General features: G+C 38.1%; 1 protein-coding gene across 2 annotated transcripts; it reads right to left on the bottom strand.

Moving 5' to 3' along the window:
• Nucleotides 1–5167: 5167 nt before the first annotated feature.
• Nucleotides 5168–95882, bottom strand: JAKMIP1 (janus kinase and microtubule interacting protein 1; the record flags this gene model as incomplete). 2 transcript variants are annotated; one of them, XM_081999545.1, is made up of 20 exons in its annotated part: nt 5168–5610; nt 8314–8379; nt 24272–24475; nt 26076–26153; nt 29478–29546; nt 33254–33319; nt 34321–34374; nt 37370–37471; nt 40477–40575; nt 41838–41900; nt 45632–45715; nt 50021–50149; nt 51402–51530; nt 61427–61486; nt 64703–64843; nt 65459–65605; nt 67873–67992; nt 68678–68887; nt 81607–82101; nt 95754–95882. In XM_081999545.1, the coding sequence occupies 20 exons, from the start codon at nt 95880–95882 to the stop codon at nt 5560–5562; spliced, it is 2496 nt and encodes an 831-aa protein (XP_081855671.1). In that variant the 3' UTR covers nt 5168–5559. The 2 variants fall into 2 exon arrangements, with proteins under 2 accessions (XP_081855671.1, XP_081855672.1); XM_081999546.1 differs by lacking the exons at nt 5168–5610; nt 8314–8379; nt 24272–24475; ... (4 more) ...; nt 37370–37471; nt 81607–82101 and having other exon boundaries at nt 40089–40575.
• Between the last annotated feature and the right edge of the window lie 48297 nt (nt 95883–144179).

Here is a 144179-nt window from a genome sequence, read left to right on the forward strand (position 1 = left end):
AGACCATCTCCCGTCTGTGCAGTGCGCTCACCGTTGCGGCCACATGCTGCGACCATCCTGTGTTTGTGCTTATAGTTTCATTTCCAAAGCAGTGATGAGTAAAACTACATCTATGAGAAGAAAGAGTGTTTCTTTGCCAAGTGAATCACACTTTTCTGTTCCTTCATCAGCAGTTGGTTTGGTTATCTCAAGCTCTGTTTATCTCCAGTTATGGTCCTTCTCTTCAGAGTAATGCCAAAACTCTTCCTTTTGCAGTGAAGACCTCATTTTTCCACATTCTGTCATCACACCACTAAAAGCTTTAACTAAGACATGAAAAATCTGTTTTGGAAATATACTCACTAAATGTTTCTTACTTTTGTAAAACACATTGTCAGAAACACATTCTTCTGGGGATCAAGTTTCCAAACTTCTGCATGACCCTGGTTTCCAATGTAAATTGTGCTTTGTACCAGGAAAAGGGGTTATTCAGACCCTCACACGAGCCACAGTTTGCTGCACCTGACTGAATTAATCTTGTGGAGTGCCTCAGTTCCTTCAGCAGGTAAATGATCTTGTCTGGTGATTCTTTGTGAAGAGTACATCTCTGGTCTTCAGAGCCCCAAAAATGTCTGAGAAAACTGGCTTCTTTGGAGGCTGATTCCTGCACCTCCAACAGTGAGATATTCAGTTGCTATGACACACCTTTTCCTCAGCTTTCTTTGTACTGCCTTGATTGTTCTTTGCCTTATTTTTTTTTTCCCGATCATAATTTCCACATTGTCTGATGTATTATCATAACCATCTTACTCCACTCTATGTTCATGTTGGAGTTCAGTGTGTCCATGGGAGCAGACTTGTTTCTCTATGTAGCCCTTCTAACACAAAGATGATTTTCAAAAAAATGTGAGGGAGGAGAAAGTTATGTTTTAAAATTGTGCTCGTAATATTTTCAGCTTGCCTCAACATTCCAGAAATAATTTTAATTATCTATTTCTTCATATTGCCTTTCCAGCTCTGAAACAATGATTTGCTTTTCCCTCTTTGAAAGAAAAGCTTAACCTTTTTGAATTTTCTAACCATTCTCCATCTTAAACAACTCTTCTCAACTTTCATTTTTTCAATCTGTGCTTTGCCCAGAATTTTTCTTGCAGTTCAGGTGGTCAATGTCCTTGACTGTTTATCTACCTCTGCTGGCATTTTTGCTCTCTGGTAGCTAACGTCAACATTTTTTTATTTCACCTGGGAGGATGCCATGATTTCCAAATATTTATTTCCAAATATTTCTCTCCTTATCACATTCATCTACACACCCATTTCTTCAAGCTCCTCTTTCTTCTTGAGGAGATAACAGAGCACAGCGCATCATGCATCCTCTTTTCTTGACCTCTCAGGCCACCTTAGGATCTTCCATTCTCCCAGTGCTGTCTTTACAGGTTATTGCCTTAATTTTCAAGAAACATTCAAAAAATCATTTCTCCCAAGCAGTTCTTACCCACTTCGAAGTTTTCTTAGCTCAATCTGCCATCTTGCCTTTCTCCAAAACCCATCTCTTCTCCATCTGTGGATTTCCAGCTTATGAATTTAATATGAATTTTACCACTGCAGGGTTGTAAATCTGTATTTGTTTCCAACTTTGAACAGTTTTTTCCTGTCAGCTATTTACTATAGAGAACTTATTGTCAAACACTTAGCTTTTCTATATAGCTATTAAAAAGGAGATTCTGTGTTTCCTGGGTGAAATGCAAACCACATTTGTTGAAAGCATGCAGTATGGAGACAAAGATCTCAGTATTGTAAGAAAACTATTTGGTAGATAACAGTTCACATAGCAGCCAGTAATTGCACTTGTATTTTTTCCAGTGTTTGATTGGTTTGAAAGTGTAAATTCTGGTTAGATTTTTTTCAGTGTTTATGATGTGCTGGTCCTTATTTGATTATCAAATCATTCCAGCTTGAAGCTATATCTTTAAAAAAACCTCTAATTTTAAATTCAAATATTTTGCAGCTTCAAGTATTACACAAACTGTTTTATGAGAAAAAATGCACCAATTGAAAGTTGTTCAATAAATTTTTTCTACATTTTTGCACGTGGACTCAGCTGTTCACTCCATAGGTTCTTTTAATAGCCTGTATACAAAACAAAAACAGAAAACAAAAACAACAACAAAGTGCGCTGAGCTTTAGGATAGATAACATAAATTTAGAAACAAGTGTTGGCATCCGGCCCTAAATTCACAGATACCACAATCTCTTTCAGAAAGTTTTATATTAGCTTTGAAATAACAAGAACCAAAATTACTATCAGGAAACCTTGAAAAAATGAACAATGTTCAATGTTCTTAACTATAGTTAAGACTCATAGAATCATAGAATAGTTTGAGTTGAAAGGGACCTTTAAAGGTCCCTGCAATGAGTAGGGACATTTTCAACTAGAGCAGGTTGCTCAGAGCCCCGTCCAACCTGACCTGGAATGTTTCCAGGGATGGGGCATCTACCAGCTCTCTGGGCAACCTGGGCCAGGGTTTCACCACCCTAATCGTAAAAAAATTTCTTCCTTGTGTCTTGTCTAAAACTGTTCTCTTTCAGTTTAAAACCATCACCCCTTGTCCTACCCCAACAGGCCCTGCTAAAAAGTCTGTCCGCATCTTTCTTACAAGCTCCCTTTAAGTACTGGAGGCTGCAATAAGGTCTCCCTGGAGTCTTTTCTCCTCCAGGATGAACAACCCCAACTCCCGCAGCCTGTTCTCAGAGGAGAGGTGTTCCAGCCCTCTGATTATTTTTGTGGCCTCCTCTGGACCTGCTAAAAATAGGTTTTGCTGGTTACATAAACCAGAGACAGATTCACTTCTGGAAAGATGAGTTAAAGGAAACTGCCCTCCACACTAGCACCACAATATGATGTGCACTCCTAGAAATGTGAGAGTTGAGTAGCTATATGGCTCCACAGCCTTTATCCGTGAGTTATCCTTGATAAGGTCTCCCCTCAGCTTCCTCTTCTCTGGAATAAACAACCCCAGTTCCCTCAGCGGCTCCTCATAAGACTTGTGCTCCAGACCCCTCACCACCTCACCCCTCATTGCCCTTCTCTGGACACACTCCAGCACCTCAATGTCCTTCTTGTAGTCAGGGGCCCAAAACTGAACACAGGATTCAAGGTGCGGCCTCACCAGTGCCGAGTACAGGGGCACGATCACTTCCCTACTCCTGCTGGCCACACTATTGCTGATACAGGCCAGGACGCTGTTGGCCTTCTTGGCCACTTGGGCTCGGTGCTGGCTCATATTCAGCCGGCTGTCAACCAGCACCCCCAGGTTCTTTTCCGCAAGGCAGCTCTCCAGAGGTGGGCGTTGGTCTCTTCTCCCAAGTAACCAGTGATAGGAGGAGAGGAAATGGCCTCAAGTTGTGCCAGGGGAGGTTTAGATTGGATATTAGGAAAAATTTCTTTACCGAGAGAGTGGTCAAGCATTGGAACAGGCTGCCCAGGGAGATGGTGGAGTCACCATCACTGGAAGTGTTCAAAAAACATGCAGATGTGGCACTTCAGGACATGGTTTAATGGGCGTAGTGGTGTTGGGTTAATGGTTGGACTTGATCTTAAAGGTCTCTTCCAACCTTAATGATTCTGTGATGCTGTGTGAAAATACTTATCACCAACCTTGAATTTAACTACTTAAATAGTTACTATTAACAGGAAGAATAGCAGGTTATATAAGCACGATGTATTTTCTGGAGACTAATGATAATTGGAAATTTTGGGGCTTTTTTAAATTTTTTTTTCAAAGGGGACCCATAATACTATCAGCTATATCAGCCCAGAAGCCTATAGATGAGACCTAAGCCTTGAACTCATAAAAATTTTTGAAGTAACAGTATTTCAAAATATTCTAAATGGAATTTTTAAAATGCTGGTGATCTCACTAAATTTATAGAATGTTTATGAAGTGTCTATAAACTTGGCCACTAGACTTTTCACAGTATTTAAAACCAAATATGTTCATCCAGATGTTAGCACCTCTAACTGGGACTGGAGTAATAAGGCTGGGTGAAACTCAAAGGCAATAGTTTTGAGACTTCCTTTGACATTACTCTTTCAAACTTACATTAACCAAAATAGCATCTGTCCTTTCCAATCTCCACAGAAGAGAAAATTTAACTCAAACTGTGGTAAGGTGAATAATGGACCACAAGGCTTCTCCTTTCTTCAAACATATCTATAGAAACATATGCTCAATTTTTGACAAAATAAAGGAAATTTCAAAAGGAATGCTCAAAATGCTGTAAAAATATTGCTCAATTTCAAATAATTTTCAACAGCCATCTAGCAAACAAAAGAAAGCTACTGCACTTGTAACAAATCAATAATACCCTTGGGATTACATTCCACCCATTTGCATCTACCATCATTATATCACAAAATATAAAACATATGCAGCAATTTTAGTAATGAAAGACCAGAGACAGTTCCCAAGAGCATTAACAGGAAGATGGTAACATGCTGGGAGCTGAATAAACCCCCAAAAGAGCCCATGATAATACAGGTATGATTTTTCAAAAGTACTTGTGATCTGGGCAGAAGAAAATACCATTTCAAGCTTAATGTAAGGTAAGTATAATAGCTTTTTTTTGTAACTGTTGTCTTCATGCTTCTTCATCATATGGTACTTGATAGCAGTTTCAAAGGGGTTGATTAACCGCATCTCCTACTATAAGGAGATTCCATGCACATAATTCACAACAGATTCCAAAGAATAATAAACTTGGAAAAATTGTAGAGGTAGAAGCATTGTGTATTTTCACTTTAAAAGAAAAAAAACAACCACCAAACCCAAACAAAAACAGCAAAAACAAAAAGACTGTGTAAATATTCAATAGTTTTAAACCATAGCTTAATCCTCTGTTAGGTTCTTGAGTTACCATCCTTACTGAAAGGCAACCTGCATTGCTCCAGGTAAGAGGTCTAGGACTGATTTTCTAAACTGCATTTCCCTCTTGTTCGGTGTGAAAGGTGAGCCACTGCCACTACAGCTCCTGCTGAAGAATTTCGCTGTCTTTTGCATTGAGCTGAAGGGATCAGGACACTGCAGAAAAGATAGTGGGAATGATGGTAGTGTCTCAAGGGAGAGACATGGAGGTTTCTTATCCTTGTCCTTTCCATGTTGTATGGGCACATGGAGGGTCAGTCACATTGCAACCTTCACTTTGCTTCATAAAAGGAAAATTTAGGTTACTATTTCCTAAGTTATTTTGTGGCTTCAAGGATCTTGAGGAAATAAAATGAAACCTTTTTCGCATGGGTGGTGATGCTTATGGGGCTTTTTAGAACACAAAACTGAAAACCAAACACTGTTCACCACCTCTCCATCCTGCATGACAGTTGGATTTTACAGGGGACTCCTCTCTATGCAAGCAAAACCAGTACAACCTTCCCCATGGTTTCAGCGTCTTACGAAGACTAAATATACCATTTGTGTATGAACAACATTTGTGTTCTCGAAACATGGCAAAATCTAAGAGTTAAAAATTGAGTACAGAGAAATGTAAAGAATACCAACCACATGTCTTGGCTCAGTTGTGTCATCAAGGCCACAGAATGAATGCTAGTGAAAAAAACAAAAAAAGGAACAAAAACTATAACATAAGATCAAAAGAAAATGAGGAAAAAAGAAAAGAAAAAAGATGTAAGATATGTAATATGAAATCCAATGACATTACAGCAGTTAGTCTTACATCAGTATTAATTGAGTTGATCTGAAAGAGAAATAAACTATACCAATCTTACTCTGAAAAGAGGTAATACACAAACAAAAAAGAGGATACAAAACAGTATTTGAGGGCAGCTTTACAAACAGTAACATTTGTGGATTATGAAATGGCTTGGATCTGTGACTCAGTTAAGCAAGTACTTATAATTACACACCTGAAAGCTTTCTTGAAGCAAGACTTACCAAGCCAAGGGCACAAACTAAATGCAATTTAAATGGTAGAGACTCAGTTATGAGAAAAGCATGACACGTTTAAACAGCACTTGTTCCTCAGGTATCAACTCATAGAATAAAACTAAGATTTTACATTATTCTTTTGTATAGCCTGTAGAAGCAGGATGGTTTGCTGAAGAATCTGCAGAGCAAAAATACTGTCATCCTTATGTTCTGATTTGACAGAATTTTACATGGAACTTAAAAATTGAATCCATTCCTAACAGAAAATAAAAAGCCATACTCATGACACAGTAACTGTAAGTGGTGCATTGCTCTTAGCTACAATCAGCAATGAGGCTCAGCTGTAAATATTGTCCTTCATATTATGCCCTTCCTTCAGAAGCATAAGACTTCTCTCCACAAGAAATTACCGTGCTCAGTTTCAGTGACATGGAGGTGTCAGCCTGCACCCACTGACATATTAAACCTTTGGAAGAACAATGAAGAAGTATGTAACTCATTGATTCTCTGACAACATAATCTTCCTTCAGGCAGTCAAACTCAGAATGGGATTTAATCCCAAGGAAAAAGAAAATTCAAACGTAATACAGATAGAAGGAAGCCCACCACCCATCCAGGAGTTGAAGGTTAATTGAAAATGATTAAGTTTTTTTGAGGTCTCCTGCTAATGTAACGTTAAGGCAAAGGGAACAAATTACCATCAAATTACCAGCTTTCTGCTGAGGTGATTGAGCTGTTTCTTTTCCAGTACTTTTCCCCACCCATTGCACTGATGAACCAGCACAGATAACGCTAACTTCCATTTTCAAAAGGAGCAGTCTGTCTAACCCATTACCTACTCTGTAAACTGTAACGGCAATGATTAAAGGCTTATCTTTTGGCAAGTGCAACATCTAGAGATTTTGATGTTTTAGAATAGGTGGATGAACGCTAATATTTGTAGTAATTAACATGTAGAGATATCACCTATCCCTCAAGGTTTCTCTGCCTTGAGGAGTTAACTGTAGCATCTTGGGCATCACCGGCTGTCAGGCAGGAGCAGCTTCAGGTCTAGGAGTGGTCCGGGGCAGACAAGGGCAAAGGCAGCAAAAGAGCCCTGTAAGGGGGGACGCTGCCTGCGCTTCCCTGCCCGTGGAAACGGGGACCACTGCCGCCCCGACGCTGCGGGCAGACTGCCCGGCCAGGGAGCAGCGGGGGTGACGTACGGCGACGACGAGCCACAGCAGCAGAGAGCCCAGCCCCGCACAGCTCTTCTCCTGGCGCTTCCGCAAACCCAGCTGGATCTCACGGCCCAAAAAGCGCAGGACGAGGTACGGCAGAGGGGAGACGGCTGCTGTGGGAGCGGAAGGGGCCAGGGAAGCTGCGGAGGGAACTGGAGTAGTGCGATACCCCCAGAGGGTGGTGCGGGGGGGGCTGCCGCATCCTGAGAGCGGATGAAAGGACAGCGAGATCAGTGAAGGGTGAGGAAGAAACTTTCCCATATCTAGCACGCTGCTCCCCAAAGCCTCTCTCAGTTCTGCAAACTGCACTGACCTCCTCCAGCTCCTATTCAGAGTCCTCCAAAAGTCTCCCTTTTGCTCTTTTATCCCATTCTGAACAAAAAAATAAAGAGACGACTGAAATCTCCCCTAACTTCTCCATTCAGCCCCATATGAACCAGAGAAAATGAACCTGAGGTGATGTGACTGGTCTTGGGATCTAGGCACCGGTTTAGCAAAAGAAGTGTAACTAAAACACTTTGCTGGGGCTTAGAGAAAGCATCGTTGTCAGCCTGTGCCCCGCAGAACAGCCTAAATGCTGCAGACCTGGGAAACGCTTAAGCCCGTGACCCAAGAACCTCGTGCTGTCTCTTGCTTGGGACCACAGTGACACAAACACATTCCCTGTCTTAAGCCTCAACCAGAGCTTCTTCAAAAGAGGAGAAAATTTGCATCCGGGATATTAATTTGGAACTTGTTTCTATCTTAAAGTAAGAAATATTTTTTGTTTGGAGTGTTGGCAACACATGCCTCATTAACTTTTTTTTTAATTTTCAGTATTTGGAATTTTTGCAAAGCAGCGTTATCCGAAGAACAGGGCTGAGCTAACCACTTCTGTCAGAGACAAATCTTTATGTTGTTTCTTGATCTAAACTCCCTTCTAGTCCAGTGTCTTTCCAGATGCCTTGATTCCATTCCGTACTTGATAGAAAACCCAGATAGCAAATAATTTTGAGCAGATTAGAGATGAGCTTCATTTAATGCAGCAATGGTTTGAACTCAACATTTATCTTTCTTGTTTTAAAATAGATTTCATGACATTAGGTTAAGTACTATTAACATCAATGTAACAGGGAAAAATAAATTAGTATGGAAAAAAAAAACCCATTGGCATTGCTCAGGCATTTATTTACCTTTTCCTCAATTTCTTTGAGTTGTCTCTTTTGAAGTTCTATTTTATCTTCTAGTTCTCGAATTCGCTGGAACAGAAAAAAGCAAAATAGAAATTATTATATCTAATTTGAAAAGTATATGAATCAAAAAGATAACAAGTAGATAGAAAATTAAGAGAACTAATGCCCATTATTAATGTATCACTTCCTTTACAGTTATATTAGGCATGTTCATGGCAGGATTGCTCCATGTTTCCATGAAACCATGGCATTTTAAGCAAGCTACACATTTAGAACATCATGTTTACTACCAGGAAGTATAATCATCACCACTCACTAATCATAATTTTAACACATGTACACAGACAATTCCAATTAGCACCCAAATACTTAAAACTTAAAACAACACTTCTTTCTCTGCAACGGCCAGAAGTTTTTATACTTACCTAGACTTATCTAGATTCTATTACATTTCATTTTAACTATTTTCCTTTCTTATAAAACATAACTATGCTTCTAGCATAGTCATGCTATACCAAAAAAACAGAGTACACAGATTTTCAGATCATCCCCAAGACACCAGAATCCAGAGATTCAGCTCCATCCTATTACCAGAGCCACCACCCACTGGAGTCAGAGGGAATGTCTCCTTCAGTGTAGCTCTCCGTATTTTTAAGGATTTTCTTTATTCACTTCCACAAGGGTTCTACAAAAATATGGCTGTTGTTGGGTCCACATAACCTATCTTATTTTTGACCCCTTATTTCATTTCTGTCCCCTTTTTTCCTTTCTGTAAGTTATGCTTTTTTTCTTACTTTTTTTTTTTTTAATTTTTCTGGGCTTCTACATTACGATGACGCATTTTATTACACTTTTAGTATATCGTATTTGTTACAGATGAAATAGGTTCATAATTTTTTTTTATAGTCAGAAACCTGGAATCTCCTACTAACAGCCACTGGGAATCAAGGAGCAACTTCATACTATCACCTTTTTTCTGGATTAACTATCTGACATTTGCCTGGCCTACAATACCTAAGGTTATTAACAGATCCTGAACTTCGAAAGAGAAATTATCATCTAGTTCAATTTCTATGCATAGGCCAATAAAATTAATATAGCAGCTGCTGCAACACTCCCAAGTTATTTTATTACTCCGAAATGGATTTGAACAATAGTAGCCTGTCAAAATAACAACCAATCATTATTTATAAATCTGTGTGATCAACTGACATTGATAGTTGATTACCTGCATTCAATTCAAAGACCTCAAATAGTGGCAAATGCCCCAGACTCCTGGTAGCCCAGGACAGTTGCAGCAAGGCAGTAGCTGATCCAATGACCACTTTATATTGGTTTTGAGAACTACAGAGTTCGGCTTGAAGTCATCAGTGACATAGGCAGTAGGACTGAGTGCACACTCAGCAAGTTTGCAGATGACACCAAGCTGAGTGGTGCGGTTGACACATATGAGGGACGGGATGCCATCCAGAGGGACCTGGACAAGTTTGAGGAATGGAACAATGTGAACGTCATGACGATCAACAAGGCCAAGTGCAGGGTCCTGCACCTGGGTCAGAGCAACCCCCAGCATCAATACAGGCTGGGGGATGAAGGGATGAAGAGAGCAGCCCTGCTGAGAAGGACTTAGGGGTACTGGTGTGTGAAAAGCTGGACAGGAGCTGGCAACGTGTGCTTGCAGCCCAGAAGACCAACCGTATCCTGGGCTGCATCGAAAGAAGCGTGGCCAGCAGGCCGAGGGATGGGATTCTGACCCTCTGCTCCACTCTGGTGAGACCCCACCTGGAGTCTTGCGTCCAGCTCTGGAGCCCTCAGCACAGGAAAGACAAGGACCTGTTGGAGCAGGTCCAGAGGAGGCCACAAAACTGATCAGAGGGATGGAACACCTCTCCTGTGAGGACAGGCTGAGAGAGTTGGGGTTGTTCAGCCTGGAGAAGAGAAGGCTCCAGGGGCAGCTCTTCAGTACTTAAAGGGCTTCTAAGAAAGATGGGGACAGACTTTTTAGCAGGGCCTGTTGGGATAGGACAAGGGATAACAGTTTTAAACTGAAAGAGGGTAGATTTACACTAGACATAAGGAAGAAATTTTTCACAAGGAGGGTGGTGAAACCCTGGCCCAGGTTGCCCAGGGAGGAGGTAGATGCCCCATCCCTGGAAACATTCCAGATCAGGTTGGACGGGGCTCTGAGCAACCTGCTCTAGCTGAATATGTCCCTGCTCATTGCGGGGGGTTGGACTAGATGACCTTGAAAGGTCCCTTCCAACCCACACTTTTCTATGATTCTATGAACATTTCAAATCTAACCTGGAGCTACCCCAAAAGGAGGTACATCCACTCTGCAATTCACCTTGCCTAGGGCATACTAGTCTCCACACAAATGAACTAGTCACAGGTCACAGACAGGTCAGTAGCAATAGCTTTGTTATTGTTACTGCTGTTTTAAAATAAAAGATTTTGCTTAAATGACTGTTTTGAATAGTATGCAGTCAGAATAAGTCAATCAAAACCTCTACTGTATCACGCTGCAATGCTCAGAGATTTCCCCGGATAATGTAAAAGCACAAACCAGATTACCCTCATGTGACACAAGTACATCCAGCTTTGCTGACAGTAACAAATGCCCCAAGCACAGGTGTATTAATTTCACTCCTCCTTTATGACATTTGAATTGATTTATACTTCACCTACTCCCTGCTCAAGGCGAGTCTATCACTCAAGCGGTCATCTTTAGGTACTGTATGTATCAGGACTATTGCAATCACTGTAAAAAGCCATGGGATGAGAAGCAGGCAGATGTGATAATCTCGGAGATCTCTGGTCCATCAGGTTACACTCTTGCTTCTCTCCCACTCATTTCAGTTCTGCTGACTCCCATTTACAGCCACATCCCAGAGCTGAGTGACAGACTTCAGTTCTCTGGGGGTCCCGCTATGCTCTGTCATAACATTTGACCGTGATGAGATAAGTGGAAAGAAGCAATATTTTTAAATACCATTTTCAGCTTCAAGATTTATCATGTGAGATAGTTTTTTCAGTATCTGCTGAGAACTCACCTCCAGAAAAAAAAAAAAGAAAATAAAAAGCTCCTAAATATCTGGTGGCTTTCTCACCTCAGGGTTTACAGCAAGTGTTCTTTTATAAAAGAACATGTTAATTAGGATAAGATAGCATATTTCAGACTTGGGAATTCTGTTAATTAAGTAAAAATTGAGATGTTATTATTCCCTTATGAAATTTTTATCTTTTTAAAAGATTACAGCTATTCTGTCCAGCTATTCAGAATAGTTCTAAAAAAAGGACTGAGGCTTCTGTTCTCCAATTCCCACCCAGAACACATCATAACTGCTAAACTTTGTGAGATAAAAGATAGAGTTTTAAGGTGAAGAAATATATACTTTGCTAACAATTAGTTTAAATACAAAGGCCAGCTAGCAATCAAAAGACAATATGCATAGAGTTGAATTTCTTAGCAGTGAAAATCTACAAAAAGTCCGCTAAGCAATTAGATTTATGTCAGTAAGGCAGATATACAGGCTGGATATTTACATGTATACCTGTGTATACGTAGACCTGTTCCAGACTTGCCACCTGAGGATAATATGTTGAAGACAGGTGACTGGTGTTTAAATAGCTAGTATTCCCTTTATATGAGTGGAAATCACGACGACAGAAAACTTATTCTGCAAACGAGTAAGACTTTATAACCAACTTCTTTACTACAGAAATTACTGTCAAACCTAGATAGGTCAGAATTTGTTTTAAAACACAACCACGGCTGGAATTTTCCATCAGGTATCAAAGCTTGGGTTTGTTTACTTCTGGTTGTTTATTTGCTTTCCCCTGGAGTATATTGTAGGGAGGATTATCCAGGAGGATGAAGTGGGCGTAGCTATTCCCATCAATATCCTCTGATTGCACAGGGTCAGCACTAGAAGATAACCAGCCTAGCTCAGCTATTTATATATCCTGAAAAATCTGATTTAACTCATTCTTTCCATTTCACTGCAGAGACGGCCTCATAAAAGATATACATATATATGCAATATATTGGCAGGAAGAGACATTTACATCTGCATGCGGTGTTTAACACATAATTATTTTCCTCCATCTGCCTTTACAGCATTATCTTGATCATACAAAGATAACCATTTCCAAAATATTATTTTAAACAATACAGGTAAGCCACATGCAATAATCCTAGCTTTAACAAAAAATATATCTTCCAGAAATAGCAAGAGATGTTCCTCAGTCAACGGTTATATTAAACTACTGAGAAGGAAATTACACAAAAATTACACATACTAATTAAGATCAAAGGCAGGACTGCTTGAGATTAAGTGTAAGCATTTACATCTTTATCTATTGTTCCTTTTATTTGCAAGAATTAGCAATCAAGGAACTGTGGACTCACTCTCAGGTTTTCAACACTCGATTGGATGCTTTCAGTGAATTCTGATTTGTTTACGCTTCCAAAAGCATAACTGTGACAACAAATCATGCAGAACTAATTTATTGTTATCAAGACATTCTACCTGCTTTCATGCTTCAGGCCATAAACGGATGATCAGGAAGTCAAGCTTTTCCTACGATGTCATACAGAGCTATAACAGTTGTGCTATAACGTTTGTGCTATAGAAGGTGCATTCAGCTCTAGCCTTGACAAGGGCTCCGGGATCCTGGCAGGGTAAATCCAGTGCATTTTCAACTGCACAAAAAACTATGCAAGGAAGCAACAAAATCTAGTATATCTTGCTCTCAAAACATTGAGAAGAAAGTCACAAGGCTGTTCGTTTGGTTTCTTTTTTAAAACGGGAGGGACAGAAGGTATGGGTAGACAACCTAAAACCAGCACACTGTTTAGGTTTAAACCCTCCAGCACTGGTCACAGCCAGAGCGAGGATTAGGGACAAAGCAGAGCGGTGTTCTGCGGGGTTCTAGCACTTCCCAAGTTCCTACGCTCAACAGCTGCCCCTCAGTCACACGAGGGCACCTTGTCGGGACTGGCAGGATTCACGGGAACAACACTGTGCTGTCAAATCACGGGGCCACACAAAGGAATTACTCTCGGCAAACAAAGAGCCGCAGGCAGACAAAAATAGTGCAATGAGAACGTAACCAGGAAAGAGAAGAGCGCAAACATTAGGGACATGGATTCTTAACGCTGTCCACCTCAACCGCGTTCAAAACCAACTTGCCAAAATAACGGATACTAATCTGCCATTGATTTTATTGCAATAGCAAATAAAACCTCACAAAATTTCTGGATGATGAACGGGTAGATTTGTGAATACTCCCTGTTACTACCTTCCCCTGCATGGAGCTCGCCTGAGTTTTGGAAAGAGGGTTGGACGAGCACGAGTTTCAGTATGGCTGGTACCTACGTGATAAATCATCCTTCCACTGGCAACGAAGTTTGTGCCACTTCTGAGTGGGTGCTTGCAAGCAGCCAGAAAGCAGCCGGGGCCGAGAGGGCCGTGCTGCTGGCCCGAGGTCGCAGCAGATGGCTCTGCTGGCCGAGCTACGGCTGCAACAGCAACTTCAGCTCTGTCAGGAATGAGGTTCAGCTGTGAAATCCATCTGCATTGCCAGTCAGCTACAGAACAAGGATGCTAAACATGTACAACGTATGCCTTACTTATCACTTAACTGCAATGTGAACACACTTTCAAGTCCCACTATAGAGTTTTTCTTAATAGTAGCCAGGTATACGCTATATATACAAAGGAAGGCGGCTCAGCTATAACCCTGATGGACAGCCAAATGCTAACAGTTAGGTAAGAGAGGGAACAGCCAGAAAGTTCAGGTAACTAAAGCATACATTTCCTTTGGAAGTCTGTAGTGCGAAGACGGGCATATGACTGAAAGTCTGCTAAAGCACCCCTGACACGGCACTATATTTGACATTACTTTACTGACCAGAGCCATAAAAGGGACATTTACCATCAGCCATTTCCAGCTGTGTAAATGACATGTTCATTGACCGCAGTGATCATATACTGCCCCTCCTCTTCAATCCAATGCTGGGAGAGCTCCCAAACACAAAGGGCTGTCAAACTGCCCAAAAGTGGGAAATTAAATATTTTTCTCAGCAGAAGATTCCTAATATGCAGAAGATTCCTCCTAAACGCTCCTAACCCTCATTTCCTTTCACCTCACACGGGGAAGGTCGTCTTCCTGGGAAACAGGATACAATTCTTGAAGCGCAATTATCCACTTAAGCAAACCACATCACTTTGGTAAACTTTGATGGCAAGTGCCTTCACTGTCTATCTTCCAGTACTGGTAGGGAAATTAAGACAGTCAGCTCCTCCTTTCTGAGGTGACAGACGGCTGAGACACCAGGATGGGACAACAAAACATTAACACTCCCAGCAGTTCCAGCCTTTCTCCAGAAGGTGAGGCTCCAAGTTTGCATTCAGCATTGGTGTGTAAGTAGTACGCTGCCTGAGCTGGTGTACACAGGACCACTTCAGGCATCCCTGAACCTACAGCTCAGTTGGATAATTTCCCTAGAGATAACGGTTGTTTTCCAAACGTATCCAAACTCAGTAAAGGGCTGGATAACCCTAGTTGCAAATTAATTATTGCCATGAATCCCTTGTACAAAGGCGCAAAAAAAGGGATGATACAGTTTTAAAAACTGAATTAAAGGCAATGGGTTCCTTGCAGACCATTCGAATCGGAGGCCAGGTCTAATGGAACGATACTAATGCATTGCCAGTGGAGAACCAGCTAGGTACTGCTTTCAAAAGGGAAATGTCTGTAATTTTTATAGCTTGGTCTGGCTCCTGTGGCTATACTGCAACCTCAAGGAGATAAACACCTCTGGGGCATCTGAGGAATCAAGGTTTAGGTGAAACGCAAGCAGCATGATGGTGCATGTGTGCCTGGAAATATTACTCTATTTTCACTAACAAACAGAGCAATTCCAATAACACAGGCTCAGAAAACTCAGCTTGCATTATGGAGCAAAGAAGTATAAATCGTGAAGCTAGTAGTGGAAAATATAATATTGCACTTCGATTATTTAACATCTTTGGTTTAGCCAAAATGAAAACACTGCTCTATTAAAAAAAAAAAAGTTAATTGCATTCCCACAGAGTACACATGAAGTACGTGTGCCCAACTTGTGTTACAATAGCAATCCATCTACATTAAGTACCGTTCCCATTAATATAGTGCCTGCTGTAAAGGAGCTCTGAAATAAATGGAAATCCTTCCACTGAGCTCAGTGAGCCCTGGATTGCAGTCTCAGAGCTATCATTTTCCTGCTAAAGGTAATAAATCAGTCCATAATGATTTGTCATCATTTTGAGAGTTTGGCACGGGAGGAACTTCAGCATTACAAAGAAAGAAAAATTATCTGAGAAGTAATGAAGTGCCCTACTAGCCTAAGATGCTAGGTCCAAATTTTCCCCACCAACCAATCAAAATGTGTGTATTTTCTCATTTGTTTTAGTTTTTCTTTCATGTTACCCCAAATTCTGATGAGAAATGGACCGTATCTCTTCCTCATACACATTCTTTTTTTTTTTTTTTTTTTTTTTTTTAACCTGGTTTCCCAGTTACCTTTTTAGCAGCAAACACAGATTCTGAGAATTTTGGTGTTTTCTGTTGATTGGCAGTGATGTGGGCTAGATGAAGTTGACTTTTTCATCCAAGCCTTTTGTCCCCTCCAATTCATTCATAGCATTAGCCAGTCATTCACGGTCCTCAACCAACTTCTTGGATGTCTTCAAATCCTCAAGGAGCTTTGCCAAATGGGGAAAATGCTACCAGGAAAGGAACTTCTGTGGCAAATTTCATCTGCCAACCAATGATTACCACATCATCCTTCACATAGGTGTTAAGCTGCAGAACTGATGCTCTTGTTTCCTGGATAAGTGTGTAAGTAAAGAGCCCATCCAAACAAACATACTGTAGTGACAGCAACATCAAGAAGATCAGTTTATTTGTCTGCAAAAGATGCACCTTGCCATGCTACTATAGTTGTGAAAACACAAGAATGTACTAATCAGGGGGTTTAGAAATCACCTTAACAGTTCCTGTGACACACTCTTATTGGATTTACATTCATCAGCAAATCCAAGAAAACAATTCGATAATTTTAGCACAAAGCAGACAAGAAGGATTTGCTAAGCTGCTTAGAGCCTCAGCTCTGAAATGTTAGAAAGGTTCAGGTTGATGTACATTTACAGGATAGGCACCATGGATGGACTATATCAGACAGGAACCGTGTTTTGAATCTTTGAAGCCAGCTTATGATCAAGAATGTCTCTCATTCTGCAGCAAAATTTAGAAAGGGAAATATTTTATCAATCTGACAAAAGGAAGAATTACTATTGTTCCATATTATTATTATTTTAAGCAGCTTCTCAACACTATTAAGACACAGGTATGTAAGATCTTTGATAACGTGAACAGTATAACTATGTTACATGTTTAAATTTAAACAAAGATGAATATAAACTAACTTGCCTTTAGCTGTTATTCAAATTACTAAGCTGATGGATAAATTCCTTAATTAAAATAAATATATTATTTTCTTGATTCTTTTTTTTAAATCTAATGCTTTTTAACATCTCTTTAAAAGCCTCTACTGAGTTTACATTACAATTTGCATAGGAAATTACCACATGCATTTACTCAAGCAGTTGCATCTGCTACTGTAAGGGGTCTGGACTCAGGAATCCAAATGTTCCCTTTAGTCCCATATTCTTAGAATGTGATTTTGTGTAATGATCATAAGGAAACAAGGAAGAACACTATAACAGCATTAGCTTAAGCTATTTTTGTTGCCATCTTGTTTTACTTTATGAATGAAAGCTTAATATACGTCTCAGCCAGTTGAATATGATAATAATAGATCATTTTTGGGTATACTATACCTCTCTGATTCTCACCAAGGTCTCTCTTTACGCAGCAGGTAAAAATTTCGTTCCTTTCTGTGTTCTGCAGTCTCAACCATGATAATCCAATTAATAGCTACTGAAGTAGGAGAATTGTTCTTGTTAATCTTTATTATGCATTTGTAGTTTCTTTATTTGCCTTCCTGAGGAAAATGAACCTTTTAGCAACTGCACTGATGCACTTCTTGGCATGAAAGTTAATATGTATTCAATCACACTGGTCTTAGTAGTAAATCAGTGAACTTTATAAATGCATTTAGCTTAAAATAATTATTTGTTATAGGCTGATATGAATGACTATATGTACATGAAGATATGGCTTAATATTTACTAGTAAACTTGATATTTTTTAACATTAAGAGACTTTTAATTTATGCTGTAGTAAAACTACATCATAGACGGCTATCTAACAGAAGAATATCAACAGTCCTATTGCTTTTCATTAGGGAAAAACAATAATTGAAGCCACGTTAGCCTTGTATCTACACAGAATAGCTATTCTAAGTCTATGTGAGCTCAGAAAACACATTCAACATCTTAAAATTGACTCCTTGACAGTCTAGAGTCATTATCTGGTAAAAAAAAGCAAAAAGAAAGCTTTGTGTAATATTTATTTAGCATTACATTTAGATTATTTTACCTTCTGATATTTAAATCACAAATTTCCATGTAAGCAGTTATCATGAAATATGTATGAATTGTGCATACGAAAACACATTTAATCTGCACTTCTATAACAAACTTCACAACACTTTCTTTTTTAGACTTGCCTTTCCTCAGCTCCCACTAGCCCTCCCTAACGAACACAGGGTATTCAGGATTTCATGAGAGGATTTCAGCACTCAAACTTCAGAGGAGAGTTTTCTTGATGCTAATATTACTTTAAGACAGACGGCTGCTCCTAACTTGAGTACAACCTCAAGCACACCTCGTTTAGGACAAAGGGAGCAGACCTTTCAGATGTATTTTGTTGGTATTACACCAGTCCTGCTATGACTACTTAATCAGACAAGTAGCATGACCAAGGCAGTTCGCAAAGTTCCTTACATAAGGAAACGTTGTAAGATAAACATAGAGAAACGACCAAAATTAACTCTCATCTGCCATGCATGTCATCTGTGGGAAATAACAAAAGTTTATTGTGATATTGTCATTATAGCAGCTGTGATGCCTTGAAAGACTCAACATTCACTCCTGCATGACAAATCAATACCACAGGTCTACTATGATTAACCTAGTCATGATGTGCTTGATGAATATAGATTACAGTTAGACAGCTATGACATCAGATGCCTTTAAGAGCAATTAATGAATTTCAAAAATGCATTATCAACAGTAATCTGTGTTGAACAGCAACACAGACTGAATGTTTCTCAACTGCAAGCATTAGTAATTGCAGAAAAAAAAATAAAAATCACTGGTTGCCCTATGGATTCCTCTTCATGTACAGTTGTATGCAAATAGCTGGGGATGAACTTTGCTAGCACCTTAACACTTCAGATTTAAAATAAAAACATTAAAATCAAATTGTATCTATATAGAGTTGGATGTAAAAATGATCTGAGACTTTCCCCAATTATTGTTGTGTAAGTAACCTTAGTAGTAATACGTCTACCTACTTTCTGAATTGTGTGGCAAAGCTGTGAGTTTTTGATCAAGCCAGCCTCCCTGGCACAAAGGAACATGCCAGAGGAGGTGATGCCTTTAATTTGTTCTCTCTGACAAAACGCAATGGGCCAATGAGGACAACCTTAAGACATCTCCTCCTCATGCCTATCAGTGAGGTACCCTAAGCATAGCATCCTCCTTCCCTCTCTCCAGAGTCTTCCCAGTCAAACATTAAACCTTAATAATTCTCCTTGGATGAAAAATAGATGGCCTATCCATCGTAACAGATTACACAGCAAAGGGCAGCAGAACAGCTGCTGGATTTATCCAAGCTTCACCTAAACATCAGTAGTATAGCAAGTGGCAAATCTCAGGTTCCTGCTTGTTAATGAATTAACAAAAAAATTTTTTTTAAATTAAGGTTTTCAGAAAAAAGCAACAAAAAACCAAATACGTATTCCAAATGGCTGAGCCAATAGGATCTTATAGATATGGTGACATCCCATCCTATGCATTTGTAAACAAACTACTCTCCCAGTGTGAAAAATGTGTCCTGCCTGCAAGAGAGCAGGGAGAACTCATGGAGGAATGGCATCAACTGTAGCTTTGTTTGACCCTTAAGCAGTAAGAACTTGGCTCTTTGGGTCATAAAAAAAGGAACAAAGAAACTTAGTGAAGGAAATTAGTTTGGCATTTCTCGATTTCAAGCTACATTTCTATTTTGACATTTCAGGATGAAAAAAAGACATCACTGCTTCTGACTTTTCCTCAGTGTCCATGACAAAAGTGCGTGAGGCACGACATTTGCCATGAACCCCTCTCTATAGCAGTGACACATAGAGGTCAGTTTTGAGTTATACCTGTTTTGTCCTGAAGGACTGTCCCATGACTTCTTCTAGTAAAACATGGAAATAAAGTGGCAATTTCTGCTTTTATTACAGATGGATAAACCAACCTGGTCGTAGGAGTAAATGCTGTAATTTGAAGAAAACATAGTTAAAATATTTCCAGCTATATTCCAACTATTTAGAGCTGGAATTTGGATGCCTTCAGCATTCCATAGATGTATTATATCAGGTCTAGAACTGGAGTAATGGTTTGTTTTACTCTGTAAAACTGAGCTCCACCCAAGAATATCCCAACCCAAGTTAGCATAAAACACCCCCAGCTTAGTACAGTACTACAGTGCAACTCAGAAAAAAAACTTTCACGCTTTCACACTAACACATCTTTTCTACTTCTTTTTTTTTACAATTTTATACAAAGATAAGACTGCTCTGGGAAATTATTGCATTACATTAATAAAATCTGTGTCTCATATCCTTTCTGATTGGCAGCAACCGTTTTTGGAACGGTATGCGTGTCAGTCTGCTGTCCTTTGTGGATTTTCGCGCTTCTCTTTGTATTTAAAATAACTAAAAATGAAATCAGAATAATTTCTATTTCTATTATAAATTTTTGTCATGTTTGAATACTGCCAATAGTGCAATTTGAATTAATCTATTCTAATTTAAAGCCTGGTTCTGATCAGTTTCCACAGTTTTGTACTCTGGAAGTAGCTACAGTCAAACCAACGGGAACATATTTCAAGTTAGATCTCATTTGGTTTATATAAGGCATAATTTGACTTTTAAATATTTATTCATTTCAGCAGATAACACAATCACAATGTATTTTTAAGGTCATCTAACCATGGTGCTGTGTGGATTTTTTGTGCTGGTGGGTATTTTTGGTTGGGTTGTTTGGGGTTTTTTTTGAGTTTGCTTAATTAAGTTGATTTCACTACTTCAGAAACGTATTGTATTGCTCCACTTGAAATATTTTTTCTTAGAGATGTTTTTTATAGCTACACCAACACGTTTTTCTCTCTCTAGAAATGGCTTGGCTTGTTTTATATACATATACATAAAATTACCCTTCTTAACAGGACCTGCTAGTAACAATCTTCGTATTTTCCAAAATGCTCAAAAATCATGCCACTGCACTGACTAGGGCATGAATGTGACTTTTAAATGAAGTCCTGCTAAAAATAAACCAGACTGATTTACAAAAGCTTATAATAACAGTGTAACACAATGAGACATTTTTGATGGCAATACATGCAGAAATAGCAGTTGAACTGCACATGCCCTATGGCTAGAAGCAAATATCACAAGCTGCTCATGACAGATTTTTAATTAACATATTTTGCCTCCTCCAAAGAGAGAGGCTGGTGTAAATCAAAGCACCTTCTCTGACTTAAAGGGAGTACTGTCAGTGTGCTTCAGCTGAGGATCTGTCCCCCAGACCTGCATGTTGCACCCCGGGTTTAATAAAAGCGTTGTATGCCTTAGCGAGCAGATCTAATCACACAGTCTGTCTAATTTGGCTTCACAGAGGCCTCGTTTCCTTAATACACAATGGGTATACATGAATGGTTCCATTTATATACTAATGAACAACAATAATGTGGGGCTATACATGCCCAAGATGAACAGACCTACCAATGGGAAACAGGGTCAAACATCCTAAAAGGTATTTATTTCACTGGAACAAAGTCAATACTCAGTGGCTAAAGCAGCACAGACTCATGTTTGGACAACAGTTTACCCACTTTCTTACGCACGTCCTTGTCCCTTTCAGACGGTACATTCCCCAGGAAGAACGTTCCCCAGCTCTGTAAAACCAGCATCTCATAAGCTAAATCCTCAAAGTCCCTGCATGAAGCAGTTCACCTGTAAGGAAACCCTGCAGACCTACCTGGAGCGTTCACCACATACCTTGCCACTTCTGCGTCCTGCAGTATGGTCAAGGATCATTTACATGCAGAAGGAGGGAACTTCTCCTTCTCCACCATCAGATCTTCTCAGACCCCCACTCTGTATGTCTGACACAGAAACTCTGACTCAGAGAAGGTTGTAGCCAACCTGCCAGGATAAGCAGAGTTGCTCTTTTGAAGCCCTTGTATCAGGCAGACCAGAAGGTAATGGAAGCAAAGAAATAGGCCTCCTAGAAGTGATCAAAATTCCAGAGTTTCAGAGAATTTGGAGTCTTTAATACATGGTTCCTGTTTCAGGGGAAGTTTGAAAGCATTTGCAACAAAATGCATCCACTTTGTATTAAGTCTTGCAGGTCCATCACGCTGTCTTACCATTCTCCCTAACCTCCACTTCAGCAGAGTAAGACAGTGCATACTCTAAAGGCACTTCAGACTGTACAAATACAATCAGACCCAGACATCAGTTTTGCCAGAATAAAGTGTAATGGGCGCTTGCGAATGCTGCCATGTCAGCAAAAGAAAAGAGGGGATTCATCTAATGTAGCATCTAGGGACGTACTATACTTAGAGCAGCTTCACCCTTACCTTAGGACTCTGCCAACACAGGTATGCTCTCATTTTTGAAGCATTTCAGCTGCTGTCAACTGCTGGTGCAGATGAATGTAATCTTATGGAAATGAGCTCTGTGACACTACCAATCCATGCTGGGAGGTTGGTTCGTCTGCTTTTAAGCCGTGGACTTTTGCATACAACTACTAGGATATCAGTGTTGACCACTGGTCCCATAAGGACCCACAAATACAACCTTCAAGAAGAAAATAACTGAGAAGAAGAAACTGAGCAAAGGATTTCAAATCTAATCTGTTAATCTCCCATACCCCAGGCAAATTAACTACCATTTTTGCCTTTGTTTTTAATGTCTACTACGGGGTTTTAAAAATAGATGACTAAAATACTTAGCTCCTTATTAAGCAGTGGAATTCAGTTTAATATGTCCTTCAGGGCTGTAATACTAGCATGTCTAATGAGATGGTCGCAACATGAAACTCTAATGACACAGTATAAAATGGATCTGGAGACAGGTACATAAATATCCATGGGTAACGAGGCTACGTTTAGGCTAGCGTTTTTGCTCAGAGCAGGAGCGACGTTTTCTTCCACATTCATCATATTTAACTTTATGCTGTGGAACAATCTGTGAATACACGAACTGGACTCAACTGAAGATGTGCTCCAGATGTGCACCTAAAGTGCTCTGACTGATAGTGAGCAGTCCATGGGACCGAACGGAACATAGTCCAAATTAAACCCCTGCTATCTGGCTAGGGAACTGGACTAAGAGACTGGCAAAACCACCCAAACATTCTCACTAGTTTTCAGCTACACTAACAACATTAAGCTAATAACTTCCGGCTCCATCCTTATTTACCAAATTTCATATATTTACTGTGCTCGCTCGCTCGCTCTGACACTTAGCTCCAGCTGGGGAAAACCTTCTCCAGCTTTCTGTACACCATCGCTGATCTGACACCTATTAAAAAAATTCATCTCCTGATCTCAGTGTTACATATTCCAAACCAGGGGAACACAGTGACAGAGTAAGAGACAGGAGACTGCTAAGAAGTGGGAGCTCAGTTCTAACACTGGCACCATAAGCATTTCGCATCACTGCAGGATGACAGGAGATGAAGACAGCAGTGCCAGGTCAGTACATTACATTAACTGTGGTCTATATTCATCTACAAAGCCAACCTGAACAGAAAGAGGCTTGAACTAAACCAAATGCAGTGCTTGCCCCAGTAACCAGCACCTGAGATAAAACCAACATCCTAAACACATCTGCATAAAGCAGAGTTTGGCACTTACAATCCATGATTCCAGCTTTGCACAGCAAGTAGCTAGAGCAACTGGAGGACAGTCCTCAAGGTCTAAGACATCTGGCTGCATCTTTCAGAGGTTACTATAAAGAGGAACCAAAATCCTTAGGAACAATTATTCCTGCTGGAATAATTAACACCCTGAGACATGCAGGTCTCTTCTTTCCCTGAATATTTGCACAGGAAAACTAGCAATCCTGCCAAATGATTCTTCAGAAAATAATTACCACACGTGCCAGGAACTTGCCTGAATTCAATTTGTCAGTATTTGTCCTTAAGGAAGTGGCTTAGACAGACAAGGCTTTTCTGAACTAATTTAAAGGCACTGAAAATCGCCTCGTAAAAGAATTCTTATGACTTACTCTTTTTTTTTTTTTTTTTAGTTTTAAAAGATTTCATGAATAGCTAAAATAAATAGAAGGGCGGAAAAAAAAATCGATTCCTGTAAGCTACTGCTTCTGCCTTTCCACTTTTCATAGTAATACACTATTACAACCTTCCATTCCAGCTTTTTCTAATTTAGGCTTGCAACAAGCTCCCCTTGGAGTCCTGTGGCAGACTGTGTGGTGGTACGCACGGAACAGATTGTGCAACAAGACCTTGTAGTGAGACAGTGACTCGTTTTGTGTGTGTGCCATGCCCAGCACAACCGGGTCCAACACCGCTCATCTCCTCGGCATGGGAGCAATACAAAGAATAGACTAAGCGTAACTCAACGAGGTGAGGGTGAAGCGATGCTGCTGTACGGGCAGTGGTGGCAACCACAGAGGTAACACCAACAAGGGCGGGGAGAGAAGGGGAGTTACCTGCTGTGCCTGCTGCAGCAGCTCCATTCGCTCGTGCAAGATCTGGCTGTCAAACTCACGGCTCTGCCTCAGGATCTGCCGCCGCACCTTCTCCACCGCAGCTCGCAAATCCTCCCTCTGGGCTTCGGTCAGCGACTCGCTTGCCCGCCTTCCCGGATCCTGCTGCAGGGCATTATACAGCGTGGCTTCCAGCTCCTGGATTTTCTAATGCAACCCAAATCACATACAGACAGGCTGCCATTTGAGTCCAGCAAGCAAACAACCCACCAACAGCTAGAGGAGAAGGCTAGCAAGCAAAGCCTTCGGCAAGAGGGAAGGATGGACACAGACAGGTAGACAGAAAGCGGCAGTCGTGAGCAGTGAGGAGCATTCCACACAGAGTACACATAGCCTCCTGGCACTGATTTACACCCAGACGATGCTTCCCATCCTAGTAAATGATGGATTTCTTCTATTTAAGAAAGACCGAGATGATAGGTCTGTGTTCAATACCTGATAAAACCCCAACTCCTGATGCTGAACGTTACAAAATTAATGCAATCTAACAGATTCCCTTCAACTGAATGGTTAAGCAATCCTGCAACAGAAAAAGTCTACAGGGAGAACTGTGAGCAACAGAAATCTTACTGTCTCCCTCCCTCTGGCCCTACTGTCCTTGCCACCCATTGCCCAAAGTCTACGTCACTGGCTTAGTTCCAAGCTGCCGTAAGCAATGAAGAGAGGAACGCTTGCATACACTAATCCCTCATCAGTCTCTTGCCGTTTGCCAGATTCCTAATCAGATTCTCATGCACTGACCAAAACTGCAGTACTTTGCAAAGCAGAGAGCACAGGAGAACTTCACATTTGCGTGGAGAACTGTACTCCCAACAGTACAGAACGAAAGGAGTCATGGCAATGTTTCCCTGATTACTGGGGTTAGTATGATCATATTAAAAACCAGCACCCAGACTGACAGTATTTGTATCAAGAGCATCTGACAACATCCCTTTAGCCCTCATAACACCTTTGTGAGGTAGGTAATTCTATCCATATTAGTGATGCACAAACAGCTGCATTAGTGATGCATAAACAGAGAGGTTAAATGGCTTGCCCAAGGTCACAGTGCTAGAAATAGAGCCTGCTTGCTTTTATCTCTGTTATCTGCTCTGAGCACTAGACCTTGCTTCTTTTCTGAACACATTTGCCCCACAAGACATACCTACAATGTATAAATAATTCTTCAGACCATTATATTTTGATTCCCTAAAGTCTCACTGTTAAAAAAGTTGGGTGTGCAGTTTTACCAGTTCCACGATAATTCCTAGTTGTTGCTTAGTCTGAGAGAAGGGCAAGGTTGCAGCTTCTCTTTTGAAAAGTAGGAAAGGTACGGTTGGATAGGACAGCGCAGGAAGGAATCGCATAGGAAGAACAGGCACTCCCAACTTGGGATAGGTTAACAGCAGTAATATTTACAAATGCTTAGAAAAAAATAAAATTGGAAAAGTTCTAGAGTAATTTCTTGCGTATTTTACCAGTGATGATTTTGTGCACACATAGACCAACTCTTCCCATTCCAGATGTATTAACAAGATGTTCACAAATTTTAGAATATAAATAAAAAATGCAATGCAAAACCATTACACTTCTAAATATTATAATCCATTTCCTAAGTCTCCATTTAAGTAGTATTTGATTTCCTAGTCTGGCAGAAAAATAAATGAATTTAAAAAGATCCCTATTTATAATTAAAAGAAAAAATAACCACCCTGTATTTTATCAAATTTATTCAAACATGAAAATTTAATGACTGATCTTTTCCTACCATGTATGCCTGGTCCAGAGCTTGCTTCCTGTAGTCGAGTTCTTCCTCTAAATAACCCTTCTGTTTACTGAACAGGTCCTGAGCAATAATAAAAACAAGGGAGTGTTTGTTCTTTATCCTAATTCATGAAGAATCATAAATGCCATCATTTTTATGTGAGCTTTCCACTTGAAAGCAAAGAAAATCTACAGCCAATGACCACATTCATCCTAAGGATATCTGGAATATCAAATTTACATTATTAGCACTTAAAACACTTGTATCATATTAACGAGTTATACCTACAGAGCATAGACCTCTACACCAGCGTACAAGCCTGCCCGGACCCGACAGAAGCGCGCAGAAAGGCTGAAAGGCGAATGGGAACACGCGTGCACGTGGTCCAACAGTCCTTCCTTGCACAGGGCAGGCCCAGGGAGGAGCGGGAGGAACGCCGGCGAGCGCCCTTCCCCGCTTCTCTGAGAAAATCCATGGGCACCCTTCAGGAAATCATGAGGAAACCATAACCTGTGCTGCGGAGCCCGTCCTTCCAGGCGGGAAGCGAGGATGCGCAGCGCCCTGCCTGGGTGCTGCAGCGACATTGCCCCATGCATTAGCGAAGCAGGAGTAAAAGCTCAGTTCTCAACTTGTAAAGGTAGGAAGCCAATTTGAAACGGGTGAAGTGATGCCCAGAGAGGTTAAGTGACTTTAGCTGAAAAGCTGAAGAAGTTTCCAACGTACCTAGGATTTACAGGGGTTTTTTTGCTTTTGTTTTTAAAACCAAACTCATCAACTTTCACATATGTCCGTATACACACACATATATTATATAACACAGGCTGGGCTTTCAGTGGCACTCAATATCCAAAAGCATGATGTTAGAAGGAAGCTGTGGACATTTGAATGGTTGTCTAATAGGCAAGTGAGACCTGACTGGTGACAGTGCTCTCGCAAAACGTGCTATCATCCAAAATACTCTAATGGCAAGTAGAACATAAAATAGTTACTTTATTTTAATTAATTTTTCTTTCAAGACAGGTTTTCATGCTCAAAAAAAATTAGTAGTAGCCCAGAACACAGAGAAGCCCTTTTTTAATTTAATATGTTGAATAGAATATGTTATGTTTAATTAATATGTTAATTCATATGTTAATTAGTACGTTGAATACCATATAATATGCTGAACTTAATACGTTGAACAGAAAAAAGAATGAAAAACTCTTGCATTTCCCAACATAGAGAATAAATGCCAAATTAAATACATAGGGTTCTTCAGATGATTGTAGCTTTTATTAACAGCATAAAAAAATCAAATGTTGCTGGTCTGGTTAGTTTTATTGGATATGGGATTGCCCCAAAGCCACTTATTTGGCCAAATTTTGCCTTCAGACATATATGTGGGCTTCCAACAGTTTTTATGTCAGCTGTCAGTGTAGCACTGGCATATAATTTGCCTAAGCATGAACCATGATGATGAATTCTCACTCCAAACATCTGGTTTAAAAGAAATCCATTCTGATTAGGAAATTAATGCTTGGGAGGGGCTCAGAGCATAAAATGACTACAGACAACCTCCCACTTGTTAAGAACAACTCATAACTGGTGACAGCAGAAACATACACGGCCAATACGAGAGGACTCAGAGGAAGAAGTTCCTATTGTTTTCTGTATAAGAACTACAATATCTATTATTCAGGTTTTTTGTAAACTTGGAGTTCCTTTAATTACCTATGAATTAATATTGAAAGTAGAACAAGAGTTTAAGTCGAGTCAGACTTTGGTCTTGGGGCTGGAATTCAGTTACCCACAGATGTAATGTCGCTATTATAGCCATTTTAGTGTATTCATCTGCTGGTCCAGAAGGGCAGAGGTCTCCAACAGGTCCTGTATTTCTCAGCCCCTTATGGACATCTCCAGAGCTCTGAAGAATGTACTATGGCATTAGACAACATGTTTAAGCAGCTGAATCCCACGTTGACTATGCAGGTGGCATTATTTTCTTACGTGGATTACAGCAACCGCTATGTGGCTGTTTGTAGAAGATGCAATGCCACCGTGCACCGCATAACGCATGGTAAAGGACGTGCTTACAAGTGTCTGAATACCAGATAATTACACTAACTTGCCCAAGACTATAGAGAGGGTCAGAGCTACCAACAGATCCGAGAATAGCAATGCAGCTGCCCTGATCACGCTGCTTCTCCAAAAGCTACACAAAAAGCAAGAGGGAAGGAGACAAGAATAGGATCTCAAACTCTTAACATGGATTCCAAGGACAATTAAATCAGTGTTCAGCCCTTCTGAAAATGTCACGCTAGAATATTATTTCTGAACTCATTTCACAATTGAGTCAGTCGCTGGCAATGCAGACTCTCAGATTGCTATGGTAAACAAACAGACACAGGGCTCTCTGGAGTAAGACTTGAAAACATCACAGATAGTAAGTGGAAAGGTAATAAACCAAGTTAGAGAGAAACTATTGTTTTCCAATTCCTTTTATAAAAGAATCTAGTATTTGTGGACACTTTCCCTCTCCAAAACCTTTGCATTTTTCCGTAACAACAGTTAAAGAAATACTAGATGTGGAAAGGATCATACCTATGTTAAAGTACAACCAGTATGATGGGCTACACTCAACAGAGAACACAGTCTGAGCACTTCTTTTTTCAATTGTGGCCCAAATATACACTTCTTCAGTGGCCCTGGGCAAATCACTTAACCTCCCTGTCTCAGTTTCCCATTCTTTAAGAGGAATGTAATGCTGATTACTTATCTACCTGTAAAAGGTGTGGCGAGGATTAATCAGTTTTTGTAATGCCATTTGAAGATGAGAAGCACAGCATGCATGGTAAAGCAATTAAACCAAATTTTCATTCCAAAATCCTTTGTTCAACATATAGAAAAAAAGGTCTGTATAGCACTGACTTTGTTATGCAAGACAGAAAAGCTTTTGAGAAAACATTCTGTCTTTAAGTACGAAGACCTTGGGGAAAGAAAGGTCATCTGGAGTAAGAGGTCTTTACAACTTGTCCAGAAGCTGAGTATCAGAGAGCACAGGAACATCCTTGACAATTCTACTAACGTGACCCCAAGATTAAAAAGATGATGCTGTTGCCAGACAAATTAATACACAAAGCACAAGGACAATTTCACAGTGTTTGATTAATATGCTCTGTAAAGTTATGCCTTCATGTCCTAATTTGTATATACTTTGCTATTTTTGTTCTCTATAGCTTTGACAGTTCCCTCCCACCCCAAGGCATACAAGTAATAAATTGTTCTAGAAACCTCTTGCCTATTTTACCATGAAGAAATCTCTGTTACATAGAGAAAGGCAGCAAATCAACCTGTGATGAAGTTTATACACATTCCCTTGAGATGAGTTTACCTAAATGAATTCTATTTTTAGTTATTGTTCCTTACCTTTTCATTCTCCAGATCTAACATCTTCTGTGTCAGTGCAGCTTCTGTCCCCTCTATCTGTTTTAACCACTACACAAACATAGCAGTGTGGGGAAAATAAAAAATTAAAAAAACAGAGCTTTCAAAAAATTTGCACCAAACATTTTGCAAGTTTGTTGGCAACACTCCCAGGCATATGCTCCCCCCTTACCATCTATTGACTTTGAACTTACACATGAATAAACAGGTTGTGAAAACAGGCAGAATGGAGGACTACGGAAACTCATACTAAAGATTAACAAGTGGAGGCTGTTTTCCTGCAATAAATTAAGGGGTTTTCCCCCCTGTAAACTTCAAGATACAAAATAGACTTGGGTGAAGAATGCAAAATTAACCTGATTGTTTCCGACTTGATGTACCCCATGCTTGCTGGCCTGATTGGCAAAACCACCATATGATTTCAGGGCACCAGTCCTGCTTTTTTCCGGATGTCAATTTAAACAAAGGACAAGGTGGCAAACTCGATTCTCTATTTCGCACAGTTTGCCGCACCTTTGCGGGAAGAGGCTCACTTCTAAAACATCGGTCATGTAGAGGGAACAATAACACAGACAGACAGATGGAAGTTCACGCGGTTGCTACCATGAATCCCTTACCAATTTTTTATCCTTTGTGATAAACGAAACAATCAGAATTAAGAAGAATGGCCATTGCACTTCAAAGGTAAAATTACATATTGTAATAGCTAAATGCATGGATAGAAGGTTCTTGCTTAATTACTGACTGTCACAAGGATTACATTAATATTCAGTATTTAAATGTATTGGAATTGATGGGAACGCTCAGTTCTGAATTGTTTTATTTCATCTCATTTCTTTACTGGTCTACAATAAGGATCAATAACTAGCTTACAGACAGTATAGTTTAGACTAATACTTCTTTTTGCAGCATCAGCTCCCATTAAGACCAGCTGTAGCTTTGACACCGATAATTATCACTTTCCTCAAATGCTTTGCTTGCTAACACTAGACTACTCATTTACTTTAATTCTTTTGGTAAGCATTACACATCGACTTTTTAAATTTAGGGTTTTGGTGAGTTCACTGGGGCTCAGATGCAAAGGTATTAATAACATACCCATTTTTCTCCACAGATTTAGATAGGAAATCTGCAAACATAAGTTTACAAATAAGCAAAATGTGAATTCATTAATCCTTCCTGTTGGACCTTCCATTATTTAAGAGACTGGTGGATAAAAATGGAAACTTATTTTATCTACTTCGCAGGTTTAGCTTGGTACAGAGCTGAAAAAAGCAAACAGGAACACCGTATTCCACAGTCATTCTATTCTCATCATCTTTGTTTTCTTTATTTTGAAGGTGACAGACTGGAGATGTTCCTAAGGAAAACCTCACTGCTGACAAAGGATTCGGCAAGACAGTGAGCATTCTGAACACCTGAAATCAATAGAAAAGGGAAGTCCTCAACACCTCCCACAGCTACCCTCAATATTTGCAAGTAAAGGTTTATTTGCAAAAATTAGAGGTGTAATTTTTTTTAAGGTATGAATGACATACCAAACTAAATGTTGATTCTGATCTTCCCATGCCTGTAAGCCTTTCTGGAACCAAGAGGCACAGAAGAGACAAGCATGTATTTAGGACTCTCAATCCGTTGTACGATTCCAAATAAGTTTCTGGAATTGTGCCAGCAGAACCCAGAATCTTTCCTTGTCTGGCAGCCTGATTTCCAAAAGATGACTTCTAGTGGCTGAGTATAATAGATGTGATCTAAATAAACACTGAGTGTGATTAACTGGCACATGTGAATATAACCAGCACAGTATCTATGTCTGTAGTACTATTTCTCTACCAAAAGATCCCGTTATGAGATGATTATGTATCATAGTTTCTTGTAATTAAGAAACTATAGGAATGCACATGAGAAGCTATCTGGCCCTTAGCTAGAGGGACATCTGAGGTGGATACGTTACACTGGAGAAGGGAGTTGCTTTACATTTCCTTTAATTTAAATTCAGTATATGCACCCAATAGGATTTATGTTAAAACAATCATCCAGTTTTACTTATCTGATTTTATCTGATTTTGTCTGTGCTATAAAACACAGTATTATGAACCGTGGTATCATGTTCATTTTGTTAAGGACAGCATAAGACTATTTTCTGTTATTCTTTGTCTTAGTAAACTTTGGAGATGAGTCCAAAGATTTTTTTTCCTCCTTTTGTTATGGAGAAAATCAGAGTCACTTGATTAGCCTGCACCTCAAATGTGCACCATGAACAAGAGAGGTTTCATGCTTCTCAGAGTACCCTCTTGATTCAATTTGCTATCAGCTTGTACTTACTAGTTTGCTATGAGGCACTTCACTAAAATGACATAAAATGGAGAGACTCCGTAGATAACATCAACTATTCTCATCTCAGTCTTTAAATCCAGTCTATTTACCTATAGAAGATAAAACTAAAATCTTAATCTTTCTGATGGAGTGTTCAATTTCTGTAATAACCAGATTATATGATAAGACCACACACAAAAAATAAATCCATTAAGGCAAACTAGGAACTAGCAGAAATTTTGTTTTAAAAAAAAGTGAAATCAAATTATAGACCAACTTTAGCATAAATAAATACATAAATAAAGTATCCATTGTAATTGCATGTTTCTATTAATTTAAGGAATTATTTCAGTTGACAGAACTTCCAATCCCTTATTGCTGTGATCAGTTGCTAATGGAAATAATTTATAGATAACAAAGTGTATGTTCTATTCTGCACCACTCTGATACAAATTAAACACATTCACTAATTCCAGTGGCATTTTCTGCACAAGCACTTGATTTATTGAGCAATAATAACCCAATCCATTCCCTAAAGTTTGGCCAGTTTTGCTCTCTATCTTAGCCTTGTGTACTGGGGTTTTTCCACTTTCCTTATTGGATGCAAAGGGCTATGATCACATCCTCTTTCTAATGCTATAATGCAATGAAAGGCATAAGGGTTATAGCACTTTTCCTAATTTTTATTTTCCTTATAGCAATTACTCACTTTAAAAAATTATTATTAAATTACCTAATGTAGATTCTCTACATCAAGATATTTAGATATGTAGATTATGAAAATTATACCAATTAAAATAATTATTGCAAAATGATCAAATTTTAATTTTAAAGATTTAATAGAAACCTATGCAAGGGATGGACAAAGCTTCATCAGAGAAAATGTTTCTTAGTTCTAAACGTCATCATTATTCATATACAGATTATATTCTCTCTGTAACTGGAAGAGTAAGGAACTAGCCATGCAGAACTGAGTGACCTGTCTGATTACCCATTTTGCACAAACTACTTTTTCACTATCTATGCCCAGTAATTTATGGAGGAAAGGACCATGGACCACTCAGAGCTTTTTCAGTCATACATAGAAATGGGTCCAAAATGGACCATGGTGGTACGACTTAGAGGACTTCCGAGCACCCTCTTCCCAGAGAGCTGAGGGCATTGGCACTTCTGACAATGAAGTCTCTTTTGTTAAGTGGCTTTTTACTACTTTATTCTAAGGGAGTATCTCCAAAATTTGTTTTTATTTTTCAATTGGGTTTATTTTGTAAGTTTGATTTTACCTCAAGACATCGCAATCCCAACAAAGTCATGGAAGGATGAATACATGCTCCAATGCAGACAACTTTAACAGAAAAGCCATGCTTCCCTGGCAAAGTTATGTGATATCTTACAAGACATGGTCAGTCTTCAGGCAGAGAAAAACCTTTACTGAATTCTACCTTTTCACAGAGGGAAAGCACAGTCCCAGCTTGGATTATTGCAACCTGTTCTTCATTTCTCAAATTCTAAAATACAAAAAGATGCATTTTAAATTGTGTTGGAAATCCATCCTTCAACCCAAGTGATAAATGTTAACTGTACTTTAAAGAATAAATTAGCTATAACATTCAGCATTTTATAAACATGACCAGAAAGGATCCCATGACTGAAAGTATTAAAAGCTAAACAAAGGGTACTTAGTTTCCACTCTATTTCAGTACACCACTCCCACAAAACTTTTGCAACAGTTCATCACTCAATGAAAATTAAGTGGTTTCTGTCAGTGATTTTGAAATTTCTTTTTTTTTTTCTAGCCAGAAAAATGCCAGTTCACTGGACTATAGCCCTGCAGCAAGTGAATCTCCCCCTCATGCCATTACAAACATTACAAAAACAATGCAAAGAACGAGCAAGTACCTTAGGAACCTCCACAGAACTTTCAACATAAAAAGTACATCTAGACCCTAAAACTAGTATTATAAAAGCCTCAGTCTGTTAAAGCTACCTTTAAGGTGGACCCAGCTCCATGGATGTTTGTGCCCAAACCGCATGACCAAGACTTTCTACTGTATTTGGCAATACAGGGGAAGAAAGCCAACTAGTAATCCTTGCCATTCTTCCCAGCAAATCCACTCCTGGCAGAGGCATCCTTCACAGGTGCTACTATTACTACTCAAGAGAAAAAATTCATTAATAACTTGGTCTGGCTTTGACTTCCTTATTTTTCTCCCCTAGCCTGTTTTATGTCTTTTCCCTCTGCCTACTACAGTGCCTTTTTCCCATGTCATTCAGCCAAGATCCAGTCCTATCTTGATAAAATACGCTTTTCACTAGCATCAGTTTAACTGAAAGGTTTTGTTTCAAGTTTGTTAAAGTAGTAGCTAACCATTCATATCGTTCATACAAATATAGGTATATAAGAATCACTCTATGCATTTTCTTGTATGTTATTTACTGCTGTGGGGAAAAAAAATGCTTTGAAATAACCATAAAGCTAGAGGCATATTTGAAATTTAAAAATTGTTACCCCATTATCTCCAAGAATATCTAGCTTCTTCATAAGTTCAGATATATTCACGTCCTGAAAAAGATGTTCAACACTTATTTTTTTTTACACAGTGGTTAGAAGAAGTTTTTATATGCTATATTTTATATCCTTTATTCAATTCTGCATGCAAAAAGACTTGAAATATAAATAAGTGAAACATTAATTTTGCATCACAATTACAAAAGCGTTACTGAAATTTTCAGAGACAAAACCAAATGTCAGCAGGTTGCAAAGCAACCTGGATGTCTGTGTATGAGGGCAAAATGTTGCTGCATAATTCACGTTTACCACTCTGCTGATGTATGCAGATGAAAGATCAAAACTGATAAACAGGCTTAAAGGACTGTTTTTTTCAGTCTATTTGGAGTGGAGCATTAAGCATGTCAGGCTACAGAAGTTAAGATGACAGAGCGCATGAACAAAATAATTGTGAAGAAGTTTTGAAGGGTGGTTTTTTTGTTTAACAGAGAAAATAAAAAAAAAGTGAAGTTTCAAATCAGCTTTAGAGTAGAAGAAGGGAATATGAACAGTGGGCTGAACATGCTCCTCAAAACACTATCAGTCCACAACCTGTGTGAGCAGAAACCACATTTCTCTGCCAGTCAGCCCCCAGAGCCACAAAAAGCAGTGACCCCCCCCCTCCTCCCTTATTAAGGCCCAGTCACTGAAATCAAGAAAAACACTCCTCATACAAAACAAGAGAGGAATAAATTCACACAATGTCTGTATTTTACACAGTGCCAGGGACAATTCCTAGGCCCCAGAACTTTATTTTTTACTTTAAAAAGTTGTTGGAAAGGTTCATGGGACTGTTTAACCTGCGCTAATCACATTCTCCTGAACAATCCCAAGTATGGTCCGCAAGTTAATTTGGACCAGGGATCATTCCCATCGACAGCTTGTATGTGGCCATGCTATCTGAAGGTAGGAAGGCTTGAAAGCATGGGCAAAGACCAGTTCATGTTAGTCTGGAATACTTAATACACGTGCACAAAGCCTTGTCAAATGCTGGCACCCTCAACTTCTTCTCATGTTCAGCACTTCTTACAAGAGGCCAACATTTCACAGGGCTGTGTCTTGGCTCACTAGTTTAATTCCTTACAGCATGAAACGTGCTGTTTGCATCTATGTGTTGTGCAGCTGCATTATAGTAGTAGTCAGGATGATCAATCTTTAAAAATTTTTAAAGTTAAATTAGCTACGCTTGCAAATTATGTAACTACATCAGATTACATTTGCTCATGATTCTGCACCTAACAGACTCCAGTGAGGAAGGCTTAATAAGAAATGACAGATTTCCTGAAGACCAGACACAGATGCGGAGAGGATCTACAAATTAATCCATCCTGGCTCCAGAAAAGGAATAATGTGTTGTGTTCAATTTAGTCTATCCTGAGAAGACAGACTCTTCCTCCCTCTCTTCCCTCTCTCCCTATAAACTTCAGCAGCGTCTCCAAATGTTACATTAGCTATTAAACACGGCACATCGATAATTTGAGAATGGTGCAAAGCTTAATACACACTTGTGTTTGGATCGGTGTTAGAAACAAAACTATTGATTACGATCAGCATTGACAATGTTGAATGGAAACACCTTTAGCTGATCAGTTACACTAGTGAAGAATGGAATTCAGTAAGGCATGCAAGTTCTTGCACATACTGAGCCACAAATACTCATTCTAACTCACTTATTTCCATGATGAAGCATATAGGAAGATTTAGAAACCAAATCAGATTTTGCATCGTTCTAGAATCTAATTTGCTACTGATGGCTAACAATTTTGAAAGCCATAAAAAACTGAAAACATACAAAAAGTCAACAATTTCAGTATGCCAGGTGCCTGCCCCTGCTTCCACGTAACCGAACTGAAAGGCAGATTAAAAAAAATACCTCTGTTTAGGAAGGCAACAGAAGACAATGGAAAAAATATGAATTCTAGATCCTGGTAAGCTGTACCAGCTACAGCCACCATGCAAATTAGAATAACAGATAAGCTAAAAGGCAGGTCTGGCATCCCATGGAGGCTCTATGTGAAAGGTAATACGCTAACTGATGACTCTTGGTGTGGTTTGGGAAATGACTACCCAGCTACCCTGCAGGTAAGAATTGGGTTTTAACTTTTTTTTCTTTTAGACTATTCAGCTCCCTAACAATATGCAGCCGGCAATTTCAGTTTATTTCCACTACAGACAGTATTGTGCTTATTAAGGCACTGAATAGAAACCAGCTTTCTGTAAGAGGACTTGTAAACACAATTAGAAGCATAAATTACTAGTGAGTGCCATGGAGTAAAACGCGGAGAGATATTCTTCTTCAGTTACTCATAGAAAAGTTACCCTGGCCGGTTGTGCAACATTACTAACAAAGCAAGTCTGAATTCAGCCTTAAGTGAACCAGCATGCCAATCAATTTGTACAGCCAGCCTATTCAAGGGAGAGCAGAAGTGAAAAGAGTCATTCTTGCTTCCTCATAGCAGAAGCTAACCAAGTGAGATCCCAATGGTTATCCTGTGCTTCATCTAAAATGATAGACGGAGTCCCACCTATTTGAATGAGATCAGGCACCTCATGACTCAAGGCGCTGGCCTAGGCAAGTAACTTACACATACTAATTCAAAGAACAAAATGCATAGGCACTTCAGTAAACTGAGTGTAAAATAACAGGGGAATATCATATTTCTCACCTTGGATGAAAACATTTAATATCAAGGACAAAGTACAGCAGCAAGCCTAACAATGAATCACATCAACATCCAGTCTTCTCTGCAATGTTTCTAGAGCAGCACCCTAGATGAAATGTAAATTATTTTGATTGACCAACCTTCATTTTCAGTGATAACTCCTGACAGACTATGAGATCATACTCTTACGAAACCCTTTCCCTAGTTAAAAATATCCTTTCTTATTGTATTGATTTTTTCAGATTTTCTTCCCTACAGCAAGACGGCAAACCATTTGTTTGGATATTGGGTTGGTCATTCAAAAAAAGTTCCTGACCATCCAACTGTTACCAACGCTCTACATATACCTTTATTCCTTCCTGCTGACAGAACAGTTGAAGTGCACTTCCATTGTTTTCAGGGAAGGTGGTTATATGAAGATTAAATGCCGGCGACCTTCGTTCTCTCTCCTGAGGAAAGATTTTGTTTAAAAACAACACTTGTGATTATTTGTAAATATTTATTTCCCACCTTTACAAAACATATTTGTACATTAAAAAGGCAGATTCCTGTTCACATTCCAAATACACAGTATTTCCTCCTACTCCCACCATATTTGAAGGATTTTGGGTTTAGCCAAGCACAAAAATGGCGTTAGCTTCCAGCCGATTCCATGCACACACAGTTTCTGCCAAGTTAACTGACATTCCTCAGATGCAGGAACCCTTGCACGCTGGCCAAATAACTGACTGGAGCCCTAAAAAACTACGCAGTTTTTATGTTGGTTACAACCTTATTTAACTATTGCTTCCTTTCAAGGAACAAAGAACAATTTAGGAAGAAGAAACTGCACAAAAAAATTAAACTCTGTCATGAAATAGTATTATCACTGAAGATTTTCTCAATAAAATTAAAGCTGTGTATCTGCTCCCTGTTTATTCTACGGTTAACCTTTCTATTAGAGCATGTGAAAATCCCCAGTCCTATTCACTGCACAACCCAGGATGACAAAATATGTTGAAAGGCAGGACCTACTCTACGTTTACGATGTTCTTTGTGCCAAAACTAAAAAGTATAAATTCCCATTTGTCTAAAATTATAGTATTTGTAAAATGAATAGAGCCCATCTACTTGATTTAATGTGTTTCTTCAAAATACCAATCTGTTACTTCTTCAGAAGGCAGACATACTTAAATTAGATTTTAACTTGCTTATGAAAATGACTGGATTGAAGGGCATCCGAGGCACTGGGTCTAACTCTGAATTCTCCATGGCCATCAGAATATGAGTGAAGAAAATCAGATTTCCTCTCCGTATTACAAGAGGAAGCACTTGCAAGAAGAGCTTCAGTTTCTGACAGAATGAGAGAGAGCTACTGCAAATATTTTAGTTCCTACGACCACCCATGCATTGCCCAATTTCCTAAATTACAAAATTAGGTTCTTTAATTGATGTGGCAAGCAGGCGGCATCATTTCACTTCAGCAAGTTACAAAGCATGGAGATCTTGTCCATTAACCAGTTTAAACCTAATTTGAAACTACAATGTAGAGAGACAAAACTGTGTACTCTATATATTTTTCCCCCTCATAGGCTCTATTTTAAATAATTTTTGTATTAACAGTCTAATATTGAACTGGGCTTAAATGACCTAGCTGTTGTAAACCAAATCCAGAAGCTTAATTCTTGACCAAATTCAGTTACCATTTTAGATTTTTTAAAAAATTATTTTATTGCATTAAACTCACCTGAATTTGTGTGCATTAAATCATAGACAAATGGTTGCGTTTTCTACTGTAGCCTCATTTTTTTCTGAAATAATTGAATTGCTCTCAAAAAAATACTGTCATGATTACCAGAAGCATTAATGATTCTACTAAAGCATTCACACTGTCAGTCACATTTGTGTCTACATGCCTGCCTACTAAGGAAAAAAACCCTTCTCTTGCAATCATGCAAAAACACTTCCATTGTTATTCTTGGAGACAAGTCCTTAAAGATTTGGCACATGACAAAACTCGACACATCACAATAGGCTATTTTTCACGTGATTCTTCCACGTGAAAAGACATTCATGAACAATGGATGGAAGCATTTTTTTTTTTTCTCTTCCTAAGAAAATTTTTAGGATTGTTATACTTCTAAGAACACTTAACGCCTTAGGAAGCAGTTTCTAGTGTAACTGCCAATTAAAATGCTGAATTGTTCAGTATTTTACTTTACGGTTGCTTAATAAAAGATAAAGATACATATTAGAAAACATTTTTATTTTCCTGAACATCTACTGTAATACTAATAACCTAAATTCATAATTTTGAATATAATGGGCTATGACATCAAAACATTCAGTTGATAAAGTAAAGGATTAAAAAAAGATTAAGAAATGTCAAAGACAAAAAGCAGAAAGTCCACATAACAGGAAGACATGACATTTTCATCCTTATCGGAGAAGTTACGCATGCCAAGATTTTTGGTGAAACGTACTGGGTGATGAAAATTATGGCGGAGTGACAATGAGAGGTTTCTTGGAGAGTTTATTCTAAATGCTGTTAAGATTGCTGATGATCTTTGAAACCGAACAATGTGTTATCAGGCAATACAACTGTGTGACAACTCTGCGTCACACACGAGTAGTTTAGTGTTACTAAACCCAACATGGGCCTCATTTACAAGGTGATGAGAACCATTGCTTTCCACTGTAATCACAGGCTACACGTTCAAATTGCTATTCACAAGTAACTCCACTGTTATTTCATTTGTGCAAAGTATAGAATTTGTTTGCTATTGGCAACATACTATTCGCACATACAGAAGTTGTATTTGTGCTTCACCAGTCTGACTTTCTCAGAAGGCTTTTTTTTCCTTTTTCCATTGATTGATGCCAATTGTTTTCCAGTCCATGATCATTTTATAGCATCAGAAAATGGATTTCAGGTAAGAGAAATTCTTTCAAAGCTGCTATCAAAACGTGTTCTTTTAAGATCATTTTACTTCATATGAATGTTGTCAATGTTAAATCAATGTAATTAAAAGCAATTATACATTGATGTGATGGATGTGTCAGATCACTGCATGCAAGATGTAAGAAGGTGTGTTAATTAAAACAATGCCAACCAAGGCTGTAGTATACATACCAAGTGATTTTACATGCAGGAAAGGAGCAGTTATGGAAATGAAACAAATAAAAAAGGCAAAATATTGCAAAACAAAATATTTTATTAGATGAAAAACAAACTATATGCAATATATATTAACTATATTACATCTTTATAAACATTAGTGAGCACTCTCTCCAAAACACATTAAGGCAGTGGCATCAATTTCATTATCCCAAGATACAACATTTAAAAAGTAGATACCTAAGTGATTTCCCTTAAACATGCACCAGACATCAGTAATCTTTACAGGAATTTCAGCTTGGGTTCAAACATTATTTCTGCTCCATTTGAGAGTTTGCAACAGAGAGAATCTCTTACTTCAAGCTCTAGCACTCTGAATTCTAACAGCTCATTCTGGTCTTTTGCATCTTGCATCTCGTTCTTCAGCTGATGCTCTTCTTGTTCCATTCTGTAAATCTATGAGACAAACACAACATCATAACACCCTGTAAGCAATGGAAAAGATACTGTACAGAATTACAGGCCAGGGGCTTAGACAAAACTGTTAATTATTTCAGTTTCTCATTAGATGCTGGGCCTTGTCTTGGAGATAAAGAAGGAACATCACATCAGAAAGTATTTGTGAGAACTGCCAGCAGAAAATGGTCAATGATCTCTTTTAGAATAGTCATCTGGAAGTATGAACAGTGATATGAATATTATATCTAAATAAGTTAAGCAATACAAGCTGTCTTTTAAAAACAAAGTGAATGAAACTGGATTACATTAACATTTGGGTAGACTGTTCTCGGTGTCTTTGCATAACTAGACATGTACTCTTTACAGTAAATGAAAGATAGTAATAGAGAGGATTTAATGGCTATTTTTTAATTTCCCAGATTTGCGCTTTGGGGTGCTAGCAGCAACAAAAGAGAAATGAAAAAATTAACTATTCATTATGCCCACTAATAGCTTTGGTCTACTGTCTAGCTCAACTGGACAATCTTTTTATTTGTATGAAACTAAACAGAAGTGTAACGTCTGGCATAATGTACTATAGCGCTTATCACAGCCATGATGTCTGAATTTATTCATGTCCGAAAAAATTAAGTTCAGCTGTAGCTACTTTTAGTAATGAATTTTTCTTTGGTTATCTTATTGCTATTATATTAATATTGAGCTACTAACTAACAAAAATAATTCTTTGACTTCCTGAGTACTAGCTAACTTTCCCACCAATATCAGTAATGAACAACGAGGATGCTCAGCTCTGAGTATCCTAGACAGTAAATGATACAATAGTCTTAAATCAATCAGTACTACTTAGTGTGTGGAAAAACTGTAAAAAATGGAAGGCTGAAGAGAGCAGGCAATTTTATTAGCGATCAGGACAATAATCATCTTCGTGTAACTGTTTGACAAAATACAAGATTCCACATTACGCTTAATACTTTAGATTGTGTTTTGTTGGACACTAGAAACATCAGCCAACTTGGGCTCTACTGTTGGCTATACAACATGTATTACACAATGAAGAGCAGCTTCCATTCCCAAAGAGTACAAAAGCATACTGGTACTTTAATCAGAGATTTTTATCCTAATTTCTGTTTCTGGAGAGAAACAAAGCAATCAATTTTCATGTTGATGTTCCAGTAGTTAGTACATTCATTTCCTTTTGCCATTCCTTTTATAATAAAGGGCAGCAATTGTGAAAATATTCCCAGATTCTGAACACGTACCTTCTCTAGCAACTCCTGATTTGTTCTGATTAACAGCTGCTTTTCTTCTACCCATTTTGAATCCTGTGGGGAAGAAGAGGATTGAAATATTAAAAATACATACATTTTGTTAAAGACAAATGAATAACCACAACAATTACAAGATTTCAGACATCATTGTACATTCAAGTATAAAAATGGTCACACACAAAAAAATAGAGCTTTTACAAATATTTCAAGGATAAGTAGCATTTTAAGCTACAGAGAAAGTAAAAGTTCATTTATTTTCTTGAAGATGAGTCACTTGTTTCCTAATATGTTCCAGCTAAGCACATACTTTACAATCTTTACATATAGCAATTGTGAGTCAATGTGGTTGTATGATATTTTTATGACATTTTAAAAATGTTTATTTACTCAGCTTAATCCAAAACTACTTCTTTCCACTGCAAAGAGTTGGGAACTTTCTTGCAAAATCATCCCATTTTGAGTGGGGTAATGCATCTCCAATGGAGAAAGGGAAGAAAAACGTTTAATTAACCCAAATAACTGAGAATAAGCTTCAGTGGTATGCAGTTAATTGCCCTCTGCTAAAAGTGTGAGAATCAGACTAATACACAGTGTTTGTTGTAAGGAATTCAAGGCTATGGAGGAAGTGAAGTGATAGAAGATATTCTATACTCTATTTGAAAACCATATTTCCATTTGATCACTTGTTCTAAAGCCGATCTTGGCTTTTAGGGTTTCCTATGGCTTCAAAAGGCCTTATCAAATATCCCTTTAAAGACCCAAGTTACAAAAACTCACTGCCAGCCACAGCTGGACATTGAGATCTAATGAATTATGACAGCCAAATTCACTTTGTTCTCCCTGTAGAGAACCGTATTTACATAACTTAGCTCATGCTGCTCTAATTTAACAAAACAATACCCAACACTTAATATGCCATATTAACTCTCGATCAAATTATTTTCTAGATAAAAAGGACAATTTACTTAAAAACTAATTGTCTTTACTAAAGTATTAAGGTTGATACATTTTTGTCAGCAAGGTATTTGCACATTAATGCTGCATGAGAAATTAATGAAATCTGGATACCCCAGCCCATCAGCTCGCCTTGAAAAGTCAACCAGAAATATCTAAAACATTACGATAAAATATCTGCATTTAAAAAAAAGTTTAAAGTTAGTTTTTGTACTTACTGTCCACTACTTTTACATATTCTACTGTTCCTTGTCCTTTTCCCACTCATATATAAGAATACACAAGTGCATTTTAACTTTCATGCAGTAAAAAAAGCTCTTCAGGGTTATGTTGTTAAAAGTATCACACTAAGAATAATATACTAAGTACTGAAAAGGCATAACACTTGTCAAGAATTTTTGAAACAGATGGAAAAAATGTTGAAAATAAAAGCCAATGTCTAGTTTAACATTTAACTAGCATTTTACTAAGGGCAAGGAATGAACAAAGAATTGCACTCATGGTCTTCGGGTGCATATCCCAATGCATGCATATGGTAAAAGGCAGGTTCAACTACTCCAGTTCACACAAGTAGGAAAAAATGGATTAATTTGCCCTATTGATAATTAACTTTTGTGTCTTTCTTGATGAAGTTAGTTCCTCTTGACTTTCTGAGAAAATCTTAACTTCAATGGGATTATACTTACATACACACCAGGTCACCGACAGACCTGAGCATTTAAAAAAATAATAAAATCCACCTGGTACATTACATACTCCAATATTTTGAGATATATTATATACCACTATTAATATTTTATAAGAATTTCTTCTTAATATAATGTTTCTTATGCCTGCACTTCAATGTACCTTGAAGAAATGGATTATTAGTCTTTTTTTACATCTTGGGGAATTCTGACAGATCGAGCTCATGAGAGATTAACAAGAATCATTGACACTTACTTCGAAATTACACATATAAGCCAAGCATCAAACAAATTTTTACTAATAAGATTCTAATCTCCTGCTCTGAATTTGACTTCAGGAAAATTGTGAAGGTCTTCGCTGCTTCTGTTTCCTAAAGCTGCAAAGTAAGACTAAAAATTCCTGTTTAATACACTAGGATCTTCTGATTCATTGTTTCCTTTTCAAAAGAACTTTAGGGAATGGTTCTCTGAATGAACACCTCACAAGAATTATTAAATCATCATCACTACCATGACCACCTAAATGACAAAGTAATAATTAAAAAAAAAAATCACATAGTGCACAAACAAGTGAGTTTATCATCACAATCATTTATTTTGTGGAATGTAAAACTAACAGGTCAGGAGAACTGAGCAGGTGCTGGAGTTCCCAGGAAGACACTGTCACCACTTCTACGGAAAGCTGATGCTCAGTATACAAACTAGCCCACTAGAGACAATATCATATTGCTCCTCGTCACGACCCTGTTGGCCTTCTCAGGATTACAAAGAGGTACAAGGTTGAAAATGTGGTTATGAATCTCAAAGTAATAACTAATTAAGTTCTCATTTCCAGGCATACCTTTTTGACATACCATTCTGGAAGTAAAATCACAGAATTTCTTACATGGGTATCCATGTTGACTTATCTTGTTTACATAGACAGTACTTACATTTTACACTGTTAATAGCCAACTATTTTGTTAATGTTTCCAATTACACAGCAATTTGTCCACAACACCTTTATCATCAACATACTAAAACGTCAGCAGTAGATCCTTGAGAGGTCTGCAGTTTCATTTATTCTTCCAACAGCTCAGTGAGCCATCATTTTTAGATTGATAACATACTCTCGATTTTTAGTAATATTTTAGTTACATGGAATTTACTAAGCAGATTGCAGTCTGTGTGGAAGCTAGCACAAACAATTTTTATCTTTAATTTCACTATGGTCCCAAACCATTCGTATTTATACAGAATCTTACAGAAATTTTTTTCTTACAAAGAATAAACCATAAAAATAGTAATGTCATCAACTCAGCGTTATTCATAGGTTGTTTTTATTCAATGCTAGAGGATCATTAGGTTTTGAAATGTATATCTATAGATAGCTGTATCTTATTTTATTACTGTATGCTACCTGCAATCTTAAAATTGTTATTTCAAACAAGAACATGTAAAATAACATCTCCCCCATTTTCTCGGGGCGTTCTAGCAGTTATGCAACTGAACATCTTTTAAATGCACTCTGATAACTCTTAATCAGCCTTCCTGAAGATCCTAGACATTACTAACTATGCATCAGTAGCTACATCTTTGCCAGGTATTTACAAGATATACTGAAGCATAAGGCCTAATGTTACTCTGTGGGATTGTATGGGAATTTGAAAGCAGTTGGCTCCTCCAAGAATTTAAGCCCAGGAGAGTAACACCACAAGCTGCTTCCTGTAACCAGACACACTCAGAGGTTCATTTCTGTAGCTGAAGCATGTGTGGAAGTGATTTGGTTTTTGATTTTTTCTATGCTACACACCAAAAATATTATCCAGTACAAATATAGAGTATTTTATTGTAATTTATAGCAAATATAAACAAAACGGAAAAGACGAGAAAGGCCTTCACCAAATGACAACGGGAACAGAATTTACAATGCATGTACATGCGGTTATTTTGATATTATGCTTTAGTGTATTATGTATTAGAAAATGAATCCTTAATGGCATTTTCTTAGCCTACAAAATACTTTATTTTAGTCATCTATTGCTGGACCAGCAATTAAGCTGCATCAGTCACACCAGCACACCAGCAAGCAATGAAGATGGCAAGGGCACCACTGCATGCAAGGGAGAAAATGATGTGGCAGAGGACATTAAGAGAGCCTTTTACCTGTCCTTTCTCGATTAGAGCTTTCTCCAGGTCCTCAATTTTTGCCTGACACCTGAGAAGATCAGCTTGCAGTTGTTCACGAGTCTGAGGAAAAAAAAAGTATCAAAAAGTGTGTGTATATGCATGCACACCCAGGTAGATTTAATTACACACAGAATCAAAGTAAAGATACTTTCTACCCATTTATGGGTTGTCCAGGCAGCTTTTAATGCTTTTCATTAAAATAATTGCTTTTGTGTTTATGTTTACAACCACCAGTTGAACAGCATTTTTCTTTCCTGGCCTAAAAAGATGTTATTGTCACATATTCAGTCACAAAGCTCCTCCCGGGGTGGGGCCGGGGAGTCAGGAACTGAAAGATCTCTAAGAAGCTGTTCATAAGCTTTACTAATTCAAGGCAATTGGGAAAAGAGGGGCAAGAGAGAAAGAGAATTGCAATAAGCATTGAAAAAGGCCCATAGGTAAATATATTGACCCAAAATAATTATATATCCCATAAAGAGCACATGCCAGTCAGTTTTCCCCATTCTACGTCATTAGTACTTTAACTACTACACTACCATAGGTATTAACCCCCAAGTCCAGTGATGCCCTAAAAGGGACTGGATCATACATACTAAGCAAAAAGGATATAAACCAAAGGATATCTGTGGAGACCTTCTGTCACTGAGGCTCCCTGAGCTACTGCAAGTACTTTTCTCACTCTTTTTCAGGTACACTTTCACCCAAGCAGTTTAAAACTTCCTATAGGGATTTCCTTCTGCATCTTCGGGTCCTTGTTGTGTACCTTAACCCTCATCTAGAAGTATTAGGAAATGTTCATCCCACCAGAACATCGGGCCCTACAAAACCAACCATGCAAAAAGCTACCTTCCGACTCACTCAAAAGACGGATTTTCACGGATGTGACAAAAGAGACAAAAATGCCACAAGAAAGAGCAACAATTCCAAAGTGTACTACAGGGACAGTTTGCAAATTTAAAAAGGCTATTACAGAAATATTCGTACCAGGGTCCCCCTTCCCATGAAGGCAAAGGAAATATATAATGGTCTCTCATAACTGTCAAACACACGAGTGCCTCAGAAACTTTAATAGTAGATGTAATTACGCCCTCCACCCCAATTCTAGCTTGAGCAGTGATGTCCAAAGTCCTTATTGTTTTCCTTGGCTAAGAGTCCTACTTAAAAAGAGAGTGTCAAATGTGACTAGACTTTTGTAAGATGCTGAGAACTCTAACAAATAAAGCCATAAAGCAATAATTCTACTATTATAAGAACTGTATTTCACAGGGTGGGGAAAAAAAAAAAAAGTTAAGGTTGGTTGAGAGGCACTTCAAAGAATCTTGGGGAAAAAAGCCTCCAAACAAAACATGACACATTTTAAAGTAAACCCTGAATCTTCCACGTGCTGACTCTGGGGATAATAGACAACATTTTTAGCTGTAAATATCTCCAGATAATGTCAAGCAATCTACATTCTTCTGTAACTTTTAACTGGAAAGCTTTGCTTATTAAGACACAGAGGTTCTGTTCCCACAAGCATACTGTTTCTAAACCTGAGAATATTCAGTAAGTGGATTTTAAGATGCTTTCCAGAGAAAATGACATAGACGAAATAGTGCACATGTATGCCTAATAACCATCAGCAATCTAGCAATATAGAATTTTGTGAGTATTTTATTAATTGTTCTAAACAGTTCTAAACCATTACGCTAATGGCAGCTCCTGCTTTGGGATAAATTGAGTCCATGCCCATCAGTAATTTTTAAACCCATTAAAATCTTTGTCTTTCTGCATTATTAGCAACATGTTGCAGTGGCACAATACAATGAAGGCAGTAATATGTAATAATTCACAATATTTAACACATTTCTCCATTTCTGGGATTCGGGGGTTTTTTTTGGTGGGGGGATGTAGGTTAGGGTTTTTTTTTTAATGCTTAAACAATTTTTAGAATCACAGTCTCATTGAGGTTGGAAGGGAGCACCTGTCCAACTCCCATGCTCAAATCAGGGTGGCACCTAGAACAGGTTGCTCAAGACCTTGTCCAGTGGGCTTCTGAATATCTCCAGGGATGAACATTCCACAACCTCTCTGGGAAACCTGTTCCAATGTTTGACTGCCCTCAGAGGAAGAAGGATTTTCCTTAGGTTTAAATGGTATTTGAATTTGTGCCTGTTGCACCTTGTCCTTTCGCTGGATCCTGCTGAGAAGAGTCTCATTCTATCTTCTTTACTCCCTCCATCAGGTATTTACACAAATTGATAAGATACCCCTGAGCCTTCTCTTATCCAGGCTGAACAGTCTCAGCCCCTCTTTGTGCATCAGGTTCTCCAAGCCCTTAATCATCTTTGTGGCCCTTCGCTGGACTCTGTCCCATACGTCCATGTTTTTCTTATACTGGTGGAGCCCAGAGATGGACCTAGAAGTCCAGATGTGGCCTCATCAAAGACGAGTAGAGAGGAAGGATCACCTGCTGCACACCTTCTTAATGCAGTCCAGGAGGCTGTTAGCCTTCTTTGCTGCAAGGGCACATTGCTGGCTCATGTGCAATTTGGTGTCCACCAGGACACCCCCACATCCTTTTGTGTAAAACTGCTTGCCAGCAAGCCAGCCCCAAGTCTGGTGCCTGGAGTTATTCTTTCCCACATGCAGAGCTTTTCCTTCCCTTAGTTGGATTTAATGAGATTCCTCTTCATGCATTTCTTCAGGCAGTTGAATGGTTCCTCAGAATTGCAGCACAACCATCTCATGCATCAACCACTCCTCTCGATTTTGTATCATCTGCAAACTTGCTGCAGGTGCACTCTGTTCAATCATCAAGGTCATGAAGGAAGAGGTTAAATAGTACTAGACCCAGTATCAAACCCTGGTATACATCACTGGTGACATACCTCCAGCTGAACTGTCTGCCACTGATCACAACCTTGTTGGCTATTTCAGACAATTTTCAGTCCACCTCACTGTCCACTTGTCTAGTTTGTAATTCATCAGCTTGTCTAAGAGAATCTTACGTGGGACAGTGTCAAAAGATTTACTAAAGTCAAGATAAACAACATCCACTGCTCTCAACTCATCTGCCAAGGCTATCAAACTGGTTAAGTGTGATTACCCTTTCGTAAATTGCTACTGATCACTCCCAGTCACAATCTTGTCTTTCAGACATTTGGAAACAGTTTCCATGATTATTTGCTCCATCCCTTTCCCAGGGACCAAGGTGAGAACGACCAGCTTTCAGTTCCCCAGATTATTCTACTTGCCTTTCTTAAGACAAGAATGGCATTTGCTTTCTTACAGTCCTCAGGAACCTTCCACAATTGCCACGACCCTTCAGAGATAATTGAGAGTGGCCTCACAACGACATCAGTTATCTACAGGTTCAAGCTGGACTTGATGCAGAATGAAGGACATGAGGTGAAGATGATGAAGTTTCCAGCCCTATGGATATCGCTTGCCCATTTGGCTGTTACATGTTCTTTGGTCAGCAATCACAATAGTCATTCAAGTAGAGGGTGACTTGTAAATACGCTACATTTCTAGACATGCCCCTATCTGCAAGGAGTTGGGACAAAGTAGAAGATATTTTGCCTCTAGTTAACTCAGTCCTATTTTGATGCCACTGCTGTTCAGTGAATAGATCTGGGGACCAAGTCAGAGCTCACCAACTCATTAGGTGATTTCTCTCCTCCCCAGTTTGGAGAAAACAGAATGGAAGATATTAGCATGACTTCTGCTGACCTCATCTCTGCACTAAATGGTTAAACACAGTGGCAGCAGAAAGGTAAATGAAACAGAATACATACTCTCTCATACTTCAAATAGTACAGAGATTTCTGTAAGAATAAAAAAAACATTTATTTCAGAGAGAGTAAACAATAAAACATGCTAACCTAATAGGGATAACAGTTAGCTATGTACTTTTTAGTGGAAGAATAGTCTCAAACTGAGGTTTTTAAAAACTAATTATAATTTCATACATTTGACAAAACACTTGAAGAAAAACCTCCTTTGTCAGATTTGGATCAGATTTTTAATATACACATATGATACAAGTGCCTAAGTACTTATAACAACCTACTCTCCAATTCATTTTAAATCCATCATGCTGCTATGCAAATTGCAGATTCAACTGGGCTATCATTCTCAATAACACTGTCTTACTACTGAAATCTTTAATAGATCATGCATGCTAGAATAAAGTATAATGGTATCTTTTTTCTAATCGCACCAGATGAATCTAAGTTGTCACCTTACTGATAATATCCTCTAATCCTCAAGAACACTACGCTTTGCATTTCACTGACCTGCAAAGGTATCTCCTGCTGTTCCAAGTTTTTTCAGCTTTTTCAATTATTTCAGAGTTAAAAGAAATTTCAGTTAAAAAATTACCCTTGCTTCTCTCTCTGCATCCAGGGTTCCACCAACTTGTTCTTGAAGCAATGCATATGCTCTTTGCAAAGCTTGATACTCTCTTGTTAGCTGGCAGAACCTTAGTTCAGCTTCTTCTTTAGGCGTGCTCTTAATGTAGAGGGGAAAAAAGTGGGTTTGTATAAATATATATGATAATGGGTTTGTTTATATAGACAAACAGAACAAGGAACACAACTCATACTGAATCTCAAAGTTTATTAAAGGCTTAAAAAACTAAAACAAGTGGAAATGGAAGGAAGGATGATTTGATGATGATGCAGAAATGCAGAGATCAGTAACCGCATCTACCTTACAATTTCAGGACAGCGTAAGTTACTATGTAAGGCAGTAATGTATAGGAATGGGAAAAAACTGACTGGGGAAAGATGAGAGGGAACATGCACCACTGCCTTCAGCAACTCCAGAGCCACAGGGGCTTCAGAAGGGGTTTGTTCTGTTTGTCATGCAGTCCATCACTCCCTCCTTACTCTTTTCCTCTACAATGCCAGGGTAACGCATTTTACCAGCACAAGCACACTAACACAGAAGTTATATTTGAAAAGCCAGAAGATGGTTTATTAATTATTTTTTAACATTAAATATTTTTATGTCTTCATTTTCTTTGAATTTTGAGCAACTGACATCAACACTTTCAAGGTCTTTCCTATAATGCTGAGGGCAAGAAATATCCTTCCCTTTAATGAATTTCTGCTCCGGGAACTCAAGCTCAAGAGAATTATATATTATTTGATATTAAAGCTAGAAAAATAGGAAGCTTCTTGTGATGGAGGAGTATTAGGCACAAGTTAGTGAACAGGAAAGGAAGATAAAAAAGAGCATCTAATTCGTGCTTTGTCCTCAGCCCTGCAATCTTTTCAAGTAGGCCAGCTGCACTGTATATTACAGAGCTGAGACAAAACATGTCAGTGGGTGTCTACTACCTATCATCATTTAAGTCCTAATGAATGGCAAAAGCCTCTCTGAGTCTTGTAAGCACAGAAGAAAATCCTCGTTGTATCAAAACAGTCAAATAAATTACAAGGTTGAAAGGGAAACTATTGTCTAGTAACTATTGACTTTTGGCAAAGCAACATGCCTATTCATTGTCTTTTGACTAATAAGAAAGGGTTTGAGAAAAACAATTTTATTCCTTCACCCAATATCTGCCAAATCTGTCAGGCAGAATATTATCGTATTAATTCTATTGCAATGGCTGTGTATGTGTTACTGGACTTGAAAACAAAGCGATTCTCTGCCAAATCTTTCATAGTTCCTGTGGCAGCATAGCTGAAAAAAATGTTTGCATCAGTAGACCATATAAATTTTTATAGAACTTAAGAACAAATCAGCTAGTACTTACATCTTCCAAATCTTCTTCGGGTGTTGCTGGTGTCCTGTCTGTTTTATCTGTGTTATATGAAGTCACAGATGACGTTTCTGAATCAACAGATTCTTCATCAAATCCAAAAAATGTCTCCACAACATGCCTCTGAAAAGTTAGTTTTTCTTAGTTAGTAGCCAAACAGCTGGAAAACCCCAATGACCCAGTAAGCAGCAGCCAAGGTCTTCTCTGACCACTGTTTTAGTATTGAGGAAGAAAAATGGTTCCACTGTAAACCTTTGTTCTCTGATTAAATGAGTCACTTTTGCACCATCATTTGCATAAGAACCTCCAAGAACTGAACTGCACATAGCACTGTGTAACTGACAACAGAATGCTGCTTTAGCAAAAGTATAAAAGCTAATTATCAAAATCATACAGATCTTACAAGATTCACAGTAGAGCAATGCAACATCTATTCAGAAGAAAGTTACCCAGTACGATGTAACATATAAGATGTGGAACCAACAGGGAAAAAATATTCCAAAGAACAATGTAGAACAAATTTCATCATTCACACTAATTTTAAAAAAAGAAAAAAAAGGAAAAAAAAAAGATATTAATTTATTATATCTATTTTGCCAAAATCCTACTTAAAAGTATAAATTGCTGCTTTCCATTTATTTTTTCAATACCATAATACTTAGTTCCTTCAAAAGTTTGCTCCAATATTACTAACAAAAAAAACTATGCTTAGGGAAAACCAACCTTTCAATGCAGATTTTAAAAATTTTTCACAGTGTAATCAATTAAATGTCTGCTGACAGATTTTTTTTTTTTTTACATAAAACATCACAATTGCAATAATCCTTTCACCATTTTAAGAGCCCACTTTCCATCAGTTTCCTATCATATGCTCAGAAAGCAGCAAATTTCCATAGAAAATTCAGCTATTAAAAAAAAATTGCTTAAACATTTAACTACAAAAACAATTTTTCCAGTATTTTTCCTTCCAAAATAACAATATAAAAAGTTAACTCTTCCTAATCAATAGAAAGCCTAACTCTTTACACCACAGAAGTGTTCTAATAATCCAACATAAATTTAGAGAAGAAGGAAAATTAAGAAAATTAAAAAAGAGTGTTGCTGGAAAAATGGAGTCAGGTTATGAAGCATCCTAGACAGGGAGGCTAGTGGAGAGAGGTGGTTCTAAGAAGATGAAGAAAAATCTGTCTATCCATCTCTATATTTTTGTCATTGCTTGAATGCTGGATGACAGATCCTGATGTCACAGTTTGATTTTTTAATTAAAAAAACCAACCACGAACAGTACAGATTGCAAGTGAGAAGATAATAGCCCTGTTCATTAAAAATGCCTAAAGGATGAAAAAAATTATCAGTTGTTATTCATCCAGAACATCAGATATCTTACATCTCAGCAAAGCCAAACTGGCTAAGGGAATGGAATTGTGAACTATTAATTTCAATCAAGATACCGAAAGGTTTTATTTTGTCTGTGATAACCTATCTCATAATGAATTTCAAATATTTACCTTTCCCTGCAGCCTTCTAGACTTCTCTAACTTTATACATTCTTCCAGTATGTCTACAAAGCCCCATCTTCACTTTCTCGCAAAGCCCCATAATGCTTAATATATTCTTTGGGCTCAGCACAGCTCTCATCAACAGCCAAAATATGCTGCCTTGATGTAAGTGGTACCACAAAACCACGCTCGTAGGTGTGACTTGGTGCCGGCACGCATGACCCCATGCACGCCATTTACGGTCTGTAGCCCTGGTTACCATGGTCCACCAGGTCACAGTCTCATCACTCCTAAGCTAAAAATTCCATAATTGTTTCACAGTACAGCTAATCCCGCTCAAATTATCGAAGACAGCTTCAAGCCCTGTTCTGAACCACTTCGTTGTGGTCACTTAAGATGAGCCCATCAAATCATAATTTAAAAATTTCATTCAGACTGCATTTTTAAATTAACTGGTTCTACTAAAATCTCCTTCTGAAAGGATGTTGTGCACTTAAAAAAAAAAAAACCAAACACAACCCAAAAAGCCACATCTTTTCAAAATGGACTGTGCTTACCCTTATGCATACAGATAAATACGATGCAGCAGAGAAGGCAAAGAGCTTCTGATCAATCTTGAGAAACAACCGTCCTTTTGCAAGCTACCTGGCCACTATTTAGTGTATTCACAAGAAAAGAAAAGGATCGCAGTTATAGCAGTAAAACCCTGTGAAGTCACACTACTCCTCTCAGTTGTTTAGGAAGCACTGTGATCCTTTCACCAGGGAGAGCTATGTCTAAGGTGCTTAAGAGAAACATTTCCCTGGGATAATTTAATCCTTTCCTTCGGCATTCACAGGTTGCACCAGTTTGTTCACCGTTCTGTCCTACTTAAAGTAGGGGGAACAGGTTTAAGCTCTATTCTAGAAATATAAAGACTTATCCAGAAAGCTAATGTGTTCTCTCACACTCGAATTACAAACATTTCAGACTCCTCTCTCATAAGTACAAAGATTTACCACCAAAACTGAGGTGTAATTAGTCCTTGGGAGATGGCCCACTATCTGTCCCACACTGAACACTCGCTGCAGCCTACAATCATCTAACAGTGATACTACCAGTAAATATTGGGAGTTGAAAGTAGGGCTAAAGAAATAGTGCTGCCTTCAAGTTGTAAGGAAGACAACTTTACAATTTGGGTTGCCAGGTTAACCGGTCAGGAAGAACTTTCTGACTCCAAACCAATGAGCAGATACAGTTCCAAAAGGATGAAGGTAGATTATATGGAGGTAGAGACGGTGATGGCAGGTAAACGAAAACCAAGAGACTTTCATGAAAACCGCATCCTTGTTTTGCAGCATGGATACTTTTTACTCAAAGATGCTGAATGTAAACCCAAAACAAAGCTGCATGCAGACTCTTACGCTGATATTTTTATAGCATGCTCTTCAGCCCATACCAGCTTGTCTGTGGATGGGGCTCAGAACAACTAGCCCGTGCTTTGGAGGAACCTAGCCAAGGACAAGCAACTCAGAGGAGTTAAGAACAGCTGACCCTGCTCATGCCTCCTGCTTCAAGGGTGCCTGGCATCAAAAAATGACAAACGCACTTGAGCAAAGCTCAACCAAAACCCGCAATGAAGTACAGGCTTGTGGCCTGACAAAGTAAAGAGTCAAGTCTTGACTTTGAAAAGGCTGCTAGAAGGGACTTCTAAAAGACGGAGAACAAAACTCCAATTTATTATCTCATATATATGGCAGAGAGAACACAGTACCATGAAGATCAGCAGCAGCTTAGTTAAAACTGACAAGACTTGTCATACCTCTGGGGCTTTTTGCTATACCTCAGACTACAGCCGCTTTTGTAGATAACTCAGCTTAAGTATGTATCTTCCTTTAACCCTGCATGCACACACCCACACCCACTGTTTCAATGAGTGAAAAAACAACAGTAAAACAACAGTGGGTTTGACTTTACATAAATGCATATAGGTTCAAGAACACACTTAAAGAAATGCCATTATTTTGACAAAAGATACTAGCTGTATTTAAACATTCCACTAGTAGCAAAACTAGGGGGAAATAATTTGCGTATATTAATAAATCACTTTATTATTACATGGGAGGGAATTATGCAAGAAAATTAGTTTTTCCCATCACACTAAAAGTCCTCAATGCTTCAAGAAGAGTTAAAACTCAAAAGCTGTTAAATGCCATACAGACTGCCTACAACATTTCAAGTTATGAGAGAACCATGTATTCACTTTTAATGACTCCTTCCTCTTTAGAGAAGCTGTACATTTAACATTTCATGGAGCAGATACTTTCCGTAGAAACGGAGATAAGGTATTTAACCATTGTATAAAAACTGCAAATGTATGAATTGCTTCATGACATAAGTACAAAATAGCTAGTTTCATTGTTGACCTTCCAGTACCTGAAGCAACTAGCTACAAGAAGCAATTCACAGCAATTCACAGCAAAACCAGAACAAATTAACTGATAAGGGAAGAGCTGTAGAAAGCTCTTCTTAAAAAAAAAGAAGCAAAAAAAGACATCTGATTGGTACAAAGTTTGTTGATAAAGACTGTAATAAATAATAAATAAATAAATGGTATAAATCTTCCAAGGAAGATTCCACATATAGCTCAAAAGCTGAATCACAATGGTTTTGGAAAAGTATATACAAACCTGTACAATACCTACTGGATTTTTTTTAACTATACACTATTTTCATTCAAGTTTCATTCAAGCTTTTGTTAAAAATGGGAACATTCTCAATTAGATACTTAAAAATTCTTTTATATTGATTTGTACTTTTGTTACTTCTAAATCATAACTTCATAACTGAGAAAGTAGTCATGTAAATTGCTGAAAAATTCAGATTTAAATTCTAATTTCCACTGACTACTGCCATGCATTTAATAACAACAATTTTTCATGTGGATTTATATCAATGTTTTCACATAATTTTAAAAGTAAAATTATGCATTAGGTCTTTATAACTCAAGTATTAATGCTTCTACTGAAGTATAGTGCTCAGTAAATATGGAAGTTTAGAATGTTATAAATCAATAGTGACATATAGACCATATTATATGCAAATTTCAATATACCCTCATACTTTTAATGGCTTGGATTAGATATACTTACACATAAATAATCTGATTTCACTGTTGCTAAAGTAGTTTCACTTTATATTTAAATATCTCATTTTCAAGTACTTAATCTAACATGATGAAAATGATCCAAGACGAATTTCCTCATAATGCAATCAGATGAGCTAATCAGTAACGTCTTACCTTCATGCTTATATGTCATTTCTTGGCAGCCAGAAAAATACAGGCACACCAAAGCACAGAGGCAGATAAAAAAAGAAAAATATAAAACAAGAAATATGAACTCCATCACACCAGTGTGCAGGCTTTCCACTATCACGAATACAGTATATGTATTAAAGTTTAAACAAAGAAATAAATCCGTAGAGTCCTGCAGTTTCCAAACAAACCAGGCAATTATGCCTTATTTTAAAATGCATGACTCCCATCAGTCATGGAATCACTGTAACACCATTATTTGTGTCAAAAATAAACAAATCCCCCAAAATACTGTTTCTGAAGTTTCTTGGTTATTTCACTACCAAAATTGGGGAGGGAAGAGGGGAAAAGAAGCAAAAAACACCTGGGAAAAAAGCAAAAGAAGATTCACCTCTGGTACATCTTCCTAACAAGTCCAATGGGACGTTGATGCAAAAAAACAAACACACACAAAACAAAACAAAAAGCTCTATCAGGTTCGGCTGCTTCAGTTCAGAGAAAACTATCCTACAGTCCCTGACTCTACGGAGTCATCATATTACTCCTCGAAACGCCTTGCAGCCACAGGGGTTACAAAGCCCCATCCCACTATGCTGCTCCTTTCCGCCGGGAACCTGAGCGGAAAACCTGAGCTGCAGGTTACCAGCACTGTTCTACGGACTCCTATGCCCCTTGGTAATTAGAAGAGTGCTCAAAGCTACACTAGCAACAGTATCCTAGTGCACCTACAGAGCTCCAGAAATAACAGAGACACCTAATTAAAAAAAAAAAATCCTTGGTGTTTTCCAAAGCTTCTCAGCTGAACTGATGTTGTTTAGATCCAGTTGGGCTATATGGCTACTGAACCAGCCTGAGAGATCATTCACACAAGCTGTTTTAAAGATGGAGAAAGGCACGCCATGGATTCTGCTCCAGCTAACTGGAATCACTGTCAGGAAAATACTCATATTAGAAAACAAACACAGACACTGTCCAGAGTACCTTGAAAATTCAGGAATCTGGAGTGCAAAAGTACCTGTTTAGGAGAAGCTGTAGACATGTGTAAGTATTCACCCTGTGCACCAAGTTCCTGTTTATTAGAAACAAAAAAGGAATCTTTCTATATTTCTAGTCTGAGCTTATCTGACCACACGCGTGAAACATAATTCTCATCAGTTATTTCCTTTTTCACTTTGTCAAGGGAAGTGGGACACAGCTGGAAATAGATCCAACTCCAACAGCCAAACTTGACAATTCAGTGTTTGAATGCTGATTTTACATTTAACCAATCTTAGAATGCAAAGCCAAAGATTTACATCAGTAATTTCTCCTTCTGAGTGGTTGGTTAGGACATATTAGGTTATCATCTGTATGATAGAAAAATCTTGCACAGGTCATAGACAGAAATACACTTGCACTGTACATGTCTATACATAAGCAACTCATCTTAGACTGCCTTTCTCATCCATGGGGAGAAATAGGCAGTTTTAGGACAAAATTCCTATGGCCTATTTAGATCCTACTTCCAGAGGAGAACAATCACCACTTAATGTTACCACTTTGTCCAGAGTGAGATGTCTATATCTCTCCTCCGTTAATTAATGAAGGAGATGAATTCTACATTTTTACCTGAATTCCTGATGCAAGCTGTAAAGACAGAGAGGATGAAGACGGTACAATCCCAACAGCTCATCTGAGTAAGCACCCATTCTACACAGATTGTTTAAATAAAAAAATGCTGGAAAATTGTGGGAAACATAGCTTCCTTTGAGGATTTCGATCCTCAAAGGACCACACAGGTGACCTGGAAGGAAGCCAGCCTGTATGCTAGGATTGAATTTTTAGAAGCTAACATCAACAGTGTTTAAACTCCGAGTCAACACTGCATACACATGTGAATAGCCTCCAGGTTTATATGATGCCAGGTAATAGGATACTAATAAATATATTACTGATGACTTCTTTCCCTCCTTAATGCATTAGCTCATTTAGAAACTGTATATATATATAATTATATATAGTATGACTAGTAGAGTATACATAATCCCATTCACTCTTCTCTCACAACTTTCTCTTTTCAGTTGTTTTTGTTTTATATTCCTGCTTTTCCATTGAGGAGATAGCATCAAATAAAATTTCAAATGGTCAATTCCATATGGGCACCAAAGAGCTAAAGGACAGGGGATGAATAACTAGTAGGAGTTACGTCTGCTACTGATTAATTTGTTCTTTCTGGCGTATTTATCATATCATAAATAAGAAGCAAAGCCCTACTAACTCCGCTGCTCATATACACACAATTCTTGCAGTAATCTCTGCAGAAGTCCCCCAGTTATAGTACTCCTACCACATGAGGAATAGAACTGCCACAAATTTTTTAATGGTATCATGCACATTTTCTCCAAGCCTTATGTTGTTTAACTCCTGCTTTGGTCAGTAAGGAAAAGAAGATACCACAAAAGCAGCAGCTTGCTCAAGAGAAAATAGGTAAAACGAAAGGGTACAGACTCTAGGTCAGCTGAAGTTCTATTAACACAAAACATTTAAGACATAGCCTACAGAAATTAGCATCACTAGTTATCAACTCCTAAATAATTAACTAGTTTTGTTTCATTAGGAACTTTAAAATTCAGCAAAAGATCTTACAGAATTAATTTAAAATCTGATAAGGGCTAATAATTAGAGAGGACTATAAAAATTACAGTGTTAGTTACATATATATATTTTATTTTATGTCCTGTTTTTAAACTCGCTCTCAAGACACAAACTTCCAGGTATGCTACACCAGGAAAGAATGGTTCAAGATTACTGTAAAGATATTTGGTGCTGATCAGCCTTCCATGAAGTAACAGAAAAATGTATGGAAGATTCATTGTTACTTCTGAATTAGTTTCTTTCTTCAGATGTAAAAGATACATCATTATTCAAAGCATGATTTGAAGAAATTACCACTGAACCAGAGAATCCGAAAGGACAAATCCTTCAGAATACAGCTATTACAGAATACAGAGAAATAAAAAAGCACCACCTGGAAATTACCAGGAATATACTATGCAAAACACACTGACTACAAGCATCCATTTATGACAGAACGTATCTTAAGCTCCCATATAGATGATAATCAGATCTCCACTCTTTCCTTCCATTTCTTCCCCTCTGACCTCATTCTACTGCCCTTACATGCTCCAGGCCACTAATGTTCAACTTCACAAAAACCATTATTCAGCAAAAATAATTACTTTAATCACATTACAATAAATACTGAAGGTACACTCTGAAGGAAAACTTTTCTGCTAGCACAAACTAAATGTTTCTCTTGTACTTTGCATTCTAGAGCAAAATAGTTAAGAAAAATAGTTAGAATCTTCTTACTATTTATATATCACATGCAGAAATATCATAGAATCATAGAATAGTTCGGGTTGCAAGGGACCTTTAAAGTTCATCTAGTCCAACCCCACTGCAACAAGCAGGGACATCTTCAACTAGAGCAGGTTGCTCAGAGCCCTGTCCAACCTGACCTTGAATGTTTCCAGGGATGAGGCATCATCAAGGGAAGAGCTATGGATGTTGTCTATCTGGACTTCTGTAAGGCCTTTGACACAGTCCACCACAACACCTCTAAATTGGAGAGAAAAGGATTTGATGGGTGGACTGTTCAGTGGATGAGGAATTGGTTGGATGGTCACATCCAAAGGGTAGTGGTCCATGACTCAATGTCCAGATGAAGATCGGTGTTGAGCGGTGTCCCTCAGGGGTCTGTACTGGGACCGGTACTCTTTAATAAAATCTTCATCTTTCACTTGCGGATATAGTTTAGTGGGCATGGTGATGTTAGGTTGATGGTTGGACTTGATCTTAAAGGTCTTTTGTAACCTTAATGATTCTGTGATCAATGACAGAGACAGTGGGATCGAGTGTACCCTCAGCAAGTTTGCAGATAAGCTGAGTGGTGCGGTTGACACATCTGAGGGACGGGATGCCATCTAGAGGGACCTGGACAAGATCGAGGAATGGAACTGTGTGAACGTCATGAGGTTCAACAAGGCCAAGTGCAGGGTCCTGCACCTGGGTCAGGGCAACCACCGGCATCAGTACAGGCTGCGGGATGAAGGGATTGAAAGCAGCCCTGCTGAGAAGGACTTGGGGGTACTGGCAGATGAAAAGTTGTACATGAGCCGGCAATGTGTGCTCGCAGCCCAGAAGGCCAACCATATCCTGGGCTGCATCAAAAGAAGCGTGGCCAGCAGCTCGAGGGAAGGGATTCTGACCCTCTGCTCCGCTCTGGTGAGACCCCACCTGCAGTGCTGCGTCCAGCTCTGGAGCCCTCAGCACAGGGAAGACATGGACCTGTTGGAGAGGGTCCAGAGGAGGCCACAAAACTGATCAGAGGGATGGAACACCTCTCCTCTGAGGACAGGCTGAGAGAGTTGGGGTGGTTCAGCCTGGAGAAGAGAAGGCTCCAGGGAGACCTTATTGCAGCCTTCCAGTACTTAAAGGGGGCTTATAAGAAAGATGGGGACAGACCTTTTAGCAGGGCCTGTTCAGATAGGACAAGGGGTAATGGTCTTAAACTAAAAGAGGGTAACTTAGACCAGATCTAAGGAAGAAATTTTTTTACAATGAGGGTGGTGAAACACTGGCCCAGGTTGCCCAGATCAGTGGTAGATGCCCCATCCCTGGCAACACTCCAGGTCAGGCTGGACGGGGCTCTGAGCAACCTTGCTCTAGTTGAAGATGTCCCTGCTTATTGCAGGGGGGTTGGACTATATGACCTTTAAAGGTCCCTTCCAACCCAAAGATTCTATGATTCTATGATCATTTCAGTAACAACCCCAGCATGCGTTAAAGTTTTCAATTGTGATTAAGCAGTAATTTGGTATGAGTAGTTTGAAGAGTGTCTTTTCTTTAAAAAGGACTGAGCATTTTTCCTTTGAAATGGTAGTTGTTTTAAGCCATTACATCATTTAGACCTCAAGCCACTTGAATATTTAGGCCACAGTGGCTAAAAGTGTAATTATATTGTTTATTTAAAATAAAACCCAAAACACCACCACTTGTGTGCAGTACAAAACTTGCAGCTCATGAATTATTGTAAGAAAAAGTTAGTAAGCACTCACTAGAAAAAACAGGAGAATTATATTAAATTTTTACCATTAGTTTAAGTAGAGCTCTAATTTCAGGTAATATTTGAAACAATCACTGTTCACAACCACCAAGATGCATGGAAAACTGAGTTTGCTCACCTTTGGAGGTTTCAGACTTTTCCTCTTCTGTTTTTTAGACCGTAATAACCGTTCCCTTTCCTAGAAGGAAAGAGAACATTTTGGTATGGGTTTCTTTTAAAATATGTATTTAGATATGTCTAGCACAAAGAAATATCATTCAAATTTTCTTAAAGCCTATGGTAAAGCTAACTCAAAGACAATGTCTCTACCCTTTTGCGTAACACCACGTTGGTATAACATCATGCTGTACTGCAGCTTTAGCAAACAAACCTTCAGCCATATACTTTACACATTCGTTGGGACATTGGCAAGAAAAGGCTTTGTTAAATAGTCGGCTCAGATTTCTGACAGTTCTTTTGATTCTTTTACCAAGAAGCTCACTATGGAAACACAATTCACATTTTCACTCCAACATTCAACCATCCTGAAAGTAGCAGGTCGGTAGCCAAAAATGAGTCCAGCCTTAGGAATTACAAGTCATTATACCAGGCATACTCCAACATACAACCATGCACATGCAGATACAGTGTTACACACGACTTATCCTTGCAGGGAAAAAGTCTCAAATCCAAAGGCTCGCTTAAGTCTGTGTAAACTTAGTCAGTGTCTTTCTTCTACTGTGCCCTTGAAACAAGATCATAATTAACTATATCATAATACGAGGAGGTTAACTAGAAAAAATGCAGGGTTTATGAACATTCCAGCTGAAGAATATTGCCTTGAATTCCAAACAAGAGGCAGAGAAAGAGAAGGCAAAAAATGCAAAGGAGAGAACAAGCAAAAAACCAACATAGGAAGCAGGTGATCTATCTCCTTGCCTTTTTCCTGATTCTTTCCTCAGCTCTGCACCTTTGTTTGCAGCACATCTGTTTTTTAAAAGAACAATAGCAGTTCCAAGTGCTTCTCTAGCAGTTATTGCTCACTGCAAGGTATTACTCTATTCAGAGTTATTTGCTTTATATTCAGTTCAGAAACTGGACAAATAGGAAGTTCCCAGCAGAAACCACAATAAAAATATTCATCTTTATCAACACATTGTTCCAGGAACAAAGTTTTGGAAAACATGAAATAATTCAGAAAAGCACAACAAATTATATAGCACTTTTAATACATGTGGGTTTCAGAATAAGGAAAAGTAATGCCTGCCAAGGTAGAATGGAGCAGGTATTTCAAGCTGCAGAATAATTAATATATTAAGCTCAAGCTGAAAACACAAAGTTGAATTTTAGACAGCGTTGAAGAATAATGCTCCCTCCTCAGGCACCTGGTTAAAGCAGAGTCCCAGCTTTAACCTGGGTCTCCTGCATCCCAAGCAGGTGACCAAACGGCTGGAGAAACTGCCTAGTCTTCTGACTCTGTCTTGTCTTTCCTTTCCTCTCACTTCAGTGCAGAATAAACAAAAACTTCAAAAATCCCCTACTCCTTCCAGTTTCTAATCTCGTTTGTAAGAAGACTGCTTAATTTACTGTCTTAATAATACATCAAGCTACCAGAACAGTAATAATGCCAATTGAAAACCACCATTTGCTGAATCACTAGTATCGTTTGCAATCATCTGAGTTTATCTTGACAGCTTTCCTTTTAAGAACTGACCAGAAAACCACTGTTGTGGGAGAACTCAAGTTTAGATGGCTTCTACAGCATCAAAGACCCTGTAAATGACAATACTAATCAATTCAGACAACCCTATTGCCTAAGACTATTCTTATTTCTGTGTATCATATTGGTCTCAGCTGGAGGTAAGCTGATGACTTTTGTACTAATCAGGTACGTGACATATGGGTCATTCTTGATCATTATGATATATTTATATTCTGTAGGGGTGTGATTTGAGCCAGAAAGGATAGCTGAAAAGCACAAGGGCACTGCAGAGTTCTACTGCATTCACATTGAAGGCAAAGCATCAATTAGTTTGTACTGCCAACCAAAGCAGTTTCCTAGTTAACTTATTTCTGACAGTGAAAAAGTATCTGTAAATAGGAAACAACGCAGAAATGAAACCATATTTTTAAATATTTGTTTATTTTACTTTCACACTAAGCACAAGTAAATACTAGTTGGCCAAAGTCAAGATACAATATATTTACTCAGATTACTGGCTGAGACAGTAAGAGTCCTTTCATACCCACTTTACACTGAAATATAAGTGAGGTTATATCTGCTGTGTACTGAGAATCTAATATCATGCCACAGTCCCTGCCTGTACAGTTGTATTTGGAAGGAAAAGCAGCATTGCTCTGTGAATCAGATCCTACATCATAGCATCTGAGTAACATCCTACTGCTTGTAACACTGTGATACTGGAGAATGCATATGCAGACACCAATCTTTGGCATCAATTACAGAGAGAAATCCTGGGTCAAAATCTCAGAGGAACTGCCAAGAAAAGAGACAATGTTCCAGACAGAGCAATAACACATCTTGTTGCTTTATCTTTTTGGATCTTCTATTTTTATTTTCAATATTGTATCCAATTGTTTAATTTTTTGTTTAGACAGAATGATCTTAAATTCATTTTATCATTTTGTAGCATTCAGTAGTGCCATTTGAGATGCTCTAGAATAGTCTGCCTGAGTTCCAGATGCTGCTCCAGAAGGGTAGGGGTCTCTCAGAGATGATACGTCATTCCTGCCAGCACCAGAAGAGTGTATCATCCGTTGCACTAAATAGCACTAGATAACTCTAACACAACTCAAAATTCTTGATCAAACAGTGCAAACACGTATGAGCATCACCTTAAGTGGTCTTCACAGTGACAGGGTAGCAGCTGTGCAATTCTAATCTTAAAACTATGCATCCAAACCTTTGTTTAGATGCATCACGTGTATTTCTCTCCATTTGTGTACAAAGACAGCTAGTGTGGCCAGCTCAGAAATGTTTTGTTAGGTGAAATGAATGCCATCCTACATGTTCCTTTATTTTACGAGAACTTCTAGATCAGGGGAGTAGTTGGGTTTGCACCAGGGTCTACATCCAACACGCTTCAGTCATTAAGTTTTGAAACGTGTCCTTTCCTACAAGTTCCTCAGTTGTTGACAGCCAATTCTGTAACTAAGGTGAATGGACTGATGCACTTCTTTTCACAACAGCTCATAATAGGTAAATATTTTATAATACAGTGATTCATATACATTTCAAATAAATTCATTCACTACCTGAGAAATAACAAGAACCCTTTGATGCCAAAGAACTATTTGTTTATCACTACAACTGGAGTTAAAATATTCTCTCAAATCTTTAGCTTGCCTATAGATGTGTGTGCATGCATGTGTGTATACCAGTCATAAGCATTACCACTGTGAGATCATCAATAACATGCTGCTGTTCTTTGACTTGCAGTCTAAGGAATTCAATTTCTTGTTCCTCCCGTGTGCTGCTGAGATCATTCAAAGACGTGTGCCTCTTCAGTGCTGGTTGTGCAGATAACTTCTCTTTCTGCAAAAATTAAAATAAAATTGAAAAAAGAACCAAACCAACACCACAACCATAAAGAATGTTTTAAAGTGTCTTGCTGGAACAGGAGGAAAATTCTCATGTGTGATGTAGTAATCAAGAATTCTTTGGACTCATCAGTGCATACTCCACTACAACATAAGGCCTCTTTCAACAACCCAAACATTTTGTATGCCTCAGTGTTAATCTCTCACATAAGATAATTTAAAACTGAATCAAAGAACATAGTCTGGGACAAAATTAGCAGACAAGTGAACTCAATGATCTAACATAGTAGAGCCTTTGGCACATGCACTCAAATTCAGTCCTGACTTCCAATCATAAACACAGCTTTTATTAAAGCTGATTTTTAGTCATACACCTCCAAACATAGCCTCCAAACACATCTATCTGTGATCCCTTCCCTTAATCAGCGTGAATTGATACAACACAAAGCACATGCCACTCTGAATTTAGAGTATGAATATTCAGTTGCATTGGCTGAATTTAAGACTTTGAAACGTCTGTATTAGAGTAAAAGCCTCACAAGCACTTCCACCTGAAAAGTAACTGTGTGCAATGTGTTCTTACACCATGATGTCAGAGCTGATTACTTACCAATTCCACATTTTCCCTTGATAGATTTTTTATTTTCTCTTCCATTCTCTGGATACATTGCAACATATCATCATTTTTTTTGCTCATCCTCTTATTTTTTTCTACCAAAGGCTTCAGCTGACTTTCTGTCTCTCGAGAACGTTTCAGCTGCAAATGGCAAAGGAACAAAGTTAGCTGTGCTTTAGTTAATACTTGTAGGAAAGAAGAAATCTGTGTGTTTTCACTTGCCTTCTTCCTTCATTCAGAAAGTTTAGTTCTTTTGTTAAGTGGCATCTGATATAAACTATTGCTGAACTAAGAACTACAGGAGTCCAAACAAAAAAGAAACAGCATTTTTGTACAGTCTACAAAATCACTAGATATGGTCACTGGATTTTGCTCTTGGAAAATACTTAGGCAATGATCCACAAAAGTGATTTCTTAATAAACTAATCTCATTGTATATAAGCTTCTTGCGAGCAACTAGGTCTCTAGGGTACTCCTTTTCACTATCCCTTAGTATAAGTAAACTCTTCCTTACTCTACTTTAAAAATCCTATACCTAATGTGTAATTAGAGCAATGAGAAAGTCAGCCAGAGGGCACAGATTCAATCTCAGCATTCTGCTGACATTTTCAAGCTGCTCAATGTTGTTCCTGTGGTTTTATGATCTTATACAATTATGTGAAGCAAATTACTGCCCTTTCTGGCATTTGTGTGTATTCAATATTTCACTCTTTTTATTTCATTAATCCCTGAACTGTTTTGTTTCTAAAAAAATCTTATCAAAGGATTTTTCAATTTACTGAGTTTTAACTGGAAATGAGAAAAAGGTAATGTTTCTCCTGAGATAATTTCACTGAGTATTTGGTTTTCTGTTTCATTCTCAGAAGAAAACTATTTTTCACAGTGCTTAATCATACGAACTTACTGTTATTACTGGTTTTATTAATATTGTCTCACAATATGACAAAACCTTCTCCATATGTTTTCCAAAATATACTACTTATGCCTCTAGGTCAAGCATCAAGAGCACTTGACTGAGTCATACATGCCCTCCATCTAGAGGGACACTGAAGGATACACGTTCCAGTACTTCATCATTCTTCAAGGATGTTTTGAACGACTTATGTCCGCAGAAACGATTAGGTCCACATTATCTTGTCTTTATATAATGCAATCTTGAAAAAAGGCAAGATGTTCTTGAGAGTATAGAGCAGAGAAAAGCAACTGTAGCAGTAAAAGGGCGGGGGGGGGGGGGGGGGGCCCAACAAAATGCTCAGCACCTAGGTAAAGTAGGAAAAATGGCAACCTGTACCCAAGCTAAAACGCATATTCTTCTTACACCAAGAAACTTAAAGTGTTAACAAGGAATCAATTTTGTCATATGAAAGGGCAGTTTAGATTACACAGCTATTTAAAGAGGAAAAGTTTAAAGAAAAAGACACAACCATGTTCTCAATTAATGCAACATTAGTCTAGCATTGTTCAATTGACTTCACTAATCTAGATTCAGCTAAGATGTTGGACAAGAAAGTTTTAAAAATTATCTCTTCCGATAATTATTGAGGTGTCATAACTAAATTAAGTCCTTTTATCATAAAGCAAAGCCTTCATAGGTCTGACAAAGCTAGGAGGAAGATGTCAATGTTTCACTCATCTACAGGATTGACACATGGGCGTGCCCTCCCCTTCTGTCCCCACCATACATAATAGCATTATTTTAGAATCAGATACATACGTTGCATGAGGGAAAATTGCCATCTGATTAGAATGAAAAATCTTTACTTCTGCTATTAGAAATAGGGCATTACAAGAGGAAATGTGTAAAAGTTATTAAAACTCACCGCCCATTGCAGTCAATGGGAGTTTTACCATTAACCTCAGCACAAGCAATTAAGTAGCTATGCAGGCTAAGAAAATTCATTCTTAAAATTCTTGTCAGATCCTCTCTTTTGTAAGTTACTATCACCCTCCTACGACAATTTCACCTACTTAAGAGATTTCCCTTGAGAAATGGCAGATTTTGCACGTCCATCACAGAAAAGCTTTTTTAACTCCTAGCTAGCATAAGCATGACACAAAACCAATGGCAAATTTCAAAAAGATTAATACAATAATTTAACTGCATAGATTATACATGTTTTACACAACATCATTACACAGTGCCACAGGCAAGCTACCAGTCAATTTTATTACGATGACACCCCAAAAAATTACAGTTTTATTTTTCTGGTACAAGAGGGGTTCCATCCATGTCCTTTACAGTCACAAGGTGAATTTCTACAGAAGGGTCTGTTATATTTAGACACAACTGACTGAGGCCAACCACGACTAATTTGTAAATTATTTATAACACTGAGTTTCCAACATTAAATCTTTTACCATAAAGATGCCCTCCCAGTCACCATCTGTGTTAATACTAATTAATTTACCAGTTCATTTCTTTCATCTGCTAACAGAGTATTTCTGTCTTCCAGCTTCCTTATTACAGCATTCAGTTCAGCAATTTTTAACTGAAATCTCCGCACATCTCGTTCATCCAAATGCTGCTCCTTTACATCAAAAACATATAGAAATATTAAATGCCTTTAAAAAAAATTTACTCACCATAAATTTAACATCATTGTTTAGCAAGTGGATTGTGTACATTTAAAATAAGACTCTTTACATCAGTGTCTGGAAAGTTTATTTTAATTAACTGAAACACTAAACAATAACATCCTGTGGAAATGCTACATGATACATTACATGAAAAGTGTTTACTTGTGAAATGTATGTAAAGGTTTAATAGTTAAAAAAAGCATCTAGATAAATAATATTTCACGTGATATTGGTTATTTCTCACCTGATTTCTTACTATCAGATAAAACAATTCTAGTGCATAGGACACAGATTAAAATCACATGGCTCAGTTTTTAAGAAGTATAATATCTATTTGCCATTGGTTAAAATAATTCCTAAAGGTATGAAATTAATAGCTAAGAAAATAATGGGGTGCAGAGCTGAAGCTCACAATGTAAATTCTAAAAATTCTATATCCACATATTCTTCAACATTCTTTGAAATTCAAGAGGTCCAAGGAGTTTCTGAATCATAACGAGACTGCACAGTGCAGTGCATGGCCATTTACCATTAATTAGTCCTTCCAATATTTTAAAAGTAACCACAAAACCAATGTGAACACCCAGGCAGTGATTACCCTGTGTTGAACATTTGAAGAAAACACAGTTTTCTTACCGGGCTTCCCATCAGTTCGGTGATATCCCCGACTCCTGCAGGAAGCTCTCTTTTCGGACTACTGTGGTATCGTTCTGCCTCCTTCACTTGGACAAGCTGTTCATCCAGAGCTTCTTTCTGAAGGAGCAGTTTCTGTGTATGACCTGCCTGGACACCAAGGTCTTTCTCCAGAGCCAGAATCACTCTGTCTTTGCCTTTTATCTCATCCATCTGGAAAGAAATAAAGCAAGAAGGAAGTTTCTGTAACATCTCCAAGTGTTCACTGCATGCATGTCCACAAACTTGCAAAACCAAAGACCTGTTTCTCTCAGAATTATACGAGCACCCAAATTGTGGTTGCTAAAAAGAAGATACATTTCCTCTGAAGCCTTTTCCCCTCTCCTTAAAAAAGATTCAGCCTTCACTCGATCATGAGTTTGCTCGGTGCAGTCTCAACTCAAGAGACAAACACACACAGATGCAAACATACACTGAAACAGAATACAGAGCCACTGCAATCACCCACTTCATCTGAAGATACTACACACTTCTATAACCAGAAGAAAAATCTCCCTGCGCTATGTTTCAGAAATGAAACACAGGGCTAGTACAAGCTAAGACAAACACACCCTTTAAAACTCACCTGGGCTTTGTTTTAAAGCTTGAGCCATACACATTCGCCCCATGTTGACTCCCTCTTCATTAGTGAAAAACCATTCATGGCGAATCTCTTCACAGACATTTAAAAACTAGTAGCATATACGCACACATACATTTAAACTTAAAAACTTGGGCATACCTATGTATTTTATGTGCCCTTCTTATAAAATTCAGACGAGGACTAGTCTTTATATAGAAGGAAAAAACACAAATGCACACAGAGCATTAAGAATAACGGGTAGAAAGATATAGTTCTTAAACACCATCTATGGTTACTGAACTGTGTCGTTCATACATCTCCATACCAAATAAAGCATACTGCTAGCAGTGATCTATTGCAGCTCTCATAGGATTTGTCCCTCACAGCATCAGTGTTAAATTCACTTTGGTACTATTCCAAGTGCTAGAGGAAGTGACAATCTGCAGCAGTTACTATAGAAACAGATTTCTTAACAAGAATGTTAATCATTAACAATATATTTATTGGAACTGTGCCGTATCTCCTTCAGTTTGCTAAATTGTTTTCTTGGCCAACATAAACCCATGTAATTTTGGAAATAAGACTACTACAGTCTTATTTGAAAAATTAAAATAATGAACTTGTTAAACCATACAGTTGTTGTTTGTTATAGTCCTACCTCCACAGAAGTCCTTTTGTCAAGATGCACACCACACACAAAAAATAGGCACTGTTAGCAGTAACTCCTAGTTAAGTCTGAGTGATGTACAGGATTAACACAATCAGATTACATGATCAGATACAGTTTGCCTCTTCAGGATTCCTGCCTTACTCTTTTCACAGTCTACAAAGCATTTGAAATTAGTTTGTGTACAGAATCCTAGTGGCAGGAGATGGCCTGGCTGAACCAATTCAAGCCATAACTGGAGATTAAAAGGTCAGATTTGAAGTGAATAAACTGGTCTAGACTACTTTTAAGTCCCAGCTGGAACTGATGAAGCTTGTTTCTGACAGAGATTTCTTTCCTGATTTGGGAAGGTCGCTGAGTTTCAATTCCTCAACCAGTAAATAGGTATAATACTTCCCAGTACGTTAATTCAATTTGTGAGACTTTCAAGTACGCAGTTTTTATTAATGGAAGAATTTGCAACATGTAGGGTTTCAGAGGGACTGTGCAGTCAACAGCAATGACAAAAATTAAGCAGCTGCCTCATTCACTGAATGCTATCTGTCATGTACACTGATCTATCAGCGATCCCTTGAGAGGAAAAAATGTCATGTAACTAAATACTCTGGAGAGTTTCATTTTCAATTACACAGGTGTTCACACTGAAGGTCTATGTACTTGAGATAGAAATCTGGCCGTGAAAGGCATACATTCAACAAGGAAGAACCACGGTTACATAGGCAGCCTTGATTTTACTTATCCCATTAGTAGCACGTTTCATACACTTCATATTCTCACAACCTAAACAGTAAATGGAATGACATAGGTGTTTAAGTTGGAAGAAAAAAGAAAGCAACAATCTCGGTCCAGACTGCTACTTGCTGAACTGCGGCAGAACAGATCTTTCGAAAAAGATGTGATCAGTGACATCATGCCCGTGCCACCCTTCACGCACACAGGCTCACACACATTGGAAGGAAATGCCATGAAAGAGCATGGCTTTGGGCTGGGGGTTAGTGGAAGGCAGGAAAGAAGGCAGAATTCCCCTCTGCTCTTCCTATTACTGTTTTTTTCTACTATAAAATCTACATGTAGTGAAACTTTCAGAAAAAGGAAACGCCCCAAGTTTCAGTCAAACAGAAAAAAACCTTTGAGACACCGATAATAATGGAAAATAGCTATACAATAGCAAGGACTGCACATTCTTTTTAGCTTTGGGCTTACACACATGTGCACACACACACACGAAAACACAGAGAGCAATAGCACTTACTTTTTTTATAAGCACAGAGTAGCAGAAGGAAGAATTTCTAAGCAATTTGCTGAACTAACTTATTACAAAACGATAAAGATGAAGAGAACTGCAGCAATAACGCCTCTGCCTTAAGTTCTGTTTCAGAAGCCGGGGGCACAATACAATTCTCCTTTTCTCAAGGGCACAGTTACACTTTTGATCTCTCCAATGTAACGGCATCAACCCAGTCAATGCCTCAGTTTTCTTAAATTTCCCCCAATGCCTGACCCAAATATTTACCATCTTTCTTCAGACTTGCACACTACAGAGCAAACTTGTTCATCTTCCCTGTCTGCTTTCTTAACAGAGAGTACAAATTACTCCAGAAAGGGGAAAAAAGGGAAGAGAAATATTTTATAGGGATGCAGCATCTCTCAGTTCCACATGGGAGAGATGGCAGGTCAAGGGGCAGGCAGGCAAAGAAAGAGGAGGTACAAGACTGGAAAAAGGAAAGATAAGGTTTAGGTTTAAACTGAACATAAGCTGACAGAGAAGAAAGGTCAACCATTCCCAAAAGGCTTTAGTTTAGTCTTACATTCTAATAGTTGTAAAAGCTCACAAAAGGTCTCCATGCCAGTTCTGTACCACTGGAGAACTGCTCTTTTCTCAAATTCTTGCCACATTTGGTTACATGAAGCAAAAAAAGTTGGCAGCATAAAGGAAAACAGCCTTATGTAATTAGACCATGTAGTGTGGTCGTCTATTTTAGTGGAGAGAGGAGTATCTTCCATTAGGTAAATGTAAATCAAAATGGATTAATCTGGGTTCCCTGCTGCTTGCTATTTTGATCAAATCAAATGTTGTGGAAGCAACACTGTCACAGCCAAGATTATCTAGGAATCCACATGGTCTAAAAGAGAAGGAATATTTTTTTATTAGACCAAGTTACAGAGTGGGAAAGAAAGCTTTTGGGTACGGAAGCCCTTCAGCAGATTAAGAAGCTCTATGCTTAAAAGCTTCTCAATTTTTCCACCTATGTAAGTTTGCTTTTCGTTCACATGTTTTTGTCTCTCTTCCCACATATATATGTGTTATATATGTATATGTGTATATACGTACATACACAAACATACACAGTGTACATATGCATGTATATACACACTCACATTTTGAGGTATTTTTCAATCGTCATTTATGACTACTGTAGACAAGCTGAAGATCATTGGCTTTTATGACATAAAGTGAAATAACAATTAGTGGTCCCCTCATGACCTCTCAAGTTTAAAGGTTTAACCCTGTATTCTGTTACTAGCAAAATTTGCTACTTTACCATGCATAGCATTTCTTTCTTTTTCATGCTTTTTAATGTCTGTTTTACATCGCTAGGGAGCCATCCCCAAACTACTCATCACATACAGAAAATAGTTGTCATCTTTAATTCTGTTCTCTCCCAGATGTAGTTTGATTACATCTAAAGACTCTTTTTGCGTATCAGCTCTAAAATCCATACACACAGGTAGACTTTTTACCTGAGTTCTTATATTGTGCCTTAGTCATTGCAACATTATTCTTCCTGACCTTAAATACAGTCCTGCCTACCCACCATCCCATGTGAATGCTGCTGTTAATTATGCTCTTTTCACAAAACTCTCAGCTCTGGATTCTCTAAGCTGCTTTTCTTTTTTCTACGTTAAAAAACAACAACAAGAACAACAACAACAATCATTCTCACTGTCAAAGATGTTCACAGCCTAACTGGAGTCCATTCATCCCTTATCTAATATTAGGGTGCTATGTCCCCTCCCCACACCAGCTTGTCATATATGCAGACAAATTTGCCCACTTTTTGCAGCTACACAATACAACAGGGTCACATTAACTCTTTTACTTTCTGTTTTGCATGGATTCTAAAGTATTTTAGAACAACTGCATGAAGAAAAATGCAGCTAAGCATGGTACAATTCAGTACAAAAAGCCTGTCATAGGAAAGTAGTGGAGCAACATGAGCTTAGAACACACTTTCAGTTACATGCTTTGAGAATAAAATTAGCATAAATACCCTCTGAAATAGGATTTTAAAGAAAATAAGATCATCCACAAGCAGCTGCAGCAGGAAATTACTGAGAAATCACCTTGGATAGCATAAGTAACTCTGGAGCTCTTGTTTAAAATTACAGCTTCCTAAAGTATCATTTCTTAATTTATGGGGTTTGTGCTGTCAAATGTTAGGTGCTGAACACAGCAATTACCTGCATTATATCAGTGAAGAGCTAGCATTTGTAGGCTGTGTCAAAATTACACAGCTTCTGAAGAACAGGTATCTAAATGCCTCCTAACAGCTAAGGGAAATGAGCAGAAATAAGTGTTTTAATAATATTTATCAAACATGAAAAAGAACCAAGCCGGCCATTGGAAAAAGTACCCCCTGCCAATTATCCCACACTTCAATAGCTACAGTGAAAGAAAGTCAGAGACCTTTGAGGGAACTTTAGCCTTTCACAAAGTTGAAAGAGAAATTCCCAGGGAATTAGAAGCTAGAGCTATCAAGGCAGTGACATACTCAGTTTTCAGAGTGGAAAAAGCCAGCTGCTGCACTGCCAAGTGTAAGACCTTCTTCTTCACCCATCCTTATCAAAGTTATCTCCTAGTCAACTTTGTAGAACAAAATTCCTCTTCTCCAGAAGAAATTGAATTAATCTTTACACTAAATGCTTGACACTGATTTTAAAATAGGGATATCTTGACAGAAGGACTGCTAGTTACCAGGAAAAACAAAAAGGAGATGCTACTCAAGTAAACAGTTAAAGATAGAACTAAAGGGAATTAACACCTTTGACATTTATAAAGGGGCACTAAGACCTAACAACAATATCCCAAGCTGAAAGCCCATCTGGAGGAAGGAATTAAAATATTCCTGCTTTGTGCATAGCACTCTACACCAGACATGGACACCTATTTAAATAAATGTTTGCTGCTTATTTAGGAACCTTAGGGGAAGAGGGAGAAAAGATGCCAGCCATCCACTGGAGAAGTAAGGGTCATAGACAGTTAGATGGAACTTTTAAATTAAGTGTAATTTTTCTAAACCAACGGTCAATATTTACTTCCAATAGCTTTTTCAACATACTCTTTTAAAGTGTAAAAATCTCATAAGTAAGGCATATATATTAAAAGTTTTGATAAATCATACAAGAAAGACCATATGGGAAGACAGTTCCAGAACTTACTTATAAAAGATTTCTCACATCTTTCTCAAAGGCACCTTGCGTTACTGTAGCCCGCTACAACCTCTACTACTGGATCTCTCCTATCACCTATTACAAGTGTTCACTGACAGAGCTATAACGAATAAGTAGTCAAAAAGACAGAAAATGTAGAAAGACTAGGTAATACAAGCTTAAGGAGATTTTTGTCCAAGTGCCACACCATACACAACTTCTGTGGGTTTTTAATACTGTTCCATACTTTGTAACAAGATATAAAAGTCAGATTTGTGTCCTACCTACCATAATAGAGTCCTTAGAAAATACTAAGAATAAACACAAGATGCTGAGCCCGCACTATAAAAAGGTTTTGTTAGATCTGCTCGATTCAGGAAAAAACAAGGCCTGGCTGGAATGCTGCCGTTAGCTCCTGAGAGGACAAGCATAAACCTTCAGAGGATGGAAAGCAAAGTATTATTTGCAGTCCTGAAATGCTGGAGGTGGTGGAAGGGTCTTTGCAGGAGATTAGCTCAGCCTTGGAATGCAGCTGAGACAGGCATCTCAAACAGATGGCAAAATCCAGAGCAGCAGCCTACAATTTGATATCAGCAGCTGTGTGGGAAATACACGCAGGTTTAAGCGGCTGATGGAAGCATGCCACAGCAGGCTCGACCCAGCCGTGCACGACTGCGCACACTTGGATGATGCAAAACTCAGCTTTCCAGTCTCAAAATTCAAGATTTGGGTTAGGAATCAAAACTCATGGATATGTGCCACTGCGTGAGTGAAGTGAGAAAAGCCAGGCTCCATCCTTCTTCTCAGGGCAGCAGCGGATCACGGAGCGTCCCTGTCAACAGCCAACTGTCCCTCAGCATCGGAATTTTCAGAGAGACAAAAGGTCTCATCGCCCCCACTGCTGACTATAACCTGAAGATACAAATTTCACTGCTTTAAAACGGCTGAATCCTAGTAATGGGAATGCAGGAGAAAATGAATGTTATTAGAAAATAGCGGCCACCACTGCAAAGGATGTAGTTTTGGGGTTTGGTGGAATGTTAAACTTTTGCTCCTGCTATTTTTCATGTTTTACTGAAAAATAATTGCTGAATCTCTCAGAAGGCAAAAGCTTTTTATTTAGTTATCTAAATTTCACCCCTTAAAAGTTGAAGACAATAGCACATTTTAACAACTTTATCAACTGCCTTGATGAAGAAATGGAAGGCACCATCCCCAAATTTGTGGATCATACCAAATTTGGGGGAGATGTTACTATACTAGAGGACAGAACACCCTTCTGAGGGACTTTGACATGTTGGAAAAATGGACCAAAAAAAAAAACCCCATAAAGTTCGCCCAAGACCAATACTACGTCCTGCCCCAGGAGGGTTTAAATTCTTGCAAAAAAAAAAAAAGGCTGGAAGCCAGCTGAAGTTGGCAGTTCTGCATGGAGACGAGAGAGGAGAAGAGAGACGGGGAGAGAAGAGAGATGGAAGAACTTTGGTGTCCTGGAGGGCAAGCTGGATATGGGTCAGTAGTAAGAGCTTGCAACGACTGAAGTTACCTTGATACTGGACCAAGTCAGGAGTGTAGCCACAAGGAAAGAGAAGCGATTCAGCCTTTTACTAAGCACTGGTGAGACCAGACCAGGAGCAGTACAGCTGCTCTTGGGCTGCCCAGCACAAAAAGAAAAGGTATTGACAAACTTGCACAAGTGCCATAAACCCGAGGAAGGCCAGTAAGACCACTATGGGGCTGCAGCATACAGCATTCATGGAATGGTGAGGGAGCCAGGCTTGCTCAGCGAGCCAAAGACCACGGGATGCATTACAGTTGCAGATACCTGTTCAACTATCTAAAGGGGGATACATGCATGAACGAGGCAGACGCTTCTCAGAGATGCACAGCAGAAGAAGAACGGTAACAATCAAAGGTTACAGAAAGAGGAAGAAGAAAGACATTTCACAGTGATTAGGCATTGGGGCAGGTTGCCACAGAGACTGTGGATCTCCATCTTCGGAGATTTTCAAATTTGACTGGAGGAGACCTAGAGGAACCTGATCCAACTTTCAAGGCAGCCCTGCTTCAAGCAGGACGTTGGACCAGACGATCTTAAGAGGATGCTCACCATCTAAGTTTTTCCATGACTGTATGATACTCCACATACGGAATGCCAATTTTAAGTAATACAGTAAGGACTTATAGGCAGACAAACAGAGTAAGAGCGGTGCAAACCTGGAAAACATTAACTTGCAGAGGACTTGAGTTTAAATTTGCTTTTGCCCTCAACTGGAACAATCTAATTTTTAATCCTGAAAAGATTTTACACTCAGTCTTTCAAAAGCCTTCACTTAAATCATGAGATACAGTGATATACACAGACACAAAACTGAAATAATAATACTTTACAAAATCACTACATAAATGGTACATAAACTTATTCCATAAGAGCGGTTTCCCTTGAACAGAAGTTTCACCTTTGAAAACTGCTAGTTTGAATAATATTCTTCCAGGTATTGCATTACATATGTTTGGCAAACACCAAACAAAAGAAGGCTTCCACATTGGAAGGAGTTTTTAATTTATGCAACTAGATAATTTGGACTAAGACTAAAGACAATTAAATAGTGCATCTATCTTCATAAATCATGGCTGATCAGGAACTCCTGAAAATCACCCTTGAAAACAATTTCTTTGATTCTATTAACAGTAAAAGGATTTTTCTTCCTTGCAAGTGTGAATCTGCAGTAATATCACGTTACTCTTCAGACAATTTTCATTAGGTTATTTGAGAATACAACTGAAACAAGCGAATTTAATTCATCTGGTGTACTGTGTGCCCTCCTAAACACGGATCCCATTGTGCAGCTGAGATGATCACTGCAATCTTTTACATTGATTTTGTGGTTAAGAAAACTGGGAGTATTTTACATTAAAGTAAATCCTAGGAGAAACAATGGGAAAACAAGAGTTTTGGGTCTGAGATCAATCAATACAAAATTATAGGACAAAAACATAATTGCAGCCAGGCAATAAGGCTTTGAGGAATACAGATCTTCTTAAAGCCAAGTTTAGTTGACAAACATACCCTTTAGAAGTGAAATAGCTGAGCTTTACATTTAACATAAAGCATGCACTCATGGATCAAGAATTGTCCAACATATTTGTAAAAACAGGTATCAACGGAGAAAGTGTTTAAGTGTATTAAAGACTTTCAATTCATTTCAATCCAAGCTGTTTAAGAATACTTAGGAAGACCATTCGTGCAAAGATATTAACAAGGTCAAATGGTATTTACCCATAAAATAGGTGAAAGGTTTGATGTTAAAGACATTTCCAGTAGAGGACATAATATTTACTAAAAGCCTACACCACAAAATACAGGACGTATCGTCTGTTTATTTGATATACTTTTAATGATTTTTTTTTTGCATATATTTTCCAAGGGAAGCACTGTCAAGTGTGCATTGTTCTTATCTCTCCAAAACGAGTATCTGAAGAAACATGCCTTGCAAAGTAAAAGCCTTTTTAAAAACAGCATCCAGGTAGTCCCAGACTGCATGTATCGTCTAACTAATATGATATACTTAATATTCATGCCCTCCTTCACAGCTGTGCTGGTAACAGAATAGGCTGGTCTGTTGACAAAACTCACCAACAATTTGAACATGCTATTTCAGCAATTTCAGGCAAGAGAGGGAAACTTTACTTACCACTGAAAACTAACTTTAAACCTGATCTTAAAAACCAAGTGACATGGGATCAAAGTGACATTTAGGGATGTATATGCTTGCCTATACAGCCCTCAGCTGAACATATGATTCAGGGCTGTTTATATTGAAGCTCCATGAATGAAAAGTAGAATTAGGATTTGTAAATCTTTTTTTTTGAAGAAAAAAAATCCATAAAAACAGGCTTTGACATTTTTCCTTCATGCAGATGATTTTTCAGTTAGCTATTTCTGATTTTCTTCCTTTTCTCCTATTTGCTGGTTTTTAATGTTATTTCTGTTCTTAAATATCTGAACTTGTATCAGCATAGTTTTCATACTACATTGACAGAACAGTCCAACTGTTCAGACTCAACTACACAGAAAATATTACTCAGTAATAGCTGTTCTTGCTTTCTTATTGCCCAAGTTGTCACTTTACTTTTAAAACAGCTGTTTCACTTGTCTCTCCAGCTTATTACTAGATATGATTACTCCCAGTTTCTTAGCTGCCAGCACATTGTGCTGATGCATATATAGCAAGAATATGTTTTCTTTTTGAATATATCGAAAATATATTTTCTAAAAAAATTTTTTTTTTTAAATTCACATCCACAAGCATTCCTTAAATTAATGAAAACATTTCTAGCTATGTTTTATTAAGTCATTATAGGAACTGGCAAATTCCAATATAATTTCACACTGCACAGAGAAAAAGTGTGTTATATTTTTAGCCAAATAGCTATTTTACTTTCTTTTATTAGGCACTATGATCTTCCCTATTCAATCTTGTTTGTGTTGAGGCTTATTGGGTATTTTTCATGGTTCAATTCAAAACTGTGAAGACAAAATTGACTAATCATATTTCTAAAATACTGACATTTGTACAATAGAAGCCTGGCTGTTTATGCACACAATGTAATTGTCTCCATGTATTCACAGACAATGTATTTTGCTTTTTTCCTTTCTCACTACTTTTTTTTGATGGCAAGCCAAAAAAACCCCACAATATTTCACTCTAATTAGTCACAGGTATTAAAATCAATGGTAAAAATACTGTTTGTTCGGGTTTTTTAGCTGCAGTATCTATGGAAATCCATCTGCAATACTAATGTGTGATCCAAAATGCAAAATAAATCAGCTAAGTCTGACAAGACAATCAGACACTGAATTACTCTCTCTGAATTTGAATTACAGTATGTCCAGCCCACTTAGACCGTTAATACCAAAGATGCTGGTTTCTTAGTAGCTCCATAAAACACAACATAAGCACATACAACAAAAGCACATTAATTGTAGCTCCGTTACAGAACTGTGCTAATATTATTAACACTGCCTGCCACAGGCTTGCCATTTCCTCCCGCAAGGGTAAGAACTAAACCAAGCGAGTACCCCAACTTCGCAGCTGATAGGGTTGATCTGAATTTGAAGGCAAGCATCCCTTGCACTAATTAAAATGGGAGGAGGAGGGGAGAGGGAAATATCCTGATGATCTGATTCTATAATAATCCCGTTTGGTCTCCCAGAGGAGGAGAGCAGCATCTAGGAACCCTGCAGTATTTTTTACCTTGCCTCAGATTTAAAGATTGCCCTAAGCAATAGCAACTGCCTAAATTGCTACGAATTCCTAGAAGAAACACAACTCTCTCTCATTAAAAAATCATACAATTTAATGAAAAAATTGAAATTCATTATCTGAAAGGAGTCGAGGCACTACAAGGCTCCTGATATACCTCCCCTGTATTTTTTTGAGGGGGGAAGATACAAACATTTCCAGTGAAAGCCCATGAGACTGATGGCAGGCTTCCTCTGGGTCTGGGAATAGGAAACAAGAGTTATCTACCCACTCTCCCAATAAAGTCACCTTTTTAGATGTACTGAGTAACAGAGGCCCAATATGGCTCCAATTAACATTCTGAATGACTCAGAATGAATGACTTGTGCCTGAGTGCCCTCCTTCATTGCCTTCACATCGCAACAGGCTGAAAGCTTCTACTCTTGAAAGGGAAGAGTTAAGCCTTGCCTTTACAATACCACTCAAAGACACGGTGTAGGTGTGTTTACTGGGGCAACCTGGGACGACAGAATTTGGGGTGCACTGCTATGTGCCTCACCTCACCATTTCTTGGTGAGGTAGCCTCCTCTGAGAAGGTTAAATTGATTTAGAAACTGTTCTCTAGAAAAACACATGCGACAACACAGCAACCTTCTCTCCTTTTTAACACTTTTTAAAATTACCTGTACTTTATAGTCGTAATTTTAAAATTCAACATTTATGATAGGGAACAAAATATGAAAGAAACTATGCTTACAGAAACCTCACGTTGTCAATCCTGGCAGTGGTCTTTAAGTAATCAAGGGAATTATACCCCTGAGACCTGATCAACATCCAATTTATTTAAATATTAATTTTATAAAAAAATATTAGCATAAATATTAACTGCATTAAAAGCTTTCACTGTCTCAGACAGAAAATCACCACCATTAAACAGATACTACACGTTTGTACCTTGCCCTTACCATATTTTACCTAAGGAATACAAGAAGTAAGAGGACATACCTGTGTAAACACAAACTGTTAAAATACTTTTCTTAAGAAAACTTATGTTTCATTCCATTTGAAGTCTGTACTACTCGATATATGATAAATATTATGCTTACTATAATTTTAGATTTTATTTGCATAGCTGTTGTACTGCTAGTTTAGGCAGATTAACAAACAGACATAGACATATACACGGAAAATATGGTACCGGAAAGAAGCGTCATTTGATGATGAACTCTCTAAATGTACTACTGTGTACAGCCCGTCTTAGGTTCTTTACATTTTACAAAGCTGAATAATTTGAAATATTTGGAGCACGTGCTGTTCACAAATATTGCCCGGTTTTCGATTTAATACAAACAGCATAGTCCGTCATCTGTGATGAAGTCCTAGGGTTTATGAAGTGTGAAAAAAGCCTGCTGTCCTAGGCCCTAACTTTTCTGCTGCAATAGAAAAAACACAGAAATTTTACAAAATTAAAAAGGGCAACAATGCTTAAAATCGAATGACCTGGATAATGAGGCAGAAGCAGCAAAGACATTGTCTTGTTTCAGCACAATTTGTTCCTTCAATATAAAATCTCTCTGAAAGATTAATTTTGCCATCTCACAAAGGTGTTCTTGCATTGCCAAATGAGCAATACCCAACTGTTTTGGTCAACAGGACTTTAAGGAAATATAGTTGAGCAAGTGGGAAAAGGAAAGTCTATTTCTTGGATCTGTTGAGAAAATTCGTCCTGGAAAGTCTTGGTTCACTCATATCCCATTTGGTGGGACATAAAGCTTTGGGTTGGGCTAGCCAAGGTTCACCTTTGCTGTAAGGAGGAGAATGAAGCAGATACAGTGGCCTGCTGTAGCGACCAGCACTGATGAAAGATGTCACTGCAAAAGAGTGGTTTGATATTTATGGGCACATACAGCAATATACTAATACCTGCTATAAACTGAAATAAGCATGCATTACTTCAGGAACTTACCAGCCTGCGGATCTCTCTCTCACATTCACGCTTTATTCTAGTAATCTCATCCTGATGGGACTGATAAGCCGTGCGCAGGTCAGCAGCCTTCATTTTATCCGCCTGCATAATGTTGTTCAAAGCTTCTTCCAGCTGCTTTTTGCCAGATTTCAGCTCCAAGATCTCCTGTTGCAACTTCATCCGTTCACCATCAAACGCCTTGCGAGCCTCCTCCTTCGCTTCGCTCAGCAGCGCTGTCTTCACTTTGTCAGCTGCGCCGTCCCGCAGGACATTGACTGTTGACTGCAAACGCTGAATTTCACCATCCTTGATTTTCACCATTCTCGCTACCTCCTGCTCATGCTGCCTGATCAGTAGCTCTCTGACACTCTGAAGTTCCTTCATTTTCTCCTCGTGGAGCTTGGCTTTCAGTTCAGAAACGTAGGCAGTGTGCTTGTGCTGCTCCTGCTCCCTTTCTTGCTTAACCTCTTGGATTTTCTCTCTCAATTTACCCACCTGGAACATCAATATAAAATATTGATTAACAAGTGCTGCCACACTTTTAAAAGTCTTCAAGGGAGGTTTTTCTAAAACATTATGAAAAACTCATCCTGAATATCCAAAAGCAAAGCCTGCACACCTGACGCTTCTCTCTCCAGTACACAACTGGAGAACCAAGGCCAGAAAAAGGCCATGTGTGCGTGCAGGAATCTCCCATGAAGACGTGCTACCGGCAACAAGTTCTCACAGTTTTCGGTAATAAATAAAACCGAGCAGCATCCAGTCTAGTTCTCTCCTTACCTCCACCAACCACCCCAGACGATTCTCATCCATACCCTCCCTACTGTGCCCTACAGGCAGATGGAAAACAAATCAGAGAGAAGAGAGTTTCTGTTCATGCTGGGAAGGAAATGCTAGAATACGTTCTAGCATTTGAAGGACCGTATTTCACGGACAGCGATTTGGATTTTTCGCGTACGTTCAGTTAATCCATTCCCACAATATCTTTCTGTGGCTAAGCAGCCCTGTCACGGTTTTACAGACGGGATGCTCAGACAGGCATAGATTGATTTACCTAATTTACACACATACCGCCTTTGGGATTTGAGCCCCAAATTCCTACATCCGAATCCACTATTTGACCTAAGACATTTCCTGCTAATCAGATGCAGATTGTGGCAAGATGGATCTCGCCTTGAAGGTAAACAGAAGAGATCCTATCAACATAGGGGCATTCTTACGAGTAGGAATACAGGGAATAAAAACAAAACTAAAGGGGCAGGGAGGAGAGAAAAAAAGACATTGATTTTGATTTCTTAATTCATTATGTACTTTAACAGGAAAGTCCTTATTAGATAAGCCAAAATAATTGGTCTTCTGAAAAATCAAGTCTACTCAAGGGGCCTCAGACAGGAAACCCCAAAACTGAGACTATTCACAGCCCCCAGACACTTCAGAAAATACAGGCCAGCAACTCTAAGGGTTGTGGGCAGGAGTAGGGAAAGGTATTATAGCCTATTATAGTAATATCTGATGTCATGAAACCTCATTATAAAATGATGCTCAGCAGGCTGCGTGGAAAGCAATGCTTTTCCCAAGTGGGAAATATTAATTGAGAAGAAAAAAAAGAAAAAAAAATATGGAGAAAGGCTTGCTCCTCTGTCATAGCATACCAGAAAGGCAATAATGTATTTCATCATACGTAGTGTCAGTAACGTCCTTCTACTATCCCTATCACAGTGCCTGCCGAACTGTGGGCTATATAGATGTACTTCTCATCTAAGGCAAAGTCAGAGGGAGAGATTTCAAAGACTTGTGTTTTAACCTTGAGTGGCAATAGGATCATACATACCAAACAGTGCTCTGTGGCAAAAGGAGGCTGACGAGCGCAGGATGTTAGCCACTGTCTCAGGATTGCTAGACTGCTTGCATCTGTGCTATACAAAGCTGGGATCTGTAGTCATACAAGGAATTTAATTTATGCTGAGCTAAGCCAGAATTGCAACTTGCCTCAGATTAGTGCAGAATGGATGGGAGATATCTATTAATACTCAGACTACCATTTACTATGAAGGTATAATTAAAACAAATTATTTTTTGCAGGGTTCTGGATTCTACAGTCAAAACAAAAGTAACCGTTAATTAAAAGCAATAATAGTTTAGGCAAGGCCCACAAACCTTCATTATTTTGTTTATTGAAAGCAGGTTGGATCCAATCATCCAAACAGGCACTTCTGTGTGTTTGCTTTCAGAAAAACAGGACATCTTAACTCAAAAGTCTCAGATATAACTCACCCAATGAACCCAAGATTACTACTTAATTTAGGAGTGACCATAAAATGAGACCAACACGTTACTCAAACCCACAGCACTGATGGTAGGATTTCCACAGTCTGAACTTCACCTGAAGTCTTCAGACTGCAGGGGCAGCAGACTTTCCCTGCGCAGATGTTATGATCCTGTTTAACCAACTCAAACTTACCCTGGATTTAAATTAAAATATAAACATAAAATAAAAAGAAACATAAAATAAAAAGAAACATAAAATAAAAAGAAACATAAAATAAAAAGAAACATAAAATAAAAAGAAACATAAAATAAAAAGAAACATAAAATAAAAAGAAACATAAAATAAAAAGAAACATAAAATAAAAAGAAAAAGGAAACAGGCTGAAACAGGAGAGGGAGAGAAGGTTATCTACATTTTCATGAATGTAATCTTCTAGATACACTGTGGACTAAACACCCGCTGAGACAGCACTATAATGACAGCTATAGAAAAGGTAACAGCTCTGAATGGGACAGAATCAGAAGCAGATTTTATTGTACAGATACTGTTACTCTGTTCCAGGATGATGCAGATAACGTGTCTTTATGAAGAAAGATGGATTTTTTTTATTGTTTGTTTTTTTTTTTTTCTCCCAAAATGGCAAGTCTGGCTATTGGAAGTTATCTGCAGGAGATATCCGTATTATTTCTTCTGGTGTGATGACATTTAGCTCCAAGCCTATAGTGGATCACACTGGTTTCCAGTGGGTGCATTAAGGTACCCAATTCCACAGCAGAGTAAGACTCTTCTGTCCCTCCCCATAGCAGGGGGGTTGGACTAAATGGCCTTTAGAAGTCCCTTCCAAGCCAAACCATTCTATGATTCTATGACAGAGTTAAGCCACTTATCCACCTATTTAGTATCAGAAGTGCATTAGTTTATAGATAAATTTGCAAATGAACCAGTATCTGTTATTCACTTAAATCTATCAGTTATTTCCTTACTGGTGAGCAAAGAAAGCTGAAATGAAACTGAGAAATGAAACGCAGTACCACCACCACAGGAAAACAAACGGTACAGTGGCATATCTAAGCAAGGTTAACAGACCTCCAGAACTACAGTAATTTAAAATGAGTCATACTGTGCATAAAGCATGCAATCGAAAGGCAGTTTTCAACACAACACATTAATGAATGAGACTTCCTAAAAGGATTTTTAATATACGAGAAAGGGATTCTGAAATTTTTGGAGGAGTACCGAGTAACACAAAATGGCATACTTGTGCAATTTTTTTCATCTTCCACTGAATTAAGGGAAGGCAGCATCTATAAGCATTGCTTCTGTCTGTGATAACACATATTAAACCACTCAGAGTACCTGAATATTGTCATATATCATCAAGTCATTTTACTTACAAACCTTCAGCAAGAGCAACATAAACAAGAAGAGTAAAAATCCTTCTAAACCCCCTGGATTTTTACACTGCGTCTTAAATACCTATCACTCCTCATGACCCAGTAAAAAGGTCACATCCTAATTATCAAGGTCTTTTGAAAGTCTTTTGTTGTTATCGCTTCTTGTCAGAGAAGATGGAAAGTTAGGTCTGCCTGTTAGGTCTTCCCCGAAAGCCACAAGCTGTCCTTCCCGCACTCCTTCCATCCCTCTCTCCTGCATGCTATGCAGATCTGTCCACGTCTGGCTTCCAGAGCAACTGACTGACTGAAAATAGTAGTGTGGCATTTTCCCATATGTCTAAGTCTCAGTTTCAAAATGAACTTAAACTTTAAAGCAATTTCTCTTTTTTTCATTTCCAGCACTCTCTCTTTTTTTTTTTTTAATGAAGAAAGCTGTTCTGTTCATAGGCAGAATATGAAGCATAACCAAGAAATGAAGCCAATAGGGAAACAAAGTCAGGCAGGATATCAGGGTACCAACAGAACAGGTATTTTCTGCCTTTCTAAATTAAATCTTTAATAATTAGTGCACACTGATACAATACCGTTGCCAAAGCAGAAGCTTCTTAGAAAAACAATGCCAAATACCTCCCTCTCTTATGTTTGAACAGTGCCTGAAAGAAGGATTTTCTTTAAAACAGTATGATTATATTATCACAGTATATTTGCATCTGGTGTTGTTTTCTTTGACTTCGCGCACTTGAGACAGAAATATAATAGTTCATTTTTATGAACTGAAGTCAATGATATAATTTTTAAATTACACATTTCCTAAACGGCAATAACCTATTAACCCATACATGTCTCCAAGTGCTACTGAAACACTGCCCCAATAAAAATGTTATGATAAGAACCTACTAAGGACTGCCTCATTTTTTTCTCTTGGCTTTAAATGTAGGTATTTTTTATTTGTGGCACAATAGTCAATCACTTGGGGAGTGAGGGGAATACTCTCCACAAAGCTTTTTGCCAGGAACTCAGGTTATAGTAGGCAATTTATTGCCTACCGTGAAAAAGGCAGGTTACTGGGGGGATGCCAACAAGTAAAGACGCTAGTGTTTATTTTAAAAATCAAATGCAATAGCAACTTTCCTTCAAGAGGAACAAAACAAGCATGTACACTTTACTTTGTCTAAAAAATACGTAAACTCTACTCCTATTTAAGCACACTTACAGCATAATCTGGTGTCCAGTCAACAGCACCCCTTCTATTAAAATTTCAGCGTGTATTGGATCTATGCCATTAAAAATTACTCAGTTAGGCAAGACTGCTGTGGACATAAGCAACCAAAAATGTCCCAATGAAAAAGGCAGCCCTAACACTGGCCCCACTTTTAGCAACACAATAGCCAAATATTGAGGGTGGGGATTATATTTGTGATAGCAACCCCAGATACAAGGCACTTGTCATAATTTGCACAGTTCAGCCTAGATTTTAGCTTCTCCCACAACTAAGAACAAACTTTTAAAATGTTTTGTTGGTTCGTTTTGGGGTTGGTTGGTTTGTGGTAAGGAGTGAGTTTCCTTTCCTGACAAAGTTCTCTATTTGCCTACCTCTCCCCTGGCTCATTCCTCATGGGTTCCAAGAGGGAATTAATTGGACAGTGTTTAACACTTCCACAATGCTTCGTGCAATGCAATTACAAATTCAAAAACTCAGTTACACAGCAGGTTATACAGCACAATGAAAACCACACGCTGGGAAGAAAATCTTATATCTTTCCTTAATGACTTCTACTCTACTGTTTAAATTACACTAAAGAAATTTACCTTTTAAATACTTGCAAGCTTCAAGGGAAAGGAAAAAAAATAAGGTACATGTTTACTGGTCATCCATTTATAAAACGTTCCTGCATCTACGTTAGCTTTTAAAAAAATTAATGCATTTTACTTAGATAACTTGTGCTTGGAGTTAGGGAATATAGAGTCATAGAATAGCTGAGGTTGTAAAGAATCTCCAGAGGTCATCTAGTCCAGCCCTGCTGTCAACCAGAGCAAGATGCCCTGGACAATGTCCAGTTAGATTTTTAGTATCTCCAAGGACATGGTCTTCACAATCTACCTCAGCGACCTGTTACAGTGTTCAGTCATCTTACAGTTAAAAAAACAAACCACAAAACCGACAAACAACTTCCTTACATTTAAATGTTATTTCTCGTACTTCAGTTTATGCCCACTGCCTCCTGTCCTTTCACTGGGCACCACTGAGGGTGTCTGGCTTCATCTTTATTCCCCCAATCAGGTATTTATACACATTGATAATGCCCTTCCAAGCCTTCTCTTCTCCAGCCTAAACAGTCCCAGGTCTCTCAGCCTTTCCCTGTACATCAGGTGCTCCAAACCATTCAACATTTCCATAGCCCTTCACTGGATTTGCTCCAGTATGGCCGTACCTCTCTTGCACTGGGGATCCCAGCACATGACTGCAAACACAAGCTGAGCAGATTTGTACACTCTAGTTTAACTCCACAGGGATTCTCCCATCACCAGAAAGATTCCCCAACACTTTTGTATATTCAAAAGCAGGGTCACATGGTCTAATATGAACTTCAGAAGAGGAAGAACATATTCAACAGCATTTTTTTATGCTTGTCTGAACTTTCTTTGCTTTTTTTAAAATTAAAGGGATCATCTAACTAAGTAAAAGGACAAGAAATAAAAAAAGTTGGCAAATTATCTATCATACTGTGCAACTAAATATGACTTCAATGAATTGCAGCAACATATACAGCAGTATCTTGAAAATTTTCTTCCCTGCAACAGAGTATAACAATCCAAGTGTCTTATTTTGGAAAGTGTGTAGAAACGAGTAATTTTTTAATACAGACCTCATTTCCAGTGACATGACAAGGGACAAAATAACAAAATCAGTAAAAGTAATAAAGTCTCTCTTTCTTTCTCTTTTTGGTATGTCTGTGTACACACAAATCCAATGGTACTCAATGCAACTTAAGTCTGCTCCAATCATGATCATTTGAAGAATTTCAACCAAATTTGATACGAATATATTTTTAGGAATATATTCCTGAGTATGTTCTGCAAAGTGCTCCAAAACATCACTTCTCCAGGGTAGCACAAGGTTTCATTCCTTTGTATTCAGAGCCAACTCAATTTACTCTAAATTAGACAGGGGAACATTAGTATTACCAAGCTGTAACCAGAACACCAAGTCAACTTGCTATATGCTTCTGAAATTCCAATTTGGCAGGTAAACCCTGCACAATCCTTGCTCTTCTCCTTCCCTTGTGTTTTTCCAAGCAGCAAAGAAACGCTTCCTTTGCGTACACACCTTCCACCCTGTAGCTGGCTAGAAAAGGAAAGTACTGTTGCCTTCCTAGCAATCTTCCTTCACCAGCGCCAGGGTCAAGGTGTTTAACTGAGTATCTGAACACTAGTAAGCTGTTGCTAGGCCACCGGGAAAGTTCTTCATCAATAGGTATTTTGCATCTGCATCAATCACACCGAAACCGTAGGTGTCACCTCCAGTGAAGCAGCTTCATTTGCCTGATCTTTTCCAAAGGGGCTGGTTATAAGCTAAAAAGGGCTGATATTGAAATTGGAAAGGGATCAGTTTTGCAGTCTCCAGTCATATCAGAAATCCACTTGGAGTGGAACAGGTCTAAAAGTTTCATCCAGGAAATCTGTAGATCTACTTGAATCAGTTTTAATACATCTGTGCTGGTATGGTGTCCAAGGATAAGGGGGAGAAGCAACCCCAAAAGCCGAGTCTCTGAAAGGCACTCCACACTGTTACAGCAGGGAGCTGAGTAGAAGCAGCAGTGGTAATCAGTGTCCCCCCAAACGCAAACTCGCACTTTGGTCTCCGTATCAGAGACTACTCCATCAGTCTTAGGGCACTGGATGATTTGTAACTGCTGGACACCTCAAGCTCCTACTTGGAAGCAACATGGCATAGTGATGTATCTTGTAGCAAGAGAAAATTACTGTGCAACAGGTTAGTGTCAGAACAAAAAGATGAAGATGCTCAATATGAAAGGTTGATAATTATTTGAACTGAATCCATGTGTCAAGGACAAATTCTCCATCAACAGGATTGCAAGACCTCTGTGCTAAAATGAACAAAATTTAAACTATTTCAGGGGAAAAACATGCTAAAAATCTGTACTTTTTAGGATACTATAGCTTTATATAGTATCCTAATATTAAACTTGCAAATGTAGATCTTTCAAACTTAAGGAAGACAGTGAAGGACTTCTGGAGAACTTGCAGGCCTGATTTATTTTTTTATTGGTGGTGACAAGTGGTCACATCAATCCACAGCCTAGGTAATCTCCTGGCTTCTTTCCCAATTGTAGCATCATATGGCATCTTCTGAATGTAGCTTTTATCACTTCCAGTTGTCCAAGAATCTGACCTGTTTTGCCTTGTTTCTGCCTTCAGACAACCACTTCTCCGAATGTCCTTCTTGTCTAACAAGAGATTAGAAGTGGCAGAAGCAGCAGTCAGACGGGATGCTACCGTATCAGACACTGCTTGGATGGGACTTGTACTCACTTCTCGTTACGTGGTTTCAACCCAGCCGGCAACTAAGCACCACACAGCCATGCACTCGCTCTGCCCCCCGCAGTCGCTGGGGGAAGAGTTGGAAGGGTAAAAGTGAGAAGGAAACTCATGGGTTGAGATACAAACAGTTTAATAATTAAAAAGAAATAATAATAATTTTTTAAAATTGTAAGGAAAAGAGGAAAAAAAATTAGAGACAGAGGAAAATAAAACCCAAGACAGACAAGTGATGCAAATGAAAACAATTGCTCACCACCAACCGACCGATGCCCAGCCAGTCCCTGAGCAGCGTCCCCCCCCGCCAGCCTCCCTCCCAGTTTTATTGCTGAGGGTAGTGTCATATGGTTTGGAATATCCCTTTGGTCAGTTGGGGTCAGCTCCCAGCTTCGTGTGCACCTCCAACCTACTCACTAGCAGGGTGGTGTGAGGAGCAGAAAAGGCCTTGACTCTGTGTAATTAAACATCCCCGTGTTATCAACGCTATTTTAAGCACAAATCCAAAACATAGCCCCAAAGAAGCTACTGTGAAGAAATTTAACTCTACCCCAGCCAAAATCATTACACTCAGTCCATTTTTCCAGTCCATTTGCCTCTATTGCTTGCTTTGTTTACCTATAATTTTACTCGTCGTTCCTTCTCCACAGCAAAAAGCTTCCTGTGTTCACTCTGTATTCTGTCCACTTTCATAAATACCTTCTTGCATGCCCATTTTCAGTAACAAATAAACAAAAAACTCCTTAAAAAGAATAAATAAGAGAATCAAGACACCACATCTACTGTGATCTTTCTTGCCTCAAGCATTTCCACTTCTGATTATCTTTTAACCTAAACTCTCAAGATAATATGACTATATCAAGGGATCACAGAAAATGTGTTTCTGTTCATGTCTGGATAAATGAAACTTATCTCTTTTCCCTGTGCTATATTTGGATTCCCTAGAAACTTCTGAAGCCTCCAGTGATTGTTCTTTTATTCCAGATTTATATAGTTTAGACGTATAATTTGATAAGACACATTAATTTTAAATGCCCTACTGCAGTTCTGAGTAGAATTTTCCTGTACACCACATCGTAACATCAGACTTTTTAGGATCTCTTGCACTGTGTTTTCTGTCGACCTCTTCCAACACTATACTATCTAAAAGGTTTAATTATCATGGAATCATGGAATAGTTTGGGTTGGAAGGGACTTTTAAAGGCCATCTAGTCCAACCCCCCTGCAGTGAGCAGGGACATCTTCAACTAGAGCAGGTTGCTCAGAGCCCCATCCAACCTGACCTGGAATGTTTCCAGGGATGGGGCATCTACCACCTCCCTGGGCAACCTGTTCCAATCACACTTTCTTGTTGAGTCTTCCAAATTAACAATAATCATTGCTTAATATCTGCCTCACAGCTCTCCAGTATCTCTTTTACCTGGGTTAGAAATTGCATTATCACGTCTAGCATATTCACTCATTTAATAATTTTGAATTCTGATTGAAGTAACACTGCCACATTTATTCTTAGTAACTTTGATACTTACTGTCTAATGTTTAACAGATGTCCAAAATTCTCTCACTGTAGTGATTTTGTTCAGTTACATTTACATACCAAGCGTAGAGAACAGCTGAATTCAAATGCCCTTCAACTGCTGTCACGAAACAAAGGGATGTGCTTCTTTTTAATCCCAGTCAGCAGTGGCAGGAGTAATTATACACGGTTTTACCAATACTTCATCCATTTCCTTGCTCCAAGAGGGTTGCCGTATTTCATTCCTAATTACAATATCCTAGTGCCTCCTTGCTATTCAGTATACTCCTTATAGTTCAGTAAATTAACTGGCTCCTTTCTTATTCTATACATAGCAGATGGGGATAAAATTAATTTTTATATATATATTCAGTGTGTCTGGATTCTCAGATGAACAGCTGTGCTTAGAGTTCTTCCACATATACTGGCCATACAACTTTTAATGCCCAGTAAATATAGCTGTTTTGACAGTACGACATGCCATCTTTTTTTTTTTAATTTCGCATATTGAATTTTTTTTTTATGACTAACAAGGATCACTGTTACATACAGATTCAACACCTGACATCAAACCTCAAAAACCCCAAAGAAACCTAGGAAAAGCATGAGGATTGTGAGGTGATTCCGTGGCAACTGAGTGGAAACATCTCATTTATCCTAGCTCCTAGATGGGTTGTGATCTCAACTCTATAAACATACAGTCACAAGCAGAATACGAATATTTAAAAGCAACAGCAGAACTTGGTGAAGGTGGAGGAATAGTGACAGCAAACACTAACACCTTGCTATCAGGAACAAAGTATTAGTCAAAGTACTGGAAGACTATCTTCTAGTGTTTGGTAACCATCTCAGCAGGAATAGGTACTTTATAATACTGGTTCCTAAACACTCACGGATCTCAGCATAGGCATTTATAAAACGACTGAGCTGATGCGTATTTTCTTGACTCTGACTGCCAAGACCATTCTCATTCACTGCAGCTCCTTGTGTCTACTACACCAGACTTTAAGGTTCAGTTAGAGTGAGTTCTGCCTCCATTCATGTTAAAGTACAATTTTTGCGGTTTCAGTCAACTCTTTCTGTCACTTGATATCCAAATTTTGGATGTCTTCCAACCAAACTTTTCCACTAGCAGAAAGAGGCAGTATGTGAGCCCGTGTTCAGTTCATGCATTTCCAGGGTCTCCACAGACGGCAGCAAACCTACAATCCCAGGAGGACATACTGCGTATCAGCAGGCTGCCCAAACACAGCAAACAAGTGTTCCCAAAACAAAAGGCAGTAAAAGAGAACTAAGGCAGGGCCACAACTTTTGCTTCACCCCTTTGGCAAACAACACAAACGATCCAGCTGCTCATACACCAGAGGCCCAGACCACCACCAGCAAGATCCACGACGATGCATATTCAAAGAACAGAATTTTGGATCAGGTATCGCTTAAGCATGGAGGGGAACAATTTTACAGGAGAAATTTCTTCAAATGGCTCAACAACAAATGAAATAAAATGAACTGGGAAAATATGCACAAAGTTTTGGATGTGTCTTGGGTATAGTTTTATTTCAAAGAAACCTGTATTTTGCAGGCAGAAGCATGTTAAAACTAATTTCCACTTGTGAAGTCTCTCATCAATTAGAAAGTTTTTCCTTAGATAAATCATTAATATAGCCATGTACGTGAGGGGAACAAAATCGTTTAGGAGAATTAAGTTAAAAGAATTGGTCTCACAAGAGTTTGTTACCTTTCCTAATATACTTTATGTCCCACAGGCCACAGAGATGCCTGTTTAGCAGCTTCAACATATTCTCTCTTACCTCTGTGCCAATAAAGCCATCTAATTTATTTGAAATTCTCTAGGCACAGTGTTTTTACTTTTCTGATACTAAGCTGTAAATTTTGTTGGCTTTTTGTTACTCATTTTTAAGCTACAGTCTGAAGAGGAAAAATGGCTATGGCTTTAGTGTACTCATCTTGTCAGTCATGGCACCCTGTACAACTGCTGCACAGACAGTGAGCAGGCTTTTGCCCTGATGGTGGGAAATAAAATGCAAGGTTCAATTCTAGTTAAATAATTTAGAGCAAACACTATAGCAAAGATGTGGGAAGGAGGCTGAAGACCTCTTCTCCACCCCCATCCTCCAGAAATGCACTCCGACATGCTACAGAATGTGCTACGGACCGCACTGTATATCGAGTAGGATTTTTAGAGTGCTCTGGCTGTAATATCCTCTTTCAGATTCACCTATACATTATGTATGTGAGCCCACTCACCTCTCCGCACATGTATGTGCACAATACACAGATGTATCTCCTGTAACAACCTCAATACTCCAGAAAATATGAAATTCTCAAACTGTAGAAAGATGAACAGGTAACCGAATTGAAGCAACTCTTACCAGACTGGATGTAGGTAAATAAGCAGACTAGTTATAGAAAATGTTCCTACAGTTGTCATGGTTGTGTAGCTACACTTTATTCTCAGTTCAATCAGAGTTCAACTTGATACTATTACAGGTAAAGCATCAAACTTGGAAGCATATCAGGGCTAAACTCTTCTTATGGTTCGTGTAATCTTTCTGTAGATTAGAATCTGAGTAATTTAAACACTCAAAATTAATTAATTCTTCCATCCAAGCTATAAGATAACTTTATAATTATGTGCTCTTTTTAATGCAATTAAAAGATGATGATAATAAAATTCACATCTGTATCTCTACATAAATAGTGATACAGAACAAAATAGGAAATAAGACAAAATAACTAAGAAGAAAAGTTTACTAATGTAAATGTAATGTACCATCAGCTCACAAGTCTCTTGCCAAACAGAAGCATTGACACACTAAAAATGACAGTGAAATAATACAATTTATCAGCTGGTACATTCAATTTCAGAGGGTATCAGCCACTAGTAAATTGCATGGTGTGTGGTGTTAAGAAAAAGAAGTTGTTTCTGCCACCCTTGTTTTATAATCTATTCTCATTAAACCAAACAAGAGCGGGAGAAGTTGGATCAGGAAGCTTATAGCAAAAAACACTGACTTTTCCGTTCACTCATCAATACTGCTGACCCCTAAGAAATACGACTTTTCGCTTCAGTCTGCAAAGAAGAAAAATTTCCAAGGCAACACAAATTTAGTTGGCTGATATATACTGAACCTGTTGTATCAGTCAAACAAGAATTAAGGCTTCATTATTTCTTTTTCCTCTGCACGAAATAAATTCTGAAGATTGTATTTGTAGGGCGGTTGTTGTTTACCTTTTAATTAAAATATGAAAAATAAGACCATTCAAAGCTAAGTATCACAGAAGGCTGTTAAATAAACTAGAACATACAGGAATATGTTTCATTAATATCAGGTGTTCCAAATTTTACACTGATATGAAGGATCAAGGCTAGAACAAAGCTGTGTTATATAAACTGAACACATGTTTTCAGTGCATACTTGTTCCACTAGTAAATCCTTGAGACTCTTGCAACTACAGTATCACCAAACTAACACAGATAAATCCATCTCCACATGGATTCATCTCCAGGACTGTCTTGTGCAAAGTCAAACTGAGATTAATAATCTAATAGACTAGAAATAACCATGTTGTCTTGCCCATATTTTAAACTGCTACTGAGATATATAAAAGTAAATGCTAATCTTTATAAATATAGACGTAGTTCACCTAGTTCTCCTAGGTGTTCTCTTGGTTACTCAAATATCTGTTGAATGTGTGCTCTCTAGACAAACATTGATGGATCTGTTTCATTAGTGATCAGATGCATCACTGAACAGCTTGGAGCAACAGCACACACAGCCTCAGCAAGTCAAATCAGGACTCCTACACAGATGACTTCCAGTCAATTTACGTTCTCCACAGGCATTTGAAGTTACATGCTTTGAGTAAGGTACTGATGTTTGACTTTGAAGACACTTCTTTTTACAACATACAGTTTTCAGTACTAAGATCAAATACCAAACTCCCTTGTTGCCTTTAAGTCACACTAAGTTAGTGGCATTTGTATTGCTGTGACCGCAAATTTCAGTGACTGTTTGGGGATATTTACTTCCTTTTGCACATTATTTAAAATGGCAACAATTTCAGTTCATCAGTGGTTCACTTTGTCACATGTGTTCCTTTTAAGGCTAATGCATTTTAGTAGTGAATTTGGTCAAGCATTGGAACAGGCTGCCCAGGGAGGTGGTGGAGTCACTATCTCTGGAAGTGTTCAAAAAACGTGTGGATGTGGCACTTCAGGACATGGTTTAGGGAACATGGTGGCGCTGGATTAATGGTTGGACTTGATGATCTTGAAGGTCCTTTCCAACCTTAGTGATTCTGTAATTAGTTTGAGATTCAAGCTCTGCTGGTTTCTACCATTACTACTGTTAAGCAAAATGATCACAAAATATAGGCAGACAAATACCTTGCTTTTTTCTTGCTGAAATTCTATCTGGACGTTGGTTAGTTTACTTCGTAGTTCCTCATTAGCAGCTTGCAGGGCTTCAATCTCCATGTCGGTCTTCTCTCCCTTGGCACGACTTTTCTTTGACATAATTATTTTTGAAGTTTAAAATAAAATTTTTGCTCCACACTGAGCTACCAGCTTGTTCCTTCTGCTTTTAGCATTTAAGAGTTGTGCAGTATATGACAAAATCTTTCACACAAGTCTCTGCCATCATGGGAGCAGTCTCTCATGTCCTGGAAGAAACAAAGTAGTGCGAACAGAATTAGGCTACAGCATTGAACAGAATCAAACATAAGACTTAACATCCAGTTTTAAAGTAGACTCAACTTCCTTGTAGTATATACTCTATTGCGTAGTGTACTAGACTTTGAAAGAAATGGATCAGAAAAGAAGTTACACTATATTTCATCAACTTAACTGAACCCTATCTACTATATTCTGATGTCCGCAAAAATAAAACTCTTTACAGTTATGATGAATATAGCATATAAACATAAGTCGTATCTTATTCAAGACCTAACTTGGTCCATCCTCAGGTTTCCCAAGAGGCACAGGGACAACCATAAATTAACTGAGGCTGGTGGTGTTTCAACGGGAATAGTTTATTTCCTGTAGTGTAGAAAACACTTCTCACCTTAATGTATCAGTTATAATGTATTACTCCTAATTATCATGGAGTCTCACAACATCAGGATATATGGAAAAGGTATCACAAAACTGGGCAAACATTTTAAAATTACTTCTTAAAAATACCATTCATCTTGTGCTCAGTGTTGATACTATTTCAAATTCCCTAATCAAAATATGAAGGTATTTAACTTCATTTTCATTCCCCAGCATGCCTCTATGCTTAAAAAGTATTCAATTATTTAAATCAGCTTTATGTAATATTCAAGGAGACTATAAATAGCAGACAAAGAACCTTAATTCCAATAATTAGGAAATCCCACAATTAATTTGCTTCATGAGTAGCTATAGAAGCTTAATCTGTGGCTTTTTTTCCTCTCTGCTCACATCTAAGAATAACCTGGAGCTCCACAAGAACAAACTGAGAAATGAGTGCCATCAGTGCTGAATTAGTTTCCAAGCCCACGTCCTCTGCTCATTTTAAATATCCACATAATTTTCATCATTAAATTGCCAACAAAGCAGAGAGGTTCCTACTTTAATACTGAACTACATTGCTGGAGTGTATTATACTTCCAAGAAAATTGCTCCAAAATTCCCTTCAAACAGTAAGTTGCTCTTTCCAACCTACTTCTACCTGGGAGTTATTTTAGAAATTGTATTATAATGAAAGTTACATGCAATCTTTAGCACATACTTTCTAAAGGGTTAACAACTAATACCTCAGAGGGGTACAGACAAACACCATTGGGTGAGTTCAACTAAATATGTAAGTTATATTCTCCTTTTTAAGCACTGGTAAACAAGAAACGAGGAGTTACATATCTTGCTCAAAATGACAAGTCAAATCAGATGAAAAGTGAACAGAACTCAGGACATAGTGTCTCAGTCTGCTTGGAAATATTCCCATGAAGTTTCCAACTATACCAATTATTTGCTAAAGTAACTTAGGTGAAATCATTGTTTTGCTTTGTAATTTCTATCCTATAAAATAAAATTTAATCTTTTCCTTACATTCATTATAGTGAGCATTTTTAATACACAAGCTATGAAAAACACAGGATAGAGCTGAATTTTAATTTTATTTATGTATCAAACCTACCTTACAAAACAAATTAACGCTGGTGTTACTGTGATTTTACACATAACTGTTGATTCAAGAAAAATAAATTAACAATATTCTTATATTAACTTGAAACAAAGAACTCTTCAGTGAGTAGAAGAAATTTGAGAAATTCCTTCTTAATAAAGGAATTTCATGTTATTAATCTATGCAGTTTCTATGATGTTAACAACAAACTAAAGACTATTTAATCAATGTATTTCCTCCAAAATCCTGAACTGCACGGAAAATTTGAATTCCAAATCAGTTGTTAGTATCATTTCCCTGGTCAATTTGTAAAGAAAATCTAAAATAACATAGATATGTAAATCCAATCTGTAATAATTCCACAACTTTTACAGTGGTGGAAGGGGAAATGAATTGTTCCTTATCTCAAAGGATATCTGAGGTATTCAGATACTATTGAGGAAATATTCCCGAAATCCTTACTAAAACAAAAGTCCTGATGCAGCCAGATTATATACGATTTAATTCAATAGATCACTAACTTAAGGAAACCAAAAACAGCCCTCACTGGCCTGGTTACATGAATTTTAACCTCATTGGATTCCCCACCCCCCTTCCATCTCAATTGCAGTTTGAAATAAAGAACATTTAAGTGAGAGACATGTTTGCTTCTCCATCAGTAAAATAAGAACGTACGCTTGATGGGGATATACATGACATCCAGAGAACTGAAAGAGAGACTTGAAATGTGGAATGTTTTGAAATTACAACGTATATTTTGTTCAGTAACAATAATCTCTCCTGACTGTACCAAGTTCCCAAGCATATTATGAAGCTACTAGACCATTCAATATGAACATCTAAACTTACAGTTATGCACATCAGGGGATGGCCTGTCTCTGAAGTCCTGGTCATATAAAACTCTCAATGTCTGCAGAGTTCATATTCTATCCCAGAGTCACCATTGCTTAAGCCCTTTAACAAATAAGGTCCTACAGTATGGTACCAGAATAATGCTGTTGTCTACCTTCGAAAATGTGGGGGTCTACATATAATGTGCAATATTTAAAGCTGTTCAAATTATATTTAGCACTTAAATCAGCCTTAAAATAGAGTTCAGCACTACACTCTGAAGTCCTCTTTAGAATTTAAAAAAAATGGGAATCTGAAAACATTGTTCTCAGTATTTTTCCTGAAACTCACAACAGTTAAAAATTGTACCTTTCAGGTAAAATAAAAGCTTAGGCCCAGAACTTGAAGAAAATCACCCTCTTCTCTTATAGGCATTAAGGAAAAAAAAAAAACACCAACCAAAACAAAACGAGAACAAAACAACCCAGCCACCTGCATTGGTGGGCATAGAAACATTTTCATTTTTACTTTTCCCTAGCTAACTCTTCCAGCCTATCTATTTCAAAAGCAGGAACTATGGCAACAGAAAGCCACTCTATACGCTGAGAGATGCACAAAGCCCAGACACAAGGGCTACAGCAGAAGAGCATGCGTCTTGATTGCCAAATGAAAGGGTTAGATCCAGTGAGTGCCTAGATTTCCTTCTAGTTGACTACTCACATTTACTGTTTGGATAAAGGTCAGGATTAAAAAAAACAAACAAAAAACCCTCCCTTGTAAACACAGTAAGAAAAAATAAGGAAAGAATATTCTACTCTGACAAAATTTGACTTTACTGACTCAGAAGCTTCAACTAACAACCTACTCACTGTATGTTAGTGGAGAAGCAAGTTCATGAAGCCACCACAATGCAGTCCCATAATCACTCCATGAAAAAAACAGCCACTTCCTGCGCTACGAGTTCTACACACTTATTGCGAACCTTAAGATCATTTGAATATTTTTTGTATTTCACAAAATAAAAAAGATAGGAAAGAATAATGGATTCTAAATCACAAGTCACCTTTTCAGCAGTCTCTGGAACACATGAAGTGTCTACTTTACTTGATAGGTACAAGGGCACTTATAATTCAAGATAACGAACATTAACAAAAGACATAAACTTGATTGGATTTGAATCAACTGTTCAAGAGTTTGGGGGATTGGGATGTGGGAGATCAAAATATTTAACACTACTAATAAATTATTACTCGATTTGTGTTAGACCTTTTGGGAAATCCATTAAATTTCTAAGGTACCTGGAAAACCAATCAGCTGAACAATGTTCAAATCATAACTTCCAATTTCTCTTCTATTTGCTTTAGAGATTTAAAGGATGTCCTCTATCACTTCTTCAATCCCTTCCCTAGTTTTACAAGAAAGGTCTAGAACTAAGTCATGAATTGTTATATCATGCTTCTAGATATTAAATATCAATAAAACATAACAGTAGAAAAAGTACTGCAAAAAATGTGAAAGTGTAGCATCAAAGAATATTGATTACTTAACAGTAAGAAAAGAAGGAACTTTACAGTTTCTGGTGAAAAATAAGTCTATTTAAAGAAATGCAAGCCTTTAAATATGATTCTGTACTGAGTATGTGAAAATAAGTGGAGGATTTTTTCTATATATATAATTATATATAATATGTATCATATATAATATATGTAAATACATACAATTATATACTGTATTAGATATTATAACACATACTATATCATATATAAATATACTTATACATTTAAATGTATATATTTATATACAATTATGAATATATATGATATATTTATCTTTAGAGAGTGAGTCTTACAGTAATAAACAGTAATCAACAGTAATACTAAGTACAGCCATAAACTCAAGTAATAAATACGGATAAAATAACATCGTAACAAGAAAAATTTACTAAATGGTGTCATCCAAAATTCAGCATTCCAGTCTTGATTCAGACTTGAACAACATTATTCAGCTTCAACATGATTTTTGAAAGCTGAAGTTTTTAATGAGTCATCTCAGCTGAGACACCAAGCAAACATACAGGTACGGGGGGAAAAAAGCAAAAAGCTTCTTCATCTTGACATTTTGCCTCCACATAAATAGCGTTTGTTCATTTTACTTCAGCCTTTCTCTTCTAATACTGCAGAACCTACTATGGTACAGCTACCCATAACCCTTATTATGCTTGTGAACATGAGACGTAAGTACATTCTTAGTATAGCACAATTCTGAATAGTCAAGAAGTTAAAAATAAATTTTATTACCCTACCACCTGACAATAATAAATGCAGTGGACACAGATACAATGTTAACTTCAGAAGTAACTGCCAGTTTACCCATGTTACAGTTTAAAAACCAATCATAATCAACCAGTGACTGTATGGGAAAGACAACATTTGTAGCTCCCAATGCCCAAGGCGCATTTCTCACAAGGTTCAGATGACCTACATTTCCTGCTTCAATTCTCAGTTCTCTGTAATAAAACATGACTGAATGGATAAAAGCAAAAGCATCTCTACTGGATATAAAATAAGACTTTTTCCAGCCAAAAAATATAAAAGAAAATTATTCTGATAATTTGTAAAGTATATTGTAGACTAGTCACATTTTAGGTGGAACCTCAGTGGAAGAAAACCCGGGGTAGTCCAACATTTTACCAAATGCTCAATACTGGCTTCATTATTTTTTAAATCAATAGGATAGACTTGAGAGGTCAAGTAGGTGTAAGGAGGAGAAAAGGCATATCTGGATGTGATCTAGTTACCAGCGGAACAGTGAAGCAGAGGGGGCACGTTTTGATTCCGCTATCTCTGATCTCAAGAATTATTGTGTGTAATTAATCACCTTTACTAAACCTGCAAGCTGCCGTGTGTTGTGCCCACCAGCCCACATTCCCACCTTACCGCTCCATCGCAGAATTACACAGTGACGTGCAGAGCAGCACAAACACATCAGTCAGCACAATAAAGGACGTTGTAACTCTGAGCAGGTGAACAACAAAACCTCCTCACCTAAGAAGGGGCAGCTCAGCTTCAACAAATCTCACTAGAATCAGGACTCAGCCAGAATGAAGATGTTGGCCTGTTCCAGTAATATAGGAAGACTGATAAAAGAACATACTGTAATTTTTCCAAAGGTGCCATCATGCTCTACTTTTAAAGCCAAGTTCCTTGGTTCCTGAGACCAAATAAATATATACACTACAGAGCTGGCAGCACTGTTGCTTAAATTTTTAAGTCACAGAATCCCCCAAAAGTATCTACCTGCCCTCAGGAATTTAGGACTTCAAACTTACTTTTGATGACTTTATCAAGGACTCCTGCTAATTTCTATGTTCTTAAGTAAGACACTCGACATTCAAATGTAATTTTAAATTTAACTGTAGTATTATTATTATTGTTATATGGGCAACGCACGGGCTAAGGTTTAATGGATTTTGGTTCCATCTATGGTTCTGTCACAGGTTCCTTGTACGACCTCAAACAAATCACTTAATCTCTCAGTAAAACAGGCATTACACTTGCCTACCTCAGAAAGATACTCTGAGGGCAATATTAAAATATGAGAGACTGAACAGGGGTTATGAGAAATGAGGCTTATGAGAACCTGGCAAGAGTTTACAATTGTTAGTTGGCAGGAATCGTCAAATTTAGTGTCCCACAAAACTGCAATTCCCTGACAAGATCTGTTAACGTTCTCCTAACAGTGCTCTGATAATCAGCCCGCTAACGTTGGCATTTCGAGTATTGATATTTGAGTGAATGTTCATTGGAGTGAACCGAGTTTGAGTCACTCCAGTGGACTGGATGCAACTGCATCACCTGGGACAAAATATTTTAACTGGTTATCTCAGCCAGACAATAGCTTCTTTTGTCTCTCAACTCTAAATTCTGTAAGGGAGCAATGCAGCAGCTTAAAACTACAGCCAGTAAAATGCACAGCTAGATACTAACACAGCAAGAGCCTGGAGGCAAACTTTCCTTTCTTTCTCGGTTTAAACAGGATAGAGACGAGCATGACAAAGCACAAGAAAAGCAGAGAGGAGAAACTTTGTGAACTAAAGACTTTCTTTGTGTAATCATCCTCTAATATCCACAAACTGGAAATGCTTCACCACCGTGAGAAGATTACCAATAAAACACCCTTCTGGTAACTGCCAGCAAATTTGATTCAAACCGTGCCAGGCTTGTTGGAAAGGTTGTTGGCAAGATGATCACCACAAGTACGAATGTGCTTTCTGCAGATGCTTAGAGTTGAATGTGGTAGCCATGAAGACTTGCAGAAAATACTTTTATCCAGATACGTATATCAAAACACTAATTTTAAGGATAGCGTCCCTCAGAATGTTAACACACAGACACAAATTCAGTCATAATTCAGCTTAAAAAGATAGAAACATGCAATTAGATATAAATACAGAACTCCAGAATTACTCTGTGACAAGCCACTATAGACTATGAGACTGACTGCTGCCCAGATTAAAACTGTCCCAAATTATTTTGAACTTCAGAAATTAATGAATGGACAGAAATATACATATAGGGAAATATAGCTTCCTAAATTTGAAAAAATGGTTAGACACAGAACATAGATTACTTGTACACACAATTTTGAGCTTTCTAGTAAGCGAGTTGCACATCCAGCTTAAGAAAGTATCCAATTTATGGGCGGCAGAGCATTGCTGTCAGCATATCTCAAACTGTTGAATGCTGTCATAGTCAGGCTGTTTTGGTCATTTAAGGGAATTAAAATTGACTTATTGTTCACTCCGAGAAAAAAATCCTTATCCCTTTTACCTATATAACATTTTTCCTTCATTGGGAAATCAAGTTTTCACCTCAGTATGCTGTTTCAGATCGCAGACCATGAAGATAGTACATGTAAAGTTGAGGCCAAGACATGTCACCTAAAGCTTACAGGAGTCCCTGTGGTTGCATGAGGGATGTTTATGCTTCTTTCCTTATAAACACAACCTCCTTCTTCCCATGGTGCCTGCAAAGAAGGCCATTCTCTACAAGGTCTAAATGGTTCGGTAAATCATCTTTGGCTATGGATAGAAATCTTTATTCAAGTTGCATTATCATGTAAAAAGGAAACAGTAGCAATCATAACTTTGCATACAGTTGTGTAAAAATGTATTCATATAGTTTCTAATATGAATTCATCTTAGTATTCAGTGCTGTCCCTCTCCCCACCTCAACCCCTAAAAGAGGTGGCAGAGGGAAGCCTCAGAAGTTAGGGTGCTGGCAATGACTTTACAGGCAAACTCATTCCTAATGAAGACTCAGTGGAAAAATATGGAAATAGGTATTGCCAAAATATTCTTTCCATATCACACATCATCTCCCTCACCTCTAAGAGAATCTCTGAATAAGATTTTGCTTTAAGGTTAAGGTTAGCACAGGTATGGCAGTAACACCACAGTTTTTCAGCTCTCAAACAGAAAACCTCTACTAGCAAAACTTTAACTAGCTGCTTGCAAAGTAGGAAGCGGGGCAGGGGCGGGGGGGTGTGTGGAATATATCTTGGGGAACGGTCTACCAGAATGCAGCCTGCTTAAGAAGGCTGTAATAAAGGAAGAGAGCTCATCTTCTCAAGATGTAGCCCACTTCTTACCACCAGCCTAAATAAGAGTCCTATCTGCTGTTTTTGTCTGTTCCTCCCCAGCACCATCGGTCCCAGCTCGTTCCTCACAACCACCAGTTCTCATAGACAGAAGAAAGGAAAAGGGGAAGGACGTATCAGAAGAGGAAGAAATAAAAGTAATGGTGAGATGAAAGCTGAAAGTTACACACAAATCAATACTTGTTACCCGCATACACCGCCTCTGTACGGGAAAGGCAAAATGCTGCCCGCTTCAGTGAAGACGGTGAAACCGGGAGTTCTTAAGTGAGACCGTGTTCTTTCTGCCCCCCCACAAGGGAATATTGAGTCAAATGGCCATGCTACAAACATATACTATTTATTATTTTTTCAGCAGCAGAAGTTTGGAGACATCAAATCAGAAATATCTTCACTAACACTTTCCAAATGTTATAAGGGATTAAGGATAGGAAATTACTCAACGTTTCCTCTGCGATATGCAGGTCTTCACCAGTAAATAGCTAGGTGACAGGCCTCCTTTCTCTGTCCTGACTAGAGGGTCCACTTTTAAATATTACATTGATCATTGGAAGTTAACTGAAATGCCCAAATACTCTCCACCTCTCTTTTCTTGGGTTGTGATAACATCCAGCACACCTGGAAACTGCTTTCCACCAGCAATAACCCCCCCTTTCCAGGCTGCCCCTCTTTCATCGACTTCTATTAACTTCAAAAATTCATTCATATATAGGTCACTAAATGTAAGGCAGGTGAAATATAAAATTATGCTTGTGCAGGAAATTGTTACAACTACACTCTTGCAAACAGTTTAACACAAGTTCTTTTACTTGAGAAAGATGGGAAGTCAGCTTTGCGCAGTTTCCTTGAAAGCGCAAAAATATTAACCTGCCACTGTTGAACAGACGGAATAAAGTGCAACTGATTGCAAAGGCAAAAGAATACCAGAAGCACAGTAGAGTACTATACTTTTTTTTTGCATCCCTTTCCACCTCTTGTCTGAAACAACCAGAAGGCCATGAAGTATTTCCTCAATACAGAAACGCAAGCTCCTCAATGAAGCAACAGAAACACCTCTGCTACCGACTGGTCACTTGTTATGTACATGTCAGTATATTCCCTCACCTGGTTCCCTTGTGCATTTCTTAATTTTAAGATAGATTTCACATAAGTGAAACAGAATTTATTTCCCTCCCCCAAACTTTTACTTTGGTTTTAATAGCAAGAAGCAGTGCATGGCCTAGAAGGGTTGTGGCAAAGATGTTTATCAAGCCTGCACAGCACAGTTCAGGGGCAGCTGACTACTAAAATTTAAACTTTTCCCCTATTCAAATGATTGAATTAATTCTGATCCACACACACATTCCTTTCAACATTTTCTATCTTCTTTATTTTCAGGACTACATCTAGATTTGCATCCTTGATGGTCCTGACCTCAGAGCACATCTACAAACCTCATCATTCTGTCTACATAGGAATAGCTCTCGTACATACTATTCTGTAACCCTCTAACAAATTTCCATTGTCAGCTTTTCCTATCCCCCTTTCCCTAACTGTAAATAGAATTCTTCCTGCAGCATGGACTAGTACTGTCCCCAGGGCTGGGGGAGGACAGTGGAGGGCACTGTAATGATAGACATGTGATAAACTTTCAACAGCCAGTAAAACTTCTGGGTTTGACAAAATAGGTTTTTTTCCAGACTATAAATGTCTAATACACATGCTTGTCAGTTTGGATAAGACTTCTAAACAGTGGCTCAACATCTAAAAAATAATTCAGGTAAAGAGAATCACAGAGATTCAACCAGTGAAATAAGTTTCAGACTTCACAGCTGACAAGATTTATTTCTTCAAGATCAAATTACTTACATAGAAGTGAATAAAACAGAACTTAGAAGAATACCTGAAAATGACACCATCTAGTACCCTATGCTAATATTGTATCGTCAAATTAACATCTTTGTTAAGCAAGGCATTTTTCAACACAAATGAGAACTCTGCTGGAAGTCATAAAGTGTATTTATGCTACTCAGCTCCATCCAGACCCAGAAGAGTGTATTCACTGGAAAGGGGGGGTTTTTTGTTCATTGTGGTGGTTTGTATTTGCTAGCTAGTATTGCAGGGCCGATGCTCTGTTTTATTCAATTCAGTTTCTACACTCACAGGTATGGTCCAATGAGACGTTCCTTCTTCCCCATACTTAGCTGCTTTCCTCATTTCTGTCTCCTGCTATAGCCAACACACACAAGAGCTACCGATAAATTTTTAGTAGGAAATGTTAATAAATGTGATTCTACCAAATATGTTCACTTCTGAAGCCACTTTTCAAACAAACTTGAGGTAGGCTTTCTAGATTCTGTTAAAGTTTAATTTTTGACACAAACACACAGGGCAGTTCACACTAAATAAAACGGGAACTCAGCTGAGAGATGGGAGCATTGCAGTATGTAATATTTTTCAAGCACACTGACTCCTAGTTTCATACAAAATATAGAGATCACACAAGAGATCACACAAGGCGGAAAAGAAGGAAAAAGGTCTCCATGAATTAAACTATAATGACATAGAAAGCAGTTTCCTCTAAGTAATACATTATGCCAACCTACAGTATTTTGTTGCAGAACTGCAGTATTGAGCTACTGAGCAACAACCTGAAATCGATTGTTACTGTCCAAGTTGATTATGATACAGAAACACATAAAGGTACCTTTTAAAATATGCTTTTGCTTAACACTACTCGTAATACAAAGATTATCATAACATACTTAACCTAAATATGTATAAATACAGTATGTGTTTATGTGCACTGGATGGGTTTCCTCCAGAAAGCACAAGTTTCGGATGTTGAGATAATTTGGGTCCTTCAAAACTGCTCTCCTGGAAATCAACATTTGTACAATGCTATGCATAAAACATGCATGGTTCCCCCCCCATATGTATTGCCATAATCAGACCACATTATCAAAGCTAGTGAAGATTCATAACAGACCACTCACAGCTATTGAAGTTACAAAGTAATTGAATGGAAGAGCTGAGAAAAAACAAAAAGCTACAAAGACAACCATAACGATGAGAGCATCTATTTACTATGAAAAAGCAGCAGGTATTACAAGCACAAAATCGAGAATTGTCAAATTCTGCCAACTTCATGGTCTCTCACTACTATTTACTGAATGCATACCACGTAGGCTACAGTTTTGTATTGGTTCATACCTTCTTTTTCCATTCATACTCATTTATGAATAGACAAGGAGCTTCATAATAGCCTGAAGATCTCTTACGCTTAATATCGGACAGCTTAATATATGAAAGACCTTTCCAAGGTGTCAGAAAAGTTTGTTTAGTTTTCTTTTTAACACTTCTTGCAAACACTCAACACCAAGAAGTACTTTTAGATGACTAAGTGAATATTACCTATCTTATCTCAACACAACCATGACCAGCCACAGACTTATCTAATGGTAAAACGCGTGTGGGACTTCTGCCAGCAGCTGTACAGCTATCAGCTACCCAAATGTACTACCTTGTTGTATTTGCAAGCAAGAGAAACTATTCAGATACAAGCAAGTTATAGTACTTCCTTTCTGCGTTTGAGGAGTAACAGATCTGTAATCACGTCAGGGAACACGGGTAATATTTGTACAGAGGATTAGTCAGCACAGATGGATTGTTCAAAGGGCGTTATAAAAAATGGAAATATGCAAGTAATAACAAAGTAAATTTAAGTTACACCAATTTAAAGAGAGGGAAAAATATTAATTTTGGCATATTCCATGGTCAGTCAGCAAAACAAAGAAAGAGCCATTTTAAAAAATGTGCCTGGTCCTATACCCAACACATTGCAGCAATCGTGGTTCTTCAAAGAAGCCAGTCTTCGTCTAAAGCAAAGTGCCTGCACATAGCTGCATGGTGTAACAGAACTGGTCCTGTACGAACGTTTGTCTTTGCAAAGATAATTTGGAGATATCAGAAAGAGTCTAGCCAAATAAATAAGACATTGATATGCACGAAATGTGACTAATCAGACAAATAGGGACCAAATAGGAAGGTTTCTGTCCCCTAGCATTGAGCAAATGTGCATAAGCAATATAGAGGATGAAACCCCTCTGCTCAGCTTTTCATAAACTTTTCCTATTCCCAGATAATAGGAAGTCTCCTTATGGATAATTTGCACTTTCCAAAATATATTAGTTGTTGAAGACTCATGTTTTAAGCATTTTGTTTCATTATGCAGAGTCAGCTAAAATATTCAATTCTAATATCATTAATCTATGTTCAACTGTTTGGATGTACAAGACCAGGACAGACTAAAGGACAACAGGGAAACAAACAGAAAAATCTTTAAATAGAATTCCTTTGAGATTTAAAAAATCAAAACACATTCACGTTAGCAGAAAGCCAAGTTATAACATTTGACAGCTGGGTTTAGAATTCAGCATTTTAATTCTTTTCAAAATCAGCATCATCTACTTCCTGTTATTACACAGATATGATGATTTTTTTTTTTAGACACATAGAATCGAATCATAGAATCATTAAGGTTGGAAAAGACCTCTAAGATCAAGTCAAATCATCAACCCAACATCATTAGGCCCTAAACTAAACCATGTCCTGCAGTGCCATGTCTACACGTTTTTTGAACACTTCCAGTGACAGTGACTCCATCACTTCTCTGGGCAGCCTGTTCCAATGCTTGACCACTCTCTCAAAAAGACAAAAAGAAACAAATTTTTCCTAACATACAATCTAAACCTCCCCTGGTGCAACATGAGGCCATTTCCTCTCATCCTATCGCTAGTTACTTGGGAGAAGAGACCAACACCCTCGTTGCCACAACCCCCTTTCAGGTAGTTGTAGAGAGTGATAAGGTCTCCCCTCAGCCTCCTCTTCTCCAGACTAAACAATGAAGACTTCAATCTAGTCAGAAGTAAATGCTGAACTGCCCTCCCAATTACAGAAGAGAGAATTTAGGGTTACTTTAGATTATCTGTTGTCCCCTCTAAAAAATTTATTTACCATAATTATTCTGTATAGTAAAAGTTAACTACATTAATGAACAAATTATTTTAGACATATTTTTTCACTCTTTCTAAGTTGCTTTATAATGACTACACTACAATGATTTTAATGCTTCAAGGAATTTCAAAGATACTCATGAACTACTAGCTGTACTTGAGCATCATAGAAGACTAGCAAGTAGTACTCAGAGGGGCCCTAAGGCACATTCTGTACCCTACATCTTTTGTACTTTACTCTTTCTTTCTACGTGAATTTTTTAGTAATGATCATGCAATCTACAGCTGTCATTTCCCACATCACTTGCCTTACTTAAGGTCATACTTTACCCTTCCATTCAGAAATTAAGTGTTCACTTTAGCACTATATTCAATATAATGGCAAGATACATGAGCAGCAGAGGTGTAACAATTTTAATATGTGAACTACAAAATATCCACCGGGAAAGGATATTTCCTGGGTTACTGCTGCTTTCCTTTTCCTTCTGCATTACATTTTTCTGACAAACCTCCATTATATTTGCAACGTCTTTCTACATAAAAATGTAATTTCTAGGGGCCAATAGCATTTTGCTGCAGTAAGGACAGTTACACAGAGTGGGGGATGCCCAGTTCTCCTAATATTTCTAATCCTAGTAACTGCATTATCACTGCAGTTCCACTGCAAGACTACTACAAGATGAAAACACCAGGAATTAGGCACAGTGTTAAACTGCCAACCTTACCATACGTCTCCAATAGGAGGAAACTGCTACTTTTCCCCATGTAGATGGTCCTTGAAGCAAGCAAAATATTGTTGTGGTTTTTTATGCATAGCCTATATAGCTGCCTTCGGAATACCCAGATGCATGCATAGTATAAACACATAAAAGTCAACAGAAGGTTGGGAAAGTCTGACAAAGAAGCTTAGCATCCAACTGAGACCAAAACAATTAAAGCCTTTCTTCTTTGTTAATTGTGACAGGTGTAGCTGAAGACAGACAGTGGTCAAGTTAGCAAGCATAAGATAAACATAAGACACTGAGCAACATTCTGTACTGCACATTTTAGATGCCATGGACTGGGGGTGAAATGCCTTTCAAAATTAATAAAGGAAAGTAATGAGTAAGGAAATGTTCATATCATCAAGAAATTTATTCCCTGAACACAGAAAGTCTCTATTGTAAAGAGAATCATATTAAATCAAAGACAAAAACTTAGTATAGATTTGGTTTACTTTACTGCCTGCAAAACCTGGTTGGGTTTAAATTCTATCTATCTCGGAACAAAAAAAAAAAAAAATTCCAACTTGAAGCTTCAAATTGTATTGTTTCTAATAAATTGATAACATCTTATCTGGATTGTAGATGTATCTTCTTCCTAGCCAACCAACATACTGCCATTGCACAGTACCTTTCTCTTGTCCACAGGTTTCTGAGGCAGTTGTGTTCGATTTTAACTTAAAGAGGTGAAGACTGAGCAGCACCAATAGCTAAGTCAGTAGGTATGTTTGTACTGGGACTTTCCACACCACAACTCCTAGTCCTGTTGGCACGTTCTCTTTTTCATCAGCGAGAAGGGATTTCTGAGCAATAGTAGTGACATCATCTGTTAAACAAAAGAAGAGGGATTTAATCTAAATCAGATTTGATTAACAGCTTTGACAGTAGCAATGCAATGAAAAAAATATTTACACAGGATAACAAAATGCAGCAGAATAAGATATCATGCAAAATTACAAGTGTGGCATCTTCTTTCTATTAAGAATACATATGCAGAGTCTAATTAATGATCGTCTTTGTTAGATGGTCCTCCATGAAAGCAGGATGAAAGTTGCTAAGCTACTTGACAATTAGACCAGGTCAATGCAGACTGTTAGCATAGCTAGCACTAAATTTGTATTCCATTTCAACACAAGTTACTTGGTTTTGGGCTGCAGGCTTAAATGTCATGGTGGCCACCTATAAAATGTCACATACAGACTGGCCATTGCCATGGATCTTTATAACTACCAAAAATACACCAGCATAGGGAAGTTATAATGTGTCCTGTTGAGAAGAGGACAAGACTGAATTGCAGAAAACCTGAATTCTATTCTTCTGTCTGTGTATAACTCTCCTGTACAGCGAAGGTAATAATGACAATTTCCTCTCTGAAAAAAAAATAATCAAGATATGTACAAAGCCTTGATATTGTTTCACTTCATTTTTTTTATATATAATTTAATCATATCTTCATCACAAGGGGAAAAACCAGAAGCATTCAAATTCTTGTTGATATGCACCACCTGTTAGTTTGGATTGGTATTTCCCATGCACAGAAAAATCTATTTACAGAAATAAAGTTATCTTTATGGAGATGGAATATAGCACTCTGAAAGCTTAATGACTAGAAGAAAGTCAAGTTCCTTAATGAGTATCATCTACCTCAGTTTTCCTAGAGTCTCTCAACACCAACAACAGCAGCTTTATTTTCGCTGTGGAGTACGGAAGGGAGAGTAAAGTCTCCTCAGTAATAAATCTTCTCATAGTATGCCCTTTGAGTTAAAGTGTAAGTCAGTCAGTGATTGAGTAAAAGTGACTTGGACAAGGCAAACGAATTTCAGCGATGTCTAGTCCAGACATGCCATACGGGGTCTCCAAAGCAGAGGGCTGGCAGACACGACACAGAACTGGTCAAACTCCCCGGCCTTTCGGGCAGGAGAGCTGGAAGCCAAACAGGATACCCCATCTCAACAGCACTGAAACATGATGGATATATCTGTTATCTTGTACACGGTTCAAGTCTTCACAAAAAGCTGTACTTCACCTAAAATACATCAGGCTTGCATCCAATGGTACCAGTCCCAAAAACCTAACTCCTAAATGATCTCCTTTGCTGGGAAGCAGTGCACTCATTTCTAGTGGTTTGTTTAAGGTTACCGAGTCAATTCTGTGGTTAGTGGCTTAAAAACTAAATCCTCAGGGAACAACTTACCAGTGTATTTGTTCAATAAAGACAGCCATCTAGGCAGTATTTAATGGAGAAAGAAAAAAAGAAATCTGCATACTCATTTCCTTAGGGCCAAACTCACTGCCATGGGAGAATACTTTTGAAGAGGATCAAAGTACAGCTAGGGCCAGATCATGGCAGGAGATCAAAGCGCTGAAACAGCTTAGTCAGCATCTTTAAGTAGCACAGAAGTTTGGAAAAGAGGAATTCAATTTCTTTATATAGTAACAAAACTCATCAGGGAGGAAGGGAGGCCATGAGCCTCGATTTCTTATGTCATCAGGTACGTCTGACTTCACCCTATCTTCATCATCCTTTTTGAGTTGCCCTGCTTGTAAATATTCCAATATTGTGCCACACAAAACGACATTTTGTTGCTTTCTTCTGGCCTTCGGGAAGCAATCTGAATACATTTGAATGAAAGGGAAAGAGAAGGTTTTCCCATGTTAACATGTAAATGTAGAAACACCTAAGAGAAAACAAGAATTTACTTGTCAGAGACAAATAAAGACAGTAATCAGGCCAGTTAAGATGACAACAAAACAGAATAATACGCACAAGACTCAAAAGCAAAAAGAAAAAAATTCACAACTTCAAATTCACAAGTTTATCCAGGTAAGTTGTCTACATTTAGAAATGTACTTGTTTCACCACATCTATTCATTCCACAATACCAATTCTTCTAAACAAGTTTTTAGATTCTAGAAAACTTTTCATTAACAGTTGTATTTAAATTTTCTCCAGTAAATTTGGAAATAAAAAGTATCTTAATAATATTTTTGGTCAGATGACCTCTCTGTATAAAGAGAGCAGTGTTTACAAAAGTTTTGAGAAAAGGATAAGCAAAACATAAATCTAGAACCTGCAATTTCAAGTTGCAGTAATAATAGTGTATGTAATAAAAACAGTATAGTAATGTGATAATATCAACTTTTTAAAGGGGATGTTCCAGTGGCATAGCATATGAGTGAGATTAAAAAAAGATGACTAATTAGCAATAAGTCTTGCAGAAACTACAGCAAATGTGAAATATTTAATTATGCCAGTCACTGTTAGAGTGCTACTCACAATGAATTACCAGCAACCGCTGGAAACCTACAACCCAATAATCCTTCAGTAATCTTCCTATAGCTTCTTAAAAGATATGGTAATACAAAAATAACTTTAAATAATTGGATACTTAATTTCTCATTTCCAGTAGCTGCTAAGCTAAATCTACTTCTAATAGCAGGGCGAGAAGGATAAAGAGAGGAGGCTGTTGCTGTGGAAATGTATCTGTTAATCTACAAACAAACAGAGCATATACCACACTTGTTCAAATTTATTCAGAACTCAAAATATATCATGCACACCAAAAACTCCTCAAAGAACCAAATAATTTGACAGATGAACTGATGTTTGATAAATTACTAATTTCACTCAGTGTAATAGTCACAAATATATTTGTATCCTGGAATTATGGCAGTACATGCTAAATAAAGAAAATTGATTGTTATGTTCTTTATTAGATAATGGCGCTCTAGACAAAAGTTTAGTGTTATAAAAATGAAGGGTTTTCTGTTTATATGGCAATGACTTGTAACACTAGTCAACACTTCCCAAAGAGTTAGGAAAGGCCAGAAAGTATCCAAGTTTGGTTGGTTGTTTTTTTTAATTACAAACTTAAATACATAGAAGCTCTGGTAAAAATTCTTTCTCACACATTTTTCCATCATGTCAGGTAGCATCCTGTCTTGAGAGCAACATAAGACGTAAGAGGGTAAACACTCATGCCAACCTCCACCCTTTCCTTTAGATTCCAAGAATATGCAAAGCAGTCAGATTCTTAGAGGTTTTAGCCAGATCCATTCATATGGGACATCTTAGACCATTTCAGTTCTTAAACAGAGTGCGTTACTTGCAGAAGGTTTCAAAAAAAAATTACGAAGATGGACAGATATTTTAAACTTCATCTAGAAAAGCAGAACAGCTGAGGTCAATTCCTCTGACAATTGGGGTAATGTCATATACAATCCGTACATGCAGGGTTTGTGGACTACAAGGGGTAGGAGGGGAGCAGAATCTCAAAAAAACCTCCTTTTTCATAGGAGATATTTAACCCTTTCTCCCATCCTTCACACCTCAAACAGCAACAGGCAGGGTCCAACTCCAATCTTCAGAGCAGAAAAATAAGACAAACAATCACATCCTTCGCATGTGGTAACAGCAAAGTAGTTCCCCTGAACATTTCGGAAGCCCTCCCTATATCCTTGTACATTTTAAGGGCTTTTTTGAAACAAGGCTTTTTGGATTAAAAATGACTAAGCATAAAACATGGTAGACAGTGACACGAATGACCCAAATAAAAGGCAATTCCTTTGGGAATATAGTGCTAAGCACATCTATGAGTTCTCTGCAGTAGTTGCTAGAAATGTTGTTTGGGAAATGCTTTGTAGCAGGAATGTACATTACCAGTGGCTTTTTGTCAGATGTTATTCTAATCGACAGCTGAAAGAGGGAGGGAAGGGGTTCCTTCTTACCACCGAATGTTCAAGTACTAAGAAAGCATATTTCTTTCAAAAAAACCATGACATTTTCCTACAGGACCTTGTTTTCTACTCTAAAGCTTAATAATCATAATATTCATTTGATTTATAATTTGTCAGTAAGACATCTATCTGTCAGGCATACAAATTACATGCAAGAAGATTGCACCTTCCCAGTCTTGCCTCCACTCTTTGATTTCTAAGAATGCTCTATTTGCTTCGGTACCAGATTCCCTGACATTTCCAGCAGAGCAAAGAATTTATTTACACATAAATAAAAGTGGCGCAGATTCAGTCCTTCATGAAAGGAACTTGACACGTCAACAGCCAGAACATATCAGGAACAAATACTTGTACCTTTGGGTCCAGAGGAGGGACACAAAAATGATCAGAGGGATGGACGTACTGAAAGGTTGCAACAAGGTCTCCCTGGAGCCTTCTCTTCTCCATGCTGAAGAACCTCAACTCTCTCAGCCTGTCCTCACAGGGGAGGTGTTCCATCCCTCTGATCAAACACTGTAACATGACATTTATAGACCATTCTGCATATCCTCAGCAACACACACTTGCAAAATGTGCAACCACTACCTCCATTCTTTATATAGCGAACAAACTTAAAGAGGAGAGAATAACTTTGGCAACTTTTCCCAACTTCTTATTTTTAATATCAACTTTGAAGTTGATATAGCAGAAGTTAAAGACATAAGCAGCAAGTTCTTGCCTACAAATACTTCTGCAATGACTACCCAAAATACTGATGGAAGCTCTCCTGATCTGTTTTAATCAGTTGCTTTTATTGCAAAAATATGTCTTTGGTGGATAAAACACAGAATTTTTATTTGGATACTAGAAACAATCACAGACAAAAAAGTAGTCACTCACTTTCCTGCCTCCTCTACATTATAGCTTTCTGTTTTGGCATCCCCATAACAAGTCACTCCTTGGGATTCATTTGAACTTCTGTCAGCAACGGTGGATTACCAAAAATAGGTCAAACAATCGAAGTTTGTTTCTGTGTTGTTCTATATTGCCTCACTGCAGATTACTATGACACAATTCCCAGATGAAGGGCCTACAAATGGCTGGTAGGCAGTGCATCATGCAACAGTGCTTTCACAGGAATTGATATCATTCCTGCCACCTTGTTGTTTTCATTGGATTGCCAACGCAAAGAAAAATCCTCATATTCTCTCTCTTTTTTCTGAAGTAGGAAGCAATAGGAATTCTTGAGCAGGTGTTTCAGAAGAATGTGAGTGCAACTTGCTTGTACAGTTGATTTAACACCATAAAACACACTTGGAAAATAAGTTAATTACAGTATTTACTAGATTTTGTGTGTCAAATATGGTGTGCAAACTGAAGGTCACAGTTGCTTTTGTGTGCAAAAGTAGGCAGATCTATATTGTCTGTTATACAGTGCTTACGTGTAAAGATACACAAAAAATTTCTTGGTAATTAAGATGACAGGGATGAAGTAGTAATTGGGTGGGGGAGAGTTATGCATGTGAAATTATCTCCTTAAAGGCTACCGATAATTAACTAATAAAGTTATGAATGAGACTCTGTATTCATTAAGTATCAAGCACGGTAATGTTTTTTAAAAATGGATTCAATGAGCTTTCAGTGAGCATGGCCAGAGACTACACAGCCTCATTCATGCATTCATGCCAAGAACCAGTCTTTTTATACATTAAAAAAAAAACACCAAAAAAGCCCCAAAGAAAAAAAAAACCAACATAAAATGTTTTCCCCAACTCAGATTTCCTTGCTGGAGGCTATGACTGGTGACACCTCTGAGGCTGTTTACATAAGCTTGTGGGCTCGTTTTGTTCCCAAGTCTGTCAAAGAAGCCAGCCTACTTCCTGAAGGCTCTGCCCTCCAAGAACCCTTCTCTCACACCAGATTAGTTTCTAGATAGGTTCCATACAGTTAACAGGTCTTGGGCTTCTCAGACTTTACAAACATGGACTATCCTTTTACATGTGTAACATTAACGTTTATGTTACCACAGGATTAATATAAATGCAAGAGAGACAGGAATGCCAAAGTATTATACAACCATCCATACTAAGTCATCTACAGCAAAGGATAAAATTGAGGAGTTTAGCACTTCAGTAAGAGCAGTGTTGAGTGCATTAAGAAACTTACTGGAATATTCTTTTCTTCAAACACCAGAACTTTCAAGAACAAATTAATGCACTTTGACACACCTTCTATACAGTCTTTTCTGCCTGATAAACAGATCCAGGGGGAGTTTCCAGCCACACACAAGCTTCAAAAAAGTTCTGTGCAACTCATTCCTTGGCTTGATGCCTCTCGCTCTGTCTGCTTGATGCTGCACCAGTAGGGAGTTCAGCCCGCACAGACCCTATGGGCTCACCCCTTGAATGGGGTAAGAATAAAGGGAGACGTTGTGCTGTTGCTCTCTATTGGCACTAGTTTGCGTCCAGATGTGTTTCGAGATGCTGAATATCACTTTTTGTGCCCTACACTGACCCAGCAATTGAAGCTATTTTGTCTTGATCTTACACAGCTAACTGAAATGGAGTAACGGAGTCTGGAGCCATGCAGGTTTACAAGGCCATTTCCCCTCCCCACTCCCACAGGCAGCACTCAGTACAGCGTTATCGAAGTGACCGAGATTGCTGATGTAAGATCGCCAATTGCCCTCAAAGGGACTATAAGCTTACTCATGGACTAACTCTCTTCCTCACTATTTCATATGGTAGAGCGTTTGCAGTTTTAAAGCCTGAACAAGGATTCTTCATACATCTGTCACTGATAAGGCAGTTACACGTATTTGTATGTCCAAAGTCCTTCACACGATGGAAAAGCAAAGATTTCAGCTTCCAAAAAGAACTCTTTTTTTTCCAGTGGTGCTCCTCAGGGCCTAGTATTTATTAAACTTAAGTCTAATGCAAGATTCATTAGGCTATTCAGGCCTTTTAGCTTCTCTCACATATGGCTTGTTTATTTGCTATTTTGCCTCAGCAGTTCATGCAGTAGCATTTCTATGGGTACGAGCAAATACATACAGGTAGCCCTGTACAGAAACAAATGGATTCCTAAGCCTGAACAACTTGTGGTCTGCTTCTTATATCTTCACCCTGAAAACCCCTTATGCAAAGGCTAGAATTTACTCGTTGAGCTTAATTGACTTGGATATGATTAATTAAAAAGTAAGAAACTTTCACATCAGCATTTAGCATGAGTTTGGAAACAGCCACATGTGACTATCAAAGCAAATGCTATTATTTGCAGCAAATTGCCTTGTGTACTCATAGAATTCTGCACTGTGTCACAACAGTGATACTTCATGGTATGCATTTTATTTTTCAGAGGCTTTGAAAGGCTGAGAGGCCTGGGGCTGTTTAGTCTGGAGAAGAGCAGGCTGAGAGGGGACCTTATCAATGTCTATATAAAATATCTGAGGGGTGGCTGTCAGGAGGATGGAGCCGGTCTCTTTTCAGTAGTGCCCAGTGACAGGACGAGGGGCAATGGGCATAAACTGCAGCACAGGAAGTTCCACCTCAACTTGAGGAAAAACTTCTGTACTGTGAGGGTGACGGAGCACTGAACAGGCTGCCCAGAGAGGCTGTGGAGTCTCCTTCTCTGGAGACCTTCCAAACCCGACTGGACGTGTTCCTGTGCAACCTGCCCTAGGTGATCCTGCCTTGGCAGGGTGTTGGACCAGATGGTCTTCAGAGGTCCCTTCCAAGCCCTACCATTCTGAGATTCTGTGACAAATTATCCACCAAATTTTTCTGGCAGCTCTATGGCAGTCCTTTCCTTTAAAAGCCAGATCCTTACAGGTACCAGCAGTCTTAAAATATGTTGTTCAATACGAGAAAATCTGAAATTAGTACATTTAAAATTCCAACCAAAATGAGAGCCAAGCACTATGCTGAGGATCTTTGCCAGCTGGAAGCTGGTATCATGTGAACAACTAGAGAAGTGTAAGCTTCTGCTTTACAATGTTACAAAGATCTTGTAGGATCTCATCGTATTTCCCTTAAACTTTTTCCACTAATTTGAGACAATTTCCAGGCTTTAGGGGCTGCTCTTTTGACAAACACTCATACCTCAATTATTTTTTGGACAGTTAGTTGAAAAAAGGAAGAACAGTAGCTATTTGAAAAAGGTCAAAGATTTGGAAAGCTACAATATATTCTGTCTGAACAGGATAAAATTTTCTGTCAAGAGGAGTTAGATGTTTAAGACCCATTACCGAGACAGTCCACCATAATGCTACTATCTCTTTCTAATTCTGTTAGAGGTGTATTCCTAATCACAGACATGTATGCATACAAAAAGCCATACCCAGTCAAATTAGAAGTAACATTAAGTTGGGAGAAATTTTATTTTTAAATTTCAGCACTAACTTTTCTTATTATTATTTTTGCTTTTTAAAACTCAGCCATCTTTATAACTTTGAATCAGCGTTGCAGGATCTAGCATATACTAGCATATGCATATATGAGCTAGCATACACTCTAAAATCAAGGAAGCTAAAGAAGGTTGTTCAACACCCCATCTATAATCTAGTTGTCAACCCACCATCCTACTTCCTTCCTTTCTGTCCCTTGACACATATATACCCCATCTTCCTTTTCATTACCAACTCACAGTGCCTATCATAAGGCTAATTATACATGAAACAAAACAAATCATTTACATCAAATCTGCAGTTTCACAGTACTCATCATCCAAGAATAACTACACAGGTCATAGCTAGTACTTCTCCTTTGCAGACAGCGTATGCCAAGGGAAGAGGTTTACTGAAGGACACTCAGTGAGTCAGCAACAAATTGCGAAAAAGACTTGGGGCAGACAAGTCATATATGCTTGGACTGCAGCTCAGCAGTTAACCCTGCCTTGGACAAAAACCTGTGCTTTCTATACCTAACAGTATCAATTAGCTCTCTTAAAACGCAAACCGAGCAATCTCATTGATGTTAGGTTTGTACTACATTATTGGTAAATGCTTCAATCCTAACAGCAAAGTTACAAACAACTACATTTCATACAACAGAATCATAGAATAATTTGGGTTGGAAGGGATCTTTAAAGGTCATCCCTGCAGTGAGCAGAGGCATTTCTCAGAGTTACATAGCAGCTATGAAGCACACAGATCCTGCGTGCTTAATAAAGATAACTCATAATGATCATAAAGCTGACACATGTATGTACATCTGCAAATTCTGCGCTCCTCAGTGCTCTCTTGCAGGTTTCAACAAAGACTTAAAATTTAACAAATATCAGAATCCAGCTAGCATATTATTCCACCTACTCATAAAAGGGATATTTTTCTACTCAGAGACAGCATGTTAAAATGATTCGCAGTAGGAGATGACAGAAGTTTCATTCTCCCAGAAACCTCAGCAAGCCCAATTAAACAAAGACAATGTTCAAAAAAGGCACTGTTTGATACAAAGACACCACTATCTTTCAGCAAAGGACTTCACACTAGTTTTACATGAACAAAGAGCTGCTTCCAATTAAAATCATAGTAATGGGGGGTGGGGAGGGGGAAATCAATCCAAACGCTCTTCAGGTACTTGCCTTTACGGAACAATTACCCAGCGATGGCGTGACATTCCTCTCCAGCCATTTCGCCAACAGCACTGTAAGGGAGTGCTGTAGAGCTGCAGTAACATGTAAGCATGCTGGCTGTTAAATTCTAGCTCTCTCTCTGTTAATTCCCCTCCAGTTATTTACCAAAACGGGTTTTTCAGATGTCTCTACCATGAGGATTTCATGTCTGAAAGTAGCACATTTCACAACAGATCGTGTAAAATTTTACAACTATTCCTAAAAATGCATCTACTAGTTGAAAGGTATTTAGGTATCCAGAGATGAAAACAGCTAGTGATATTTCTTAAAATAGACAATCAGTATGCGTTGACAAGTGCAACTTATCTACCATAGATTTTTCAGTCCCTGAGACTGAACACTGCAGGCCCTGTTTCAGTTACTGCTACGTACAGAAAGAGAAAAGGCTTTAACATTTTTGATTCTTCTTTAATTCAGTAGCAGCACCAAAGCCACACCTCACATATATAAAAGAAAGTCTAAGAGTATTGGATATCACAATTACAAACTCAATACAGTTTTGTCTTGTTTTTTTTTTTTTTAATATATATACTGGATTATATTCTCCGTCTGCCCCATCTCTTCTCCCATCTTCATGTTCTACTGAGAATGAACTCTTTCTCCTTCCCACTGGAGACAAATACCTCATAACTTCTTTCCATCCTCCTCATCACTTCAATATCCTTTTTATGCCAGGAGCACCAAATACCTTTTCTTCTAGAGATATTCTGGCTGATACATATCTAATTAAAGTCAGAACAACTCTTCTTAGCTCAGCATAGGCTGGCCTTTGAAGATTGCATCGTGTGTTTCAGACCTGATTAAAAGACTGCATGCCCAAAACCTTGTCCTGCCTTTGTCACACACCCTTTGGCGTGTCGCAGATCGTTCATACAAATGTGTACAATACCAACCTTTCAGGAATGTGAGGATGGGGGCCAGGCACAGACACAAGACCTGCTTCGAACATTTCCACAAAGGAGTTCCTTGCGGCTCTCATCATCGTGGCATATGCTGAGCTTAAAATTCTGGCTGGTCTGTCAGCAGTACCATAGCTCAGCTTATTTTATTCTGCCAGCTCATGAAGTTCAAGCTCAGCATCTCTGAATTCATCATCTGGGTCTCCTGGAACCTAGTTTCAGGAGAAGTGTAAACTTGCTTTAAATTTGTTTGCTCTATAACAAGTTAATTTTGAAATTAATATTCTTCTAAGATTATGTCAGGAAATAAAAGTCAAATTCTTCGCAATACCAAATACATTGTACCAAATATTTTTTATTCACAATTCAGTTACGATGGTTTATCTCCAATAAAATTATCTGCAATACTAGCTATGACCTGATCTGTTTTCCTGACAGAGTTAAAAGTATTTATTTATTTTTCACTTCCTTTATAACACAATCTTTAATACAAAACATAAAATAATGAGCTTATAAAAAAATAATAGTGCATTGCATTATTATCTATAACTTGAATGCTGAACAGAAATGTTTTGAGAAATTCTTTGTATGGTTTCAGGTTTGTTTGGGCTTTTTTTCCTTCGGTATTCCCACATTTAATAAATCACATGGCTTTATACCATCCTTTTTTTTAGTGCATATTTATATAAACACCTCCCAGTAAATAAAGTTTCAGATTAAATAGAATGCTGCTTGAGTCAGCGAAGATATACTAGAAAAAGAGAGCTAACACATGCATGCTACTGCATCAAAGTTTCTGTATTTATTAGGGACAATGGAACAATAAAGACCAGGAAAGTGCAGCCATCAGCAGAAGTGCACATGTTGCTGATAAAATATATTGAAGAAGCCACGTAAAAGGGATGCAGTCCTTAGATAAAATTCAGCCGGCTTATACTTAGTCCTTTTCTACACAGCAATAGTTTATGTATATATATTAATATATAATATATACTTAAATATGTATTATATATACACACACATGCATCCAAGATAAGATAAAATTTTTTGACCGACGTGGTAGTTCTTATGCATCTTCTCTCTAAACCAGAAAAACATCACATTTTTAATACTGTTGTCATTTAGAAGTCCTTAAAGGGATTAAAGTGGATAGATGTATACTTTGAACTTGTATTTCTGGCGCGGATTTCCTTTGTTAAAAGGTAAGGCTATAGAGGACTAATGCTGTGGACATTACCATTTATGTGGCAGTGAGGGGAATCCGGTGCTAATGACCACCCTCTGTGCCGATCACCTTATAGCTCAGGGCGTTGGGTTTATTCTTCTTGGTTTAGCACGGCCCAAAGCCTTTAAGTAATCTGCTCACTAGGTTGCACGTACCCGTTATATTTTAAAATCTAGCTGACATGACAATCCTTCTCACCTTGAGCAAACCTGCCCTAAATCTCTTCTGTCATCATACAACCAACATTCACTTAGAAGGTTTTTAAAATCTTTGTGGGATTCTTCACAATATTCTTTAACTATAGCAGTTTATTTGCTGAAAGCATAACAGCTGTTGTAAAAGAAACAAAATTCAATTAGACTTTTTACTGGAACATTGCTAAGTATGAAATGTTATTGTATTCCAAATTTGATAGGTTCAAAGTTAATTAATTTCAGACCACTGAACATTTAACACACAAAGGAGAAATTATTTTCAAAATTTTAGAAAAATAACTTAATTAAGGTTTACTGATACAATATCTGTGACTTAGCCACCTAATTATAATGAATTTTTAAATACCAAGCAAAGCAGTAACATTTGGGGAGAAAGTAAAATCTACCTATAAGATAATTGATATTTATTGGTACTATTTCACCCAGAAGGTAACAGAAAGCAAGTCATCACTATCCAACAAGATCCTCTCGCTGCTGCCCCTTCCCTTTTGGTTTTGAAGTTTATACATTTGACTTAGTACTGCTACAAGCAAGCGATCAGCATGTTTCCAGAGGGAGGAGAACATGATTTACACACACAGGACTGGATTCTCCTATGCATACACTACTTGCTTACTCTAAGCTCCGTGAAAGTTCATAATTGTATTTGCATTCTGCTCCAATTCCAAAGGCTGGAGTCATGGAATAAAAGGGAAGCCCCCCTAAACTAATATTTGGAAATGTATGATAATCTGAATAATATCTCCAATCATTCTTGTTAAAGGAGCAGAGTTATTAAAAATTTGTAAGTAGTATTACATCATCCAATAAGAAATTGTTCAAATTGAGAAAATTGATGACTGAACTTCCAGACCTGAGGCCCTGATTCAAAAGTAGCACCATAGATTTCTAAGACAGAAACAGATACTTAATGAATCAATAATATGAATGTGTTGATCAATAGGAATCCACGTAAAGAGTTGATACATAATATTCTATTCTTATATAGCACTAAAAATAAGATGTTTACGTAACATACTATATTTATAATATTTTTTAAAAAATAATTGATGGTCTCCAAAATGAGGCCAGGATTAAAACAACGAGAACAAGTAATTTAGTTCTGACAAAAAACATGAGCAGATACTAGAATTTTTATTCAACTGAGATCTTGCCTAAACTACAACGGCAGGGTAACAAGTTAAAAAAAGCGTTGTCCCCTTGACCTGGCTCTGGCTAATTAGCATTTCTAGTTTTATTGGATTTTAGCCTAATGAAGAAATTTAATTAGAGCCCACTCGACACTACAAGTGATAACTGCATTAAGCAGAGCCGTTTGCTGGCTTTGTTGGATCATTAGCGCCTCTCGGTGAACGTCAACTGCAGGACGCCACTCGCTTGGGCAAACGTGCTTCCGAGCCTCAGCTGTGCAGCCAAGGGAGCACGCACTCCTCAATGCCCATCGCCTAGAAAATCACAACCCATTACTCAGAGCATCATACAGATTAGTAGATTTTCTTAGAGGATTCAGGTAGCTATAAACCCCTTAATAAAGGCACACAAACATATTTTTCATTAGTCATAAGACCGGCTTTCAGATTTCTTAGCTGATTGCCAGTAGGACAGAAGACACCAGAGTTGAATTCGCTTTAAAGAAAGTTGAAATAAAACCATGCATCTATATACAATCATCTATTTCATTCCAGAACATGACGTATTATATGTAATAAAACACTTTATCTGCAAAACTTTTTCAATATTAAAAAACAATAAGCTTGAAATGCCAAAGCCTAGAATTATGTTTAGAAGAGTCTTCCACACGAGCTTCAAGAAGGGATTCTCATGTTACCACCCAAAATTAACAGAGACATATATAATGAAGAAGAAAATTTGATACAGACAAGTGAGAGCATAAATAAAGAAGGTAAGTTACCACTTGCAACATCTTAACCAGACTACCTAGAGGTCCCAAGTAGGACATACCAGAAATGCCTTTAGGAACTAATAACATACTGTGAATCTGTCAAAAGGCAGACAAACTAGTGTCGATACCACATATGCAAACAGGCAAAATACAGCTGGTATGTTCAATAATAAGCCTCACGTGTGAGGAAATTCCTTTTATTACGTTCAGTCTAGAGTACTGTATCCAATTTTGTGCAGAAGTAGGCCATTTAAGGAGTCATCTAGACGGAAGCCACAAGAAACACCCTAAAAGGCACAGCTGAAAAGAACTGTTAACCTTAAATAGAAGACGACAGAGAAGTAGTGTATCTGTGAAAGGCTGGGAAGCAGATGATAAAGGAGTAAGACAGGATAGATTCTGTGAGGGAGGGTGAGGATCCAGTAAGACTGGCTAACCAGAGAGATAGATAACCTAGAAAAGAGAAACCTAGAAAGATCTATCAAACTTTTCTGAGATGTCTCTCTCCATCAGACAGGCAATTAAGAACAAGTTGAACAAATACACGTCAGTAGTGCTTTATCTATCCATCCTACTCTTAAGGACAATGGACCAAGTAATGTCCAGATACGTTTTTTATTTCCTTACACATTTTTGGGGGGGGGAGGTTGAGGGGGGGGTGGCAGAGGGATAGATAAATTTATCTCTGCATTGCATGTCAGCTTTGTAAGAGTATTTCTCAAATGTCTCTCCACTAATTTAAGGGTCACTTAAATGCCAGGCTAAGATAATTTGATTGTTTAGAAGATTCTCAAGGCATTTGGAAAGGGCAATGATCTAACGTTCACTGCACTTGCCTTATCAATCACCATACTTGCAATATTTTTTGTGCATTCTTTAAACACAGCACTGCACAGTAGGGCTTCTATCTTTTTAAGGCAAGAAAACAGGCAGGGTACTAAATTTCAATCTAAACCTCATATTGTCTCCTCAAAGGTTTTAACAGACTAGTTTATAACCGAATGGCTTTAATCACCTGTTTTCATACAAGCAAACATCCCTCAGGCTTGCACATCTACACAAGAAATGAAATCTTAGTTCTATAAAACAACCAATTCAGAAAATATTCACTGAATTCAGAGTGTTAAGAATCTCTTATAAACCAAACACCCCAACCAACTAAAAATCCTTATTTTTTCGTGGTCTGTTTTTAATAATTTCTGATTGAAACCTCATATTCATCAAGAATTACAAAGAAAGTGAAAGTCATTATGTATCTCAGATCTACAGAACTAAATGTTAAGTCAGAATTTAAATTTACCCCCTGAAGTGATGGTGAAATGAGGAGGAAAATCCACGATGTTTTCCAATCCTTGCATACGCTTTTCTAATTTTTATTAACATATAAGTGACAGAACTCCAGAACAATCAAGAGCTACTTACTTACAGTTTGATGAGCTGCAAATCAAGATGCAAACAGCATGGGCAAGGCAACAGCACCAAGGATTTCTTAACTGAATACACTCTGAAAACAGCTGTACCTGACATAAAAAACACAACACACACATGCAAATAGATGTGCTCAAAGATCCTGGCACATTTTTAAGGAACCACCGATTAAGACTAATCAGTTGCGGGGGCGGGGGGGGTTGTGTGATGTTTGCCTTTTTTTTTTTTCCCCTTCACATTTTTAATTCTAGTTTTGCTGGCAGTACACCTTGCTCTGATGGAAGACACCAACAGGTGCTAGGACTATTACATGCATTTTTCTTTTCCAGGATGACTCTGGCAAGATTGAGCTTTCCTATTGTGACAGGTAATCAACTCAAAATTCATAGCTGGTGTCAAGCAGGTTGAAGATCTGCAGTGGGAAGCTACTAAATGAAACCAACATGTTGGCAGTACTGACCCTGTAACAAATGCACTTTTTCTTCTGAAACAATTCCTCTTCACAGCAATGTTCTTCAAAAATACTGTTATTCCACAGAACTAAACAATTCAGTGAATATTATAACAACATAGTTTGCACCTTTTTAGTATTTTTTGTTTGGATACCACTACACCTGACACACCAAGACAGCTGAAGTGGACAGATCTAGAACACTCCAGGGGTAAATGCTGGATTCTGATACTCCCTAATTGTCTCTATCCGAACGAACCAGGTCTTAGTCAAGTGAGTATTTCAGTGTGAAGGTCTGGATGGGAAGGAAGAGTCTTAAGTTCTTTATTACAGGACCAGCTTAACAATTAAAAATTAAAAGCAGATGTCTATTTTTAATTTTTTTTAGTATTACCAGTGTTCATATGCTTGAAGAGCAGTGACAGTTAACACTCTGCTGTGTTGTTGGAGACAATTCCTGGTTATCCAGGTGATAGGATAGTAGGATAGCATGGCTTGGCAGATACCTCAGGAGGTCTCTAGTTCAACCTCCTGCTTTATTCAGCCTCTCTTGAAAACCTCCAGGGATGGAGCCAGCAAACCCCTCCCAGCAGCCTGTTCCAATCCATTTCTCATTAGTATAGGACCACTCTGCATAGCATATTGTAGGCTGCTCATGGTGCACTGAAAAGACACCTATGTTCAACAACTGAGGCTGTTCTGAGAAGAGCTTCTGCCACTAAGCATGACAGTTTCTCTTGAACTTGCAGAACCCACTCTTCCCTTTTAAAGCTTGTGAGATATGTTATCTCTGATCTTCTATAATGTATCTCCCAAGACAATTAACACAGACTGTATTTTCCCTTCCTGTGTTCTTTATTACAATGTACTAGACATTAGTACCTGCAGTCACTACAACTTAGCCCAAAGTAATGTCCACCAACCAAACAAAAATCACTTTATTTCATTGACTGTTTTTTGTCATCACACTTAACCACATACTCTTTCCATTCTAATTCGCCAATTTAGTCAAAGAAGGAGAGAGGACATGAGAATAAAAATAATACTATTTGTATAAACGCATAGGTGGTGAACAACTATCAGTGTTCTCATGCACTTCTGAAATATACTGTAAACATTTTAACAAGGGCAAATGTTACAAGTTTTTTACAGCTTTATTGCCCCAAAAACCCACTCTGTCATAGGTCTTTGGCCAGATGGGGCAGAAAGAGTTGCCCCATCCTCCATCTGAGCAGGAATAATCAAATAAAAATGAAGTAGGAAAAGAAAAACCTGCTCCCTGCTCCAGTGTAGCATTTGAGAGAAGAAGAGACAAGTTCTTCTAAACACTTGCAGATTAGTGCATACAATACAGCTCACAAACATTCAATATTCGGGCATACTAACACACATGCACAGCGCAATGGGGAGGAGATAATCACTCAAATGAAATGATTGCTCCAAATTTATTCCATTTCAATATGCAGCTCAACACAAAAGGCATCTGCCTTATCACCTCAAATCTTAAACGATGGTGGACCTATTTGCACAAGCAGTGATTTTTCCCTATGTGCTCGGGGACAATATGTACAATCTTCTTTTTAAGTACCAGTTCATTACACAATAAATAATTGATCAGTGTTCTACTGACTCCTCTGCAGTTATTCAAGCTTGTCAGCAGCATAACTTCCGAGAATAAAAAACAAAAACAAGACACACACACACAATGTGGTTTAATTTAACTTGTGTTGCTCTGAAAATGGCAAACATACATTGGTTGAACACGAAACATAAATGCTGCATTGGTTCAACTAACTGCAAACTTCTACAGTCCTATTTCAGCAGCTTTGATCGAGCAAAACACAGAGCACAAACTCCCGTTTGCTGCAAAAGAGTTGAGACTACTCAAGACTTACCAAAACCAAATCTTTCAGCATCCACACTGACTTGACATGTTGACATACAGCATGTTTGACAGAACTGACTTTATAAATGCATTTTAAAAATGGATGAAGGACTTGTGAACTGTTGACATTTTTGCATGTCATGCATTTTACCATAATAGAAATGCAAACAATATTAAAACGCCATTTTAAGATCTGATTTTGTATCTTACCTGCTTTGTACACAACAGACTGACATAGTAAGATTAACAACAGCTTTGCACTTTCTATGCTTCCTGTATATTAGCATTACAGAAAATACTGAATTGCAGATGTCTGTTTGCACTTTTTATGACACAGCTTGAGTACGATTCAGGTCACCAGGATGATTTCTTTATAATATTTTACTATGTATTGCTCTGTTTTACATTAATATGTTATGAACACACTCCACTTCTTCATGGATAAATTGATATTTGTTAAGGAAGCCCACACTGTAAAATGTTAATCAAAGAACATGTGTGTGTCTATATTAATATACATGAGGGAGAGAGGGAGATTTTGAGACACACTTGGGAGTCAGACTCCCAGATGAAATACCCAGGTAATTAATTCAGTCTTTAAAGCCATCTCCCCATTTACAAGAAACATTAGACAAGTTAAGCTCCTGATCTTGTGTGCAACAACAATCTATCACGTGCAAAAGAAATTTGAGTACTTTCTACTGACATTAATGCTTCTTCACTGCTCAGAGCTAAGACTTCGGTCAATAATGTGTCTGCATTTGGATATTAAAATAACTTAGATTCTGAGTAGTCGGACAAGTACTTTGTTGGCAGCACTTCAGTCTTCATTAGTGTCTCTAAACTGCAGAGCCCAAAAATAAATAAATAAGCAAGCAAGCTCTGCTTCTTTCTTCTGTGGACAGAATGGTAGAAACCTGTATCACCCCTACAGAGACTGCAGCAATCAAAAACATTTTTCACTAACAGAAAAGGTTAACAGAATAGATACAGAAAAAAATAGTGTCCACAATCAGGCATCTGCAAAATACTCCTGAATATCTGCAGGACAGTCACACACTGATAGCAACTGTGGTACAGTCATCCAGCAACCTACCAATTCCTTTATTTTCTCTCTCTTGCCACTGTCTTTCTAACACAGGTAAGAATAGCCTTTTAAACTATTAATCTCAAAAAATACAGTCAGACACCTACATCACCTGGAGTATTGAATGAAATACCAGCCGCAACACCTGAAACATTATGGCATGACTAGAAATGCCTCAAAGAGGTAAGATTTATCACAGGTATTCTGATTTTCAGTTGTCACCGTATCATGGGCATATAAAGAATGGTGGTGTCAAAACAGCAAGTATGAAAGCTAAATGACACAGATGGAATTTCATCCTAAATATTTAGATTATATAGGAATGATTTTGTAAAAATATGCAGTGGATTTTAACAAACAGTGCACAGCACTGGATATTTATAACTATAATCTCACTTGAGGAAGCTTTTTGACTTGAAGCTGTAGTAAGTTAAATTACAGTTTTTAATTTATAAGATAGAAATTAATTTGAAGAGAGAAATGTTCATTAATGAAGACATCCTAAAAATCAGGAGTCACATGTTAAAGCCTAAAGGCTGTGAAGTTACAGTAATTATGTCACATCAACTTCCACAGTAATTTTAATAAATGAAAAAAAGTGACACTATAGGATCTGCAATGTCTACCTGCAATGCCTATCAAAAACAAACAAACAAAAAAAACCCCACTTTTTTAAATGCTTCAGAAAGCAAAGTAAATCGAGGCTAAAGGATTCTCAAGAGTAGATTCCACTACTCTTGGCCAAACAAAACATTACATCTTCACTATGAAGACAAAAGCTAAAAAGATAAGTAACAGGAATAAAAACAAACAATACAAAGGTTATCTTAAATTTTTTTTCAGACATGAACAGCTTGTAAATCTTTGCTCTCTGTATATAACCTGCCAGAAGTCTTACCACATTGCTTTCATGTACTTGTAAACAGAAAGGCTAGAAACAAATGACCAACATTCACTGAGAGTCATCACAAAAGTAAGACGCACTAGAATTTCTCTGTTGTAACAAATGAGTCAAATGAATTCAAGTTAGGCTACTATAACTAAAAAACTCTAGCAAAATCTGTGTAATAGCTAAGTAGCAGTCTGGTCAAACTGTTGGCCCAAACATGAACATTTAATGAACATGTGGCAAATTCTTGTTAAATATAAACCTTGGTAAACTTTAGTCTAGGTGGGAGAACCAGACGACTTTCTTCTGCATGTATTTTTCTAAATTACTCACAGATTCACCATCTGTATTGTTTATACAATATGCAATACTAGACAACAGCACAGGCTGCTGAAGAACTTAAGCATAACCATACTGGCTCAGACCAAGATCATCCAGCCTAGCATACTGTCTCTGACACTAACTGGGGACTAATCCAACAGCAGATGTCTTGGGATAAACATAAGAACAACGCAAATGAGGGGAAAAAAGGCAAAAACTATGGAACAGCTCCTGTGCAAGGAAGATTAAGTGTTGAGCTCTTCAGCTTAGAAGACAGGCAGTTTGGAGGAGGATATTAATATAATGAATAACATAAAGATGATGTTTAGGCATCAACTGGGCACTCTCTTCTAGAGAAAAAAAAAAAACAGTAGGATGCAGACTTAGGAATAAAACAGAAGGTGGTTTTTCAAGCAACATGTAGCAAAGTAGTGAAAAGCCTGACTGAAAGGACCTGTGGCTCTAGAAATCTAGATGGGTTGAAGAGGAGAATGGACAAATTTCGGGGGGGGCATATCCACTGATGGTTGTTAAATACAAAGAAACCACATTCAGCACAGAAAGCCACTGAGCTGCAAACAGTTGGAGGATGGAAAAGTGGAAATTGTCTCTTGTCCTGCTTTTACTCTTACCCCACACTCAGTTTACTGATGCTTAGGATACTAGATGCTGTGTTGGATAAAATGCAGTATGACACAGCATGACTCAAGTATTACAAAAACATATAAAAATGGGTCAGCTCAAGATTACAGAGACCTGTACTTAAGGTTTCTTGAATCCTTCTCTGAAACATTATGGTACTGGTCATTATCTGAGAGCAAGTATTAGAGGCAGTACTACAAGAGTAGGCTTCCAGTGGCTTAGCTGCTAACATTCAGTGCTTCACTTGGGGGGGAAAAAAAAAACCAAACCAAACTTAATTTATGTCTTGTTTTCCATAAATCTGATCATTTTAACTAGATACAAGTTATTGAACGAGAGAGGTTAGCAGCAGACCATATTATGATTTTTCTTTTAGAACAACTCTTACAAATGCGATTTTTACCAAGTTAAGTTTTAATGATTTCCTCTTAAAACTGAGTACCATTTGAAAAAGACTACACCATTATTTTCTTTTTATTTCCAAGTGTTTATACAGGTTTTTCACTGGATAAGAATAGAGAACAAGCTTATTTCTAGTTTCAAAAATTAATAATGGACATTAAAGCACAGTTTGGGAAGAAGAAGGATGAAATAACTGCCTAAAGACTGGTTACAATCTTCACCCTATATTATCATGTCAAGTTGTCATGTTGAAATGTATATTTAAAAAAGCGAGAAGAGAAAAAGCAATCTGACAGTAATTTATACAGCAGATTTCCTGGTAGGAAAAACAAGTCCTATTTGATACACCTTGATTTTTTTACTCATATCTTGAGAGGTTTTCCTCAACATCACTGGAACTACTTCTTAATGAAGGCTTAGGAAAACTTGAAACTAAAACATGGCATGACTTTTCTCACTCCATGACATTTATCACGGCTCATGCTCTAAAGGGCTGTTCAGCTCTCTGAAAATTCCTAAGGGTTTAAAACTCACATTGCCAGAGCTGATGGGAAAAAAAAGAAAACAGTTATATCAGTACCAATTCAAATACCTCAATAATTCATACTACCTCAAGAATCAGCAAAATTGCCATTGATTGCATCACCTTTCATCAAAAATGCATGCATTTTATATAAACCATTTTTATGCTACCTTACAGTAAGCACAAATCCTCAAAAGGACATCGGTAAGAAATGTGTTTATAATTCTTACACTATCATCAGCAATTCTGCTTTACAAATCACTGAAATTAGTTTCCTCATTTACACTTTCTTCGCCAGATCAGCTGGCATCCAATACACTTCAGGTTGGAAGAACTGTTGACTGGTGAAGATTTGTTCTTTCATTTGGTTACAGTGGCAAGTACACGGAACAAAGATTTATCACATGTGCACATGTCCACACACATACACACACTCTTGAAGCCACAACATACAGCTTACACAACACTATTAAAGTAATACACAGCTGATATTCACATTACATGTGATATTCCTATTGGTATTGTTGATATTACAGTAACAGTTGAAAACCTATAAATGCTTTTGTTTATTTTAAAGAGGAAACAACTAACTAGAAGATGGGAAAATGATATATAAACGACAAGTATGTTCCAGAGTTGCTACTATTTCAGCAGTGCTTCATGCATATCAGCAATGCTCCATGAAAGATATTCAAACTTCTATACAACTGTACCATTATCTACTGGCTGGGTAAACTGTGTCTGTAAAATAATACTATGCAACTCCTTTATAGCAGTAAGTATTAGCAGAAATTCTATTTCAAATAATACTGAACATACATAAAAAACTTAATTAATGAAATAAAATGTGACATCTAGGAAAGTTTCTGATTTTGATGCTAATCATACGCAGACAACTTTAAGAAAAAGGGAAAGAAAATCCTTGCAGAAATATTTCTAGATGTCCTTCCTTCTTCAGATAATGCATTCTTAAGCAAAAGCTGATGAATCCAAATATTAAGATACGCTTTAGTACAAAAATAACTTTATGAAACAGAATATGTCGTTCTGTTACCAGATGGGTTAGTTTTACTCACAATGATAGATGACCTCCAGTCTCTCTCCTTTCAACACAAAGAAGTTTCAGGGATTATTATGTCAAAATACATTCTGCATGACATAGTGACATTACTTAAGTCTTCTGCTCCACTCTCAGTCTCAGAAGCATTCTCCCCTGCTCACTTGGTCTCTCACCTATGGACTGGCTGCTAGAAAACATCTATAGTATTAACCTGGACTCTCACATCTATTAAAAGAATGGTTAATTGACATTCCATGCCACATTCTCTTTCCTTCCAAAGATACTAAACTGATACCAATCACATCGAATCTTTATTTGGAAACTAGTCTGTAGGTTCTATTATGTGCATTTTTACTTTATATAAAAGCCAACTCTGCACTATCAGAAGGAAACACAGAAGTCTATATTTAAGAAAGGTAGTTCAGGCTCTTTTCATTGTTATCATGTATACAAGAATACTTGTGTCTTTGATCTAAAGAGGGAAGTACCAGTACAGTGGCACAGATCAGCACATACCAACCAGGCTATGGTTTCATCAGTCCACGTCAACCACGCTAGAGTTTCACATCAAGAAGGCTTAAAAGGGAAATGGTCTAACAAAGCTGAATTCACCCTTGATGATGCTAAAGTTAAAAAAATTCACTTTACTCCTTAGCAAGATCAGGAGGGAGTCTAGCAGTACTTTCTGCTGAAAACATCTTCATATATCTAACACCCCAACATGAAACTGCATGGGTACATATGCTTTACAACACCAAGGAATAAATATAAGCATTTAGGCAGCTTAACAGAATTTGTTTGGGATTTTTTTTCCCCCCCCTTAAAATGAAATAAAAGGAATCCTGCAGAAAAGGACAGCCTCATAGCTTCAATCCCTCTATTTCTATTGAAATTCTGAGCCCTAACAGCTTGAAGCTTCCCTAGAAATGAGAGAAAAGCTTTGAGAAGATTTTTTTGTGTGTGTATATATAGATATAACTTCTACTGAAAGGCTCAAAAAAAAAAGAAAGAAGAAGAAATTGCTCATATTTTCTATGAGGAATTCTCTAAGAGGGGAACTGAGGCAAAAAGGTTTTAAAACCTGCCCAAGATTACACAAGCAGTCTGTGAGAGAACAAACTAGGACAATCCCTTTAAATCTCATCATCAACAACTGTTACTAATCTTGTTATGAAAGCCTTACTTCTGCCTGAGGTAAGGCATGAATTTCTTAGTTGCCTCAACTTTCCTCTCTTAATATCCCATTAGACTTTACAGTAAACACTATGTAAGAGCGTAAAGGTACTTAGAATCTTTTGCAGAAGTCATGTGTTAAGGTGTTTGTTTGGGTTTGGTTTTTTTTTCCCCAAAAGGTATCAATGTATTGTATTTCCAACTACTTTTTCACATTAATAATAAACTTACCCAATAATTACACATTCTGTCTTTGGGACCAAAGGAAAACCCTAAGGCATACATTGGGATGAAGTAGTACATAAGAGTACTTTTAGCTCACAAACCATTTTCATAGGAAAACTATCCTAAATTCAGAGTCCTTCTTAGGCTTAGTCCACTCCATCCCCTCTAATTTATTTCAATTTATTACAGAGATTTTATTATCTTTCCAGAGCAGGATTATAGGCTACCGAATACAAAAGTAATTACTTGGATTTTCAACTCCCCACCTGCTGGCATATCATTAGATCATATTACTTCTTTGTAAAAAAGCCTAGCTATATCTTGAGTAGCATCACTGATCCTTGCTAACATCTTTGCTTGCAGTGTTGCTTTTTTTTTTTTTTTTTTCCCCACAAAGTCCTAATATATTGCTATTCGTGCACAACTTCCATTACCATTAAATAGGCCTGGCAGCAGACCAGAAATACAGCATCTTAAGCTTCACATATGCTAATTTACAGGGCCTGTATCTCCCACTATGTAAAAGACTCCTGAACATACAGTGCTGCTCTGAAGAGAATGTGGGGCTGGAGAAATAGCTAAGAGCAAGGACCATAGCGTGGGACAGAGGGAAGGCAAAGAAGCAAATGTATCTGCCTACCAGAAAGGTGAGGAAGGAATACATGTCTCCGCCTGGGCAATCCTGTGAGAGCCAGCATACTCACAGCCAGTGTTTGCAGCTGCTAGTGGTCTCCAGGAAAGTTAATGCACCATGCCCACATGCCCTGCAACATATCCAGACCCATGATAGTATATTAAGCTTTCATCCTCATGTCCAGCAAAATTTAAAAATATGTCTGATCTGTGTGTTTTAGCTGCAAATCAATTCATCTGGCTGCAGAAAGAGTGAGTTAGGAGACTGCAATACTCCCTACACGGCTATAGGTAGGACATAAAATAGTCGTAACGTGGCTAAGTAGCAAGGCAAGGCAACAGTACCTGCCATTTTCAATGAGGTTCATGCAGATAAATCTCCCTCTAAACAAGAGGAATATAGACACTGCCTCATTTGCAAGAGTTCAGATGATGATCTACAGTTACTCCCAGCTGGTTTCTTGTGTAGGATGTTCAACTTCGAGCACCAGAACTGCATGACTGCAGGATAATGCGGGTCACAAGTACTCTAGAGAACAGCATAGTCAATACTTTGATCACTTGTACTTCATACACTGCAAATATAACTCATAATCCTAGCCTTTGACACAAAAAGCCCATAGATCTGTGAATTACACTAGAATACATATATACCTATCCCAACCCCAAATATTAAGTTCCTATGGAAATTTTAAAGATGTAGTATTTAAGAATACATTTTAACTTCCTTTTCATTAGAGGCCAGTAATGGAACCTGAAACGTTTTTCCGCAAATAATTTATTTGATCTATCTCCCCTTATACACGTAACATAGATTTTCACCTCTTGCTCTCTGTAACTAGCTGCCAGACCTGAAAACTGTCATCCCATTTAGAGACAGAACAGAGGCAAAAAACCCCCAAACAACTATTCTCTATCTTTATAAAAAAATAAATTTGCATTTCTGTGTGCACACGTGTAAATAAAAATATTCCCTCTCTGTAGAAAAACTTATGTAGAAGGGACTTCTTGTCTAGAAATAAGAGAAAGCAATGCATTAGTGTTTCAAACAGGCAAAAAGCATCCGGATATCCACCCCGTACCTTGAGAATTTATTTATTGATTATTTATTGTCAAAGATGTTACCAACTTGAGCACCTAACTTTTCTTCAATTCAAGATGTAACTGGATTCCTGGATTTCCACAATATTTCCAATAGGACTCCCTTTGAGGAACAAAGGGGCTTGGTGGGGAAATTTTTTGTTGGTTTGTTTGGGGGAAGAGACAGACAGCGATGGTGAGCATAAGGATTCTCCTAACTGGGGAGACTGATAGCCTGATGGCAACTAAACCAACAACCAAGCAATCAGGTTAACTCTTAGCTTAAAAAAATTGCTCAAAAGTGGCAGAACACGTGCTGATGATTTTGGTTCGTGAGATAATTTTCAGCCTGCTTTTCCATTGGCAGGCTGCCCCCTTGACATGGTGGGTTCAGTTTTCATTATCTTTAACAGTTTATTTAATAGTACCACCATAAAAATCAACCCACACTTTTAAGACTTCTCCTGTAGTGTCTTGTTTGCATTTGTACCACAAGTCTTCAGAAGCTCCACTTTACACCGGAAGCTAATTTTTCAATTAAGTTTTTGCATTACTGATCCTGATGGCATATAACACACTTGTATCTGCAGCCTTACCTATTTTTAGGGGATTCTATTAAATATGTTAGAATACTTTGTCTAATTATTACCTCCTTTTCATTAGCTGCGTACATTTATTCTGATATTTCCTGTAACCATCTGTACATAGAGTTGTTGAGTTATGGTTGCTGTTAATGAGAAATTATTTTATGACTGTTTTCTTCATGTAAATCACTTCCGTTGGTAGGGTTAGAGAAAGAACAATATCCTGTCTCCCTAAACAAGTTACTGGGTTTCTAGTCACTTCTGACAACTTCATTTTGCTTGACTCAGTATAGCATCTTCTTACTTGTTATTTTCCAACATTATAAAGATGTTATTTCTCATTGTATTAGATCTTGCGGGGGAAACTACAGAAAATATATCTAAATTTTAATGAGTACAAAGACTTTTCTAAATCTTTTCTTAAAACCTGTGAAGATACGGGGAGTATTCTCAGCTCTGAAAAAAACCCTATCCTGCTACTGAACACTTACACTAGTTAAACAGAGGTTAAAAAACCCAAAAGCATCTAAGGAAAAAATAGAAGTTTCCCAAGGTGTTTAGATCAGCGGGCTTTCCTAACAACAGCAATAGGACCATATTATTGTTAAGATGAATTTTTATATTATTGATAATGATTTATGGCAGAGTTAATTATTTTCAGTAGTGTTCTAGCTCTTGCCAAGTTTTCTTTCAATTTATTGTGTCATCAAAGACCTCATATACAACAGGATAACTGGGGAGGCTTTTTAAGCTTCCTGTAGCTGTGAATTAATCTGATGAAACCCTGAGAAGCATCCTGGGTGCATCAGACATCCTCCATCCAAACAAATTAAGGCTATTATGTATAGTAGAAACAGCAATTCTCTCACACAAGGAGAGGCTTGAGCAGTTCTGTAGTCTGGTATTTCTAGCATGTCAATATAAAAGGTAAATTTCACTGATCTTAACACTACCAACACCATGTCCATCCAGCCTTTCTTAACCCTCTCAAAAATTAACTGAGACCACTAGTGTAAAATTCTGTCAATGCCTTCGTACTACAAAAACACCACACACTTTTATAGCAATTCATTCCTGAACAGCAGCATACAAGTTCAGAGATGCAGAGCGGACTGCTGCCGCACCCTACAGCCTTCCTCCCCCAAAAAGCCTTCATCAATATTCCAATAGGACATAATTCATACTAATGCTTCTAAAGTGCAGGAGGAGTCAAAAAGTAAGTACTCATGAGAAATATCTTGACTGTAAAAACCAAAACACTTAAATGGTAATAGGTTATAAAAGCAGAATTACAAGGGAGCATTTTTGTAAAGTGATTTTTTTCTTGTCAAAGTCATCCTTTAAAAAGAAAACGAAATGCTTCCTAACTAAAGAAGTTTCAGGGGGGAAGCATAAAACCAGTCCTTTGCCACATAAAATCATACCGGTAATTACAAAAAGTAGCTGAATTCCTAAAGTAAATTATATTTTAAAAACAGACATTTGATTCACAATGTTTTTTATTTCAATTTAAAATTTTCTTACAGATACACATAATCCAGATAGGAGGATGAGATAGTGAAGACACTATTTTCTATTCAGGTTATGCTGCTGCCTTTGGACAGTATATAGATGCTGATTTGAATATAATTGTGTTAATTTCCTGGCTCCATCAAGAACATGAAAAACTTTGCTGTTGACTTCTACAATGGCATTCCGCCCTACAGGTAACAAAGTAAGTGCCATTGTAGAACCATAATGATTCACAGAGGAGATTCAGAGCAGTTGGGTTTTTCTGGGTTTTCCTATTTTTAAACAGAACTAGAATTAATTTCATCTTGTGGCACTATTTACAAAAGAGAGCAACCCATCTGCATTTCTAGAAAATATCGACTTCAGATTTGGCTGTCCCATCAGCAAGGTGACTAACCAGCTTGGAAATCTGCCAGTAAAACACTGTGATGATAGTCAGATGATCAGGTTGTGAAGCTATCTGAACTATTAGGACACTTCAAGAGCAAAGTATTTGAAGGGGAAAAAAAACCAAACCAAATATAACATACTTGGAACAGGCGCTTTGCTTTGAATTATCTTTAAAATAAGAGAGGAGCATTTCCTGGTGGTGGAGTGAATTGCATTTCATTCATTTATGGAACAGCTTCTATTTCATTCTTGGTGAACAACAGTCAACACTAGAAAACCAAGACACAAACTGCAACCCTGCCGCACCTCAGAGCACTCAGTGACTTACACGAACCACTTCTGATCACTACTTTTGACTGATTATGAGGCACACCAGCACTACGTTGTAAGATACTCTATGCTTTCCAAGAACACTAAAGTTCTTTTTCAAAAACAGTGATCTGAAGTACGCAAATCCAATCCAACCCTAGTAGAAGTAAATACACCGGGAATCTCTCTGTACCTGGGACAAACTGTCCTGTTACACAACACAAGAGAGACAGAGCAATTACTACAGAACCAAATGGCATTATGCATTATTATGGCATATGCATATCACTATTATGCAATAGTGATACACTTAATTCTACAAGAAGAGTTTAAGAGTCTACTTCTCCTTATGACAAAGGACAAAATTTAATGTCAGCATCACCTTTAGCATACCTGGTGGCTGTAAACCCTTACCATCTACAGTTGCATACTTACGTAACAGATATTTATTCTTAATCTGCCTACTTTAGAAAAAGACTAGAGTACAAGCAGAATTTCCAACCAGTGATTATAAAATTGGTTCACTTAAAATAGATTTTTTTTTTAAAGAGTTATTACAGTATACAAACCCTCTCAGAAAAGATGACCCGTATTACATACAACTGAAAATGAAAATTCAATCATCTCGTCTGCCCTCCCCATCACTCCAGTGAGTTTATAATGTTTGCAAAAAATAAAGGCAATGAGAGAATGATTATGGCAGGATAAAAGTGAAGTGAGTATAGGGCTTCAAAGCAGAAGGAACTGCCACATTTATAGGCACAGAGACTCTATCGTAGTGTCTTTTTTGGAGAGCTGGAGAGAATTTACTGGTTTTTTCTGCATTTCAGAAAGCTAATTCAAATTAGGTACCCAAATTACTTGGGGCAATGAGTTTTGCAGGTAAAAAGGTGAGATGTTCCCAACTATAGCAAAAAAAAGCCCTCCAAAGCAATCAAAAAATAGATTGTTTCATTTACACAGAGATAATATTTGATACTGGTGTACATAGGTATTATCCGCATTAATTTAAAATTAAGTACAAAAAAACCCTAATAAGTAAACTTTATTACATGTGATAGCACCAAGTCTGCTCTTAATGACAGTCAGTGCTACACTGCTTTATTTTACTTGCTGGCATTCTGAGATACACAACTTCAGAGGCTGCAAGACACTTTGCCAAGACACTTTACTACCGGAACCAGCAGACCACACAGACAAAACAGTCATAGTGGGTTCACTGCCGTATGAGTGACCTGTCCCACATTTGGGCTAAATTAGGTCTCATTCTTACTACATAAGGATGCTACAGTTCTTTATATGTTCATTTTGATAGTTTTCTTTTAGCCCCATGACATTTTAACCTGAGACAAGCCAGTGCCAAGTCATTTTTTGCTGCAGTTGAGAACCACCACCAACTGCTGTCACTTAGCAGGCTGTCTTTTTGATATGGGGGATATATATCTATTATCTATTTATATATCTATTTTGATATATGAAACACTTAATTGGGAACAATGAATTAATGAATGAATTAGGAGCACTTTATAAAGAAGCTGCCATAAACTTTTCACTGTTCTTTGATATTACTCATGATGCTTTGATGTAATTGTGGTTCTGCTATTCCCGTTGCCCAGTACATTAAAATCAGCCAGAAGTGAACATCTTAGGTGACCAATATTCCCGGCATTCAAGTTACTGTCATTTAAGCTACTTTCAGAGATAAATAGCAAGCGTTTCCAACTCTGTCCAGAAGCTGCCATTGCGAAGGAAAAGAAAACAGGCACAGCTTCTAAGTTTCAAGGTTATTCTGAATATTTGAGATGGCAGCATGCTGAATGCTGCAAGCTGCACCAAGTGATTGTGGTGGTTGTGTTACATCATTTTTTAGCAAATGATTTCAGGCTAGATCCTCAAAGGGATTTGGCAGTTGCAGCATCACAAAATGCACAATTCAGATGCTGATCACTTAAGGGAAGTAGAATATCCAACCTTTTTTTCCTCCTCTCTAAACAGTCCTCAGCAGAAAAACAGGCAATAAACTGTATTTCTGACACTAAGATTTCCTAAGACAGGCATCTCCACTTAACACAGCTCTAAACCTCTTTTGTACTTCAATTCTCCATGTCCTCTTCTTAAAAAATAAAGCAGGTGTTGATTTAATCCTCCATGAACTTCTCCAGCGTGAGTCCTTCCCATGGGCTGCAGTTCTTCACGAGCTGCTCCAGCCTGGGTCCCCCACGGGTGCCGTCCTTCAGGAACAGGCTGCTCCAGCCTGGCCCCCGTGGGGTCCCAGGTCCTGCCAGCAAACCTGCTCCAGCCGGGGCTCCTCTCTCTCCCCACGGGGCCACAGGCCCTGCCAGGAGCCGGCCCCAGCGCGGGCTGCCCACGGGGTCACGGCCTCCTTCGGGCATCCCCCTGCTCCGGCGTGGGGCCCTCCCCGGGTGCGGGTGCAGATCTGCTCCCCCGTGGAGCTCCATGGCCGCAGGGGCACAGCCAGCCTCACCATGGGCTTCCCCAGGGGCTGCCGGGGACCCTCTGCTCTGGCGCCTGGAGCCCCTCCTGCCCCGAGCTGGGGGCTGCGGGGCTGCTCCTCTCACAGGTTCTCACTCCTCTCTCTGCCTGCAGCTGCTGTAGCACAGGGTGGTTTTTCCCCCCTTTAACTCCATTCCCCCAGAGGTGCTGCCACTGTTGCTGATGGGCTTGGCCTTGGCCACCAGTGGGTGCGTCTCGGAGCCAGCTGGCACTGGCTCTACCAGACACAGGGGAAGCTTCTGGCAGCTGCTCACAGAAGCCACCCCTGCAGCCCCCCGCTACCAAAACCTTGCCATGCAAACCCAATACATACCTCCTCCTTTTCTGAGCAAAAATTTCTGAGCAAAAATTCCAGTAATTGCATTTCTTAAGGCAGCCAATTCAGCAGCATATGTTAGCATGATGCACCTACTGAGTCAGTGCCCTTTGGGGACACAGATTAGGTTAAACACAGGTGAACAGTGCCTGGCTTAGCAATGAAAGAATCTGTATTAACTTAGAAAAATGTAAAGCCTGAGCTATGGACACACAGACTCTGAGACCTGCAGAGTGGCAGTTACTATGCAGACGTTGTAAGAATTGCACTTTTAGATTTGGGCAATTCAATGCCTTTGTGAATACAGCCTTTACCTCTAGCCTCGCTAGACTAGCACCTACCGATGGTCATATCAGCGTACTCTCATGCCGCTGTGGCAGCCTGCAGACACTCAGCCACTCCAACACTCTGCCACTGATCGTGGACTTGCAGAGGTATGCACTGCAGAATTCAGCATAGAAGCCGTGAAAGCGATTAAACTTCAGCAAAGGCTGCTGTGGAGCGGCAATGATTAAGTCAGTTATCAACTTGTTGCTCTTGGGGAAAGTGGTCATAGAATCAGAGTATCTCAAGTTGGAAGGGACTCATAAGGATCACCACGTCCAACTCCCTGCTTCTCGCAGGACACCTCATGTCACAAGGTGAACATGAGAACATGGGGTTGTCATGAGGAACACCAGAAACAAGCAGAGGAATAGGACACAAAAGATGAGTGCGGAGGCATGTACCTGAAGCAAATACCACCTGGAGAGAAGTTCCTAGTCAGTGCTATCCGAGGTGACCCCCCAGAAGGGCATGCAGTGAGAGTGCTCATTCCCTCCCCACAGCATGCCACAATGGAGTCCATCGTTTCATGGACACTTTAAACCAATGCAAAACTTATAAAGAAATAATTCCGTCACTACCTTGAGCCAGCACAGCTGTGGTAAGCCAAGAGAGAGAACCAATCCAAGCTAAAAGTGAGCCATTTTCCTTTCTCGATATCTTTAACCTTTATCACTCTCTCTGAGCCAATTCATCTCATAATCCGAAAAATGCTGGAGCCAGCACAAAGGAGAGGGTGGCAGAGGAAAAGGCAGCTGAGCATGGCAGGGGAGTTGGGACACTTCTTTCAAGCACAGTGTTGGTTTCCAAAACTTTCATTAAATTATGACTTAAACTGTATCGCAAGCCCACCTCCAGCTTTTTCATCCACTTCTGCCTACTAAATATCTAATGAGATTTTAATGACCTACAGCCCAGCTGATTTCTTTAAATTTAAAAACACAAATAGATATGATCATTTTTTCCAGCTATTTATAAATACCCATCGTCATCTAGCTGACAATATGAAATCGGACATAGCTGTAAAAAATTATGAGAAAAACCAACGAATTGTGCTTTACAACTTGGTGCAGACCTAAGGACTGATAATGACATTAATTTGGTTCTACATAGAGTTCCTGCCTAAAATTGTAGCGGCATTTTCTATTAATCATTTTTGTTTGAAGGAAGACATTAAGACCATTTAACCTGTTCCAAAACACTGCTAACATCTGCATGCCCCTCTCCCTTAACATTTGCAGTAAATGGGAGCATTTGGCAAAGAATGGATTTTTAAATCATCTGAAGTGCTACAGGCAGTTCCAAGAATTCCCACTGTTATCTGACTGTGAGCCCTTTATTAGAAATGCCACAGAGATTTCTAGAAAGAGGAGAGATTAAAGGAAAAGAATCAAATTTGTTTGGGCACTGGACAATATTCTGCACATAGTGTTGGACTTCCCAATACCTGCAAGACCTTTATAGAATCACGGAAAAGAAAACTAAAGGGATACTTGAAAAAGCTATGATATGACTTGATGTGACACAATAACAACAGGAAAGGGCAGATGCCAAGGCTAGGCAAGACAGGCCATGGAGAAGTTGTGTCTCAGAAACAGACCTTTAAAAAATTAAACTTGGTTGATTTAAGATCCTTCTTTAAAGATAAACTAAAAGAGATGCTAATCAGAATATTACTATGAGATTGTTCCCAGAGAAGGAAACTGCAAGTAAAAAAGAAGCCGTCACTTGAGAGCACGGGGCAGGGAATGGAAGCCAGCAGTGGAACCTATGAGATACTGAATGTTATGAGCAAAGTTCTAGTACTCTGTAGGGAGAAGAAATTGTTTTAGTTACAAAGTGTAAAAAAAATGCTTTGTAATAGTGCATGTGTGTTCAGATGAGTACATAAAATTTCTTGTGAGTCAGGGGTTTTTGTAGACCTCTCTCTTGCTGGGAACTATCAGGAAAAACTTTGAGAAGCAAAAAATATAAAATATTTTTATATTAATATAAAAATAAGGCAGTAGTTGTTTCTAAAAAGTGAATATTTACTTTGGCATTCTTACTGGGAAATTTAATAATAATAATATTCAATCAAAGAAATATG

The sequence above is a fragment of the Phaethon aethereus genome (genome assembly GCF_964289735.1).
Source record: "Phaethon aethereus genome assembly, chromosome: 4".
Lineage (NCBI taxonomy): Eukaryota > Metazoa > Chordata > Aves > Phaethontiformes > Phaethontidae > Phaethon > Phaethon aethereus.